Genomic DNA, 144,179 nt, shown 5'->3' on the forward strand with positions numbered 1-144,179 from the left:
CAAACCACAGAACTCATACACAAATGTTTACTTCACTTCAGGGAACTGGAACATGCCATGTTCTTCACTGGCAACGTCAATAGGATATCAGTGAAAGGAAAAGCCATGCAAGCAGCAAACCCATTGGAAAAGCCATGCAAGCAGCAAACCCATTGGCAATGCCCCAAAACAAGCAAGAAGACAACAAAGGGAGCTGCAAACAGCCACAACACTGACTCAACAATACAACTTCAACCAACAAAGTAGTTTTGTTTTTGTGGTAAGCGTTGAGCTTTATGAAAGATTCATGCAACTTTTGCTTCACTGTGAGTGTTCACAGTTCAACTGAAGGGTAGACTGTGCATATGCAGGTGATGGTACAATTTCTGTGTCTGTCAAACTAATTATACCCAAGAACCTTCTAAACTTTTCTACGCTGTGGAATCAATAATTTCCAAATTAGCTGCATGTCTAAGTTATTCCTGACTGGTTTAGTGGTCAAACAGGAGCAAACTGCCTTTGCACTGCAAAGCGTTTTTGGTGACATACTTTGACCCTTTGACCTAACTTACATTCCAGGAGGCTAAGTCAAGCACCCCCAAATGAGTGTAAATGACTGATTGGACTCATTTTGTTGAGGAGATACATAGGGCTTCTGTTTCTCGGTTTTTATTAATTTCATGTTTGTGTGTTTATTTTTAGCTATTTTCAAGTTTTATGTAAATTGTGTTTTTTTTTGTAGCTTTCTTTTTATCTATACTGTATGAAATTACTGTTTTCGGGTACTCCAAAATTCATAGGTGTTTTGTTTTTTTTCTTTCACAGTATTAACTTGACAATACTTGCACACACCAATTGTACCTTCTTTCCTTTGCTGTCTTCTACCATGAAATACTTCTGGTCACAGGCATATTCTTTTGGGGTTTCTGTGTGTTTAGGCATTTTTTCACATTTCGCCACAATTTGCAATTTTGTTTTAACAACATGCAAATACTATCGAACTGCAATACATATTTAAATCTCGCAAGCAAGACAACCCTCCACTTCAAGCAATTGTATTCTTGTTTTAAATTGTGTTACAATCCTCCAATAGAAATGTAGGAATGTGCTGCCACTGAGTAGTTGGGGTGGGTTTAAAAGTACTCAGACATAATCAATGCGAGATACAAGGCAGGAAGGAGGGGCATTGCCCAACTGCACTGGGCTTTATTTTTTAGGTTACTGCATTTTATTAATTTTTTTCAGAGGTCAAACTAACAAATTGAGAAACTATTTCCAGTGTTTTTTGGATATGTAAAGATTTCAATTTTTTGTTTTATTGGTTTTATCGGTTAAAACCGAAAATCAGAAGCCTTAGCTATACAGTAGACCAGATTCTGTTGTGTAACACAGGCTACCAGGGGTGTACTGGAGCTGGAGCAGATACACAAAGAAAAGGTGCAATTAAAAAAATTGCCAAACATAAGTATGAAATATGGGCTTTATATTATTTAAGAAAACAGTTTATTTTTTAGAAACCTTTAATATTTTAGATCAGGACTCAAGTTTATAAGGCATGAGTGTAGTGGCAAATTAAAGTAGTAAGCTGTACCATTCTTGATTTTTTAGTACATTGCAAACATTTACAAAAATGTACTTCAAATTTAATTAAATACTGTGGCAGTGTAGCAGGATGAGAGCCGATGGCAGCCATATGTGCTGTCCACATAGGGGGAGGCATTTGGCAGTTATATGTGGGAAGGATTGGGTGGCAGGGACAGAGTTAAAATCCTCCCTGCAAAGATGTGGGAATGAGGCTTGAGCCGTCAACTGAATAAATGTTTAAATTATTAGGGCTCCGGCCACAGGTGTATAAATAAGGTGATCACGGGTGGTGAAAGGTTTAGTATGTTAGAGGTATGTGTTTTTCGTGTTCTGTGTTGTGCAGTTCGTCCTGTGTTATTTACGTCCGTGAGTGTTTTGTATAGTCCACGGATGCGGGCCAGGAAAAGCACTGCAGGGGAATCATTTTTTGATAACCTTTTTATATTGTATGTTTTTCTGAGAGAGAGTGGAGAAAATGGAAGAGGAGTATATGGAGTGGTGGCATTACCATCAGCATCAGCTGGAAGCCGAAGGGCTCTTTGGTGACTTGCCTGTTTGGAGCATGAGCACCTCCCAGACGTGTGCCCCTGGGAAGACCCCCCTCTTTTTGGAGGCCTTCCTTTGGGGTGAGGTGGAGAACACTGAGGAGTGGATCCATCTGAAGGCCTTATCACCACCGCAGATGGACCAAATGGACATCTGCCTCACCTGGTTAAAAGGGGAAGAATTGCGCTTCGTCTGTGCCGAGCCCAGGCACTCCACCATGTGTGGCCTCATTCATGGGCCCCTTCAGCCACCTACGCCAAAGAGGAAGAAGAGGAGTGGCCGTCCCCGGAAGAAGGAAAAGAAGCCAGTCAAAGCTTCAATGGTCACGTGGGGGAGCTTGAGCATCCGTTGCCCGCGAAGGGAGAGATATGGGATTGGCTGCTGGACCCTGAAGGGAACCTCAAGGAGGCCCTCCTGATGGCAGTCGATCTGCTTTGCGCCAGAAACAGTCCACCTGGTTTCAGATATTGGACGGGCCCCACCAACTCCAGTTTCATCGGGAGGAGCCATGAGGTTGTGTTTTAGGGGGGAGGTGGCCGAAGGCGGCCTAGGATTGTAGATGTGGGAAATATTGGGTGGCAGAGATGGAGTTAAAATCCTCCTTGCAAACACACATGGGGTGTATAAATAAGGTGATCACGGGTGGTGAAATTGTTAGTGTTTTTCGTGTTCTGTCCTGTGCAGTTCATCTTGTGTTATTAACGTCTGAGTGTTTTGTATAGTCCTTTTATTTTGGCCCTTGCACCGGTTATTTTTTTAATGTGTTTTGTTCTGTCTAGTGTTTATTTATTATTATTATTATTATTATTATTATTATTATTATTATTATAATACCCATAGTACTGAGTATCTCTAGTTCCTGGTCTGATGTCACCCACAAGTCATCCTGTTCACAAATACAAACAGAGTGAAAATGTACATACTTACTAATGCTTACTAGCACTTGATGTATTACAAAGGTGGCACAGTTAAATCAGTTACTTGAATTGTAATAATAATAATTAGTCTTCTTGTTATGTACTTCACTTTTTCCTTTTTAAGACTACTTCCCAGTGCTAAATACAAATGCCCTCATTGAAGCGTAACCAGAAAATAGAGCATTTTTCAATGTATATTAAATAAAGTGCTTTATGCACACCTGTGTTTGTGAAAGTCAGTGTTAGCAACAAAACAAAATGCAATGAATTATGAGTCGCAATCCCATCAGCGGTGACTTGCTACAGTATAAATAAAAAAGTGAAAACTGAAAGGTTAAACATTTTTTCATATAGTTGGATAAAAACAAAAAAAACAAAGACGTGTTAAGTCGTTGTTCACAGACTTGTACTGTATATATGTATATATGTATGTATGTATGCACAACTGAGTGAGACCAAATCGGTGATTTACGCTGATTTGGAGGTATTTATAACTCTGTTTTTGACAGAGCATGCTCATAGGTTCCGAGTTGTACAGGCCAGTGGTGCCCAAGCTCCACTGGCCACAGCACCACCAGTGTTCAAGCTTATAATAGAATAACGTTAGGTTATTATCATAACTGCGGTTACCTGAAATAGAAATGCAACCATTACCAAAAGGATATTTACCTCCTAAAGACCCAAATCCTGAAAACTGTATAGTAAAACTGCTCACCCAGCCTGTGACACAGTCATGACTTTGCCCCCTAGGTATCAAAAGGACTGAGCTCACAGATCTCAGTGTCATTTTCCCTTCAAGTCTGCTGCGATCCTGGACGCAGCGACCTTGAAGTGTAATGGTTACACTTCTATTTCAGGGAACCAGGGTTATGGTAATAACCTAGCTTTCCTTTCAAGTATAAAATGTAACCATTACCGAATGGGTCATTACACCCAAGCAGTCGCAAGGGCAAGACCGAACAACTAGAATGATACAAGGTTAAGCCAAGAGGCTGCCCTGCGCTTTACCATTCGGAACCCCAGAAATTAGCTAGGGTGAAAATACTATAATATAGGTTTTGAGGATCCACGACATTAAGTCTGTAGAACCTAGTGAAGGTATGGGGAGTAGCCCACACTGCTGCACTGCATATGTCTTTGACAGATGCACCCTGGAGTAAAGCCCACAAAGTTTCCATGCCTCTGATGAGCTCTTCTGGGGGGCAAATTGTTGAGATCATAGGCAGTCCTGACAGTGTTTGCTGTCCACTTGGACAACCGCTGCTTAGGGCTTGACCATGGGACTTTGCCCCATAGCAGACAAAAAATGATTTGGCATTGTGACATGGAGACCCGAACGCTGGTTCTTGGGTGCATATGTGCCTTTATGGAAGCAGCTGGCACGCGCAACAGGAGACGCATTGCTAAGGAAATAATTGAGTAGGTGGGCTCGCCCAGTGCTGAGTTGATCGGAAGGTCCTGGTTGGCTTGGGGGCGTGCCCGGGGAGAATGCGCAGAGCTCAAAAAGCATCTGCGCTACAGCTCAAGGCTACTGCACCACCATAGCTACACAGATGGGCACCGAGGAAAAGTTGCCGCTGTGTTTAAATCAAGAAGGGAGAGCCTTTGCTCCGAGGGATTAACTGCACAAAACCCTTCTACTGCAAGACGGTACTCATGAAGGCATTGCCCAACTGAGGCCCTTTGCAAAGGCTGTTTGAAACTCGTGAAGGCATTTTCCAGCCAAGGCCATTTGGAAAGGCCGGGACTCTGAGAGCCCAGAAGTATGTCAGTTTAGGGGATGTTGATCCCAAACAGGATAAGGAGGGTTGAATTGGAGGTTCCTGGAGCGAGACGTTCCTTTTAGTAATTTTAGTGGGACTATCGCTTGCCATTTGTGTAGCAAGCTTTTATTTTTAGCTTTGTTTTGTTTTCTTTCTTAAATATGACACTAGGGCTACCATTGCTGGTACCCTAGTGTCAGCACTTGTGTTTATTAAATCTGTGCAGCGTGTCAACCCCTAATGCTCTGCGCCTGCCTCAGTATCATCCAGTGATGACCCACACACATGACAAACCCCCCCCCTGTTACTGACTGCCTCCAACACGTACATTGTTCCCTGAAAAGTGAACCACAAACACTTCCTGTGTGCTGGTTTCATGGGAATGTGGAAATATTCGTCTTTGAGGTCCACAGAGATGAACCAGACACCTGGCCTGATTGACTGTAACAACTTTTGCATTCTCATTAATTTGAACCTCCTAGGGCTCAGATACAGGTTGACCTGCCTGAGGTCGAGGATCGGTCTGAGGCCACCACCCCACTAGGGCACCAAGAAGTACCTGAAGTAGAACTTTTCCTCCAACTGGAGGGGGTCTATCATGCAAATAGCCCATTTTTGCAGCAAAGCTGCTACCTCCTGAGACATCACAGCAGTGTCTGGTGGGTCCATGACTCATGTTGTCGTCACGCCCTGAAAGAGTGGAGGACCAAGCTTGAATTGCAGCGAATAACCGGTCTGTAGGGTAGTAAGCACCCAGATGTCCCTGGTGCAATAGTCCAGATGGCTCCCTGCGATGGGACCCTGGGCCTGTGGCAGCAAAATCCTAGTGTTGCTGCTTAGCCTGTGGCTTGGCCTGCAGCTTCTGTCTCTGTGCAGGGTGGCGGACCCTATTATAGCCTCCGGGACAAGCAGTCGCGGACCGATTACTCTCAATTCTTGTGTCAAATCTTTTGCAGTCATCCGAGGATTTTTCCGGTCTGCTTGACAGATTATTTTTTTTATTTCTTCCACACTTGCAGCTAGTTGCAGTAGTTCCTGTTCTGCTGGGTTTGTTAATAGCCCACAAAGTGCTTTCAGTAAACCAAGTGTTTCTGATATTTTTCTGGTAGTTTCTCCTTTTTCATTTAGTTGTATCACTGCCATTTTGAGATTGTTGCAGTACTCTTTAGTTTTAATCATTTTTTATGCTTTTTTTAATCACAAATTTCCAATTTATTTTTCAGCACTTGAATATTCATGTATTTATGTATTCTATAATTATCATCATACTTATGATCAACTATTATCGTTTTCAATCATGATGGTTGTTAACAATTAGCAAGGAATGGGTTTTAAATGAAATATGTTGATTGCCCAAATACTTTTGTTCAAAGTATAAAATTAGTTTTTGCACGTTATTTTTCATTTGATGCGTGTTATGTAATAATTTGGTGGTGTTTTATTATAAAGCTGAATCTCTACTTTAATGTATATCTTTCAAACAGCGTGGCTATGCCAGTGTCTTATATAGGAAGATGTGAGACCTGAGAAGTGATGGCAGTACACATCAGATAAGAACTCTTGAAATTGTTTTGTTAGCTTGATTTGTGAAATGAAAAGAGAAAATGTAAAAAAAATAAAATAAATTACACTTTGTTTATCATATGTTTGCATCATTACATTTTTTTTCACTTTTTTTAATTTTTTTTTTTTTTATAGCAAAATGCTCATTGTTATGCCCTAGATGCATACCATTCTTACTTATTCCTAAACTTTCTTCCTCACATAAGAAGCCAGTGTTTATGAAGGGGGTCCACCACAGATCAGTTGGATTCCAGGCTGCATGCGTAACACACCAACATGAACCGCATTCATACTCACCATTCACACGATTAGTGATTTGTGAAGCTTGTTTAGAAGGAGGGGTGTGTGGTTGCTTACTCGAGGGTTTGGGCCGTTTGACCAGGGGTTCTTCTTTCTTGTGACTGGTGGCAGAAGCTCCACTGGGAGCTTTTGGAGGCAGCTGGGATTTTTTAACTGGGGGCCTGCGAGCCTGTATCGGAGGTGCTCTCTGAACTGGCTTCTCTACGGAAACAAAGGTGGATAGAGCCCACGTGTTCCAGACAAAGAAGGGCAGTATGAACAGCACACAAGAAGTTAGTAAGCACACATGCTGAACACAGACAAACAGACAAACTGTGTTACTGAGTGATTCATTTAAAGTTTTTCGCTCTAAGGTACTGCGTGTTTAAACATATTATCAGATAAGGCTTGTCTTGAAGATATGCTCATGCCTTTTTCAAATAATAGCTTTCTATGAATCTTTAAACAAATCGGAGTGTAAAGGCTTATTGGTGATCTGATGAATAGGGGCAATACAGGTCTTAATTAAGATGCCATTCACATATTTTTGATACAATGAAAAAGTACAAAATTTGCTGTTTTCTGTAAATAGGGGAACCCTTTTGAAAGTTTACCATAGTAAAAACAAAGTGTTATAAAAGCACAGTGAAAGCATAGGTAAGCAATGTAAAACCCAGAGACATATGGTAAAGCATATTTAAATACATGGACAAACTGAAGAATCACACACAAAATACACTTCCTGATCTTCAATAACTGCCTAAATTTCTTATCTTATAAAGTCTTTGCAAACACCCTTTTAAAACAATGCACATTTCATTTCTATTACTATCAGCCTCTAAGCAGTACTAAGATTTAGCATGAAAAATAGTTAATTTGATTCACTCAAACTTCTAAAAGATTCAAAGCATGTAGAACATGAGACAGAATTAATTAGCAGGTGGGTGTGTACTAAAGCATGTCTGTGTGAAACTCTTAACTCTCTGTGCTGTTTCACTGTTATGAAATGCATCATATTCCAGATTTTTTGTTGTTATCTGAACATTTACTGATTGCAGTATTGGTATTGTCTTTGAACACTAAGAACTGAAGCATGGATTACTGGGCAGTCCTTGGAATATTTAATGCATTTAATCAAGATAGTCAAGACAAAAATATCTGCATTATTATTGCCTTACCTTTTTTGTCTTCCGTTTCATCAGTTGGTGATGTTTTCTTCCCCTCTGAAGAGTCATCCTGTATTTCAATGTCCACTTGAATCTCTTCTGCCACTGGCTCTATGCTGAGAGGTACTGTGTGTCCATTCGAGGTTTCTGGGTTAACAGCATCACATAATTAAAATGCAAGACAAAAAGTAATATATTTAGCTGCTATTTTAATATCAACTCAAACAAAACAATAAAAAGGCACCTGACTATAAAAGCAGAAAATGTAAGAAACTAATATGCATATCTCCCACAAATTACACAAACCAGTGTCCTTGAACTCTTCTTTTCTGTGGTGTGATTTACATGAACAGTATGTTGATTAACATAAGAAACCACTGCCCATGCAATGTTTGAATAAATTCTGGTTCCTAAGACGGAGCAAACATTAGTGTTACCAATAACAATCCATAAATAAGGTAGACCTAGGGTCAATTATAAATACAATTACAATTATAGCAGAATTGTTTGCTGAAATTGCAATTACAGTGCTATTTTGTTCAATTACAATTATGCGGCAGTAATTACAATTGGAATAACAATAAAAAGAAACATAAAACAAACTACACACATTAACATGTTTACTATTTATTCTAAATAACCAAGATTTCCATTACATGAGAGTAGATGTTGAACTTCGTGCTGATTTGAACTCTGCTCTCGCCAAGATAAGCACCGACTAAGACGTAGCTTTACAGTAAACTAATGTGATCCATCTGCATCTCCATCCATTGGCGTTGTTTTCCATTTGTTGATGTAGATATCCTTATGTCTGGTATTGATTGCTGAAGTGTAATGCTGGCTCCAGGGATCAGCTTATTTTGCCTCCCCAGCGCATCAGCACACACAACGGCTGCGATGCTGGCTCTGGGGATCAACCCAGAGCGGTCTCCCCAGCGCATCAGCATGACAACCGTCTGGATTGAGCTAAGTAAGTAGCAATAATCATAGGTACAAATACACAAACATACTATATAACCTGTATTACTATCAAGCAAATAGGATCACCAAAAATGAATTACAAATTACACAAATACAACTGTAATTGATCCAAGATTTGTACTCTGTTTCACACTAAAATACAATGTCTTAATTCGATTTACTTTTCCCACAGAAATCCTATTTAAGAATGACCATGTATCCCTACAGAAGAACCCTGTAGCTCCTACAAAGTATTATTTTTATCCAGAGGCTGTATTTAAAAAACATGCAAGTTTTCCCCCAAATCAAAAGAAAATGTGTGTAGTCTATCATACATTTCTAGTTTAGTCTGTAAGGGGAGTCATCTTTTCTCTTCTTCTGAAAGTCTTCAGACATCAGCAATAGTGAAGCAAGCTTGTTAAATAAAGCACACAATACCTCTCCAAAAATAAATAAAACAAAACAAACAAACCTACACACAAAAGACACATCTGGCATGACAATTCACTAAATTGTATAGTGGTGATTCTTGTTTGGATACTCCAGAAAAGGAGGAACCAAATCTATTAACATCAAAATCTGATGAAGAAAGAATGGAGACATAATTTAAACAGGCATATCAGAAACAGTACTCAAACTGAGCTTCTAGGAAACAGTTAAGATTCTAGCACACAGTGGCATTGCAATGTAATGCTGGCGTCCACAACAAAAGAACAAATATCCCCAGTTCTTTTTTTATTTATTTTTTATTCATAAATGTAAAGTTGTTTGTAGCCAGTTGCTTAAATAAATTTATTAGCCCTGAAGAATATAATTTGATTTGTAACTTTACCTTTAAGGCAAGCTGATTTAATGTCCCTGCATCCTGCTACAAACACCTAACCCAATATTATCACTAAGGTTTTTGTTTGCCTTATCCCCTGCTGGGGGTGCATATCTTCATTGGAAGATACAGTGAAGACTGTGTCTGTCTGTCACATTTACATATGAACATATACAGTTGAACCTCAGAGTTACTGTCCAGTCAACCAGACACATCTGTAAAATTACATGATGATTAGACTGGAATTTCAACAGTTAAGCACAGCTCTCCTGGCTTACTTTTTGTTTTCTTCATATTATTCCTCAGATTAAAGATTTAATTAATACAGTACACACACTTAAATCATTACACACTCTCCAGTTCCATAATATTTTTGTAACTTTGAGTTCCATAACTATAAAACACTCAATGGATTATATATTGTAAGAATATAAACTTCTACAGCTATGGCCAAAAGTTTACCATCACCCTATGGAATTAACTCATTTTGCTTCATAAAGTCAAATGAAAGCTGTTAAATAATGTTTTGTTAACATATTGAATTACATACCTCTTTGGAGTTTTCCCATATATCTAACAAAGACACAAATAGAAAAATGTGACATTTTGAAATCTAATATGAAATACTGTACTACTATTATGGCTTCCAGTAGACACTTGCAATATCATATTGTAGTTTATTTGATAATACGATGTTAAATAAAAATATCTAAAATATGTTCAAATATGTTCAAGGGGACAGGCGGGGCAGGCTGCGCAGAACATGCACGCAGTAGTTCTGTGAGCATCCTTCCTTGGTGAGAAATTGCAGCCCAGAGCTTCTCCATCAGCTCCAAGTCTGCTGATTGCTTAGAACAGCGACTCCTCTTCTTCCTTAGGGGAGGTGAAGGAGAGGCAGAGGAGGATGCGGAAGACTGTGAAGATGGCTTCCTGCGTGGGCTGTTTTCCCAGTTGCGTTATTCGCTTGGCACAAAGTGTACAGTAGTACTGTACAGGTGCTGCCTCAGCTGCTTAGAGTACAGCAACGGGGCTGTTCAAAACCGGCTTAGTACCGGACCAGGTATGTAAACTCTAGGTGGTCTACCTTGGTCCCAGTGCGGTACAGTAGGAACTTGGAACGGAGCAGGTCAGTGCCCTCGGTATCGGAATGGTACGGGTCTGCCAGACTGTAGTTACTGTGAGTAGCACTGTACAGGGATATCTACCTGTGCACAATACTGACAAAACCACTCAGTCAGTACCCACATGAGACTGAGGGAAGCCTGCTTGTAAGAAAGACAAAACAGCCCTCGTAATGGTGATGCAGAGCTGTCACCAAAACGACATCAAGATGCTGTAGCATGCAATTTCTATTATTTGTAATATCACATAAAATGTGTGCGTCACAGAGGCTTGGTTGAGCAGCTTTGTTATATCTTATTCAGGTTTCGAGTCTTAGAGGATAATACCCATTCGGTAATGGTTACATTTCATACTTGAAAGGGAACTAATATATTTGGAAAACAATCAGAAAATCCATTTTCTGAAAAATTATACTTTTCTGTGTTTACATGATTTGGAATAGATAATCCAATTACACGTTTGATAAATTCAACTGTATACATGGTTTACATTTTTCGGAAAACGTATAGAATTTGCACACACAGTAGTCAGTAGGATGGGAACAGACAGGCCTTGGTTCAGTCTGCAGTAAGACTGAGGCATGAATTATCAGGTTTTTTAGATTCAGTGATGTTGCAAATTCTTATACTGTATTCAGCAGATTATTATCCTATATATCTCTCTTGGTCCAATTCCCCAGCGTGTGCAAACTGCCCACTAAAAGTTATAAAAATAGTTCTCACACTTTCCTTTGTCCTCATGTATTGCTGCTTTTTAGATCTTGTTTTGCTAATCTTCTTACAATCAACCAATATAATTGTTGGGCTGTAATATTTACAAAAATCACTACTGTATTGTTGGTTATGTGTTCCAGCATTATTATTAATATTTATTTCTTAGCAGACGCCCTTATCCAGGGAGACTTACAGTTGTTACAAAATATCCCATTACAGATAAGAGCATGTATAAAATTCAATAAAGTCAGTAGTAACAGCAAAATCAAATAAGAGAAAAAAACACAGTAAATAATTCCGTTTGTGAGCAATTTTGACTAACAGCAGTTAAACTTATAGTAAAAAAGAGTAAATTCCATTAAGAGCAAGTACAATATGGATAAGAACGATTTCAAACAAGACCAATTACAAAAAACATGAATAAGGTTACCTTTAGGAGTAAAATCAAATACAAGATACAGAAAATAATTACTTGAGCGCAGTAGTAGAGTACAGCAAAGTGTGGAGCATAAGCCAATTGGATCTATGGATCATTAAAATGGGAACATGACAAAAAACGAAATGTTGTTCTCACAACTCCTATTGTTCTGGTACGGAGTCTCTGTGTCCAAAATATTTAATCATTACTGCTGCTGCTTTCTTTTTTTTTTTTTTCTGGCTGGAAATTTGAATATAGTTTCTTAATAAATCACATGCGCGGAAGTGATGTCAAAGTTTGCACATATGCAGTACACTAGCAGAATAAGTTTTCTGAAAAGTGTGTTTACATGATATAAATTATATCAGTTTTCCAAAAACCCAATTTCTGAATTCCAGAACCTTGATTTTTTCTTCTTTAACTCTAAATTTTGATGTATGCTTTGGCTCGTTGTCATGTTGGAACGTCCAGTTGCGCTTTATAACCCAATTTTGTAGTTTCAGATGATTGGCCAATATCTTTTGGTACGCTATGGAATTCAATTTACCATGTACTGGAACTAAATTTCCTGTGCCATTAAAGGAAAAACAGCCCCACAGAAGGATATTACCACCTCCATGCTTGACAGTAGGTATGTTATTTTTGTTGTACGCCTCACCAGACTTACATCCATCATTCAAATGCCGTTTTGCAAACTAAGTGATTATCCTTGTGATGTTTTCCTAAGTATGTTAACATGTTAAATTATACACAATTTTGTAGTTTTCCATATACACTGAACAAAAATATAAACACAACATGCAACAATTTCAAAGATTTTACTGTTAGAGTTCAGTTCATATAAGGAAATCAGTCAATTGAAATAAATTCATTAGGCCCTAATCTATGGATTTCACATGACTGGGAATACAGATATACATCTGTTGGTCACAGATGCCTTAAAAAAAAAAAAAAAAAAAAAAGGTAGGGGCATGGATCATTCAGCGCGACACATCTCCCTTGCATAGAGTTGATCAGGCTGTTGATTGTGGCCTGTGGGATGTTGTCCCACTCCTCTTCAATGGCTGTGCAAAGTTGCTGGATATTGGCGGGAACTGGAACACGCTGTCATACACGTCGATCCACAGCATCCCAAACATGCTCAATGGGTGACATGTCTGGTGAGTATGCAGGCCATGGAAGAAATGGGACATTTTCAGCTTCCAGGAATTGTGTACAGATCCTTGTGACATAGAGCCGTGCATTATCATGCTGAAACAAGAGGTGATGGCGGCGGATGAATGGCATGACAATGGGCCTCAGGATCTCGTCACGGTATCTCTGTGCATTCAAATTGCCGTCGATAAAATGCAATTGTGTTCGTTGTCCGTAGCTTATGCCTGCCCATACCATAACCCCACCGCCACCATGGGGCACTCTGTTCACAACGTTGACATCAGCAAACCGCTCGCCCACACAACGCAATACACGCTGTCTGCCATCTGCCCGGTACAGTTGAAACCGGGATTCATCCATGAAGAGCACACTTCTCCAGCATGTCAGTGGCCATCGAAGGTGAGCATTTGTCCACTGAAGTCGGTTACGATACCGAACTGCAGTCAGGTCAAGACCATGGTGAGGATCACAAGCATGCAGATGAGCTTCCCTGAGACTGTTTCTGACAGTTTGTGCAGAAATTCGTTGGTTGTGCAAACCCACAGTTTCATCAGCTGTCTGGGTGGCTGGTCTCAGACGATCCCACAGGTGAAGAAGCCGGATGTGGAGGTCCTGGGCTGCCGTTGTTACACGTAGTCTGCGATTGTGTGGCCGGTTGGACATACTGCCAAAATCTCCAAAATTATGTTGGAGGCGGCTTATGGTAGAGAAATGAACATTCAATTCTCTGACAACAGCTCTGGTGGACATTCCTGCAGTCAGCATGCCAATTGCACGCTCCCTCAAAACTTGAGACATCTGTGGCATTGTGTTGTGTGACAAAACTGCACATTTTAGAGTGGCCTTTTATTGTCCCCAGCACAAGGTGCACCTGTGTAATGATCATGCTGTTTAATCAGCTTCTTGATACGCCACACCTGTCAGGTGGATGGATTATCTTGGTAAAGCAGAAATGCTCACTAACATGGATGTAAACAAATTTGTGCACAACATTTGAGAGAAATAAGCTTTTTGTGGGTATGGAAAATTTCTAGTATCTGATTTCAGCTCATGAAACTTGGGACCAACACTTTACATGTTGTGTTTATATTTTTGTTCAGTGTATTTAGCGAAAAAGTGACAGAAATTGAAAAACTGTCACAAAAAACGTGTTTCTTAAATCATGAGTAATCAAAAGGTGGCAATTAGAAGCGGCTACGGGTCAAAGCAAGCCATGGAGAAGAGCCATATCTCCTTGGTAACCTGCTCAGCCATCACTACACTTCATAAGGAAGGTTTTATCAGTAATCAGATAGCCAACAGAGGTTATTCAAGCCAAAGCACAGTATCTAGATTACCCAGAAATATAAGAAGACTGGAAGCTGTTAAGCTGACCCCATGTCTCAACACCCAAAAGTCAGCCCTGCTCACCAGGATTACCACCTATGCTGTCCAAGTTTGAGAGATAGGATAGCCAGTAGTGTCCATTTACTGCGGTCATTGAAAGAAGTTGTAGCACTGAAACTCTGTCTCTGAACATTCTGTTATTTTCGTGTGTTTAATGTAAGGATTTTCGAACTCTACTGCCTAGCCGTGCAACTCTGCACGTAGACATTCCACACATATGCTGATTCAATGAGACCATGATGAACTGGTATAACCTTGGGTCCCGTCTGTCACAAAACGCGCCGTTTCCTCATTTCTACTGTTAAACCACAACTTATACTTCTGCTTAAGCAGCTGTTTTTGATCATATGTGAAAACAACAAACACCTGCATAAATGACACAATGTAACCCTAGAACACCTCCTATCGGGGGGGGGGGTGTGTCACCTTTTCAATTGGTAAGAATTACTGGGTTACACCTCTTTTGGGTGGAATCCCATGTCTTGTTGGATGTAATCTGCCCAGTATATTAATATCACTGTTGTTTCGTGGCTCCAAAACTACCTGTCGAGACCTGTAAAGTTTATGTGTAGCTCTGTTGCGCGGAAACACCATCTCTGTCGCGATGACAGCTCAGAAAACTACATCTACACTGATGCCAGCTCAAGATTCCATCTGCTGAGACTTGTACATTGTACTAGGGCTGGGTATCGGCAGTGTCGTCACGATGCAATACGAGGGTCACGATGCAATACGTAGTGCGATACGGGAGTTACATTGCGATAGGTAGCGCGATGCGGGGGTCACGATACGAGACGTAGGGCGATACGGGGGTCTCGATAAGATATATAGTGAGATATGGGGGTCACGATATGATACGATACATAGTGCGATAGGGGTCACGATGCAATATGTAACACGATACGGGGATCACGATGCGATACGTAGCACAATACGGGGGTCACGATGTGATTCGTACTGCCATTTGGGGATCACGGTGCGATACGTGGCACAATACGCGGGTCACGATGTGATATGCAGAGCAATACGGGGGTCACGATGCAATATGTAGTGCGATACAAGGGTCACAATGCAATACGTAGTGAGATACGGGGGTCATGATGCGATACGTAGTGCGATACAGGAGTCAAATAAGCTTCAGGGCCTGGTTTTGCTTTTGTTTCCTGTTTATTTTTATCTTAGGCCAAACAAAAAATGGTGGCCAAATCCAATTGCTGGTGCCACTTTGAGGAAGTTATTAGCTACCATATTCAACTGCTTAAAATACAACAACTTGTTGAGACACTAAAGTGATAGTAAAACAGTAACTTAATGTCTGTACTCACTTGTTTGTTGTCTCATTCTGTTGAATGGTTAATCTATGCAGCTGATGACTGCAATGAAAACAGCATGTTTACATTTTAAATATTTTGCAAGTGTTCTGTCCGGAATTTGTGACTGTACCTCTGATTGTGTACAGTTGTAAGATGTGAAATAGCATGCTGCAGCTCCCATGGTCAGTGTTAGTGAAGTCTGATCGCATGTAACACAGACAACTCTTATGATTACATGTTACCATTTATTTTTCAGTAAAAACACAAGTTGAGTTGGTTCTGCTATTTAGGCTAGTAAACACAAAATGTTTACACAACACTCACTCATGTTTTGTCAGTCACAACTGTTGCATGAAACTGGGGTTACCATGTTCTGCTTGTCTTAATACAGTACCTATCTGTGTTTACAAGCATTTCTATTTGATGAAATTATTACTATTATTATTATTATTAATATCATTATTTTATATTGAGTTTATTCTTGAGGAACACTAAGTGATATACATGTTCTGGTTCACAAAAATCCACTGGATTTTAAACCAGCCAGAGCAAATCAAATTTCGCCATTGCCTTGATGAGATCGTCAACACTAATAACCCGCCTCCGCTCAGCTTCCATTTCACTCCGCTGCCGACGGACCTGACAGAAACACCCTGAACATGATAGGTGAGGCTGCTAGAGTACATCATGGTAAATATTATTCTCTAATTATCAGCATAGATACAAATGAATGCATGCTCATGTTTGTATAAGCAGATACAACTTTACTTAAAAACAAAACAAAAAGTGTATCAATACAGGGGTCACTGTATCGATAATCATATTGTCAAGAAAAACATCACGGTTCACCGTGTGAATTGAGGAATCGGCACACCCCTATGTGCAACACAGCAGGTGGTCTATAGCCTGCCAGCTTGACTAGAAATCTAACTGCAATAATCTATTCCTCCTTACTGTATGTACAGTATCATGGCTTTTGATACAATTAAAGTATATTGCATTGGAAAGTAATACAGGTATGTGTCTACATTACATAAAACATTAAAAACATGAAAGTAGTTGTACAAAGATTTATAAAATGTCTAGCTTTGGCCATAAATACTAAAGCATTGTGAAGCATCTTGAACACAGAAATAAACGATACTGACATACTAAGTTATCAAATATTGGCTCTGATTCTAAAGGCATTTATTCTAAAGTGTAACCATTATTTGTGAAAGGAAAAAAAAAGTTAACAAATAACAAATTACTAACAAAAAAGGTCATTTAGAAATGTATAGGCACAGGTGGGGGGGGGGGGGGGGGGTAGTCGTAGTCCAGAATGCCACGAGAGGGAGCCAGGATGGGATTCTCCTGGATCAAAATGACAATGGATATCACCTGCCTGTAATTAGAAGCAGGTATTTAACCAGTAAACCATGTTTATTCTGGGCAGTGTGTGTGAAGCGAGGCTGTCATGAAGAAGAAACCTGTTTAAAAGGTAGAGTAAAGACCTTTTGGATTGTGTGTGTAGTGTGCAACGCTGTGTGTTAAAGTCCTGTTTTGAGTGGTAAACGGCTTAGCCGTCTAGTGGGTTAGATAGGCAAACAAAGAAAAGTTTAGAAGGTACTCCGATTGGGAGGTAGGTGTTTGTTTTATTTTTGTTTTATTTTATTATTGCAAATATTAAAATTGGCATGCAACTGCTTTAAAACACTTTTTAAAAGGGGCTACGAACCTTAAGATTGGTCAAATATTTCGCTATACACACACACTACTGTATTATTTTGTTTTGGTTTTCCATTAAACAGTTTAATATGTAATTTAAAAAAAATGGAAAGGCACTCTAAGGATGCCAGAAGGGCCACACTGACAGAAACACACCCTACAAGAACACTGGTATTACACCCGTTTTTACTCTCTAGTAATTACATTCTTTTCATTGAAAAAAGATGCGAGAGAATCAGAAAGTTATTATTTTTTTTAAATAAAGCAGGTTAATGTTCCTGCATGGCCATGAGCAGGTTCAAGTTCAAGGCCATCCTTAAATAATTTCTTTTAACTGGTATTAGAAAATGATTCCATACCATCAGCCAATCAGTTTCCAGCTCTAACGGGCTCTAATAGATGGTAGATGCCCACTGGAACATCGCAGCACCAACTGTGAATCAAATTTAAAATCAATCCAGGCAAGTGCTGGCTTTTTCTTTCTCACTTGCTGTAAGCGTAGTTCACATCTATTGGACAGTAAATACTAAACAAAAGACACGATTGGTCCAAACACCAGCCAATCAATAATTTGCATAGATTAAATCAACCAATCCTGTACCTGAAACTGCCGATAGCCAATCACAGACTGTCAGCTCGACTGGCGCAGACACACTGGGTGCGTTAAGTAAGTGAGCAGCTCAGAGCGGCTCAGTAAAAGAATCAACTTAATGACTAGCTCAGTTCCGCTCCTCCAGAGCATTTCTCATCAGTGATCAGAGTGAAAAAAGTGGAGATGACAGGCAGGATTGACAAATACGTTTGTCAAGAACGATGAACTGGTTTCGACTTATGAAGTTATGTATTAATTGGCTAAATAAGGTGGTAAAAATGGTTGTTTTCGAATTTGTATCATTTAATTTAATTTTTAAAAAATGTAGAGCTGTTTTACGGCTATTAATGTATTATTATTAGACTTGTAGTATTAATATTATTCATAATGTTCATTATTAATGTCGGTATTGTCGGTATTAAACACAGCCAGATATGAGGTTCAGTCCAAACAGAGCACTGAACTCAGTGAGGTACAGCAGGGGACAGTAACTCCACACAGGGCCATTTCATCTACCACCATCTCAGAAACACAAACAAGCAAATAATTATTATTCTCCATGTTTAAATGTCGCTCAGCGCTCTCGTGGAGCAGAGCGTTAAGTCATTTAAATGAGCTCAGTGTGCTTTCTGAGCATTCTTACTCCGAGCGGCTCACTTACTTAACATGCCCAGTATCTTTCAACAACAACAGAGCGAGACGTGGACAGTTTGGTAATATTGCTCCATTAATATATAAATTCAGGAGAGAGGGTTTGGCTGAAGGTAGAAACATGGTGAGTTAGGAGGTATTTTAGAGTGGTATTTAATGAGAGATTGTATTGGTAGTTCAGACTGTGTGGGACACGGACTGTTCAGTAATTGCTCCATTCATTCTTCAGGCAATGTCCAGATTATAAATAGGTTATAATTAAAACCCTAACAAGTTAATACAAAATAATAAAAACTACTTGTTTTTCTCTATGTGTATGTCATCCTTGTTTTTTATTTTTAAAAAAATGTTCAGGGCTATTTTCTTAGAATGTCTTTACTCAGCGGAAAGGTACATGATGAGTCACTACCAGTTTCAGTTAAATATATATTTTTTTATTTTTTTAAACAAAACAATGGTTAAAATAATTAATAGCGATAGTGCTCTCTCGATGATGGCCCTACTGTGTGATAGTCGACCTACACTTTCATTAGCACCCTCGCCTTGGGCTTGGGACGCATAACTCCCGTTGCACAACCAAGTTTAAAATAAAGTTTGAAATAGTGAAATAGGGAAGAGGCATTTTAAAGAGTTTTTAAATTGCCATTTATTCACGGTAGAGCCATTATCAACAGGGCACTATCACTTAAGTGAAAATCTGAAGCAGCTGTACGTCAAAATAACAAATGTTTTTACTTTACTGATATAGGCTACAATATGATTGCATTAGAAGTTGTCATTCAGCTTTCATCTTGAAGCTTGTTGTGTACTACACATTTAAATCAAACCAAGTACAGTATAGGAATTTGATTGCACCCTTTTAGACATTCTTTTGCAGTGTCATCTTAAAGGCACGGTTACCATTTTAAAATGTGCTTGCTTATTTTTGTCAGGTCGACCACTTTGCAATACTGCTAAGCTTCCCACCTTCCCCTAGAGGGGCTAAATAGTTGTGCACAACACTGTACTCACCTTGATCAGGGATTTCCTTGAGAACACCTCTTCTTATTAATTCTTCACGACTTTGCCTTGTGGATATTTTTCTCTCCAACACTTAAAAGAAAAAAAAAGAAATGAGTCTCCTTACATATTCTGAAATTAGTTATTGCTTTGTGTTCAAGCAAAAAATAATACTGTAGTTTATTCCCCATTATAAAAGAGTATGAAGGCATGGATATTTACAGTAACCTGTTCTACAGAAGTAACATTCTGACCTGGTGCCTGGGCAGGTTAACCCAGTCAATGTGCAGTGTTTGTATGTGAACATTGGGATTATCTGAAACCATGAGCCTGGTTAGCCACAACACCCAGGCAGTGTTTTGCTGTCTTTTGCAGAATGATGGGAAGCAAGCATTAGCGTATTTAGCAGACGCCTTTATCCAAGGCAACTTATAGAGACTAGGGTGTGTGAGCTATGCATCAACTGCACAGTCACTTACAACATCTCACCCGAAAGATAGAATACAAGGAGGTAAAAGTGTATCTTGCAGGTCAAACACACTAATTCATTTCTGTATAGATTCCATCAATAGAAATAAAATAGTTTTATGCAGTTAAATATTAATAAACAAAGATATGATGGATTTTGTGTGGTATATGGCCACACCCACTCAAAGACGACCCAATTCATTTTAGGGAACAGGTGCCACAACCCTATACTTTTAACCGGTGGCGAGGCAGTGGGATCCCACTGATCAACAGAGGCAGCGACTAAATGGGGATCGGCAAGAAACAGAGTAGTGTAATTTCCAAAACTGTAATGTGTTTGATTACCAATAATATGCGCTTCAGTATCTATACTTTGCAATTAGTTTCTATTAGTTTAGCGATTGTCTGTTCTGGCTTATAATAACCATTTGTGTAATTTTGTCTGTGATCACAGGATACAGACTGTCACAGAACAGTAGACCACTGACAGTGACACTGAAATCTTTTCAAAGATGATAAATTACACATATTACAATAACGTACAGTAAGCATAAGGATTGATAAGATGGCATTACATAAAGCAGATAAGACAATTTCAGCAATGAATATGGAAAAATAAAAGTTTCTTTACTCACATTACATCAGTGGTACACATTTTCTGATGTGGTAAAGTTTGGATAGTTGATTGTAATCCAGAAATACAGGTTTATATTCCAATATGGTAATGCCATAACAACTGTATCCTGATGATGCATACACAATATCAAAGTCTCTATATAATTGTAAAAGTGAGTGTCGATATTATGACTGTAGGTTTCTGTCAAATAGTAATGTAACTGAAATACTGTAGCTTAGGTAAGCAAGGAAATTAAGAAACAGGCAACCCACAGTGCACAAAATGACTTCCTTTGAGTGAGTGTTCAATAGCAGTTGTTTTGTACCTGCCTGTGTTATTTTAGGTGACATGAATTTTAGCTGGATGAATCAGCTTTTCTGACAACCATGATCTTAAAAATTGCATGATAACTTCTTTGTAATCCCTTTGATACTTGACCCCCTTTCAAGCCAATCTTTTCCACATGATCTCTGCAGCTAGTTTTATCCATTTTCATTACTGTATACTGTACTCAGTACGCACTTTAACAACAGCCTTGGCTTGAAGACGAGTTGTATTTATTTTCTTTACCAAAAGAAATAGATAGATAGATAGACAGATAAGAACATAAGAAAGTTTACAAACGAGAGGAAGCCATTCGGCCCATCTTGCTCGTTTGGTTGTTAGTAGCTTATTGAAGGTGTCAGCTTCAACAACATTACTGGGAAGTTGAATCCAGACCCTCACAATTCTCTGTGTAAAAAAAGTGCCTCCTATTCTGTTCTGAATGCCTCTTTGTCTAATCTCCATTTGTGACCCCTGGTCATTGTTTCTTTTTTCAGGTCAAAAAAGTCCCTTGGGTCGACATTGTCAATACCTTTTAGAATTTTGAATGCTTGAATTAGGTCGCCGAGTAGGATATAACTTCACCAGTTGCGAAACATTTTTTGGAAGAAAACCATGACATTAATACTTTAAGGTGTATTGGAACAGAAAAAAATAAGTCAAAATAGCAGGGGTGGCAATAAATTGTTAGACAGAATAGTTTTGGATTTTTAACTTAAATACTGTGGTACCGAATGGATTAAATGAATACGACTTGGTACCTTTTTATGAACTATACCTAAATTTGTTTTAGGAGTGACTGCTTTTACTTAAGTTTGACTAATAATTAAAATAATTGGTGTATTAGTATTTCTATATAACTGGTTTAAATGCTATCTGAAGGATCAATGCTGGATAATTGATGTCTGTAATTCAATGGAATGGTTTATTTTGTATAATATACACAGAGATAACAGTTTTAGAATCTAAGCGAAAATTGCTGAACAAATATCTGTGATATACCAGGTGTGGTAAATCAATTGGCAATTTGTGTTGTGTGCCCATGAACTAACACTTTACTTAATTATAATTACCTGTTAAAGTCGGTGTACTTAAAATCGAGGTATTGAAGTTGTGTATACCGACTGATGAAAGCTTTTTGGCTGAAACATTTGTGATTTTCCTTATGGATTAGAATTTTAATCTTCAAAAAATGAAGCTGTGAAATGAAGAAAAAATAATGAAAATGACTTTTTGGAATTAATTTGTTTGTTTTTCTTATGAGTGTGGACCTTCGTCACATTGCTGTGAATTGCTATTCATTTTTGGGTCGACACACCGATGAGTTAAAAGAGAAATTTGAAACAGTGTGTGGTGGTATCTGTTGTATAAATCTCAAAATTGATACAAGAAAATGTCAGGATTACTAATGAAACTGGAAGAATGTACAAGGAATGTTGGGTGAAATATCCAGCAGACCAGGAGGGGAAATAAATACAATCAATAATCATTTACAGCGGTTCCAAGTTCTGTAGCTCCAATATTGACGTGTATTGCTGTCTTTGGATTTTGGGTTTGTGCCTAGTTGTCTCATTTAATTGATGGGATCAAGGAGTAAGTCAAAACAATTAAACTTGCCTTAAACTTATTTACTGTTTACCCATACCAAAATGATTAGCCAACAAACAAAACCTAGGGGTGTTTTCAATCTTATTATACAACAATTGGACACTACTTTCCCACTGTTTTGAGGTCAGTCATTCTGTTAAAATTCAATAATGGAAAAGATGACACAAATTAACAACACCTGTTCGAACACCATTGCTTATTGAGAAACAATTCACAGGGATGCTCGAGCAATGATTATTTCAGACAAAACGGTAAATAAGCAGCCATTCCCCAGTATGAACAATATAACTGGTATCTTTGAAGTTAAAATATACACACACACACACACACACACACACACACACACACACACACACACACACACACACACGTCATCAATATACAGTAGCTCCTGGTTTCTTTATTCAAAACGATAACGTTATGTTGATTGGAAACTGACTCAAATAAGCAATGAATTCAGATAATAAGCAAAAGCTAAAAATGTTCTAGAACACACATGGATTAAAGTTCAGAAACATTTTACACGTTACTCACGCAACAGTCAGCATGAAGATGAATATTGTGAGAGCACAACAATCTTTTTGTGGAAATTACAAATACATCTCACTGTTACATTATTTATATTTCTGGTCATCAAGCAGTTATGGGGTTGCATTTACACCATGAGTAAAATGTTTTTAATTTGTAGTGAGATATGTGACTTTTGCATGTCCTGTTTATGTGTGATTGTTATAGAAGCATAGTTTTAAAAGGTCACTAGGAGTTATATTGATTAACTTGCCATATCCTACGGCCATAAGTAGATTGCTATTTTAATTAATTCACCACAGCCTGCAGCCTTAGGTGAAGTAACTTGTTTTTGTGACGTTTCCCTTCCCACGCTCAGTTAGTAAGTATATAAGGCTCTTGATTATGGTAACAAGTCACAGACATGTATCAGAAAGAAGCAATCTCCTCTACTTCACCTGTGCCCATATTGGAAGGGGTAATATATATTTTTTTATGCATGCTTATGGCTTAATATAATACATTGTTACACTAGAAGTAAATAATAAAGACTGTTAACTTTGTGTGACATGTAGTTTACTCTCCATCATCTTTGGGCTGAACCCTTTGAATCATACGTCTTTTTTTTTTTTTAATGGCAGGAAATTGCCGTCATCTTTTATGCACACGGGCCATTTTGTTTAGGTTGTATGCTTTGTGACTGCTGTTCAGGTCACCAAGAACATTTGTCACCAAAGTGGATATTACTATTAAAAAAATAAGATAATTATCTTACATATAAAACTTATTTTATTGGTGACGTTTTTTATATTTCCCTTCTACCTAAAATTACAGTTACCTCAAGCTAACTGTAATAACTGTAATGCAGATTATTCTCAATTTTATATACTGTAATTACAATGATTTGTTGATTTAAAAAAAATAATAACAATAAGCAATTGCAATGCATAAATGCTTACGGTTAATGTGGAGTTTAGTGTCTAAGCATAGTATTGTACTTCCTAGTCTTCAAGTGGTACAAATAGTTTAAAAGACACATATAATAATAAGGGTGGCCTCTGCACATTCCATTAACTAAAAGATACCTTCTCTCTCCCAGGCTTCTCACTATTTATGCATCAGAATCAGTTCTGAAAGCATATGGAATGCCAAGGCGTTCAGCTTTACCTATTCATCCAATAGCTGATGGACTGATCTGGACAGATCCCCTTGGGGCCTTGTTTCCATTATATATGGTCATTTCATATCCAAATCTACGTTATAAAAAAAAAAAAGGTCATCAACTTTCATTTAAAACAGGTTGCCTTTAAGTGTCCACATGTAAAGCACCCCTAATTTATGTGGATGACAGTTTTTCAAAATAAAACTTTTATGAATCACACCCCACTTCAGAAAAAATGCAAGCACACATTATTTTTAAAAAAAGCATTCTGAACACAGATACACTGATGAATAGGTGCTGATGGAAACTGATCAATGCAAACTTTATTATGGATTTAGAAAACAGTAAATTCAGCACTTAGCAGGACAGAATGGATCAGCAGATCAAAAAAAAAAAAAAATGATGATGCATTTGGGAATTCAGTTTGGCTTTACACATGCTGTCACTTCACGTAACTGCCCATTTTAAACATTAAATAAAAGAAAAAAGCAAGCAGTCTGTGTGTGCGCTTTCTATATAGTTAATATAGTATTATATATATATATATATATATATATATATATATATATATATATATATATATATATATATATATATATATATATATATATATATATATATATATACACACACACACACACACACACACACACACACACACAGTGCCTTGCAAAAGTATTCAGACCCCTGACCAATTCTCTCATATTACTGAATTACAAATGGTACAGTAAAATTTCGTTCTGTTCGATATTTTTTTTAAAACACTGAAACTCAGAATCAATTATTGTAAGGTGACATTGGTTTTATGTTGGGAAATATTTTTAAGAAAAATAAAAAACTGAAATATCTTGCTTGCATAAGTATTCAACCCCCACACATTAATATTTGGTAGAGCCACCTTTCGCTGCAATAACAGCTTTAAGTCTTTTGGGGTAAGTATGTACCAGCTTTGCACACAGTGTCGGAGTGATTTTGGCCCATTCTTCTTGGCAGATTTGCTCCAGGTTGTTCAGGTTGGTTGGACGATGCTTGTGGACCTCAATTGTCAAATAGTGCTACAGATTCTCAATGGGATTGAGATCAGGACTTTGACTGGGCCACTGTAGGACATTCACCTTTTTGTTCTTGAGCTACTCCAGTGTTGCTTTGGCCTTGTGCTTGGGATCATTGTCCTGCTGAAAGGTGAATTTCCTCCCAAGCTTCAGTTTTTTAGCGGACTGAAGCAGATTCTCTTGCAGTATTTTCCTGTATTTTGCTCCATCCATTCTTCCTTCAATTGTAACAAGATGCCCAGTCCCTGCTGATGAGAAGCATCCCCACAGCATGATGTTGCCACCATACTTCACTGTAGGGTTGGTGTGTCTTGAGGCATGGGCAGTGTTAGGTTTGCACCACACATAGCGCTTTGAGTTTTGGCCAAAAATCTCTATCTTGGTCTCATCTGACCACAAAACCTTTTCCAACATTGCAGCTGGGTCACTCTCATGCTTTCTGGCAAACTCCAGACGTGCTTTCAGTTGGTACTTTTTGAGTAACGGCTTCTTTCTTGCCTCCCTCCCATACAGGCCAATGTTATGCAGAGCTCTTGATATGGTTGACTGGTGCACCATTACTCCACTCCCAGCCACTGAACTCTGTAGCTCCTTCAAAGTGCTTGTTGGCCTCTCTGTGGCTTCTCTCACAAGCCTCCTTCTTGTTTGAGCGCCGAGTTTTGAGGGATGCCCTTTTCTTGGCAGTGCCTGGGTGGCGTGATGCAGCTTCCACTTCCTTATTATTGATCCAACTGTGCTCACTGGGATATCCAAACACTTGGGTATTATTTTGTACCCTTTCCCTAATCTATGCATTTGTATTCTGAAAGTATTCAGACCCCTATTACTATGCAGGACAGCCACAATAAAATCATTACTTTTATTAAAAATGTGCACGGATTAATCTGCCGATTAATATACCAGTTAATCAACTACTGTAAAAAACGTTATATAAATCGATTTTGTAGGCATTTTTGCAGGACTCTTAAAAGGGGAAGTGACTAATACACTGGTGTGACGTATGCGACAGTGTGTCTGATATTAAACTACTGAACCAGTGCCACAGTGGCATTGCTACAGCCACGGTTATGACCCACACAAACGTAACTGTCAACAACCTGATTTATTTTTTCAGGCTCTATGACATTCAGGTCATGTTGCTAGGTAGAAACACAAAACCACTGTTTGAATTAAAAGTTTTAATTAGTTACTCTTAGTCATTTTGCATGTTAAACGCAAGCTTTCAGACTCTTGACTGACCTCATCTCGACCTAGATGCGTGCATGTGGGAAAAATATAAATACTGGTTAAAGTTCTTTGGAACATGAAAAAGTCACAGCTATACTGCTTTACTGTTTACACAACATCTGTCCATCTCTATCAATTTCCTTTTTCCCACCGAGTCATTGATTTATCATAGCGATGCCAAGGGTTAGCTGTCCTAAAGAGTGAGATTTCCAGCTCCAAAGAGTGATATTCATGGTCAAAGAGTGAGACTTTCCAGGTGTGGTGTCAGGTCATTGCTTAACAGGGCCTCTCATCTTTGGTCCTTGACAACATCCATTGGTCCAGGTTTTTAATCCAACCAGCACTTAGTCTGTTTTAAAATGTACACTGCTTAATAATGCATATTAAACACTTCAATCAGCTAAATTCATTAATATGTAACCCTCAGTAATATGGTACAGTTTGCAGACACATGCTACAAAAACAGAATTTGATTTATATTTTCCCAGGACAATTGGCAGTTTTAACTTTAATATACATAAGAAACTTGTGTATTTATTGTACATAAGCCACTTCTCTGTGGCAGAAAGGTATAATCCTTATGCAGCTGTATTTTCTTTATGATGCAATAGTAATATTACGATCTTAGCAAAACCAAACATGCAACGCAATTGTTCTGTTTAGCATTGGGACAAATACGCAGCTTCAAATAAAATGTATTTTCTATTCACGTCACAGAATACAGTACAGAAACTACCATGCAAATGAAACCACTGCATCAATGAGGTGTGGAATAAATAAAAACATTATTAGCATTAATAGCATTATTATGCTTTCTTCAAATTAGTGTTCAAACTATTTTCTTGTAGGGATCAGCAGTTTGCACAAAATCTCACCTGGAGTTTATGCTGCGTAGTTCGACCTAGAGTTTATGCACATGTGCAATTGTTTTAAGTGTGGCATTCTTTAAGTTAGAGATTTACTTTTAAAGTTTGCCATCTGACATCACAGTTAATGAAAGCATCAAGTACAGTAAACATTGTTTCTCGCAGTGCTTGGTGCTGACACGATCACAGATAGGTTGAAAACATGAACGCCCGCCCTTGCACAGTATTGCTTAGTGCCAATTGGTTGAATCGCTAAATCCCAGCACCCACACAGCAAATACAATTTGCTGAACAGTTGCTCCTCTCTCCTCTCACGGGCATGTAGTCTCCATGGTTACCACAGTACACAAAAGCCGCTTTCCACGCTCTAAGCCCTTTGACTGAGGGAATGTTTGTGAGCGGGAGATAGCTTGCTACTGTGTGAGTCTCACCCCCAATGCGGGAGACTTGACAGGTCTGTTATCAAAATTCAGACTGAACCTGCCCCTGAGATCTGTAGTAAACAGCCATTGGTTAGAAAGCTGAGTGGTAAACTTATCAATTATTCCGTTCGTTGCAACCGCACTGCAATATTATATAACGCAGGTGTTTTTGAGACTGGATAAAGTAGGGCAGAAACACAACAGATTTGAAATTGCACATTGCTGAATTTACCCAAATGCATGGCAATCGCAATGCTGAAAAAACAGTACGTGACTGGAGACGAAACAAAGACAAAAACGAGCTGATAGGAAAGTATTTATGGCCCATGTAGTAAACATTTAGTTTGAATGAAGTACTTTGAATGACTAATACATATTGTAATTTGTTCTACATGGCGGTGCAATGCAGTGGTACACTTGTAATGTGTACAATTATGGTTCTGATTAACAAAACAAAATGAAAGTGTTTGTACAGCTGGAAATGTAATGCAACTACAGCCTTGCTACCCGACCCGAACCTGACGGAACCTGAGAAGAAGAGTCGGTTTTGGGTTGGATGTAGTTTGTATATTATGGTTCAGGCTCGGGTAGGCTCGGGTAGGTTATTTGTGAAATTACAAACCCACTTATTCATTTTGTGCAGCCTGTCAAATGCTGCGTCACGGGGCTTTACTAAGTAACAGGATATAATTAATTTCCAACGCAGCTAACAACCAATAATCATCTCGGCTGATAAACTGACATTTTGTGCAGCCTGTCAACAAATGCTGCATGGGCGGTCTTAACGGGATACAGTTCAGTTGCAAAACACCAACGTCATCATTTAACAGCCAGTCTTATGCAAATGCTCACACAAAAAAAAAACTCTAAGTGAAATGCCTAATTGTTAGCTCTCATCAGTCGACAATTCATGCCTTTTTAGATAGTGACACAAACTGTTTAGGTCCAGTTAATGATACAAAATGTATTTGTCCTGTAGTAAACTATATGAATTTGTTTAAATGTAAAGAACGACTAAATCTACAGTATTAAAACACTGCTCTTTAATTCACTGTTAGTTTTCTTTTTTTCTCTCACTCGTAATGTGTTGTCATAGCAAACGTGAAACCCTGTTTATATCACGACCCGCTTTATATTACAAACTATAACTGCCTGGCAATCATGATAAAGCAGGTTCATCTGTATATAGGCTGTTGGAGTAAAAAATATATATATATCTAACTCAAAATGTCAGCTGTTCAGCCGGTGCCCCCCACATTTGTCAAGTGGTTTTGAGTGACATATTGTGCAATTTGGTATTTCAACGAAATAATCAGGGGCTCATACCTTTTTGGAGGACTGCCAATTAATCGCTGTCAGGTCTGTCACACTCACACCTGATGTTTCAAAGCTGACTGCAAAAGTAAAGTGCAGTTGTTCTTATTGAATTTGTTATAATGAAAATAATTGTTTAAAATACAAATGTATACTATTTAAAAAAAAAAAGTTATTCTGCATTCCTGTGTATATGGGTACCATACCTCAGCCAGGCATATATGAAACACAGTGAACAAAAACACAATCGAGAATTTAAAATAAAAATGTGTGCTATTTTTTTAATTTACTATGTTTTTGTGCATTCCTGTGAATAAGGGTTCCTGTACCATACAGAGACTTAAATGTAATACAATAGGTTGTTGTATGCAAAACCTGATATACAAATGTATTGTTTATCCTACAATCAGCATACACTTTGGAATTAGTATTGCAAAACACTTAATTTTCTGCTTAGTGGCAAGAAATATATTGTAGCGGCCCTGCCAAGGAGGCTTCCAGACGACGCACGTCCGCGGTCCGCCATTTGCCGACCACTGCTCTACACTGAAGGTACTTCGTTGCAATAACGTACGTTAGGAATATGGAGATGGTTGGGGCAGGTCCGGTATGCAAATATTTCAAAAGGTCTTGGGCTGGGTTCGGATTTTTGTTTGGTCGGATTTTAAATTTAAGCCCGAGCAGACCTCTAAGTGCAATTCTACTGCACTGTATGCTACAAGAAGATGTAGTTGTTTACTGGTTATTCGATGGTGCATAGTTTAGGTTTATTTATTTTTTGCTTTTTAATTGATGCAAGCAGCACTGTTTAACACTTTTCTTTTAAATTTGAATCAATACAAGAGATCTGTAAAAGCCAATGTAGCTGGAACTATTGCCTAAGTATGGTTTCGGAAAGAAATGTTCAGTAAAGCAAAGGAGATGTGTCCTTGAAATGTTTGGGATGAGCTAAAATAAAACAGGTTAACAGAGCTACGATGTTGGATGTAGAACTTGATTTTACGCTCTGTTAATTATTTATTTTTAAATCCATTCAAGTACCATTTGTCAGTGGTTTACTCTGTTACTACTGGAATTCACAGCTCTGTGACAGTATTATATCTAGACTTTGATATTGCACTTAAAATGTACTTGAACCAATTTAGACATTTTGAAAAACTGAGTAGTTTTAACTACAAACAAAAACACTCAAATTATTAATGAAATAAAATATTGCAAATAAGGGTTATTTTGGAACTAAACCTGTGTATATAATCCTTCATTATTTATCGCTGTTACACAAGTAGGAAGAAAATAAATTGTAAAAATGAAACACAAAAAAGGCTTTTTGCTAAAACTGACACCTTAAAAGGATGGAGCGACTTTTACACCAGTGCGAACTATACAGCAATTTTTTACGGTAATACCCATAAATTAACCGATAACATTTTTTTAATCAAGTGACATCCATAATATTTACATGAACATTATAATAAGGACAGTGCAGATCAGTTGAGATTATTGCTGGACTGATCATCTCCCTGTGTGCTTAAAAAAGGCTGTGTATATTGTGGGGTGTTCATACTTGTAAGCAATTTGTAAAACATCCGATATTGATATTGATATATTTAAAAATAGTGTGGCACAGTGTTGCTCATGCACACTTTACGAAAGAGCAGGGTAACTCCAAACTGCTTTCTCGTATTGTTAACGCTCTTTACACGTCAAATCGTTGCGAGACGGCCCCACAGTTCGTATGCCGGGTGACCGGTCAAAGCAGGGTCCTCGCGGCTACAGTAGGCCGGGCGCCTTAAAAATAAAAAAATAACTTTAGAAAACAAAAAAAAAAAAAAAAAAAAAAAAAAAAAAAAGTGCTGGGCAAACATAAAAGAACTAATGTTTTTTCACATGTATTCAAAGACAAATGTCTGTATCCGTCAGAAATAGTTTTATCTGTGAGAGAGTTTACATATACTGTCGCGGAAGCCGGCAGTGAGATTTACTCTGCTGGAGTTGCTGCTCGCTTTCCCTCGCTGCTGCTGCGTTTCTGTCTGCAATATTATGAGACAGGTCATACTTGCAAAACTCGTATATTAATCAACGTTTTAATTTTCTTTTCATGATGCAGTCCTAAAAACAGTGAGTAAATATTGTACAACGCCGTCTTTAACGTGTGTTTTATTTGAAGTGTTTGTTCAAGTTAAAAACCAATGTTATTACTTTATGAAAACGCCTCTATGACCACTTTGTTTGTTGCCAAGACACAAGGGCAGTGATTATTTAAATAAAAAAAAAAATAACAATAATAATGTTTTTACTTGAAATACACACACGATTTAACGTAAAGTAAGGCCCTTCTTAATTCTGGAATTTTTTTCAACTTTAATACAGTGCTAATATAATGGCTTTGATAACGTTTTTAAAACGAATAACCAAACAAATATCTAAATCTTAAATGAATATCCAAAACATAAAAATTCATGTTCGTCCCAGCACAACAAAAAAAAAAAAAAATTGCAAAATATAAATAGATACTGATCTTTTTTTTTATTGAGCACTGGGCAAAGAGATAAAAGACAAAGAACATTAGTGACTGCTACTCCTGCTCCTGATACCTGGAACCTTTGCTTGAACCAGCGCATCAACATCTGGATCAAATAACTGGGCTGAGGATATCTTGAGTATCGAGTGAAGTTGAGAATAACATTTTGATTTGTTGATATTCATGACGGAGAAAGATGCCTGTTTCTCAAGACACTCTTTCAGCATCATTTCTTCAAAAACTCTCCATCAGAAAATGGTTTTGAAGAAACAGCTATTTTGTGAGCAATCAGGCTTGCCTTAACAGCAGCATCACTTATGCTACAAGCATTAGTTAACACCAATTGCTGCTTTTTCAATGACGGTCCTATTTCAGAGTATTTATCTTCAGGTACCGTTCCTTTATATGTATCATATTTCTTGCCATAGTTTGCTTCAGTGTCTTTTAATGTTGTATTATTTCACAACAGACACATATTGCTTACAAATTAAGCTGCTTTCCATTCATGCCCTCAAACAAATACAAAATTCCCCATTTCTCTTGAAACACAGTACTAATGTTCCACCTTTCTCTTCACGGATAAAGACACAATGACATTTGTCACTACAGAACATTGTTCTGGTATCATTGGTGTCGTCTACTCAAACCAGCTACGTGGTCGACGATTGACAGCAATCACAGCAACATGACAATTTGTGTTGCTCATGCAAAGGTTTTGGGTTTTGGGCTCGTCTTTGTATTTTTATAATGGTTACCTGGCTCGCGCCAAGTTCCTAGGGTATCGGATCAGGCCCGCCAAACGAAACGTTTGACACCCCTACTCTAACACAATCCGCTCTTGTCTAAGTCCCCAGCATTATCTGCTGTTTTGTTCAATTTATTTTTGGCCCTCTTTTGCCATCTGGTGGCAGGACTAATGAAGTGCAGCAGTCTGAAAAAACAGGATTGCAAAACTGACATTATTAAGTAAACAGATGATTTTAAAAGAAAACTTTTTTTGAAGAAAACGTTTAGATGATCACTGTATATTATCAAGTTAAACTTTAATCTTTGTTTGAAGTACATTTATTTATATTGGGAACCTTATATTCCGCTTTTTGTTAAAAGCGATACATAATTAAAATACTTCTAGCTGTTCTAATTTAACTTACCCCTACAGTTAACGTTAAATCTTAAAATACACCTCCAAAGATTAAAATATAAAAATACAGGTACCTGCTGAGGTTTCTTGAAACTTTTCACTCGTTTTCTTCTTTCTCCATTTCCAAGGCTTAAAAATGTTTCCCAATGAAGAAAGCTTGCCTTTTCTTTTGAGTGGAGGTGTCTGAGATCCTGGGATTACCACATCAGAGTTAGCAAGTGATATCTTCTCCAACCCGTCAACTAAAACAAAGAGCAGGAACAGCAATCAGCAGCCAGTATCTTTGCAAGCACATCTTCCCATTGTCTCTTACTACTATGGGATTTGGCATACAGTGACCTTGAAAACTTAAAAGTAACAAAGTCTCCAGTAGCATTGTTTCATAGATCTCAGATTAGACTTTCGTACACAGGTACAAATTATGTTAAAATAGATTTTTAATTGTATTTTTCACAGTATTTATAAACAACATAACTGGTCGCATATCTTTTGCGCACTTTTTCATGCTGCACTTCCCGTTTAAGGAACACATCTGACACAGGTAAACTGCTTCTGGGAGTTTAAGTTTAATATATATTTCAACATTTCTAAATGTTTGATATTTATTTTCTTTAAAAATGACTCAACAGGGTGGCAGTGTATTTATTAGGTAAGAGCTACTGGCAGTATGTTGTACTTTAAAGAGGTCCAACACACCTGCACCTCGTTAGCCATCATAACTTGAACTTAACTGATGAATATGGGAATCTGGACCGTAAATAATTACATGTAAGCAGGGTTCCGATTTTATAGGTTTAGGTATATGGAAATGCAACAGGACAATACGTGACAAGATATAAATTACTGTTACTAAAACATTATCAGTCCACAACTTATATGCAAGCAAGCCCCGTGCTTGGACAAAAGTAGCATTGCCTTTCAATTAAAAAAAGGCTAAGGAAAGACTACATCAATAATAAAGAAATCAAGAAATCAAGCTGCTTTTGAAAGCAAAAAGTCTTCCATCTACGTAGCCCAATTGCAGTTTAGGTTGTTGATTTGTCCAGTACTAAAGACTGAGACGTCCACACTTTGGTGTATTATTTGAATCTTCCTGGGTTGAATATCAATTATGCAGTGTAATAGTGACTAGTTAGAATTAAGTTGTGGTAAAACTAATTTGAGGTTAGGTTACAAAAGCAAACCAATTCCCCAAATCATTCTACCAGTAGCTGTAAAAATAACACATTAAAATGTGTTGAAAAGATACCATTTTATATTTAAAACAAACATTGTACATTCAATTCCCTGTAGAAAGGGAAAACATTCATGTTTATTTACTTAAATGCTACAATGAGAATAGCAACAATGAAACACACACACAGAAAGAACAAAACAGGATGCATTTAGGGGAAGCACTTCGGGGAAGCTGACTGAACCACAGTAGGAAGTGTAGTTTTGCGTCTCCCAACACTAATCAGCAAGAACACTTGAAGCATGCTGCTAGAAGCAGCCATGTGTGACCACTGAGCTATGAGGAATGCATACATCATGTAGTATAGAGTTTTTTTATAGTTTGGAGAATTAACATGGAGGTTCCAATGTTCTGTCAGCATTATAATATTGCTTGGCAGTGCAACACCTACTGCCTGTATTGTTACAATATGGTTTGGTCCTCAAAAAAGTATATTAAAAAAAATGACATTCAAATCATGTAGTTTGAATTTAGAACACTGCTAATAAAATGTACACATTTCTATAGTATCATTAGAATTTTCTAACCAAAACACATAATAAACCATACTGAACATAAATATGCATTAAAAGTTTAAGTCATAAAATATATTTATGGCTTGTTTCACAGACTGAAATTGGCATTCGTCTTTGACTACCTTAGGTAAGGTGGTCCAAGAACAGTACCAATTAGGGTCTGTGAAATTAGCCATCATCATGCCTGGTTTTGATTGCGATATTCTAATATCTGGAAAGATCAAAAGTAGTGAAGGTTAAAAACTGTTACAAACATATACACTGTTTTCTTATCAGCGATGCCTTTTCCTGAAAATGATATTCTACTTCCTCAGAGTATATCAGTATTTCCATTTATTTATCAGGCTTGCCACCTCAGCAAGACATTGAACAAAGCACTGTTGGAAATACCAGCAGTTTATAAAGTAGACTTATCCTGGTTACAAATAGCTGTTTTCCTTTTCTACAGCTGGTGATGTTGGGTCAAGGACTTAATAAAATGCTTGCAATTTAAATGGTCCCTTCACTGTAAATTCAAGTCGAGTGATTGTTGTCTACACACCAGTTAACTGTTATCCAGTTAGAAACCAGTAAATGTGGGTTCCAATGCCCAGTGGTTAAAGAAAGGGGCTTGTTATCAGCAGGTTCCCAGTTCAATCCCAGCTCCACCACTCATTGTGTGACTCTGAGCAAGTCACTTAACCTCCTTGTGCTCTGTCCTTTGGATGTCCTGTTGTAAGTGACTCTGTAGCAGCAGTTTTGATGCATAGTTCACCTCCTAGTCTGATTTGTAAGTCGCTTTGGACAAAAGTATCTGCTAAATGACTAATTAATAATATTATTAATTAATAAAAATTTTATTTCCATGGCTATATGCAATTTTTTTTCTCTCTGAATCACGATCTTAAAAAATGTATATACAAAATATAATTTTTTTTTACAAAAATATACAGTACATATACAGTAGACAATATATCTGAGGATTTTTTTAATTGGTATTTAATGTTGATACTTTTCTTGCTTTTGTTATTTATGATATATGGTTGCTTTAAATTGCATTGATCTGTATGTGATTAAATACATAACCTTTAATTTACAGTTCACGGGGCGGAGCTATGGCCCCTGATAGTGTTCATTGACAGAGTTAGTAAACATATACACATGGAGAGAGGGGTTCCGCCTCTTCAAGGCCCAACATTTACTTGATCGATAGACACGATCAACAGGAGGGGGGCCACCGTCTTTGAGGTGACCCGACATACGAAAGGGGCACCGTCTCTGAGGTTACCCGACATACAAAGAGGCTCGCGAACCGGAAAGAAAAACATGAATTGGTGGTGTTAACACAAGAGGTTCCGGCTCTTCCTGACCCAACATATACAGTAGGGGGGTTCCGTCGCTGAGGAGACCCGACAAACAGGAGGGGGGCCACCGTCTTTGAGGTGACCCGATATACCAAGAGGGGCACCGTCTCTGAAGAAACATACATGCAGATGGAAGGGTTTGGCCGGGGGTCCCCTCTGACTCATGGAGAACCCTCCTCTATCAGGTAAATGAAGCAGAGCTTAACAAAGGGTTGGAGAAAGTGGAATCACTAACCCCCCAAAAGATGGACCCCCGGCTCCCCGCTGACGCAAGGTGAAGAAGAAAAGAGAACCGTCAATGCATAAGAAAGAAGAAAAGAAAACATTTAGACGAAAGAAAACAAACACTTAACGTGACAAAGGGGTTAGTATATTGTACCCTAATGACTATGTGAAGACCCTCTGCACAGTGGAAAGAAAAAAAAAAACTTTCTTTTAATTTTATTTCTTAGGGGGAAATCTTCGGTGGCTTAGGCAGAAAGGTCATCCCCACTCTGGACATACTAGCAACGGACTGATGTGCAGAGGATATTTCAGATGATGAAGAACGAATATGTTTCAACTACTGATGAAGTCCAGTGCCCCATATTTAATTAAATGCTGGTTAATGTTGGCTTTTGCAGCTGAAGTAGCTGCCCCTATTCTAAATGAATGAGGAGTGTAGAATTGCGAAGGAAGACCTGCTCTGGACCCCACGGTGGAAAGGTGTGTTGAAAACCAATGCCTTGATACAATGGACTGGCTTGAATTGATAAACAAAGGGTCGGAGGAAAAATGGCTTTGCGTTCTGCAATATACTTCAACATGGAAGTGAAGAGACACAGAGGAGAGTTGATCTTAGAAAGCTGAATACATTGTCCATGCTGCAGTTGATCTGTTTTTGAAATGGGAAGAAATAAGATGAAATGAGAATCTGGGATGAGCTTGAGGTCACTGCAGCGGATACCGAGGGTAGGATAGCTGGCAATAGAAGGTACTGTATATTCAGAACATCTCAAAAACCCGAAAAATGCAGATAGACATATGACTTCCATAGTTAAATCATCAAATGGAGAAAAACAGCCATGGCGCAGAATTGAAATCAAGTTACTGAGAATGCCTATAGAAATAGGCAGGCGAGCAGAAGAAGGAGCCGGAGAGCATTTAGAAATTCCTTGTAAAAGGAGACGAACCGCTGGAATTGATAAGAGTTGGGGAATTGATGGACATCAAACAAAATTGATGCTGAATTCCTGACAAATATAGTCTGATTGTAGCTGGTGCAAGATGCAGAGAGTCCTTTGCATGCACTATGAACGCCATGATCCAGTCCTGGTTGAATGGAATAGGATTAATCCTGCTTTGTAAACAAAAGTAATCTTGAGCTGAATTAAGAAGTTTATTAATAGTTGGATTTAGTTGAAAATCAGCTGATTGAACTGTGGCATTGCTGCTGGATATTGCAGAGCTGTGGGCAGCAAACTGTGGAATTTGGAAATTATCCGCAGCAATTGCATGATAAGAGGGGAAGAGGAACGTCCTTTATTTATAATATGCACTGTAGTTGAATTATCACAGTAAAATATTACTGATTTCTTAGACCGGAGATGATCCCATAGCTGGGCAGCTGCTACTATTGTGTATATCTCTAGCAGAGCTGTGGATTTTAGATGAGGAGATATGTTTTCGATTTCCTCAGGCCATGTACTGCAAAACCATTGATTGTTAAATAGACCTCCGAATCCCAGAGATGAGGCATCAGTAAATAAAGCCATATCGTGTGGAGCTGAAATGAAATCATCGTAAAACAGAGAGAGACCGTTCCAGTGCTGAATAAGCGCAAATCACATTTTAATGTCTTTCCTAGCTTCTGAGGAGATATTTATATTGGAGTCCTGATTTTTTGCTGTTGATGCCAGCTCTAGCAGTCGAGATATAAACGTCCTCCCCTGTGGAATGATACGTATTGCAAATTTAAAGTAACCCAGCAATGAAAGCAGTGCCCGTTTTTTAATTGCTTACCGATGTGAAAATCCTCAAATGAGCAAACGAATATGGTTAAGTTTAGACTCAAGCAGGCTAGCTTCAAATTTTTCTGTATCTAGAATGATTCCAAGGAATTCCAAAGAACGAAGGGGACCGATTGATTTCGCTTCTGAAAGCGGAACGCCAACTTCAGAAAATAAGCTTTTAAGATTGGAAATCGCTTCTGCTGGTGCATCTGAAGGAGGAGAAATTACTAAAATCATCCAGCAAGTGGAGCAAGAATGGGATATGATAGACATTAAGAAGAATCCAGCATAATGCTTCTGACAGGGTATCAGATATCTTCGGGCTGCTGCGGCAGCCGAAAGTCAATTGGGTGGCAAAATAAAACTTCCCTTCCCAGCATATACCAAACAAGTGACGGAGAGACGGATGGATTGGCATTACTTTAAATGCGTCTGATATATCTGCTTTTGCTAACCAGGAACCATGACCTACTAATTTAATTGAATGTGTTGTGTCTGCAATAGTGATGCAATGCAGGGAAAATTGATCTTGGGGAATTAATGAGTTAATGCTGCTGGTGCTTGACCCCTGTGTTGCTGATAAATCAATAATGAGACGCTTTTTTTTTTCCCCCCCTGACATTTTAATCGTGGCAATGCCGATAGGACTAATTCTATATACTGGAAAAGGAGGAGCTAAAATGGACCGACTATAAATCCTTTTACAATTTTCGATGAGAGATTGCACTAATTGTGGTTCTTGAATCGCTGAATAAAGATTTCACTAATCCGTCGATCAGGTAATTAAATTACTGTCGGGATGATTCTGTCATTTACTTGATAATGCTGGATGTTTACAGGAGTAAAGACTGTGAGCACTGGGGAAAATCACTTGCGTTTTAAAAGGACAGATTGTATTAGCGTGAGCGTCTCCGCAATTGTTGCACATGTGGATAAGATTGCATTGCCTATTCGAACAGAAGCCAGTATTGAAATTGTTGCAGATTTGTCTTCCTCCTGAAAATCTAATACTGCGCCCGTATTTGTCTTTCCTTGTGGATTGATCGAGGGGAGCTGAAGAATGTATAGGATTAGGTACTGAAGACCTGTATGAATTAGCGGCGAAACAGGGTGCTTTAGAAGTTGATGTAATTGCAGCTTTAGGGCAGAGGGATGTTGAGTGAGCTGTTGAAGCACCGACCCCACATCCGTTAGCTCTTAGACCAAAGAACGCTGTGCCCAACTGATGATGTGATTATCTGCTGCCAATATCACTGCTGCTTTTGCAGAGAATGCTTTATGATACTCAAAAACATAGTCCCTCCGTATCTGACAGACAGCTCCACGATGTAGTATTCGTATGAGTCCAATTCAGCTCTGCGGTTAGGAAATACCGAGCATAACACATCTCTGGATATGGAGAAAGCAAGGACAAATTCCCCTAATGTAAGATTTTTAAGCAGTTTGGGATCTCTGGATTTTAGAGTTACTGCCAAATCTCCGCAATCCGCTACTCTATGGTCCAAGAATTCCGAAGTCGTCATTAATAGTAAAACAAGATTAATGTCCTTACCTTCGAGAATGTTACGTCTGATTTGCGGAGATATAGTGGGCTGTCTAGCTGCAGTTGGAGAGGAGGATCCGTATGCAAGGCAGTAGCGAGGTTGTATATTGGAGGATCTGCTTCGCTGGCTGAAATTAGGGCTGGACTGGAAGAAGCTGTAGGCGGCACTGCAGTATTTGCAGTATATATCCAACAGTTGAGAACTGACCGAAGATAGAGTATTAGCAAAAGCCTGCATAAATGATTTTTTATCTCGTTAAATATTTGCGAATGTTGGATTTCAATGGCTGGCTGCTGGTTAGCGGTGCTAGTTGTGGGGGTGATTTGATCCGGAATAGACTGCCTGCTGTCTGTTTTAGGACGCTGAATGGCTGGGCGCGGCTGATTATGTTTTTCGGAGGAAAGACTGGTTCTGCTGAGACTGAATTGCAATAGAGAATAGAGAATAAAAGGAGACTCTCTATCACTGCTGGAATCGCATTACCGTTTTTAAGGAGGGTTTTTATCAATTTATTCATGGGCCAGTCCTTCCAAAACAATCGATCCGGAGGGGCGTCCTGAGGCCGAAGTCGCTTGGACCATGCAGATTCGATGTTTGAGTGGCAGGAACGGTAGGCAACATTTGAACTGGAACCTGGACGAGAGCCTGATCGGGAGCCTGATCAGATGTAACAAATACCAGAAGGGCAGAAAAAACGGAGACTGGGTGGACCCTGGATTGAAGCTGGAGGAGAATGATCTCGTAATGACAGAAAATCCTGGGAATCCTCTGAATCCGATGATGACTGCTATAAGTATTCCATTATTGAGGTATACGAAAGTTGATGGGTCTTGAAATCGCTTAGGTTTATGCCAAACGAAAAAACACAAGACAGCTAGGTAGAGGTGACTGTTTAAATAAGGTAGATTTAATTGATAACAGGAGATGATAGGTTGTTGGTGCCTAGCTCCGCCCCTTGAACCCCACATATAGGTTAACATTAAAAAAAAAAAAAAAAAAACACATAACATATGGTTTAATTACTATCTATCTTTATCAGAGGTTCCCACTTGTGGTCCGTGAGTAAACTCCAGGTGGTCCACACACACGTAGTGTGTATTTTTACCCTCTACCTGTTTTCTTTTATTACAGGTGTTTATAAATTAATATTACGGCTCCCTTTCATGCAATACCAAGCATCGCCTTCAGCCTCCATTAACTGAAACAGCTTTCTAATGTGAAAAAAATACTAAGTAAATAACTGTTACACATCATGAAGCACCTTTGTTTTGTCAAAATTACAGACTTCTTTTTTTTAGCCAGCATTATTTAAAAAATTTAAAACATTTTAAAATCTCCATCTAGCATTCACGTAAATGTACTGCTTTCTAATCTGTGCTCATTCTACTGCTTGATTTCACTGTTCAGGGAAAAAAACATGTAATCTGGCTGTCCAGCCTTTTTGCTCCTAATAAATGTAGCGCACAGCATTGAATATTCCTAACTGTTGGAATGACCATAAAATATGTGCTACATACAGTGTTGCCAGGGATATAGCAATATCCCTACTATTCCATAGTGTACATTTTTGGAGAGGTTAGCGTATTCAGTCAGGTTTAAAAAAATCTTGGAACCACATGACAGCTGTGTTACGTCTTGACACAACATTTAACCAATCAGAGAGCTGAAGCGGCATGTTTTCTTTGTTGAGCACTTTGAGAGGCTAAAACGTTAAATGACTGGCCGGGAGCCTGCGGGCTTGCCTTTAAGCTTCCCAGAGCTGCATTGTCCTCCGACGCTGTAGCTCTGGGTTGGCTGCATGGTGGACCTGCAGAATGAAAAGAAGTGGTTGGCTGACGGCACACGCTTCGGAGGACAGCGTGTGTTCGTCTTCACAGCTCCCGAGCCAGCGCAGGGGTGGTAGTGGGGAGCTGAGCCCAGAGATCGAAATTAACACCCACCCACCAAATGCGGCTTAATTTGGTCTGTGGCAGGTAAATTTCACATACTTATACACCACAGTGACGGGTATGTTTTAGTACACTTAACACTTTGAATACCAGCAGTTTTGTGCCAGTGGTGCGAATTTGCACCACCACAAATTATGTCACCGCAACAATCACCACAACTTCTGTTTTCGATTGGTCTATTATTTAATATATGCTGTCATTCAAGTTTTTTTTTTTTTTTTAGCAAATGTTTACATGTTTTTTTTTTCTGATCAATTTACAATAAAGTAAAATAATATTTAAATATGTGTAGAAAATATTTTGCTGGATAACCGATCAAGAAAAAGTTTTCAGTGTCTATGTGTGAAGGGCATAGCACGCAGCCTGTCAGATTGAGTGCCATGGGAAACTTACACAGGTTCGAAACAAAAAAACCCTCAGACGTCTTGGGCTGCACTGCCTTTCTCGCCTTGATTTACTTTTCACCAATCAAAATGCTACCACAGAACAGCAAGTAAGTTCAGAAAAAGTTGGTGAAAACACTGAATTATTTTCGCTTATGAAAATAAGATCGCCCTGGCAGTGCTGTCTATTTATGTCTTGAATTACACCGTGTAACAATTTTTTTTATTTTATTTTTTGTTCCTGGGTAGTAAGTGTTATTTCCTAATTGCTTATGCCTCAAAAGTACAGAAAATGGCTATTCCCCACAAACTTTGCTTTTGTGACCAGGACAGTGATATTTCAAAATATCACTATTTCCAATGGGAAAACGGGCAAATGTGTGTCTTTTCGTTCACATAAAGTCAGAAAAAAAACAACATATGATTCCAAATTAACATGTATTTATACTAAAGTAATACAAAAATGACTACAAAAGATTTAGAAGCGAGTAGTTTTTTTAAATTTACGATTATACTGAACCCACATTGAGCAAGCACCATTTCAGGCTCTTTTTTTTTGATAAAATCAGTATATAAACAATGTGACATTGCAACATTATTCATCTTTCAGGTTTTTTATTAAACTCAGATTTGTACTTGCAAGCCACTGAAAAGTCTCTCTTAAAGTGTATCCTCAGACGTACAGAAAGACCTCTTGTTGAGAGACTTGAGCGAATCTTGGTCTCGATGAGAATGAGATTCATCAAAAAAAAAAAAAAAAAATCTGATTTTTTGTCAAAAGAGCTTGATGCCTGCACACATACACTCAAAATATATTGACAGGTAAATTCACATGTATCAGTGTTATTCTAAATACAAATTCACAGCAGGGGTGCACATCTGCATATTAAACATAAGAATACCGTAATGTCACATGTACGCAACATTACATCACTAATAAAAAATACTGATTGACTATCAGACTGATTTACTAACTGGTGTAGCCCACGGCTATTTAATGAAATGATGCTAATACCAGTGATTGAGATTTCCTATTGCAGCATGCACATTTAAGCATAAAAGCAAAACTGTCACAAGTCAAAGAAAAGTCATAGGAAAAATATGAAATGACAATTGAATAATTCTTTAGCATGTGTATTGCATCTGGCTTCATTATAATTGCACCATATGCACTCAGGAAAACATTGTTCCAGGACAAAGAGGTAGAGACAGTAGTGTTGCATTTGTGCTGCTCCACCTAAGTTTAGTAAACCATTTGTATCTCAATCTGTATTGCATATGATATTATTGTTATGAATAATAATGCATGTCATACTGAATGCTCCAGCCAATACACACACATGGCTGTACAGCGAGCTTACCAATTTGTTTTTCAGCAGCAATAAAGAGACCCTGAGGCTCAGGATGAATGATAAGAAAACTGAATTTAAGTTATTCTAAAAGGTACACATAATGCATAATTATTCATTTTAAAACCACTTATGAAGCTTTTTTGAGCGTGCTGAAAGTAAGAAAAATACAGACTTGTTTTCTGATATTAACAGGGCTGTTTAGTGTATTTGTGAGTGTTTTTTTTTTTTGTATTAACAGTATTTCTTGCATTTAAGTCTTGCAATGAAGGTTCGTATTTTGCACCTTTTCCAGCGGTCTTACTTATTAATGTACAAGTTATAAAAACAGACTAGTCACTTTTGCTTTGATTTTATGAAAACTGGTACTTGTATTGATTTAATTTTTAAAAATAGTTTGAAGCATTTTTGAGTGTGTTGTGGGCCAACAGCATGAACTTATTTTTGGTATAAACACAGTATTTCAAGTGGTTGTTTTGCAGTGAAGATTTGTTGCTGGTTAATTTTTCATCGCTTGTCCATGCTTACCAATATACACAGTTTGAGGGTGAACAATAAATATATGTGTTAATAAAGATGATACTTAATAACTTTTTATTAATTTTAAATGTTTGTTTTTTATTGTGCTGCAAGCCTACCTTAATACATGCTTGTGTTCCTATATTTACAGGGCTGTCTTTAGTGGATTTTACTGTTTTTATTATTATTATTATTATTATTTATTATTATTATTAAAATAGTGGTAGATGCAATTAAGGTTTGCAAAACAGATTTGTTCAACTGCTTGTCCATTTTCCAATGTTTTGCATATCCTTGTTTACCAATATACACTTTCGTTTATACTTGGCGGCGTACAATACCAACTGTTATTACACACTGACACAACATTTAATGACGTTGCTGGAATGTTGTAATTTACTTATGTTGTTTCTGTAAGGTGTGTGCAGGCAGCTTTTTCATGATTGCATCTGAAGTACCTGCACATGTTACTGATCTTGCATAATAAACGACGAGTCTCAAAATAGACGCCGGAGCTATTGGCATTTTAACAACATTGGTGCTTTTATTTAGACTAAAACAGCTGGGATTTTTGTCCAGAGTATAAGGAGGTTAAATAGTTTACGTTGTGGTGTGGTTTGTATGAAATATTTTCAATTTATCATTTGTTCAGGCAACTGAATACTTTTAAAACTACACTGTTATTGAACCAAGGCATTTTCAATATGCTTTATCAATACAGTAATAAGGACCCTGTCCTAAGTTAAAGATGGGCCAAATGGTCTCCTCTCTTTTGTAAACTTTCTTATGTTCTTAAAGTTGGCAAATGTATTTTTTCACAGTTGGTATTTTTTTTTCACGATCAAATGTTTTTTCATTAGTACAATACAATAAAATAATACAATGTCACAAAAATAGTATTCCTACAATGTAGTACTGAAGCGCCATCTAGGTTCAGTGTGTCAGTTAAAATTACTCTACATAGGTTCGAATGGTGGTCGGAGAGGCTTATGGGTAAAGTCTACTTCAGAAAAGAGAGACTGTGTTGCAAAAATAAAATCAATCCTAGAGAATGACTTATGTCTCGAAAAAAAAATTAAACCACACAGCAGATATCAACAACCCCTGTGCCGGAGACGAGTTCCTTCAGTGGAGAGGAAGCTAAACGTTGCGAGCTCCCTTCTTGTGACGTAGACCTGTCTACACAGTAGTTCATGACAGCTTCATGTCAGCACCAAGAACTAAAATCTGGCAATTCTAGAAAAAGATTGGTCAAAGAAATAAAGAAACCTAGGTATATCTTGTTGTTTAAGATGAGATTCCTGCATCATGGAGAGATCGATTTTCTTTCTGCGCAAACGATCTAGGCAGGCTGTGCATTTGGCAGGTGAATTTAGACCTCTGACATTCCAGGACAGGACAGAAGGACTGGTCATGGGAATCGAAAACTATTTTAACATTCATTCAGGGACACATAGGCACCCCCGAGATTCAATTTCATCCATCCCAGATCTGTTGCAGAAATAGACACTGAGGTAGCCACCAGTTTCACCATTCCCATAACCCTCCCACCCCCAGAAATCCCAAAACAGAGCACTTTGGAAGGATCATCACAGTGCCCCCCCACCGGTGTGGTCTACTGTTGGAGGCAGCTCCTAATACAAGTCTCACAGACAACGCCCACACAATAACCTGTCCCAGGAAAATGGATCCCCAATGTCAAAGTTAGACGGTAGATGTAAAGACTGGACCATCTGATGGAGCAGAAATCACTACAAATCCAATTGCCGCTGAGAAGACCGTTGCATTGTTTTGTTAAATTCCATCTCGTCAGCAGGAGGAGCTCGATTATGTGGATTCTGGGACTGGGACGAGCCGTGGATGTCCATTGAGTCCAAGAAAGCCTGTGCGTCAGACGGAGAATGGAACATATGTGTCTGTGAGCCGTGAATAATGTTACTGGGAGTGGGCCAAAGTGAAAGGTTAGGCAAATGAGCATCTACGCTGGGCAGTATAAGTCCGGATAGAATCTGAGAGCTTTGTCGAAGTGGTGAGGAGGGGCCTTTCTGGTCGACTGCAATTTATCGGAAGGTCTGAACAGCGCCATAGGTTGGCGATTAGCGTACAAGGCGTATCGTTCAGCATATTTATCAGCATAAAAGCGGTGTGAACTCATAACCTCTATCTTCTTGTTCGCCAAGGATGGAAACCACAGCAGAAGGCACTTGTTTAAAAAAGTGATGGTGCTCTCACCTTCCGAATCCTCAGGCAGGCCCATGAGACGAAGGTTGTTCAACTGTTCCTGTCCTCCAAATCAGCCATTTTGGCTTCTAGGCAGTCTACTCTGGAGTTGCAGAGGGAGACCACTTTCTTGTTGTCATCTACTGATGATCGATCAAGGGAAAGATCAGCCTTTATTTCTTTAAGTTAGAGTGTGAAGGATGATAGCTCCTTGTGTAATTGAGCAGAGTTTGGGATCAGACTTCATATACATATCCTCCAGAATTGGGAGAATTGGTGTTTTTTATCCATATAGGCCTCGGTGACTAAGGTTTTTTATTTTGCTTTCCCCCCCCTTTAAAGTGTGTAATAGAGCAAAGAGGGGAAGAGAGGAGCAAGATTTCTATGCAGCTATTGAACCAATGGGTAATGTGTCTCCCCTTCACAGTTGGTATTTAATGGCGATGGGCACCAGTATCGATACTTTGATATCAGTAATAATTTCCATATCATGATATCATGGGATTATTTTTTTTCAGCGCTCAAAGAATGTCACAGACATTAGCAGAGCTTTTTGAGATGTTATAGTAGTAAAATAATGACTTGGATCGCATTACTGAGGAGTTTGGTGATAAAATGAGTTATCAGGAGAGGATTTATCAGTATGCACTACTATGAAAATAAAAATGACCTGACACGCCTGACAGGCACTGAATAAATGGACTGCAAAGGGTTAAAGCAAGTTATTGCTTTTCATATGTAAATACCTGTTCACATCTTATGTTAATGTTAATATAAATATATATTCTGTTTTTGGTTTTTATTATACGGTTTCACAGTAGTAACTACGACAGTATTTGCACACTTCAGTTCAGAACCTTCTTTCCTTTGCTGTCTTCTGCAACAAAATCCTTATGGACAAATGGCATATTCTTCTGGAGTTTTTGTGTGTTTAGGCATTTTTTTTTTAACATTTCACCACAATTTGCAATTCTGTTTAAAATTCCACAAGTGGGTAAATCAAACTGTCCTATGTTTCTTGTAATCTTGTTTTAAATCTCACAAGCATGTTACAATCCTCCAATAGAAATGTAGGAATTTGCTGCCACTCAGTAGTTAGTTAGTAACCATTTCCAGTTCTTTTCTGGAGTTTATAGTCTGTGTCTAGGAACACCTCCAAATAGAACACTTCAGCTAAGACAACAACCTTGTGGTTAAACAGATTTTTCCCATTGTAAATGCTCCGCCTAAAGGAACATGAATGTTGCTTAAAAAGAACATTTTTGGCACCGATAGCAATTCATTCACAAATAACAGTCCTGTTTTATAACCTGTTAATACTTAACCACTTCAGCTCCAGGACATACGCATGTATGTCAAATGAAAAAGCACTTGCTGTACCATGCCAAACCTGTGTAAGTCAAGGCTTGCCATCTATTGTATGTTTTTTTTTTTTCCCCCAATCTGTTTCATTTGCATACATGCCCTAAGGCAGTGTTAGTAATGTGATACGTGTTTAAGTTGGGAAGGAGAGATCAAAATCATCAGGTGACTACTACCCAATTGCATTCCGTGCAGAATTCCCTATCTATCTGTGAAGACATTGAGAAGAGTTGGAGATACCGCACGAAACAACAGTCTAAAAGTGTGTGTGTGTGTATAAAATTATTTTTGCAGTTTTGCTTGTTTACCTTTATTTTATATTGGTATTTGATTAGAAAGAAACAATATGGCAGTGTACATAGTTTCTGAGAACGGAAGCGATGAGGAGTTTGAGATGTGTTCAGAGGATTATGAAAGCAGCGACATTGATGCCGAGTTATCATTTAGCAATGATGATGATGACGAAGAAGAAGAAGTTGAACCAACAGCAGCAGGGGTCTGGGTGATACTGACCCATATGCAGATGCCAGTCCTCCATCATTTGAATTTGTACCCATGCATGATGATGTACACTCCACCGTGGAACTTGCAAGTTGGAGTGCTTCACTTCAGTGCTTTCAGGCTTTTTTTAACTGAGAAGATAATCACATTCCTATGTACATGCACCAACAAAGAGGCATGAGAGCACTGAAGAAAACCAAAATAAAAATGGAAAGGTGTTTGGATTGAAATTGCAATGTTTTACCAAATGTGACATATGTTTTTTTTTTTTTTTTTGCTCTTGTGTTTTTGATGGGTGTAAACCAGTTCCCGCGTATGGCTATGCACTGGTCACAAAACATGTTGATGCAGGGTCCCCCTGTCTTCTGTAAAGAAATAATGAGCAGGAAACGCTTTCTCAGTATTATGAAGTTTTTGAGATGATCCGACTCTGATGACGTTCAAAAGGACTGTCCGCTTACAAGGCTGGAGACATTTCTTTCTATGATAACAGAGAGAGATCAATGCTATTGGTCGACTCGGGGCAGCACATCACCATTGATGAGGCGCTTGTACTGTGGAAAAGGACGACTTCATTCTCAGCAATACATAAAAACGAAAAGATCTCCATTTGGAATCAAACTGTTTTGCATGTGATCAAAAGATGGAATTTCTAAATATATATAAAAAAAATGTTTTAAAAAAAATCGGCAAGAATACATTTGACGTCTCTATCCAGAAGCAAGTGAACTCAGCACATCTGAAAGGATTGTTGTGTATTTGGCAGATCCTGTACTAAATCAAGGACAACTTATTATTGTTGACAATTAGTATATGGCTACGAAGCATGCAACGTTCTTACAGACTCAAAATACAAACATCACTGGGACTATTCGATCTAAAAGAGGGATACCAAAGGAGGTTGTACACGAAAAACTGAACAAAAGGACAGGTATGTTTGGTTAGAAACAGTGATTTGTTGTTGATTTGTTGTTCCACATTGAAACGTACAATGCTCTGACAGGAGTGGAGGAAGCCTGTGTAAGAACAATTCTATAAATTGATAACTTAGAGTTTATCTAGGTTGATTAGTTCTCTTATAAAAATATTTAATTGACGTGTTACAAGATTGAGGATTTACTATGAACACACGTGTGGTGAACGCATTGGTTGAATAGGCAGTTCCTTAGTGGAAAACTGCTGCCCATAGCTTCTCCATTCCCAGGTGTGTGGCTCTCCCTTGGGAACAGCCTATGAGAGTGATGGGGGAGAGCGCTGTGCAGGAGTGAGGGATGTAGAGAGAGACATTTCTCCAGCCTAAGCTTGGAAATGTGCACAGAATTCCTTGAACCAGTACCTCCTTTGCATGCTCCTACCTCAGGCAGGAAGAGCATCTGCTTGTCCACAGGCAGGCTGACCTTGGATGTATCACAGGGATAAAACCCAAGCATTATGCAAATAGCAAGGCACGTACAGTAAAAATATACAGTTGCTGCCTCAGTTTGCTACAGCCAGCAACTGGGTACAGTACAGTACTGTAAAAAAAACTGCCAAGTGGGTTACACATCCCATAAGTGCATCACAGGCACTGGCACACACCTTTGGTATATCTATTCAGGTTTCTTTACCTGGTAAATACACATTTGGTAATGGTTACATTTCATACTTGAAAAGGGAACAAATCAATTAACTTTAAAAGCAAATTTTTTCACCCTCCAAAACTTCAAAATATAGTCTAGCCTGCTGTCCAAACCACAAACACTGATTTTTTTATAACCCTTTCAGTAGTTTGTTCTGTTTACTGTTTATTTTCAATAAAACAAATACATATCCTTTCTCATATCTATGTGTTGTGTTTTACATTTCCTCCAAAGTAATTCCCCCCCCCCCCCCAATGTCTACAGTAGTTTTGGTGATGCAGTGACAGCCGGAAAAAAAAAAAGCTCATCTCCGAGTCATTTTTCAGACATTTACCATTAAACGTTAAAATCAGAACCCGTACTCCCAACCTTCAACAGTGTGTTATCCATTGTTATTGCGGATGCGGGAGGGGCGGCAGATCTTTAAATGGTTAATTCCAGCACACGAGTAAGACACAAAATAACACTTTGCTGTTACGAAACGCTGTATTTGAATTAATTTGCGCTTCTTGAAATACAAAAATATATGTAATAAACAAGTAACATTCTCCAGTCATACTTTATTGGTTCAGAGCCAAGTATGTTATGTGAAAGTGGTTTACTCTCACTTAATATTAACTTTATATGTAAATATGTAACTACATAGATCATGGTGCCGCATCGACAAGTTCTGATGCTCACAAGGACAGTCAATTCTCGTTACGAATTTCAAGAGACTAGCAACACATTTTGCATTATACCACTAATTTGTATTACCATGAGTAGCCTATAAACCAAATACTATCCAGATTTATTTAAGTTAGTCAGAGATGCAGTGCTAAATTGTGCACAATTACAAACCAACTACATATTAATAGAACAGGTGTTTTTCCTATTCCTACAGATGCTCAGAATGAGCTGTAGGGGTTAGCGGCACATGTGTGTAGTCTATTGCCCCATGGTTCTAGGAAAAAATAGGTATTTCACTGTTTGTCTCCAAAACTGGCAATGCATGAAAAGGCACTGGGAAATGCCAGCAACAACTGCGACTGTTTAAAAAATGTTTTTAAAAAGCTGCTCCCACAAAGCATTCCCTAAAAAGTCAAATAGCATTGCGCTTTTTAGTACATTTCACCAAAGACTTCCCACTCGTTTACAACTGGTTTGCGGCTATTGACAGGTACAACACTTAATTAAACCTACCCTTCAGCTTGTAAAATACAGATGGGAGAGATAGGCAATGCATTCTTGGCTGACTGCCAGGAAATAGTAAAGAAGATACCAAGGAGACATGGGGGGAGCAAAGTGAAGCAATTCAAAGGTGTTTCTTTTTGAAAGAGCCGAGATAGGAGAAAAGGGGTAGTTATGGTTTTGGGTGTACTGTTGCATGATTTTCTGCACATAAGACTGAAATGTGGTTGTAAAGCTGGTATATATAGCAATACATCTTTGATGCCAGAGTGCTCAGAGAAACATCTACTCTGATGCCATTGCTGAAATAATAACATCTACTTTGAAGCCACTGAAGAGACAATACACGTTGCTGTATTCAAAACTATTTTGTTATCTGCTGTTCACACTGTAAAGACTTTGTTAGTTTTGACAATCTTTGTCCAAACTATTTTATTGTAAAGAAAACAAACCTTATTTGCAGCTTTTGTTCTGCATGGAGAAGGTATATTCTGTGATTTAGCCATATTGGAAGTATAGAGATGAGCCAGTCTAAGGGGCTGACTGATTTTATGATATTTCTTAATAAATGCAGATTTTGTCTCCAGAGGTCGCGTGTATGCAAAATCCTGCATTCTCAAAAATCATGGTTTTGAGACCATAGATGAGGCCTCCAGTGCTTTTATTGAGAACTGAGAAGAAGGAAAAGGTGAGCTCAATTGCATGCAGATTCAGCGAGTCAGACCTGAGGGGAGCACAGAAGCTCTGCGTTTAATGCAAAAAATAATTCAACATTCCAAATTAAATTAAAAAAAAAAAAAAAAAAAAAAAAAGAAGCTTTCCTTTACTTAAACCCTTTACACAAAAACTATGCACAGGCTTGACAATCGAGACGATGCATCACCTCAACCTCAACTGTATGTGCATGGAAGGTGGAAAAATGAAAACTCAGAGCATTGAACTTAACAATGCACTGAAGTCCAACGATAATCGAAAGCACAACAGTTTATACAGTCTTAAAATGGCAGTGGCACAGACCTTGCTATGTAAATCGGGGTGGAAGTTTGAAGTCATACTATATACGTTATGCACATTTGTCATAACTAGTGTTCTATGAAAAACCAGTAAGTCAGTGTTGTATTTCTTATTCTGACTTCAGTCAGCACGCGTTTAATGTGTCCGTTACCTTTTGATGCAGATGGGGTGGGGGGTGGGGTGTGCAAGGTACTGGAGGCTACTGAAATGATGGCATGTAAAAAGTGCAACTGAATTCCCACAACCAATTTTTTATGTGCAACTGAATCAATTCTATCCTGTTAAAAACTGAATTTACTGTTTTAGATGTGTACTTTCTTTCTTTTGTTTTTAGTTTGTAAGCAATGCAGCGTAGGTAAACTAATGACCATTAAACAGCATCAACAACTGTAATGTTGGCATTTTTGCAAGGTTTGATTAAACAAAATGAATATTTATTATATTCATACTAACTATATTTACACATACTCCTAGGGGTACTCTAAGGGTCATAGGGGCTACTAGTGTTCCGCGGTATATCATGACACCAAAATCTTTCGATAATAAAAATATTGAAGTATTGGGGTTTTTTGGATACCACATTTTATTTTTTGCCGTTTTTAAAACAAAACTCTAATTTGCGTGCTTTAAAAAAAAAAACAACATGAACTAAGCTTACTCATTTCCGCTTAGCGGAAGTGACCCATTACCCTGTGTGCTCTGGGAAAATTAACTGCAGCATTCCAGAGAGAAGTTTGATGTGGAACTATTTTGGATTTCAGCCAGATTACAATAGCAATCTGGTTGAAGATGGTCAGTCAAAATGTCAAAAGTGTTTTAAAGTGAAAAACAAAAAGGAGGAAATGCCACCTATTTATTCAAAGATCTTTCACATCGCCACTCCGATCTCTTTGCCTAAGTTTACTTTTAGTAATTTCTTCCATTCTTTTAGTTTAGGGAAGTGAATCGCAGTGCATATTACTTACAAAAACACAGCAAAGATAACACATAAAACAGGAATGCGCTAGAACCTGTTCAAAAGGGAGTTCATTGATGCTTGAATATTTTGTCATTACAGTGTATTTGCTAGAAGTTGCAAAAATATAACTTACCAACATATGTCATTACAACTGTACCGCGTGTCAAATTTTATCAATGTGTTTATAGTCTTTGGATTTTTTGTTAAGCCGTATTTTATGTGTATGTAATGTGATAGGTCAGTAAATTTGATTTCTTTTCTCAATTTCAATGTAATGTCTAGTTTTAGGTCCCAAAATGTTCTACTATAGAGGCAGTAGAACATTTTGGGACCTAAAACTAGACAATACATTGAAATTGACATACACTGATGTCATGATTTTGGTGTCAGTTGCCAAGCTCCTACCAAATTTGTGTCGATATGGCAACAAGATAAACACTGTGGTCCCTCAAGAAATCTATCTGATCTTGTTAAATGATACAAAAAAATGATAATATTGTTTCTACTTTCTTCCTAGAAATGTACACAATTAAACAGAGACGTGTACAATACAATGGTCTTTGTTTGATTTTACAAAAACAATATATTTTTCTACCAATGATCTTTAGAACAGTTTTAATACCGTTTTGTGTAGATTTCTTGATCTTGAAGGCCTTTTCCTTTTCCTTGAACTTTGTGAGCCTTCAATTCTGATCTTTTTGTGATATAACACACCTGGGGACTGAAGCACTTGCACAGTGTTGCCTGGAAATGCAAGCCAAGATTCTGTGTGCTCTGGTAGGCCCAGAGGTTCCTTGAGAGCAAACCATTTGGTGCATCTTTATTGTTCCAGGTATTGCTTCCAGATCAGGAAGTTCAGAGATTCCTACTCTTTCTTCTTCAATGAAATGTAAGACCACAGACTGCAGATGGGTGCCAGCCTTCTCACAAAACTCTTGTGGTGACAAAATGTGTTTTCCCTGCTTAACAAGCCTGTCTGCATTTCTTTTAACCGTTCCACCCACGTCATCTGGGACTCCTTTCCCATGCCCTGAAGAAAACAAGTTCCATGACACTGAAGTAAACCCAAGTTAAAATGTTAATTCTAAAAAAAGGTGAATGTTGGTTTTGTTTTTGTATTGCCTGCTTCGGCCATTAGACCAAAAATTTATCTTCTTATACTCAGGACATTCATCTCTGATGTTTCTAAGTAAAGGTAGACTGTATACCCATATCGCTGCAGCATCTTGACGCATTGACCCGCTTACTGTGCAAAATGTGCTAGTCTTTTCCTTAATGTAATGCACACCTGTGTGCAAGTTCACTAAATGTTGTCCAAAGTGCATTGTTTGTACTTCGTTGTGGTACTTGCAGTTCCAACTTTCTGAAAAGTCAATGTGCATTAGTACTTGATCATCGGATTGTGTAATCTCTTTAACACATCTTCAGTCAATTTCTGACTGGGTTTTAGTGGGAAAAAAAAAACATATAAAAGACTAAAAGAGTCTTATATTTTCGGGCAAAGTACTCCATTTTCTAGTAGGACATTGCACATTAATAATGCATTTTCATGTTGAATGCTGTCTGAAGGTGTAGAATGACTTTAATGCTTATTGGATTGCTTTGTAAGAACTGCATATGAAGATTGATTAGTGTTTCCTACAATATCATGTGCGGTTGTTTGTCCTTTTTCTTTGCTGTGGTGTCATTTCTGTAGGTGGTGATTGTTCAGTTTTGTTCCGGAAAGACTAACATCATTTTCCAGCAGCTTTAGTCTAGTTTTGGATGTAGTTTTGCAATTGGATCTCATAACTTTATTCATCCAATTTCTTGAGCTTTTTTTAATCACTTCATACTTTTTCAAGATTTTTCCTTGTATCTTAATTTTCTGAAGTCCAGCCATCTTCAACTCTTTAGTAAGAGCCTTATGGTAAATAAGAGTTCTTACAACTTGTGGATTCTTTACTTTACTTCCTCTCAACAACTTTGTAGTTGATGATGTTGGAGAGTTGACATTCTCACATTGGGTTTGTAGTCGTTTGTATCTTTTTCTGTACTTCTCTTTTTTTGGCAGTTTCTTTTCTCAGTTTGCCTTCCAAATATTGTATATATTATTTCTCTTTCTCATTTTGTCTCCTGAGATTTTTTGTCGTGATCAGCAGTCAAAGAATCTGGCGTAGTGTTTTGCAATATTTATTTAGTTATTATTTATTTATTTCTTGGCAGGCACCCTTACCCAGGGCAACTTATAGTTGTATACAAACTAAAATACATATCAGTGGTATTTGTTTTTGCTCATGAACATTTTCTGGGCTTTCCAGTGGTGATATAAGTAATTTGTTTTGTTTCCGCATTCTCCTTCAATCTTGCTGTTTCAGTTTCCAAAACTCTCGCTTAGATCAGGCTTCTTTATCTTTCCTTCTCCCACACCGTTATGCCCAAGTTGTCTGTTTGTTGCATCATATGCTGCTTTTCTGATTGGGTCAGCTTTGATTTTTGCTCTTCTTTTTCGTTGCCGTTCTCTGTCTTCAAGTCTTTTCTGCTCTACAGATTTAATTCTTAGGCATTGCCATTTAAAAAAATAGATGTATTAAAATAACTTTTTGCTTTGCATGCAAACACAAAAGTGTAAATTATAGGATAATAACTTTCATAATTTAATAAAACGGTGATTAATGTATTATACAATTTTTGGAGGTGTGTCCTTCAGTTTGCATGCCTACAAAATTGCACCATACCTACAGAAAACAAAAGATGACACGTTTAAACCCCATCTAACAAAAAATAAATGAATAAATAAATATAATTTAAAAAAATTATGAACTTGTAAGTCGCCTTGGATAAAGGCATCTGCTTGTACGGATGCCTACGTAATAATAATAATAATAATAATAATAATAATAATAATAATAATAATAATAACACTAATTCTACTACTACGACTACTACGAGCGATAGAGACAAGATGGGGCATCAGCAACTCTACTGGAGTCACCCAAGAAAATACGGCCAGGGTTCTTGCTCCTGCCAAGCATGCTCAAACAGGCACAGTCTGATCCGTAAATATGGTCTGAACATGTGCCGGCAGTGCTTCAGAAAGGATGCGAAGAACCGGCTTTGTCAAGCTTGACTAAACACACAAGGATATATGGAGAGAAAAAAAAATACTACTACCACTACTACAACTAAAACTACTACTACTAATTCCTCTTTTAAGAGGATGCTAATCTGAATTTTTTTCTCCAGTCATCGCAAATGACGCTGGAGGTGAAGTAGCCTATTAGGCATTTAAATGGGACTACTACTACTACTAATAATAATACTAATAATAATACTAATAATAAAGTAGATTGCCGCCCTAGTCACAAGCCATGTCAACTTGGTCACAGTTTATCATACAAATCTGTGTCACCAAGTTGACATTTGACAAGTTTCTTGCGTAAAAATTGCAGTTACAAAAAAGACTCCATCTCACTGTAATTTTAGATCAAAATATACAGATAATCTTTTACTTTTCTGTACAGTTTGAATATTTTAAATATATTGACATGGTATGTTTATCAATTCTACATACATTACATATATATAAAAATAAAAAAACAACAAGAATTTCTCATCATCTCACTGTTAGCAGAGTGGTTGTCGTTTGTCCAATTTTCTTTCTTTGTACGATTTTTAACCAAAACGAGCATGATGGGCCAAATGGCCTCCTCTCACTAGTAAAATGAGGTACGTTCTTATTTATGGTGCATTGGGGTGTTGTTTTGACGGAGGCATTTGGCTTGAATACGCTTAAACAGAATTCTGTTCTAATAGCACGTAAAAGGAAGGCATCTACATTAGTGGCTTGTTTGTTTTAGAAACGTAGCATTTAAATATCATGCTTAACTTTGAATGTTTCACTATTAAATTGCATACATTAGCAGCATTTTTAGTAAAGCAGTTCTTTGCCAGAATTTCTCTTTTTTTTTTTTTTAATCCACTGAACTAATTTTATTCAATTATTTGGAAGTGGCAATTTTCAAAATATCTAACACTTTAAAATTGTAAATTAAACACAGTGTTAAAATTAGGAAAACCCTAATGCAACACATTACTGTATTCATTAAAAAAAATGGTTTTAGTGTACATGAATCACAGGCTAGTCTAGTTTAGCATTATACTGTGCTTACTTGTTTTACTTTCTAAAAGATTTTAAAAGTATATATTCATGGAGGTGTTATGTTATATGTGATTTTTTAAGAACATAAGAAATGTTACAAACAAGAGGAGGTCCATTTTGCCCAATTTGCTCATTTGGTTGTTTATAAATCAAAGCATGAACCTCATCAAGCCATTTCTTGAAGTACCCATGTGAATCAGCTTCCACAACAGTGTTTCATTTTTTCATTCCTTACCAGTGTTCCCTCTAAGGCTAAAATGCTCGCTCAGTTTATTAACTTCTGCAAGTTATTATCAAAGCTATCAACCTCAAATCGAGACTCTCTGATTTCCCTCTGTAAAAATTAGTCACGTTAGTGCACAGCTCGCTCGGGCACCAGCGAATCTACCGGTACAGGGTGGGCGAAGCAGGCATTTCGGTGATTCTGCCTCTATAAAGAGTGCTGCTCATGAACTTTACAGTTTTTATAATTGAATACTAAAACCACTGAAGCACAATCCTCCTTCATTATTTAGAAGTACAAATAATCCGGTAAACATAAATAAAAATCACAATACTCACACTTTGACGGTTTTTGATTTTTTTCCCTTTTAAAAAATGACCATTTCAGAAATCACATAAAGCACTTTGAAACGGTTAAAAATGTAATTAGCACATTAGTCGAAAATACGCATTTAAGTGTATAAAAATTAAAGAAGACATACCATGTCCATTTTTTTTTTTTTTTTTGCGGGTTTATTCATCGTATGACTCACTCATGTCTCTGCTGAAACTCAACATGGCGGCTGCACCAACGAATTAAAAAAAGCATTGTTTCAGCAAGACAGCTAAAAGAAATCGGATTATCTATAACAGAAAGGTGCGATAGTATTCTTACAGTTTTGCAGTGATTCGCGTGAACATGTACGAGTCAATACCATTAAATATCATACTACCAGCTGTAAACACAGTAGTGAACCTGTTTTAGAACATCCAGTCAGTCAGCGTGCCTTTATTATATTTTATCCTAGCTATTATAATGCCAGTAAAACGCTAAACTTAATTTCTGGAGTACTGTACATAGGTTTACTCTCACCTTTATTTGTAGACTGAACTACTGTGTTAGTGGAAGACTGAAAATATGATTCACACAACTGTGCTGGACATTTGGGTTTCTGAACTGTTGCAATATAATTCGTAGGTTTCCTGCAAGTGATGTCTATAAACATTATGACAGATCTGAAGTGTCTTCAGGTGCTTTAGTTACAATTACAGCAGCAAGAGTCCGATTGTCATATTCCACATGACAACGGCATGCCTGTGTTGAACCGGTTTACATACAAGATGTTCCTGTGTATGCTGGTTTTAAGAAAGTATATCATGGAAATGTCACTTTCCTGTTATCCGTTCCGAGGGTGAAATACACATGGCACACGTTTAGAAGTCTGCTGTTCACACTGGTCCACTCATCTGACATGACAATAATTCAAATGTATTTTATGCGTGCCCACACAAAATGGGGTGTTGCCCCCTGTGGCAATGTTGCCCCACCCGTGTGTATTTCGGGGTTGTATGTTGTGTGTTAATGTTGGTGTATAGTCACTGGTACATGGGATATAATATGGATTATATTTAAAATGTCTGTATTTAGGCACGAGGATTGCACAGTACTTCATGTGCAAATAAAATGTAATTGCACTTATTAAATCACGTGCAGTTGTACCGAGACTCCAACTGAATGATTGATTAGCAATCGAGTCTCGCTATAGTAGCATCTTTTCACTCACTCGGGGTCGTGTGTTCGGTGAGTGGAGAACAGGTGTAGAGAGGAGAAAGTAAAAACGTAAATTAAGTTAACTCACCGTGTTTGTCTGTCTGTTCAGTGTTAGTACGTTGTTTGTCTACTTATTTTGGCCTCAAGTGCCGTGTCCTGTGTTTTGTTTGTCTTTCAACCTTTTATTTGCTGTTTGTTTAATCATTATATGCTGAGCACAACCAAGCGCTCAGCTTCACCAAACACCACCTCTCTGTGTCTCTTCTGTGTTGGTTCCTGTTTATGCTCTGACGTCACCCACTACAGCCGTCTTTGTGACACCCCCTCATTTTTTTGTTCAAATAAACATATATACAGGTTTGTGATAACGAGCAAAGGTATTGGAACTGTAATTCTCCCTCCCAACCAGACAAGGCGCTGTGCAAGGCTTGTTGTATGTGTTCCCCTCAACTGGTGGACCCGACGGTAGGTGAAAACCGGAAGCCGGCCATCTTGGGGAAAGTGTGTAGCTGCAAGTACTCTAAACAACTCCATTGCGATCAGACACAGGTCAAGCTGCAATTGGATAGACCACAGCAACGGGCTAATTGCAATTAGATTTGATGGTACAAAGGGGATGCAGTTGTGCGAGCACAGCCCCTTACGTTAATGTTTTAATGCACCAGAGCTCGGTTTTTTCTTTTTTTGTGTTTGTTTATGTTTTAGAGGAGGAGTGAGAGACCCAGGAGCTGTAGCTACAGAGCCAGCACTAAACCCTGAGAACAATCCTTCACGGCACAAGCACAGCAGGAACACGAGCACCACGTCCCCTGGACCTACAGATCACAGTTTCGTGCTCAGAGGATTGTAGTTTTGGAGTGTTTTTCATTTGGGACTGCGACCCACCTTATTGGCTTCCCCTATACCAGGGGTCAGCAAGTGGCGGCCCGCGGGCCAATGGCGTATCATTTGAGGTTTGGTGGCGGCTCCTCTGAGTTTCTTTATCAATGTATTACATTTAAAAAAACATTAAATTAGATCCGCTGCCTTGGCACTTGCACAGCCAGCTTCTGTGTTGTTGCTGGAGTGATTTTCTCACACTTGTTCATGGTTGTTACGCAACAGTTCCAAGACACACAGCCAACATCACGTGGAAATACGTAGTCAATGCTTATGCAGTAACTGTATGCGAAGTGCTGAGCCAGCGGAATGACAGCGGTGAAGCTGGCCAAATTAAATAAATTTTAATTTGAGAAATGTTTTTTTTTTCCCCCCCTTGATGGAAGCAAAATATACAGTTTAATAACTGCATGTAATGTTAAATGGGAATAGATTAAACCTGCATTTGTGTGTTATGACTGCTTTTAGTGGGAATCCACGTACCTTCAAATACTATTTGCGCACTTATTTTTCGTTGGAGTTTTTTTCTTCTTTGAGAAACAGTACTGGGCAGCTAGTAAATGTAAATGAAACCCATTTAAACAGTTATCTTTGCTGTTGCAAAGATAAGCACTGTTTGGATTGTGTGGTTTCACACTGCGATTTCAGTGTTATTTAAGATTGTTGACTGAAAAGACGATAGCGGCGGTATAGCAGTAATAGTTAGTTCAAAGATTTCCATTTTTTAAAATAAATACAGTATAATTGTACTCTATGCTTCGCCCAGTGTGTTTCTGTAAGGTGTACTACAACCTGACAATTGAGTTAAAAATTGTTCAGTTTTGTGGATGGCAGCCCAGAAGCTGTTTTGTGGGCCGCTACAGCAGCCCCAGGTTATGCCGAGGTTGCCAACCCCTGCCCTATACCAGTGTTGGTATAGGGGCAACTGTTTATTATTTGTTAGTAGTTTAAATAAATATGGATGATTTGCATTGGGAACATTGCCTGGACAGTCCTTTTGTACACCACACCACAAGCATAAGTACGTAAAAATACCAACACCGACTAACAGGTCGCTTTACCATTGGCTAAATGCCAGAGACAGGGGAGGGGAACCACCCTGTGTTAAGGGGTACTTCACATCTGGAAGCTCTCTTGGTGGTCACGTGGGTTAGTGGTAATAGCCTGTATCCATGGAGATAAACAGGACTACCTCTTCACTAAATAAATGTGATGGTAGGCCGTCATACCCGCCATGTAATCGTGGCTGTGGCAAGAAGGCTGCCGCATCCAGTTATTTTGGGTTGAGAATGGCCACATTTTGAAATAGAGCTAAATAAAATGTGAAAGCCAGTCTCAGGTAAGACCATGGGAACCCCAAGAAAACAAAACAGAAGCAAAGGGTGGAACGATGGGAGGGAGCATCAATGAGACACGAGTTTGGTAGGAGACCTTAATGTCTCCAACGCCAGGGAAAGGGGATTGGGATTCAGTGGGACCTGCCTGGCTGGGTTACAGTGACCCCTAGTGATGAAGCTACAATAGCCCCACTTGATATACCGAAACTCTGGGACCGAGATGTTCATCTAATGTGGGAACAAAAAAAATGACCCTAAACTGGCTAACATCTGGGGGCAGGTTCGGTCTCGAGGGGAAGGAAGTAGATGGCAGTCGGCCACACACACCCTCAACACACTGTATTTCACGCAGTTGCTGTATAGGGTATATCATTCCCCAGTCTATTTGAAGTGAGATCATGTGGTTGGCTCACAATATCCCTTGTTCAGGACATCCAAGTAGCAAAAAGACTCGGGAATGAATACTGGTGCAATTTTATAGGGCAGGAGTATATAGTGAGGTGACAAGGTATGTAGCTGCATGTCCGGAATGCCAGCAAGTAGCACCGCGGTGGGTTCGCCCAGCCCCGCTGGTCCCACTGCCCCTGATAAATATTCCCTTTGAACACATTGCTATGGATATAGTGGGCCCATTGAGTGGATATACGCATATTTTAGTAGTAGTGGACTATGCGACAAGCTATCCAGAGTCAATACCGTTGAATTTAAAACAGACTCAGCATCGCCAAGAATAACAGTACAATAAACAAGCACGGATTCTGACTTTTCAGCCAGGAGATAAGGTACTGTTGTTATTTCATACAGTTTAGATTCCAATGTAGGCTTGGTGGCAGGGACCACATGAGGTGATACGGGCAATTCATAATATAATCTGTGAAATTAGACAACCCGTTTGCCAAAATAAAACTGAAATTTATTAGATTAATTTGCTAAAACCCTGGAAAGAATGGGAGGCCCTGTTTATAGCTAATAACAGCTTAGAAGAGGATTTTGGTCCCACTATTAATCCACCCACTACAGTTAATATTCCGATGGGGGAAGAGTTACTTCCTGATCATGAGCGTGAGCTCTTCAAGTTGGTGAAACAGTTTGGCGATGGTTTTTTTCTAAATTTCCCGGTAGGACTAATGTTATTAAACATGCTACTATTACTCTACCAGGTGTCACAGTCAGAGAGAGATTCTGGATTCCAGAAAGCAGCAGGGGTGCAGTTGGCCAGGAGGTGAGGGATATGCTGGAGCTTGGAGTCATTGAGCCTTCCCGAAGCGAGTGGTGCAGTCCAATCACGATGGTGGCTACAAAAGACAGCTCTACTTGGTTCTGTGTGGATTTTAGAAAGGTCAATGCCATCTCCAAGTCTGATGCATATCCCATGCCCTGAGTTGACAAGGTCCTCGACCAACTGGGACAGGCACGGTTAATCTTGACTTTGGACCTAAATAAATGTATTTACTACTATAGGCTGCACAATATACACAAGAAATAAATCAGATGAGAGCGCAAATTCATTTATTTGCTGTGCTTACTATCGTTTGCATACACATTTTAACAAGACAGTTTTTTTTTTTTTTTTTTTTTTACTAATTAGGCAACGTTTAGCTGAATGGATTGTTAATTTGAGTTGTTACCGGAAAACGTACATTACAGTATAAAAAAATATTTTAACTCAATTTAAGCTTTGTGGTTTTGGTATTCACGAGCTTTACCGTTTCAGTAGTAATTTGTAACAAACCTGTTTCTGACAAATCTGCATATAGCATTTACTTCAGTTTTACCGCAGACAGTACCAACATTTTTATAGCCGACTGTGGCTACCATTTGTCTAATTACACAAGCCTCTATCAAAGTGCCAGACCCAAAATTACTTACTAAGGATTGTTTCCAACAGTTATCTGACTGTTTTTGATTCATCAAACCTTTATTTCATGTTTGACTGCCATGCGACATCACTTCATTTAAAATAGTGACTTTTTCACAATCTGAAAAATTGCTTTTAACACACGTTAGCCTCATTTGTATACATTGACTACAGCAATCAGAAACTGCAAGTGATTCATTAGATGTTTTAAGAGTAAATTAAGGGATGGTTTTTACAGTCTCAAGTTCACACTGCCTCGGACCTCTTCTTGTCGGCGCCGCACAGCTCACATCCAGGTATTTTGTAACGTTTTTATGCACAGGTAGAAACTGTTACTGTAATGGCAAATTAATTTAGATTAAATCTTCAACATAGAAGGGGAAATCTAACTATACTTTTTATTTTGATATGAAAACCCTTTCACCATGTGATAGCCCTACCCTGCTTTACCATGTACACACTCAGATGTTCTGTAATAAAAAAAAAAAAAAAAAAAAATGTGGAATATACTCTATTAAAGTATAGGCCACAAAGTCGGCAGCTTTACTGTGTCGAATTATTGAGGAGGCAGGACTCCTAACTCTTCCACTTTCAGTATCCAGCAATACCAAATATTATACATATGATAAATTAGGGGCAACGATATCCCCGTTACAACAAAGTCGAACAGAAACAAAAAAGGTTTCCTCATTGCTACAGAAGTAACAAAATAATAATTTACAAAAACAAAATATAACATTGCATGTAGCTTTTCATTAAAAAGTAACCTAGAAAGTACAATCTGACATTGAAAGCCTTGGCTCAATACAATGCTGGTTAATTTCTCCATCTGGGGAGTAGGTGAAAGCTGGACCAACTTTCTACTCAGTTGTAGGCTTCAAGTTTTCTGTGGTTCTTCAGACACGAAAGAATTTTTATAGAAGTAAACAAGGAGGGTCATGTAGTCCCGTACTACATCTAATTCATCAATATTATTTGAAAACAGTTTTAGGCAGGTTTTGCACTAATGTAGATGCCACCTATTGTTGGTAAGATCTTCACGTTAAGAATAAACTGGTAAACCCAAAACTATCAAAATCACTCTCCTTTCAGTCCAAATTATCAATCTTTCCCCCATCTAATCCACCAATATATGCGTGTTGCCTCGACCTGTGAATAGCTGATGCTTTATGAGGACTATGGCCCATTCTGTAGGACAGACTTTACTGCTAATTCAGACTCCGTAACTTTGGTTGAAAGAATGAAGGTAATGATTGATCAATGTTTTGGAGAGATACCTGGCCAATTCAACTACTTTGCAGACTCAAAAGTCATATCAGAACCATGCAGAGTTTGTCTCGTCAGTTCTTTTTCTAACTAACTTGCACTTTGTACCCCATCTTATGTAAAAGGGCAAAGTAACTGAATATGCGTGGTCAAGGAAGACTGTTCATACTAGTTTTGAAATACACCAGACCACTAATACTGGTAATTTGCTTGAATGCAACTGCAATATTTTGCTTTGGAAATACATGATGATGTTTTTGTGCACCATTCATTCATTCTTTTTTTTTTTTTTTTTTTTTTTTTTTTTAAATTAACAAACTTTATAGGAGTAACGTATGACCAACTAAAATGACATGTAGTCAGTTTTGCACTAAAAGGTGTTGGCTGTTTACTAGTTTATTTTTTACATTCACCAAAGGTTGCTTCACACAAGCTGTCTCTCCCTTGTGGTGAGATCAGAGTGAAATAGTCATGTTCCTGCCAGTTGCAGCAAGCGGTTACAAGTACATGTTAAAGCTCTATTATAGTTCACGATGCAAACAGAAAAAAAATAACAAAAATAAATTTAAAAAAAAAGAAATCAGAAATCACCTGATATTTTCATTGATTCTTATGCAATACCAAAGAATCAAAGAAAACTATACTCTATCTAGACACTACTTTAACCTTTTTGCACAGTGGTGACTATCCTCTCAAACATCCCTTGTGAAGTCACACGGGAGTAGAAATCTATGTTGCACACAAAGTTGCTGTGTAGAGAAATGCATAACTGAACGCAAAACTGTTTGGAAAATCATATTGCTCTATGTCATGAAACATCCATGCACAGGACAGTATTACTGACAGTACACAAACTGTTTTCCAGCTGGGATAGACATGGGACCACATAAAACAGGCAGACCACTCCCGAAGGGCTTTCACTCAGGACACAAAAAATGCAAAATCGACCATAATGTCCAACAATGCTATGGTTTCCATAATTCTCAAATAATGCTAGATGGTACAATGGTACAGTTTGCATAATTTCCAACAATGGTATACCATAATGGTAAACTAAGAAAACCATACATACTTTACATTATTTTGAATTCTGACTATGTTGAGATGTCATTATCAGTGCTGCACCTTTGTTGCACCCTGTTAACATAATTCTTTAAGAAGTTTTAGCTTAACATACTTTATTTTCCCCATTAACTAATCAGCTATAAAACCCATAAATAACATCAACCAAACCAAAATATAACTGTAATTAAATACAATGTGACAGTCTGATTTAGATATGGTCATATTCCACACGCTACTTTTTATTCTTGATCTTTTCTGAATTTTAGACCCTTGGAACGTCATAAATCGAAATGACATCTTTTGTGAAACTGAACTTGAAAACTCCTTTCACTGACAAGTGAAACTAAGAAAATATACACTTCTGACATAACAGAAAGTGAATACAAGCTACCATTTCCGAGTTCCTAATGCGTATCAGGTTGTAAATGCTTATAATTGTGTAACTTATTACATTTGTTAGCTACCAACTTAACAAAATATGATAAACAATATCACTCTCCGGGGTAAATAAATAAATAAATAAAAATACAGGCAGCTTCCACAAACAATAATAAGCTTGTTTGTATTATATAACATTGTTAATTTTCCAGAGTGCACTCGAGTACTTTCTCTTTACTGAAGTAGTCCTGTTTCCAGGGGTATCTTATAGCCGTTTAAATAAAATGTACAGAACTTACTGTAACAACACTCCATACAACCGATTGCCGGTACTCTTACCGGTAGGAAAAAAAACACACAAGAATCACCACGTATTTTGTACGTTTATTTTGAACGTCAACCAACCTCCACATCAACGCTTTTTTAAAGCGCTCTGACTTTTATACTGTAGTTACTGTATTAACCTCAAGTTTAATATGTTTTAAAAATATTTCCCCCCACCAGACTCTTGCCGTACAGTAAGTATTAACATAGTATCTTGCTAGATACAGTGTATAAATGAGATCATTCTTGAGGACGAGATATGTTACTTACCACTTGCATTCTGAGACAAGGTTGAGACTGACGTCTGCCCCATTTCTTGCTCGTTTCATGGGCCTATGTACCAACAATCATGCAGTCTCTGAAGATCTTTGGTAATGTAGCCGTTTCGAGAACGTTATCCTAAATTTCATTTCACCTTCTTTTTCCCCCGTACTTTAGCAGTGCTGTCTAACTTCAACGCTCGCTGCAACACAGTTTACCCACGGTTTCAACATAGTTGAATTCCTGTCATCCTTTATGCAGATTACTGAGGTCAAAGATCACAGAGAAGGGAGTCCCCCTAGCTGGTACAACTCGCACAGCCTTAACTTGTGAAACGTGTCTTCACTACAGAAGACATACAGAATGAGCACATTCTTCTACAAATAACTTAGAAGATAATGAGTCTAACTGTCAGAATTGCAATGACATATTGTGTGTGTGTGTGTGTGTGTGTGTGTGTGTGTGTGTGTGTGTGTATATATATATATATATATATATATATATATATATATATATATATATATATATATATATATATATATATATGTATAGTTATAATTTGACAGAAAGCGCACACACACAGACTGGAATGTTGGCAAAAAAAGTTTAATTTAGATTTTTAATGGTACAGTAATTGTATTAATGGCTTGCTTTTTTTTTCTTTTATTTTACATGTTTAAAATGGGCAGTTACGTGAAGTGACAGCATGTATAAAGCCAAACTGAATTCCCAAATGCATCTTTTTTTTTTTATCTGCTGATCCATTCTGTCCTGCTAAGAGCTGACTTTACTGTTTTCTAAATCCATAATAAAGTTTGCATTGATCAGTTTCCATCAGCACCTCTATTCATCAGCGTATCAGTGTTTAGAATGCTTCTTTTTTTTTTTTAAATAATCTGTGCTTACATTTTTTCTGAAGTGGGGTGTGATTCGTCAAAGTTTTATTTTGAAAAACTGTCATCCACATAAATTAAGGGTGCTTTACACGTGGACGCTTAAAGGCAACCTGTTTTAAATGAAAGTTGATGACATTTTTTTATATGTATATATTATGGACCAAACATGCTCTTCTGTTAGCCCACATTGCCTGAAGCCAAACTTTTTGATTCCTTTAATACTTTTTCCTTCAAATATACAGCACAATTATTATTGTTACTATTACTGTTATCATCTTTAGAAAAAAGTTATACATAGGTTTTCATCAGATTGTTTTAGTGTAAATTACAAACATTCTGTTGTTATGACTATTTTATCCCACAAGGTTCCTTGGTATGTTTATATTGTAGCATTATGTGAAAACAGACCATGTTTATTTGCTTAATTCCCTAAGGTAGCCTGGGCTGTACTCCCTCCCACCTTTGAAACCAGTCTGCCTGACTGTGGTTCTAGATTAGAGGTCTAGATTAACCAGCTAATAAATGATGTGGCATGTTGATGCAATGTTCATGCATTCTTTCACAGGAAATTACCTCACTAAGGTAGCTATGGATCACAAGACCTGGTAAAACAAATTCATTTTTATTATAGTATGTATATAGCTGTGAGAGGCAGACTTTCACAGTGAATATACAATCTACTGTTTTTACAGTTAGCAGGTAAATACGGAAATAACGTATATTTCAATGTAATGGTAAAATTAGTTATGCAAGAGGTCATTTTAAGACTTTTTCATAGATGTTGTGATATTAACTTTTTTTTTATTTCTGAAAAACCCATGTGACTGTTTATGGATCATTTATAATTTTTACTTTTAATATGGAAAATATTGTGGATTAAGTAAGTCAGTAATAGGGTCCTTTATCTGTTTTGAAAAATGAACCAGACGCACATTGAAAAGCGATAAACAATTAAAACTGCTCGCACATACTCATGCTTTATCAACAATTTAAAAATGTGTTTTATATAAATATCCAAAAGAAGACACTCTTCAAAGACAAGCAGCTATGACCACCACAGCAGCATAAAATACAAAACTCCTTTGTGTGCACTGTGTAATGAATAATAGCATATCTGAGAGGCCATACTGTATTTGTCTAAGTGTGCTGCCTCAAGCTCTCCGTCTCGGGTTTCTTTTCCTGTGCTCTAATGTTTCCCCAGGAATTCCTGTTCTTGGCAGTCCCTGTTCTTACCCTCTCAGTAATTACTGTACATGCTGGGTGGTGCTGTGAGCAGGAAGTTACAGCCTACTTCTTCAAAACAGAAGAAACTGCCTTTTCCGATGGCTCAATATTGTTTCATTATTAAAGCTACATAACATATTCAAAACAGTAACTAAATTTGTCCTCCTTCAGCCTCAGTTGACTAGTTAAAAATAGCAACATTAATTTTAAAATGAAGATAAAAAGGCAGTCCAGCATATTCAGTCTTGATTGTATGGCCATAAGCTAACTCTCTCTTCCACTGCTGAACAAACTGGAAATGATTGGTCTGGTAGACAATTTGGAAAAAGAGATTTGTAATACAATATAAAGTGGTTGCTGGTTTAATTAAGGGCATTACATTTTCAGCACCTAAAAGATGATTTTGACAGAGAGATTAAGTGCCCTGGGATTCAATTATTTGATCGCCTCTTAAGTTGATATGTCTTCAATTTAGCAAATAAAATCACCTTAAAGAACCAATATACAGTAAAGATGCCTTAGTGAACAAACATAACTTGACTTGCATGGGCTTTAATTAGTCATTCTCAACCACCTATGTTGTTCAAAAGAAGAAAATTAAGAATAGGGCAACATGGTAGACAGCATGGATCTGGAGTCCAAATGCTCTCCCAAATAGGAGACTGTCTCACAAAAGTGTGAACTGGCTCTTTGCATGATTCCCCGACATGCCAAACCGTTGAAGGTAGTCAGTGACGAGTTCCGTGTGGGCCTTTGCCTGCACTGGAGACTGAGCACAAGTGAGCCAGTCGTCCGGGTAACCAAGTACTCTGTCCCTTGGAAAGCAAACTGTAGGTACCACCTGTGCCCTGATCTTATGGGGATGTGAAAATATGTATCTTTCAAGTTTGCTGTGGTGAACCAGTCAGCTGGCCTTATTGACTACAACAGCTGTTGCATGATCAACATCTTGAAGCTCTGCTGACTCAGATACAGGTTGACCTGTCAGACTGAGAATAGGTCTAAGGCCACCATCCTGCTTGGGCACCAGGAAGTACTTGGAGGAGAACCCTTCTTTCAGGTGAAGAGGATGTGCCGTGCAAATAGCCTGATTTTGTAGCAGGGCTGTCACCTACTGAGACAATACCACAACGTCTTGTGGATCCGTGACTAACGTTGTAGTTACACCACAAAAGGGAGGGGGACCATGTTTGAATTGTAAAGAATAGCCGGTCTGTACATTAGTGAGCACCCAGGTGTCTGTGGTGCAAAAACACCAATACTCCAGGTGACTCCCTGAAAAGGGGCCCTGGACCTGTGGCAGAAAAGTACTAGGGCCACTGCTTGGCTTGTGGTTGAGCCTGAGACTTTTGCCTTTGCGCTTGGAGACGGAAGTTAAAATTCCCCTTTTGCGCAGTCGTGGGTCGGTTGTGAAAACCCCTTCTGGCCCTAGCAGGAGCTGGCTGTGTCAGTCTCTGAGGCTGCTGAAGCCTTGGTCGCCAGTTTGCCTCTGGTTTGCATAGTGGGGGAGGCTGCTTGGGAAGCAAGTGCACCAGCTCTTTTGTGGACTCATGCATGTGGTGAGAGTTCTGCAGCATCTCATCCACCGCAGGGCCAAAAGTATGTCCCAGTGTAATGGGGGCATTCAACAGCTGATACAAGGAAGAAAGGTTCCTGTCCACCACCTGCCCGTTCAAGTTTGAAATAAGGAGCAGGTTCTTCTTTACCAACTGCAGCTCATCCAGTGGTGTGGGTCTGGGACTCTGAGTTTCTCTGCATTATGCAGGCTATACAAACTCCTCGTGTAGCCAAGTGACCCCAGGATGAATGGACCTCAAAAAGAAAATCTGGGTGCACTGGGGGGAATGCCTGAGAGGAAATAGGTTTATCCTCAAAAATTGATTGCTTCCGTGCCTCATCTGCAGGCCATAGGACTTGCAAGGTCTCAGTGGCCCTTTTAATCAGCTGCATAAGCTCAGCTGACAAGGAAAAATGAGCCACTGGAGCTGCGCTGTCTGAGTCTACCTCCTCAGAGGGAAACTCCAGATCGGGCATCTCCTCAGAGGCGACGACAAACAGCAGATTGTCTCGCTGCCAGTCTGTAGTTATTACTCCCTTCTGCTCCATGGGAACAGAGTGAGTAGGCGGAGCAGTGCACTCACGCAGTAACAGCTAACATGGCGCCCTGCTGAGAGACCGCAGCCCAGAGCTTATCCAGCTGCTTAGAGTCACCGATTTATTAGACCAATGGCTCTTTCTCCTCCGCTTCTTTGGAGATGAAGCAGGGGGAGGGGAAGGAGAGGCAGAGGATGATGTGGAAGACCGTGAGGTAGGTCTCTGTGACAGAGATCGAATGACATTTGGTGTTAGATCTCCTTCTCGACCTGTGAGGGCACTAGAAAGAAGGAACACAGTAACCTTAAGCAAATGACAAGACAATTTATTCAGTAGGGTAGGTGGAAGTCAGCCATTTAGGAAGGGGGCGGAGCTACGGAACCCAAGCTCACTGACCCGGACGGTAGACAGCGTGGCACCTGAGGATTGGAGGAGCAGATGCGCTCGTTAACCTAGTGGTCATGGGCGAGGGTATAAATAGGGGGCGTAGCTTCAGTGATCTGTTCCTTTGTAGATGGTTAGCAACGACCTAGAAGGAGCCTGTAATTTGTGAATAAACCATGATTGTTCTGAGTGTTCGTCTGCCTTATAACACTGTTTGTTTGTGTTGTTTGTCTTAGAGTACTAGCACGATCCGGAGCTGTAGCCGCAGGCCAGCATTAAACCCGGACATCAACACTCACTTTCATTTCAGACAAACTGTCTTTGCACCACGAGCATTTAATTCACTCACTGAAGGAACTGTCTGTGTTGGTGTTTTGTGTAGGTGAGAAAAGACAGGATTTTTGGTTGCGGGTTAAACCCGTGGGATTTTACAAAACAGGAGTGATACACGCCGCTGTACCACTTCCATCATTGTTATTGTTTGCAGGTTCTGCCATAAGGCTCTGGACCTTATAATCATTAATAAACACCCTTGCACCTGTAAATCATTTGTATGGTGGGGAGCCTTGTCTGATCAGGATGAACGTGGATCACTCGACAGAGCTGCGTGATAGCCATTTCTCAAGCGTGCACTTTGAAAAAGTTACACAGAACTCGCAGGAGATGCGGTCTGTAAGCCTTTGCAATAATAATTCGGCAAGCGGACCTAATGTGGCAACTAGAAGAACAGTTTAACCAGAAGTGTGTATCTCGGTCAGATGCAGGACTGCTTCATTCGTGTTTCTGTGAAAAATACACAGGAGAAACACAAAACAGTAACACGATTACCGTTCAATTTATATAATTTTCATTACTAAAAAAAACTTAATTATTTACTTCAGTAGAAGCTAGCAGCCTGAGAGAGAGCACAGGAAGCCGACTTAAAGTTGTTCGATCCCAGGGAAGGGGCGACGGAAGCCATCACTGCTGGACTTAGTGAAACAATGGGCTGGGTGGACAATGAGTGTAAAAAGCAATTACTAAAAGGATGACAATTAATCACCTTAATTTGTGTAATTGCACAAGTGAATAAGCAGATATAAGTAACTCGATCTTCATATGACAAAGACTTATGAGCAGCCTTTGCTATATCTATTCAGGTTACAGGGTCTTTAGGGGATAAATACCCATGAGGTTACATTTTGTACTTGATAGGGAACTATAGTTCAGGGGACTATAATGCCCAAAACTGCAGGCTTCAGTCAAGAAAGTTAAGGTTTTTTTTGGCATAGAACTGTCAGTCTGACTTTGGCAATGTGGCATGGAATTCTCCGAGGAGTCAATTGAGCTTGTTGGATCTATTTTTGGTCATGTGATGAGGTTTTAGCCAATCATATGCCAAAATTTCTAAGGATTGATTCATTATTTTATATATATGTATATACATATCTCACAGAACAAAAATATAAACGCAACATGTAGTGTCAGTCCCATGTGTCATGAGCTGAAATAAAAGATCCCAGAAATTTTCCACACACAAAAAGCTTATTTCTCTCAAATTTTGTGCACAAATTTGTTTACATCCCTGTTAATGAGCTTTTCTCCTTTGCAAGATAATCCATCTACCTGACAGGTGTGGCATATCAAGAAGCGGATTAAACAGCATGATCTTTACACAGGTGCACCTTGTGCTGGGGACAATAAAAGGCCACTCTAAAATGTACAGTTTTGTCACACAACACAATGCCACAGATGTCTCAAGTTTTGAGGGAGCGTGCAATTGGCATACTGACTGCAGGAATGTCCACCAGAGATGTTGTCAGAGAATTGAACGTTCATTTCTCTACCATAAGCCTCCTCCAACGTCATTTTGGAGAATTTGGTATTACGTCCAACCGGCCTCAGAACCGCAGACCACGTGTAACAATGCCAGCCCAGGACCTCACATTCGGCTTCTTCACCTGCGGGATCATCTGAGACTAGCCACCCAGACAGCTGATGAAACTGTGGGTTTGCACAACCAACAAATTTCTGCACAAACTGTCAGAAACCATCTCAGGGAAGCTCATCCTCACCAGGGTCTTGACCTGACTGTAGTTCGGTATCGTAACCGACTTCAGTGGACAAATGCTCACCTTCGATAGCCACTGACATGCTGGAGAAGTGTGCTCTTCATGGATGAATCCCAGTTTTAACTGTACGGGGCAGATGGCAGACAGCGTGTACGGCGTCGTGTGGACTAGCGGTTTGCTGATGTCAACGTTGTGAACAGAGTGCCCCATGGTGGCGGTGGGGTTATAGTATGGGCAGGCATAAGCTACGGACAACGAACACAATCGCATTTCATCGATGGCAATTTGAATGCATAGAGATACCGTGACGAGATCCTGAGGCCCATTGTCATGCCATTCATCTGCCGCCATCACCTCATTTTTCAGCATGATAATGCACGGCCCCATGTTGCAAGGATCTGTACATAATTCCTGGAAGCTGAAAATGTCCCAGTTCTTCCATGGCCTGCATACTCACCAGACATGTCACCCATTGAGCATGTTTGGGATGCTCTGGATCGACGTGTACGACAGCGTGTTCCAGTTCCCATCAATATCCAGCAACTTCACACAGCCATTGAACAGGAGTGGGACAACATTCCACAGGCCACAATCAACAGCCTGATGAACTCTATGCGAAGGAGATGTGTCGCGCTGCATGAGGCAAATGGTGGTTACACCAGATACTGACTGGTTTTCTGATCCACACCCCTACCCTTTTTTTTTTTTTTTTTTTTTTAAGGTATCTGTGACCAACAGATGCATATCTGTTTTCCCAATCATGTGAAATCCATAGATTAGGGCCTAATGAATTCATTTCAATTGACTGATTTCGTTATATGAACTGTAACTCGGTAAAATCTTTGAAATTGTATATACACATACACAGCACCCTGAAAAAGTATTTGCCACCTGTCTGATTTTCTGCATTTTTGCATATTTGATGCTGAATGTTATCAGATCTTCAACCACAATCTAATATCAGATAAAAGGGACCCTGAGTGAACAAATAACACAAACTTTTGATACTTATTTATTTAATAAAGAAGTTATGCAACACGCAATGCCCCGTGTGAAAAAATAATTGCCCCTTAGACTCAATAACTGGTTATGCCACCTTTAGCAGCAATAACTGCAACCAAATGCTTCCTGTAGCTATTTCTTGTTCTTCAACCATTCTGATGTAGATTTGCTTGTGTGTTTTGAATCATTGTCTTGCTGCATGACCCAGCTGTGCTTCAGCTATAGCTCATGGACAGATGGCTTGACATTCTCCTATAGAATTATCTGATACAGAGCTGAATTCATGGTTCCTGCAAGTCGTCCAGGTCTTGATGCAGCAAAGCATCCCCAAATCATGTCACTAACACCACCATACTTGACTGTTGGTATGAGTTTCTTACTGTACATACCATACATAACGGGGCCCATATTGGCCAAAAAGTTCCACTTTTGACTCATCTGTCCATAGAATATTGTTCCAGAACTCTTGAGGATCATCCAGGTGTTTTTTGGCAAACTTGAGACGAGCATTCATGTTCTTCTTGGTGAGCAGTGGTTTCCACCTTGCTACTCTGCCATGAATCCCATTTTTGCCCAGTGTCTTTCTGATGGTGCAGTCAGGAACACCGACCTTAGCCGAGGCAAGAAAGGCCTGCAGATCCCTGGTTGTTATTCTAGGGTTCTTTGTGACTTCTTGGACAATTTTATGCCTTGCTCTTGGAGAGATTTTGGCAGGACGCCCACTCCATTGGGAAGGCTCACTACTGTCCCAAACTTTCTCCATTTGGACAATATGCTTTTGACTGTGGTTTGGTGAAGCCACAGAGCCTTAGAAATGGCTTTGTAACCCTTTCCAGACTGATAGGCATCAACAACTTTTTTTGCCGGAGGTTCTTCAGGAATTTCTTTTGATCGTGGCATGATGTGCCCCTAGAACCTGTGTGCTGACAAATTCACTCTGATGGTAAAGGCCAAAGTTAGTCAGATTTATATTGGGCAGGGCTGGCCCAAATCAGGCCTGATTGTTAATCAAAGTATTCAAACAGCTGACCCTAATTATCCCTTTAATTGGGTTGAGTTAACTTGGGGGCAATAACTTTCACGGCACTGATTATATATATATAAATAAAATAACACATAATATAGATAGATGTGTGTATCTCATGTAGGTAAGTAAAAACAAATCAAATAAAAACTTCCACCACCTCAGTGCATGTGTTTACCATTGGTCACTGGTAGGGTGAAGCTCAACCTGCCTCTTATTCCACCTTTTAGACCGCTTAACTTACACAGGGTAAAGCTCACTTTCTTGCAGGTCAGAATGCACGAACAGGGTGTATACCTGTGGGAGCAGTTACATTTAGCTGAACCACGCCGCCTTTCCCCCTGAAGCGCTGACGTTCTTCTCTATGTGTAGCTCTGAATCTGTGCTGAGAATGCATGTAGCAGTTCAGAAGGTGCGTAAGCCCTTCTTCCAGCGTGTAAATAGCCCGTAAACCAAGTGAGAAAATGTTTGGTGCATCAGTGGCACTATAGTTACCACAACAGCAATAGCAATGGCAGGAGACTTTGAATAAACTTTTTGAACACACTGTGAACAAATTATAAAACAAGCAGCACACATGTTAGCTACTACATATTTTTAATTATTAATACTTTATATATTTTTACTGCACAAGGTGGGACTTGTTTTTAATTGAAGCCTTCTTCTTCGGCTTCAATTAAGCAATAAAACCTATTCTGGAGAACAGTTTGCTCCAGATTACACCCTGAATTAATTAAGGACTGTGCTCATGGAGGAAGGGTCACATATTCCTGCAGCACAATTTCAAACACCATGCTGACTCACTGCCAGGTTGAATCAATGTCTCTAAACCCTTTTGACAATGTTAAGTGTTTCAAATGTTTAAAACACACCATGTATTATACATACTGTAGTGACTTTTCAGTAATCTTTATTTTTAAAATAACACTACAGTAAAAATGTTATGCAATGACAGGATAACGAAGTACAAACCTTGTGCAATAAATGTTTGCTACTAGAGACAGATTTACAACACTGGAGATAAGGCTCGTGTAGCTGCAGTAAACTGCCCCTATATTTAACCTCATAGTTCAGCCTTCACAGTCATACTGTACTTTATGATTTGTTGAATATAAATAAATGTATTGAATAATGCTAATTATATGGCGATTCATATCAAAAGTAAGCATCCATTTATTATTAAAACATTTCTGTGACATCATCCTTTAATCTTTTGATTGATTAATTATACAGATCTAATTAAAAGTGGCTGAGTGGCTTTGAAGAGATAGGGAGTGTGGGGCAGATATATTGTTGATTAACGAATCCAGTTTGTGCTGTGAATTCAGTCATTTTATTCCGCAATAATCATTATAACAATTAATTATAGTATTACACATTTCAAACTTAACACTTATAAAAAGGCTTGCGATTTCAGTTTAGCATGTCAAATAATTTGCTCAAATAATTTGCTAAAAGTAATTGTGATGGAAGTATAATGAATTCTGGTTGTAAATCTCCCTCCCGACCTATGATGGTGCTAAGTAGCGAAAGGGGAAGTGTTTGGACAGGTTGGCCTGATAGTTCATTTCCGGGGTCAGGAAGTCAGTCAGCCTGGAAGAAGGCGAGATTCTGTTGCAGGAACGTATTGACCTGGAAGGTAAAAGAGGGAGCAACTGCAATCGCTTACCAAGGGGTCATGCATGATAGCATAAAGGGGCCAGAGAATTGTTGCTTTTGAAATAAAGAACTATTGTAAAGATATTCATGAGTGTTGTGTTTGTTTGTTTTCACTGTTAGTAACTGTCTGTGTTTGTTAAACCACCAGACGGCTAACACGTATCCAGAGCCATCACAAGCCGGATCTGCACTGCACCAATAGTCACAGAGATAAACCTGTTTATCACCCACCACGAGCACAACTGCACGCACCCAGGACTGGTGACCGTGCCCAGTATTATTGTGGGGTGGATAATTTGTGTTTATTGTTTGGACTGTAACCCTGTTTTGTCACCTCCGTGCATTACACATTGTTATGTATTGTCAGGGTTTATTATTTGGTCGCCAGTCCTGCATTATAAATAAAACACTTTCCAAAACCGATTACAAATTGTCTATGATTATTTCTGCACTGCATCACCTCTACACCTGTTCATGATCAGCAGTCATGTGGTGTCAGACACGGGGTGGATCGCAACGCACTTGCGGAGCTGCTGGAAAGCAGATGGGACACAGAGGAGAGAAGGAGGGAGGAGCGCTACATTTTCCACAGCGTCAGCCCCTATCGCAGCACTAGCAATGTCGGCACCGAAGGCTTGGCGATCAAGATGTCGGCGGAGGACAACCCAGAGGCGTACTGGGTGGCATTCGAGCGGCTGGCTACTATTTGGCCACAGGAGTTCTTAGCAAGCCAGCTGGGACTTTGCCTGATTGGGGAAGCACCGGCAGTCTACCAGACGATGAGCTACCTCAACACAGCCAGCTACACCCTGGTCAAAAAGACCATTCTCTGCCGCCTCAACATAATGGCAGAAACCCACTGGGTACGGTATAGGGAGTACCAAAGATCCCCGGAGACACACCCTAGGGTGGTTTCAGAGCAATTGTGTGACCACATGGTACACTGGCTGACCCCTGAGAATAAAACCATCATACAAATGGGGGAAGCAATAGTGGTGGAGCAGTTCTGCCTTGTGGTCGGCGCTGATACCCAGGCTTGGATACGGCGCCACAACCCCAACACCCTGGAGGACGCCGTGCTTCTGACAGAGGACTTTGAGGACTCCATAGTTTCTGCCCCTACCTTTCTTTCCTCCAACACCACCACCACCACCAGTCCCAGGACCTAGACCTCAGAGACTGCTGACCCCAATGGGCCCCCTTGCCTCCCCTCCATGGAGACCAAGGTTGCCCCCCAGCTGGGGTAGAGGTGCTGCCACTGCCCCATCGCCATACCAGCAGCAGGAGAGATTCTTAACCGTTGTTCCCTCTGTCCTACCGACTTGTTTTAGATGCAACCAACCGGGACATCTGGCCAGGTCATGCCCCTCTGCCATGTAGTGTGACGTAGCCGCAGGTAATTGGGCACCTGAGATAGGCAAGGGCAGGGAAAATGGTCAGGAGGGGCCTTGTATGATTGTTGTGGTTTTAGGTAATGTGAAAACCCACGTATTAGTGGACATGGGCTGTGAGCAAACCTTAATTAGAACACAAGGTCAGATGGCCAGCTCCTGTATTCATGGAGACATGGTGGCATACCTCACTCAAAGTATACTTATTGTAGGACCAATAAAACGTCACCTAGTAGGAGTGGCAGAAAGGTTGCCACACCCAGTTATTCTGGGCTGAGACTGACCAAAATTCAAAGAATTGATGCAAATAATGGCAGTCTCAGCCACACACAAACGTGGCAGAAAAAAAAGAAAAGGAAACAAATTGGTAATGCATTTCCTTTTCACACTGAAATGTTCTCCCCTATTTTCCGTCCTAGAAAAATAAATGAGACGGACTACAAAATGGGAGGGAGCATCTTTGAGACAAGGCTGGGGTCTGGTGGGAGAGTGCTTGAATGGTAAACGCCTGTCAAAGGGAGTCAGAATGCAGTGTGACCGAGAGGGCGAAGTTACTGGGCCATCAAGGGCAGATGCTACTTTGGCCCCTCTCAATATACCGGACATGTGGTACTCAATCGCGGACAGTGTGGGTAGTTCTGGTAGATGTAGTTTTCGTTCAATTAAACAGCAAGAACTTTTTTTCCCCCCACCCACATTTAATGCCTACCTTACATTCCTGAATAAAGACTGTGCACTATTCTAGGTCCTATGTATAGTAATATACTACCCCAGATTCTACCAGAAAATTAATTTCCACATAAACTCCCCCCTTCTAATTTTGAATCACATTCCTTTGTTTCATGTTCTACATCTAAAACATAGTCCTTACTACTATCTTCACTTTCCACAGACACTTTTCTCTGTGTGTGCAAGTAGGATTTCAAACTCAAACTCTGAAGAACTCACGACAACATTTTGACAATGTGAGAGAAACATTTTAATTGTTGGAACTAAGCGTAACAAAAGACCAAAAAATAAATTCAATTACCCAATTAACAATCTATTGAATCTTGTTATCGGATGAGTATCAAATTAGGAAGAGATGTTTCAAGTAGCATAAAACAACCCAAAGTGTTGATTTACTTATGATAAACACTTATCATTGTTTATCTGTTACGGAAATGTGATGAGATCTTGTGACAGAATGAATGAATCCTAGTCAACAATCTCCCTCCCAATCTGTGGGGACGCTGTCAACAGGAACAGAGTGCCTCGTACTGGTTGGTCTGGCAGTTTATTCCAGGGTCAGTCGGAAGACAACCAGCCATCCAGGAAGGGGGCGGAGTCACAATGCCCGAAGTCTCCCCAAGTGGTACGCGATGTGTCGGTCATGGATTGGAGGAGACTTCACTGAACTAGCTATCGCAAGGGATGTGACGATGTAATCTATTCCTTTGATGCGGTTACGAGAGTGACCGAGAAAGGAAATGGACTGTGTAAAACATACGAGTGTTAAGTGTTTTGTTTGTTTGTGGAAACTAACTGTCTGTGTTTGTCACTAATAGACGGCTAACATGATCCGGGAGCTGTGGCTACAGGTCAGCATCAAGCTCAGACTACACTGCACAATATCACCGATTGCCTTTCACCGCATCTGCACTCAGAGCACTCACTGTCGGGAAAATTGGCCATTTTTTCTGTATTGTTTCTTGTATTAATATTTTGGGACTGAACCCTGTGGTATAAACACTGGCAATACCCATTGTTAGGTACAACTAGCATTACTAGTAAACTGTCTCACAGAGAGAACGAACATAAAATAAATGTTTTGAACCATAACTTTGTGTCTGTTGTTATTGGAGCACCAGTATCATCTGTGCACTGCAAGCCACACGTCCACAGACCTGCACCTAAAACTGACTATTGTAGCATTAAAAACAAGACGAGTGTATGCATCAGACAATTTATGGACCCATGATGATATTACTACATTATGACATTGTATTAACTTTTTAAAATAACAAAAACAAAGATTGGCGTTTGGGATTGGGGCATGTAGCTGACAAACAGAATAGTCATCAGGCTGAATTCTGACAAAGTTTACCGTATATTAATATAATGTTTAGAGTATAATAAGGCTTTGGTGTAGTGTGGACCATTTTAGGAAGCATTAGATACTGTTCAGATTTGTGTTCTTGTTCTTAAAATCTTTCTAAGATGCACCTTGTAGTTTACAGTGGGGGTGGGTGTTCCTGTTTGTACTCCGTTTTAGATCTGCTGGTTAAAGAAAAGGGCTTGAACCAGGAAATCCTGGCTAACTTATTGACTTAAGATGTGACCTTGAGCAAGTCGCTTAACCTCATTGTGCACCGTCTTTTGGAAGAGACGTTGTTGTAAGTGACTCTACAGCTGATGCATAGTTCACACACCCTAGTATCTGTAAGTCACCTTGGATAAAAGCATCTGCTAAATAAACAAATATCTTTATGGCTCAGTACAACACTAAGGTGGAGTGGCTTCCCCAGAATCAAGAGGATTGATCTTATTTTTTTAATTCAATTTCTTGTGTGCATCATCACCCTTACCATTTAGTCTTTGAGGTTGCAGAAAGCTTTCAGTTTCATACCATCATTTATTTTTGCCAATGGGAGACAAGATCTGCCTCCAGTGATCAAAATCTACTGCATCTCTGCCAAGCCGAAATACAGTATTCTGTTCCATTACTAAAATGGTATTAGTAGCTTATATGATTCATAGTACAAAATATGCAAAGTATATCCGACCATACCTTTGAATTCTCTCAGGTACTGTAACAAACATACTACTGTAAATATCAGAAGAGCAGACAGGATGTTACTATTGTAGAATGTACTTGATCGTATAGCTGAAGACCCAATTAAATCCTTTTACTTTACATCCAAGAGTAGAACTAATTACATAACAATCCAACATTATATTGTGCTTACATAAATGCAAAGTAATAACTGGTCCTAAATACTTTTTTGGAATCATATATCATAATTTGAAAGCCATACCATAGGATTAAAAATGATATACTTTTAACTTTAGTTGCTGTCTGATCCTATCTAAGTTACTAGTATAAAACAGGGCTTTCTTTGAAGCTAATGATTTTCCCCAAAATTGTCTTCTTTATTGAACAATGGATACTTCAGCATTGTGTTTCATATTGCCACGTTTCACAATACATAAATGCGATGAATAGTTTTGTATGTTTAGGTTCAATCAAGAAAAATGCCATCTAAAATTTACTTTTCTAGAAACTAACTTTAAACAACTGTATCACGAGTTCCGATTAACATATCTTGAACATTTTTGTACCAAACACCATCTTTTGTCATCTTTCATATAAAATTTCTCTACTTAAGACTTAATTAACATTTTATCACAATACCTTAGAGAGTAAGTAGTGGGGCCGAAATATAGCGTTACATGCCCCCCTTGTGTTACTACAACAGTTTAAATAACGCACCTGTATTTTTTTTTTTTTTTTGTTAACACCGACAACTTTTTATATTTATAACATTAGTGTTTCAAAATGTCTGTTCTAGTGCACAGAGTGTAAGGATTATTGACCACCCTGTCAAACAAATAACACAGCAAGAGCGATCCATGAGGTCGTACCAAACAGAAAAGCCAGAGCAATTTTATATTTAACAAAAAAATAAATAAATCTCTCTTCCTGCAGTGATTTAGAGGACAGATCTCAAACCCCAGTGCACTAGAGCAGCCATTTTGAAAAGAACTTTGAAACAGACTATAGTTAGAAGTGTAAGGATGTCAATGAAATTGCAGGGGTGTTATTTAGATAGTTGTAGCAACATGTGGGACTTAATGCTCTATTTTTTGGAACACCACTATTCTAACATACATTGACTCAACATACATTGACTCAAGCTCCCCTTGTTGTATATATGGTGCTCTCTCAGCTGTCGCTATGCAGGGGTCTCTGGCTTTGCTGTAGATAACATACAGAAGCACATGTACAGTATGCATATTTCAACCATTTACAAGGTCAAATATGTTAGCAAAGCGACAAGGTCATAAAGAAAAGATACTGCTTAATCATTTCCTTTAAAAGGATTTTGTGAGCAACAACAAGGTAGTAGAAGGTTAACTGGGTAATTAACTGGATATGGTAAATCTTTAATGCACACAGGAAGAGAATAACTGCTGCCAGCTGGAATACAGTATTCACAATCCTTAAAGATATTTAAAGTAGCTGTTGGTCTTTGGCAACTCAAAAAAAAAAAAATCACTAATCTCAAACATTGAGGTTAATGTTAAAATTCATGAAACTGTTGTTGGTTTATTTAACGACCTACATCCCCCTTAAATTAAGGTGACTATTTTATGAAAAAAAACAAAAAAACACTGTACTCACTAGGTATTGCTGATGCTGGCAGCACTAGAGACGCATGCTGGATTAGCTATGGCAACTCCAATAGTGCCGTACCATCTAGATCAGGGGTCTCCAACCCTGGTCCTGGAGAGCTACAGGGTCTTCTGGTTTTTGTTTCAACCAAACTGTTACTTAATTGCACCAATTACTGACTTAGTCAAGATTAACAGGTGATCTAGATCTTTAGCCACTGGTGACGTAAAGACACCTTGAAAACCTCTATTATTGGGGCTCTCCAGTGTTGTAGCTAATAATAGTAATAGAAACGGTCTGGATATTTCTCCAATGCATTCATGCATCCGACATATTAACCAAGTTTTATGAACGGGGGACTCTCTACATCTATCGAACTATGCATCCAGTATATGTATACTATGTTCTCATTTTTCTGAACTTCAAATTTAAAATTTAGCCTACATTAAACAATCTATCAAAGTTACAGCCTCCCAAGTGGCGTATCCAGTAAAGGTGCTCTGGGTGGTGTGCAGGATGCACGTTATAGCCCGTTCAAGTCCAGACTATCCACTGCCGACCATGGACGACAGTTCCTAAGGGGCAGCACACAATTGGCAGAGCGTCGCCCGGGTGGGGAGGGCTTAGATCAGCCAGGGTGTGCTCGGCTTATCGTGCACCAGCGACCCTGTAGACTGTCCGCCTGCGGACCTGCCTGTAAGCTGCCCAGAGCTGCGTTGTACTCCAATACTGTAGCTCTGAGGTGGCTGCGTGGAGAGCCTGCAGTGAAAAGAAGCAGTCGGCTGACGGCACAAGTTTCAGAGGACAGTATGTTTGTCAGCACAGGGGTGGTAGCAGTGAGGTAAGCATAAAATACAATTGGTCATTTCAAAATTGGGAGAAAATAGAGTAAATATCATTTGGCAACTACTATAATAAAAATAATAAATCAAAGTTAGTACAGTATACTACTAATTATTATTAGTCCCCATGTAACAAACCAGGGTGTACTTGCCACATGCAGGACCATCTTCACTTGTCTTAATGTAAAATAACAGCACTCCACAAGCACAGGTAGGTTTTTAAGCAAGGTAGATCTGTGTGTTTATTTTAAAGACAAAACAAAATGAACAAAACAAAACTCCTTCCAGAAGTGCTAACAAAACATTTCCGTTCTAAACTATACCAGACAGCTAAGCTGTTTACCGGTCACCATGTACTTTTACAAATGAAACAAAACACTGTACCTCCACTTTGTTACGGCTCCCTGGTAGTCTCTCCCCTAATGGAGTCTGGGGCTCTAATTTTATATGATGTGGCTGTTCCTAATTATGACCAATTCTTCTATTTGGAGTAGGCACATTCTCACATGTTTTGGCAGGGACAGGAATTAACCCCATCCCTGCCAACCACTACCAGAACACACAAAATGTCAGTACTATATTGGTTATTACTTTTATATTCCATCATATCTAAATATAGGTATTTTATGCTTCATAAACTGTTAGTCACAAACAGAAAAGCAATTTGTTACTGGTTTTGTAAAAATTAATTAAATTTTTCTGTAACAAAATATATTGCACCTGGGAATGAAGACAAACATTGTCAGGAATAAAAGGTGTTGTGAAGATGATCGAGTCTCTTCAGGGCCCATTATACCCAATATGTGTAACAGTTGTTACAGTGAAACTATTGAAACTACAGGGTGGTGGGGGCTGAATCAAGAGATTCAAGAGATCAGCTGCCGAGCGAGCGAGTGTAAAACACTGTAAAATAATGCGACAGGGGCGGTGCTATAATGTGCTCTAAGCAGATATGGTTTGACTGTGGTGCTAAATTGAAAGATTGCACTGTGTCTACGAATTCGGGACAAATGCCGTCCCGGAGGCATTAAGCCATGACCGGGACTTGTTCGTTACATTTCGGGACTGCCCCGCCCAATTAGGTGGTCACCCTAGTTGTACCAGCCATTGTCATTTAAAATAGATTTGCCAGATTTAAATTGAAACCTTTTATTTCAGCCACGGTGGGGTAGATTGTCAAAGGCAACTACATTTCCGTCAAACGTCTAACGTTACCCGTCTTCTTCGATTTTGAAAAATGACTTGGAGGAATGACGTTCGTCGACATCTAAGTTACTATTCGCGGCACTGACACCCAACCTCTGTCATTGTTTAGCATTAGTGTTAAACAGCAAGAGAAATGGGTGACTGTCAAATATTTAGACATTAGTCAGCTAGCCGTCTGCGTAAATTACTTTAGCATATTACAATGTATGCAGATAAACAGGAAGTGACGTGTTTCGTCTAGACATCTTATAAAACAGGCAGATGCAGGAAACCATTAATTTCTCTAAAGAGGAAAGTGAAGTAATGGTAGATTAAATGATTACATCAAAACAAGCGGGACAGATTTTAATATTACTAACAGACAATGGGAATCAGTTCTACTTAAAGTAAATGCGATTTTTCCCACTAAACGAAACACAGAAGAAATAAAAAAAAAAAGAGAGAAGGCAAAGAAATCAGGCAAAATGCAGAAGCTAAGTCAAGTCAAATAGGAACAATGACTAAATAAATACATAAATAAATAAATAAATAAATAAATAAATAAATAAAACGGGCGGTGGACCCGCTCAGACATTACCTTTGACCCCTCTCAAGGAAAAAGCCCTCAGCACTATTCCGCTCATCAATTTGGAAGGGATTGCTGGAGTAGACACATTTGCTGATATGCAAAATCAAAGTGGTAAGTTAAAAGTCCCAAATTAAATTAATCAATGCATGTTCTCCTATTACTGTATCTGTGCCACTAACAATAAGTTTGTACACAAATACATATTTTACAGGTCTTGCGATTAGGTCGATTTCACAGAATAGGCTACAACTAACCCATTAAATTTGATTTACACGTCTTGGTTTAGGCAATCCACCTTAATAAATTAAAAGTAAAAAATCAGTTTTATTTGATATGGTGTGTATACCCATGAATACACAGATGTGTAGTCAGAGCTATCAGCAAATGTGAAACTATCGGTTCAATTGGGTGAGAACGCAAGAGTTTGGAACCTTGTAAATTTCGTGGAAAAATTTAATGTGTAAAAAGTGTAGTTATTGCGAATGAAAATGCCAAATCCAATGTCCACTTAGGTTTAATGTACTATCACTATTTTAAGTAATATAATGCAAATCTAATACAACTGTGAACGTGTTATCGTGGGCAAATACCCATCTATTTTCAGAGACTGCAGTAAGACGTCAACCAAATCCAAATGTGCAAGGTGGCCCTTTATTCCTTTATTCCATCCACTGGAAGCAACGGAGTGCGTGATTTTTTCAGCGTTTAAGCTTCTTTCACAATGGCACGGTTATAACATTGAATGATAATTTTAAACATGATATCGCCTGCGCCACATTTATGTCTGTAACATAAAAAAATTCATATTTTGGGATTAGAAACCGTATTTACAGAAACCACCACCAGACCGGAATCCCACGAGGATGACGACCCCCCAGAAAATCACGTGTCACCCCCTCCAACTGACATTCAAGAAATAGCCACCCCACAGAGACCCATTCCTGATGAAGAGAACATTGAGACATATCTGTTAGAGCACCACATACAATGAAAAACTATGTTGACCACACATTTAACATCCTTTTCCACATCATTAGCCAGTATAGATAAAACAGTGATCTTGTGTATCAACAGCAGCATCAGAATGAGATTCAGTCCAACATCAACATGAATCTTTCTGACCTGAAAGAACTACAAAGCTCAATGATTACAGTCATTAAAGACCTCACTAGGGATTGTGGGATTCATCTCTGGGGTAATCAGCCATGGTTTCAGGGGATATCCACTGTCACCTGTGTATCACAACAATTAAATAAAAAGAATCATATGATAGTCGCACTCAGGCCCTAAATTAATGATCAGAAAAAGAAACACATGCTGCTGTAGACCTACCAATGAGCCAGCACCCAGACACTTCTCCAGAGTCCATGTATTGCCCCACACCTGACCTGGTCAAAATGTACGAGTCATGGTACGACCCTGGATATTTCACCACCACATCTGTTATTTTCAGATCTGCATCGCACGCCTTCTAGACATTGATGGAGTGGAAATTCTTATGCTTAATGTAAGAAATCCCGTTGATTGAAGGGCCATGTAATGCAACGCGTGCAGTCTATAGCTCCCCAGTATGTGTGGGAATCCTGCCTTTGTATAGAACTGACATGTTGCCGAGCTGGATTTTTTGAGAAACATATGTATTCAGCAAGGCATCATTGACTTTGGTAATGATTTTTGATATTGTCAACTGATTCACACAGCATATATCTCTGATCAGTCTCTGAAATCCCCCAGAGGCATAAAATCTAAATGCAGCTGTTACCTTTACTGCTGTAGGTAACACATGTCCACATTGTTGGACTTTCCAAATCTGGTCCAAGTATTTCACACAGATCTAACATAGCTTCTGTGTTGAGTTTGAAGTGTCTGACTACTTCTTCCTCAGGGATGTCTAAATACACCAAATCGAAGACAACATACCCTTTCTCTGTACTTCATAATTTGTCCTCTTGCTCTCCTCCGAGCAGCTCGAACACACTCCAGTTCTAATAGTAGATCTGCCATTGTGCTCTTGTCTTGTACAGAATATTCCCTTTTTGTAGACATGCTCTACATGCTGTTGGTGCAAACTTTAACTTAACGCCCAAATGACTGTATAGACAGTATCTAAATGTTTGAAAATCGCATGTAAATACGGTAATGAGCTAAAACCTGACTAGAAGCCAATAGATGGCTGTGACAAAGAGAGAATGGATTCTTGTTTTAGATCTCCCTCCTGACCGGTGAGGACGGTAGAGAGGAGGAGCAGTCACCCCCAGGGGAGGTGGAAGTCTGCCACCTGGAAAGGGGGCGGAGCCGCGGTCGGGAAGCGCGGTGGCAATCAGGGATTGGTTGACGGTGGTTGCCCTCGCTGACTAATCGGGACGGGACGGAGAGTACAAATGGGGGCATGGCCCACAGTTCTGTTCCTTCTGGCAAGATACCGAGAGAGAGAGAAAGAAAGAAATGTGCAAGGAAGCGAAAGACTGTTCATTTTTATTGTGGGCACCTGCTAACCCATCTCTTTTTTATATCCTAGAGCACTAACGGGACGCTCCAGGAAATACGTCGGAGGAGCGACTACCCGGAAGTGCTGGGTTCATCTGAGCGCGCGTTTTTCCTGTGGCCCGGATTACAAGAGGAAGACGGATTGTTTTCATTTGTTTATTTATTGTTTGGGACTGCAACCCTGTTTCACTCTGTTGTCGGGTTACACATCGTTGTGTACCCCGGCTTCCTTATTGTTTATTATTATTATTTTTGAGTGTGCTTTTGCTGACCTGGGGGAAGGATATAAAAACCCAGGCACATAAACTGGACTGGAGTCTCTGTGCGTAGCGGTGGCGTAAACAAATTCTGCCACAATGGCTTCAACATTTTTTTTCACATTTTCACAGCACTAATCTCAAGCAGAGGACATAAGCCTTGGATCTAGGGCAGACATGATTCTCACAAGAGCATATTTGATCTGTGATTTCTGCATTGATTGCTCCACAATCTTAGCCAGCACAGTTGTGCATTCCATTTTAAATCCAAGCACTTTAAGTTCATTGACTTTTTTGGTTGTTAAAAAACACTGTCTGCCACAAAGCCCACTTCTACCTTTTTGAAATTGCAGTAATTTTCCTTTTTCACTGGATCCAGTTTCATAAGCTTAACAACCATTGTGCCTTCTTTAAGAACATCAGATCTAACAAATCTTTAGTCCTCTAATAACACATTGCATATCATCATAAAGGAAAGGCAGCATAGGCTTACCTGGCTGTCACTGTAAATTGCTGTGACAGGAAATGGCGTTGTGGTGACGTCAGGCCAGACTGAGGAAGCACACTCAGGTCAGGTAACTGCAGTTTAATGGCCTGGTGTGCGTCGTTTATTAAATACAAAAATAAATAAAATATTTTAACAAAAATAAACACTGCTCACAGCACGAAAATAATGGTTTTAAATAAAACAAATCACAAACACAAAATTATAACTAAAACCAAGGTCAGGCTGGGCAACTGCCTTCACTGAGCTTTAGTATTTTTTAAAATTTCTCTCGCTCCTTGCTCTCGTTCCCCCTCTCGAACACCCCACCTTGAGTGCAGAGAGCTGCAGGTATTTATGCAGGTGACCATCTCTGGATTAGCAACAAATGAATCACTTAATTTGGGAGATGGCCACCTTCTGCACAAGGTTTTAAAAACAAAACACACGGCTCTCACTGTCATAAATACAATAACAAAGCAACGCGGCTACATCGTCATTTAAACAAATCTAATACAATAAATCATAAAACAAACAAATACAAAGTAACACAAGGGTGGAGGAGGAAACCCCGTTCTAAAAATAAATTCGCCCTGCTACAATTGCCTTAAGTGTTTCAATTTTGTTTTTGGATCAGCACACTTCTTTTCATTCACCTGTTTAATATACTGTACAGAGAAAGAATGTACCTAGGTTATAAATCTCCCTCCTGACCTGTAAGGGCGCTGTGTAACGGGAACAGTGTGCCCTGGATTGGATGGTTTGGCAGTTCATTCCAGGGTCAGTCGGAATTTGGTCATCCAGGAAGGGGGCGGAGCCACAGTACACCAAGTCATCGCCCCGGAAGGGAAGCGATGTGGCAATCACAGATTGGAGGAAAAACGATTGCACTTGCTAACCAAGGGGGGTGGCTGAAGGTACAAAAGGGGATGTGGCCGAGAGAACTGCTAAAGGACTGTGATACAAATGTTTAGTGTTTGTTTATCCATGGAGACACAGCGACATACCCCATTTTAAAAGTATATTTAATTGGTGGGACAAATAAAACGCCACCTGGTAGTAGGGGTGGCAGAATGGCTGCCACACCCAATAATTCTGGGCCAAGACTTGGTGAAATTAATGGTAGCCCGGCCATGTAAACATGGCAGAAATAAGGAAAGGGGAAATGATTGCTGATATTTTCTACTTACAAGCAGAATTTTTTATCCTAGAAAAACAAAAAAGAGATGGATCAAGAAATGGGAGGGAGCATCAATGAGACGAGGTTGGGTAGTAGTGTATACAGGAAAAATTCTGTCTCATTCCTATTTGTACAATTGTACTGTATTGATACAGAGCTTTATGACCTCCTTAATCATTGATATCATTTTAATTGTAGGTTTAGGTGTTGATCTCATTGGACCATTCCAGTCATCGAAGGGAGGAGACCATTACTGCTTGATGGCTACTGATTTCTTCACAAAGTGGAGGCTATTCCTATCAAAGAGCTTCTTGCACCCCTGTTATACCACCATGGCGCACCAGAGATTATCTTGACAGACCAGGGTGGGGAATTTTGGAACATGATGAAAATATCAAAGTCTATAGATAAAAAGTGGTAAGTGTGGTAAAACAATTATGTCATATGCGTTGTTTTAATTGCGAAAATATTTAATGAAAGAAGTTAAACGTTTATATACAAAGATAGAAATACTGTATATATATATATATATATATATATATATATATATATATATATATATATATATATATATAATAATTCATATTAGTACTGGGTGCCATGTGTAAAAAGTTAATATTTCAACAAGTCTTTTTTTCCAGATTTAACTTTAATCTTGTATTAAAATGTGTGCTTTCACATGATTTGATTGGCTGTTATGATGCTGAAAATTGCATATTTCCTGACTCGCATTACAAGAGCCAATCAAATTGTGTGAAAGCACAAAGCGGGCAGAGCTCGTCTGCATACAAACTCCAGATTTAGCTGACCAGTTAAATATTTTTAGCTAAATTTTAAATCTAGTTAAGTTTTTTTTTTTTATTAAACACATGGCACCCCATATATAAGTACTTGTGGCAAGCTGGCCTGACAGGTGACATCAGACCTGGAAGAAACACTCAGCACTGCGAATGTAATGGTGAAGGTGCTTGCTTGCGCCGGTTTATTGCAAATAAAGTTTAAACAGACAAAAAAACTTTATAAAAGAAAATGGCACATTGGCCAAAATGGACAAGTAAAAACGAACAGACACTAACCAACAGGAATGAACACTAAACAAACAAGTGTGAAGTGATTAGGTAATCCCTGTGCCTAAATACAACTATATATTTTAATCACTCGTGCTACACAGACCAATTTATATCCCATGTACCAATAGCCATACACCAACATTAACACACCACATGCAACAACACAAAATCTACATATGGACGGGGCACACTGCCACGGTACTGTCTTTTTAAACAAACTATTGGAAATTAATATTTTTTTCATTTACGTTTCCTTAAAAGAAAAAAAAAACAAACTAGAATGGTTGTTGCACAGCAAATCATGTCAAAGTGTGCTCGTCCACCGGCAGTGCACGGTAGAGGTCCAAAATACCAAGTATCTGGCACTTCTCATTATGTCTTTCTAATTCCTGTGACTGGAGGCGAGAAGTGCGCGCTGTGGTTGCAAATACATTACATTTTGGTGTGGAAGATACTGTTTTGTATTAAACCGCAATGGTTGTTTTGACAGCCAGTATGGCCATGCTGTGGTGACTTGAAAAAACTCAATTGTCCCCTTGTGTTGATAGTGTCCTGCAGGGGACAAAATAGCTCTTAGCCTCATACACTATAATCCTGTTAGGCCCTCGGGACAATAGTTTTCCACTACATGCCTCAACTCCAGTCCATATTGGTTTAATATTCTGCAGAGATAAGTGTGGAGACATGAAATTATAGTAATATAACAGTAGGCATTAATTAGTACAAGAAATGTATTATTTCAGTGGTGGGACTGCTTAAATCTAGACCTTTGTTAGAACACCAGGGTGGATGATGTTAATCTTGAATTTCACATTCTTGTATAGTTGCAAGGCTCACAAAACTATAGGCTTTGCTGGCGGCTGTTATGTTAAAATGTATTTTAAAGGACGCCATTTTACAATGCCTACAGTATGTCAAGTCTCTCATTGTATATCACAATTTTTTAAAGAAAAAAAATCACCAAGCTTAAGAATACAACAAATGTATCAAAGGTACTATCCTTAGTCTGGGCGATCGACTGGCGCTTGGCTAACAAAGGTGCAAAGAGGACAAAGAAAAGCCAGCAGCTGGAAGTCAACAGGCTTTTGCTGTGAATACCCAAAGATGCTTTTATAAGATCCAGGACCCTAATGGCAACATCACAGTGGAAAATTAACATTTGCTGTTACCTGGCAGTGTGAAGCTGGTGTAACTGAGCCTGCAACTCTTACAGTTCGTTGCCCCTTTAAGACTGTACACCCAGGACACAGAAATGGAATTCTATAGAGTTTGCTGCACACTTTTAATAAACACAAACAGAAAATAACAGCTAGCTCTGTTTTGGAGCTCTGACTGTACAATAACAGGTCCCTGACTACCACGCAAGATGGCTAAGCTGTTTACCAGTCATAAAACAGCGCAAACCACACAGGTTTAACACAGCACTTGCTTTTTGACGGTTGCACACACTCACAATCGGGCTCTTCACACTACAACCTCGAGCACACTGGCTGCACTCTTTAAATACCCTGCACTTGGCTCTAATTTACAATTAACAGCAGGTGCAGAGAATAACTAATAATAAAACAATTAAACACCCAAATGTGCGTTCTCACATGTCTTTTGGCAGAGAAAACTTAACCCCTTCCCTGCCATATTACACTGGACAAAATTCATGACACACCTGCAAGGATTTTTCCCTGTTCTAATGCTGAGACACTGAGGATCATGTGCAGTAATAGCATAGGTTTTGCATTAACTTCAAAGTACCTCCATGATATCATTTATGTATGTAAAATGACAAAAAGTATTATACCCTGTTTTTGTTGTTCTACTAATATCAATATATTATGTATTAACTCAGGCATGTATTAACTCAGACACAACCTGAATCAGTACTGTAAAAGAAATACCACTTCAAATGAGAGACATGTTCGGTTAGTCTAGGGGGAAATCTTTTAGAAGAATAATCCTACTACTTGATTAAAATGCATGACAGTTTGTGATCTATTACAGTGCTCACAGATTGTACGTTTATTGAGCAGAAGAAAAAAAAATCCTTAACAGAAGTCATTAGCAAACCTGTGTTATGTGACAAATCCATGTCACCTATACTAAATCGGTCGAAACATCTGGTGAGTGCATGGCCCTCTAATGGCCACACGTTACATGACATCAATGTGACAATCATGGAAGATTCTAGTGCATGTTTAACTGTTTTGTAAAAAAACAGCAGCTTAAATTAAATATAAAATAATAAAAATAGGTGTTTTTAAACTTAAAAAAAAAAAAGAAATAAAAAGGAGTTAAAAAAAAAAAACACAGTGCAATGACACAAAAAAAAGACAGTCTGAACCTGCTGAATCTACTGAGAGGTTTTGAACGTTGTGTTTACAGGATACAGTGCAGCATTCTGAAGCTTCCCTTTTGGTTTGTAAAGTAGAAAGCAGTAATTTCATGCTGCCAGCTGGACATTGTTAATGCCATATGATAAAACGAAGAACCTTATTTTGAACAAAATGCATCAGGCAAAACTGACTGATAACCATTTTTTAAACATCCATTTGCACTGAAATTATATTTGCACATCAGTTCTTTATTAACTTGTAAACCTATAGTGGATGTCAGTTAGAACTTAAATATTATTTATTATACAGGAATATATTTACCTTAACCATTTAGTTTCAAATTGTATTCCCTTATATAAATGGAATTTTCAAACATTCAATATTTTTAGAAATTATATTATATATATATATATATATATATATATATATATATATATATATATATATATATATATATATATATATATATATATATGTATATATATATATATATATATATATATATATATATATATATATATATATATATTATATATATATATATATATATATTATATATTATATATATAATATTATATATATATATATATAGATATATATATATATTACATATAGAACATAGATAAATATAAATGTGTGTCCATTTCACATGTTTTCAATTAAAATAGATTAATTTTGCAATTGAACGTTATGACGCGAAATGTAAGGTCGTTACATTACTTTGAATTTCGTCAATGTTAATATTCAGTTTATCTATATATATATATATATACTAATATATATATATATTATGATATATATATATATATATAATATATATATATATATAATTAACTGCAAGCTCACTCATTAGCTACTTATTATTAATGGATAATAATCAGTAGCTAATGAGTGAGCTTGCAGTGCCACCAGGCTCCTCTTTTTCAGAGTATTCAAATAAAATTGGCCATGGACACGTATTGTCTGAGAATACAAAGTATATCCTAAACCTGTAACAGCAAATGAAACAAACTGATCCCAGTCCAGAATGGGACAGTGGAACTGTTTTGCCAAATCAGATTGCTTTGGTCTGTTCTGTCTAACAAAACATGCTACTCCAACGTAAGTTGTGAAAGCCTTGCATATTGTATTAGCTGACAACAATATCTAATCTGCAGTCACTCAAATCCCATACTGGCAACTCAAAAAAGCAAAACAGTAATTAAGGGCTACTCACCATATCTCTACTAGGTTCTAGGGTTAGCAAATATGGGCAAAATCTTTTTTTTTTTTTTTTTTGTACTGGTTCCATTTTTTTTTACTGAGCATTAAACCACTGTAGCTTATATAGATAATTTAAAGCTAATTTCACCCTGAGGTGAAAAAATAAACACTAGCCCTATTAACAGTGCAAATAAGTGTCACTTGATACAGTGTTATTGCAAGTGCAAATTGTATTTGGGGAGATTGTTTAGGTATTTCTCAACCAACTGAACATGTAAACTGATCTCTTATTATCAACATTACACGTCTTGGGATTAGGTAGTAAATTGGCAGCCTAAGTGACATTTCCCTGCCTGCGTAATTTCTAATTTGAAAAGTAGGGCATTTAATAATAGCAAATTGCACAGAGATTTAAAAGTGTGAACAGAACTAATGCTTGCATTACATTATACAAAGCTGTAAACCTTCCAGCATTGTATAATGTAATGCAAGCATCAGGGTAAAGTCTAGCTTAATTCGCAAATCCTATAAAGTAGCATTGGTTGTTTTGTGACTGTGATCTTTTAACTGTATCCTCACGCCAGAACTTAGGTTTCCAAATTAACATTAAGCTTAAACCAAAAGACAAGAAAATTGTGTTATTCAATACTTAACTGGCATTTAAATCCTGATGGCATAGTAAATATTTTCTTTCATACATTTTCTTTTTCATATTTTTATTATTTAGCAAATATCTACTACTAACCTTTGTTTTTAAATGTTTATATTCGAAGAAAAAAATAGATTTTTAATGTTTGATTTCTAACACTTTAGCTAAAGACATTGCATACAAATGAGTACAGTGGAAGTGTGTGTAAATCTGTTGTAAAATCCCTGATATAAATTACTAGGGATGTGCCCGAGTCCAAACACAACAAGTATTCATAACAATAAGCTGCCACACACACACACCTAAGCTCCTGGCTCTAATAAGGCAGTGACTCAAGTCTACAGACAGAAAGCCAATTCAAGGGGTAAGGAGGAGGGAACATTGTGATACAGTCCCTGTCATTCTGTATTTTGTGAGTGGAGAGGTCAGGCAGATGAAACGTTCACCTCAGAATCAAACTCTTTTCAGAGATATATTACTTAAACTTTGAAAGATGGATTTCCTAACAACAAAAAAATTTTATATATATCCTATATAATATGATATATTATATATATATATATATAATAATATATATATAATTGAATATATATATTACATGTTTTTAAAACATCTTTAGAAAATAATAACAATAATTTTGGAGTTCATATTGGGTAACTTGGCCTTTTTCAAGGCAAGTCCTTCAGTTTTGGCATGTGCTTGACCATGCAAATAATTGTGTTATATAATAAAACACAAAAAAGAAGAAAAACACATCTTGTGCATCATTTATTTAAAGGTGTTTTTAGATTTCAGAGGTTTTTGTAGTTTTTGGAATCTTTTCTTTGTCTCACAAGAGCAGCCATTTTGTGTGTGTTTTTTTTTTTTTTTTTCTTTCTCGTGTGGTAGTTTCTTTAAATTCAATCATACTGTCCTTGTTTTAGTTAAACCAAATAAATCTAATCCTTTTCAAGGAGGTGTGTGAGATCAGGTGTACCATTTAATTTTGTTCTAATAGTACTGTTACAGGTATACATACAGACAAAACTTAAGGCCGCTACACACCAGACATGATGCGACAAGCAAAAATGGACAACAATGCGACAAAATGAATGAGCCTATACTTTTGATATTTGAAAGTGTATTTCACATCACAGGTGTTGTCACAGGTAACAACAGGCGGCGTGGGAGCGACATGAAATTAATAGATTGAATCTTATTTTTGCATTTTCTTTGGGAAATTGACCAATCAGAGAACAGCTTCAATGCACGGTGTCCACCAGGGTGAAGTAGTATCCAAAATGACGGCGGAAAAAATAATACTTGCAGTTGAAAACTACCCAGAGCTTTATGTCAAAGATCATCGCAATTCTAGAGATAAAGATTAAAGATATAGGAGTCCATTTCGAAGGAACTGGATAAGCCGGGTGTGTATGATTTATTGCCATATATGTTGAAATACCATCAGAGAAGACCGACATTATTTCCACAGCATGTTGTCGAATATGTACCAGTTCTGATCATATTTTTGTTAACAGCAATTTTGAATAGTTTTATAACTCTGGCAGTTTTCAAACCTGTCGCATCGCGTCATTATCGCTTTAGGTGTGTGTGGTCATGTTGCTGTAAAAATATATTGTCACCTGATGAAAAATAGCTATGTTTCACAAGTTGTATGTGTTGTTTTTTCATCAGCGATGCATCGACTATCACTTTCTAAAGTTTTTTGTAAAATGTGTGTGTTTGTGTATTTTAAGGTTGCAGATACAATAAGCAGACATTAGCCATTAGAAAAATAATATTTTCTTTTTTGTAACAAGCACCTCTCAATCACAATAAATCCCTAAAATCCCTAAATAACACTCAAATAATGTTTTGCAGATTTGTTGTCTTCTCATCATGCTTTACAATGTACTGCACACAAACACACACCCCAATCACAAGAGTCCCCAAAATAACTACCAAATAAATAATACAAAAATAAATACAGGACTTTGAAACGTTGGTAATGGTGCTTTATATTGGCATTCTTGTTTTTTTTATTGGAGGGATGGAGTCTTTTTTGTTATGTATGCAAGTTCTCTTTGTGCAGTTTTTTTTTCAACTGCTTTTTTATGCACAAGACAACTTCATATTGAAGCACAGTATGGTGTGTTGATATATATATATATAATATATATATATATATAATATATATGATATATATATATATATAAAAAACATTTTAAGTTTTCAAAACTTATTACATCAAAATGCCAGGTAGTTTATATTTGCGTTTGTGGCATTTTAAATGAATATACTGTTAGCATTCTTTTAAGATAAAAAAATGAAATATTAAAAAAAAATTAAAAATGCTCATTCAATACAGAAGGGATGTTTAAATATAAACCAGGTTTGTCTCATTCATCTGGGCCAGAGATGCATTTTAAGACATGTCTGGTTTTAGCCCCATCCACTTCTGGTGACATCATCTGAGTATGAGACCTTGTATGAGCTTTCTGATTGTACTGGGTTCTCACAAGAGTCCCCAAAATAACTAAATATGTAGTTTATATTTGCGTTTGTGGCATTTTAAATGAATATACTGTTAATTCTTTTAAGATAAAAAAATGAAATATTAAAAAAAAATTAAAAATGCTCATTAATACATAACTGTTTAAATATAAACCAGGTTTGTCTCATTCATCTGGGCCAGAGATGCATTTTAAGACATGTCTGGTTTTAGCCCCATCCACTTCTGGTGACATCATCTGAGTATGAGACCTTGTATGAGTATTGCTTTCTGAGTGAGTACTGGGTTTCTGCTCTGTGATTCAGCCTAATTAATGGCAGTAAAATAATAATAAAATAATAATAATAATAATAATAATAATAATAATAATAATCTGATAATTACCCAATTTCAGCTTTTGTTCTAATAGTAACCTCTTAGGGTTGTGATAGTAGAGGCCTAGAATTCATTATGTATCTGGTATGAAAATAAGATACCTACTGCATTGCAGTTTCACCTATTCCAGGTTTTAATATGAGTTGGTTGGACAAAGTGTGTAGGTAACAAACTCAGGTGTGCTTTATTTAATTAATAGTAAAACCAGGAATGTATAAAACTGCTATGCAATGGCAGTCTTATTTCCAGCCCTGTGTATTTGTGTTATTACCTCAATAAATGGCTTTGCACACAAGCCACAGCTTATAAAATCATGTGTATTTGACCCATATCCTTCAATCGAGTTTTATTAACCTCAAACTTTGATTGACTGTACGCGTTGTAAATAACATAATCCTGGGTAAATCAAATACACATTTCCAAATCCAGAACATTGCTTCCTTTTGCACTAGATCATCTACAAACATACAACACCAGATAATACAGTACAGTATCACAATAATGTACCAAAGCATTTCAGTGGTATCAGCCAGGCTCAAGCAAAACCTCTGCACACCTTTTCTGCAGCATTCAACATTCTCTTACCAAAACAACCAACCTAAAAACTTTGAAATATGTTAACAGCTTTGTGTATGTATTGTAGGCAAGCAGATGGTAAGTGACCCTTTCAGATTGAAGGATGAGCTCGAGTTAAGTGCTTTTTGAAAGGCTTTTCAGAGAATTAGACAATATTTACATTCACTTTGTACTGTATAAAAAGCAGATTATTCCTATTTTGTTTAAATGCATTACAAATGTCCTCAGTGATTGTGTGTTAGATACAAAATCCAATACAGAATTCATTTCTAAACCAACACACTGCAGTGTACAATCATTTGTGATTGTGATTGCATGACCCATTAATGTGAATGACTCGTTTAAGTAACATTTTCAAATGATTAGTACTCAAAGCTCATATTCTTACTTATATATCTGCCCTATTCTAAGCAGTGTAATTCTAAAACAGAATGCTCGTAGTGAATTTCTTCCAGATGGCAGCTCAGGACTAAATATTTAATTTGAAGTTAATAATGATTTTGTGTAAAATAAATTAACATAATGCTATATACAACGTATATCATTTATGTAATTGTAATTATTTCACTCAGTAGTTCTTATTAAACATCAAGCATGTGTAGACAACAGGTAATGCAGTTTTGCTGGTAGAGAGGTACAATGTTAAATAAGAAATAATAAGACTGCAAGCCTAAATATCTGCTAGTTATTAAAGAGTTACTTCTTTGAAAGCTTACCATTATTACAAATTATATTGAAACAGATTTGTAAAGCATTTTCGATTTAATGCCATAAAACATATTCTATTTTTAGTACAGCATATTTTAAATTGGTGGAGGTTACACGTCTCAAAACAATTTAGACTTAAAACACATTAAAAAGAAAAGGTTGTCATATTGTAACTTACATATGAATTGTGAAATTAATAAATTCAACTAATAATCACCAGTACAAAAAAACCAGCCACTGCTCTTTTTGTGTACTTACCAGGAGTCTCCATTTCTAGTTATAAAATCACAAGAGATGTTCCCAAAACCAATGTATTCTCTTTCTTTCTTTGTCTCTTCCCTCCTCTGACTAACAAGCCCTGTCTGACTGAATTCTTCTTGCATTGACCACAATAAACAACACCAGGAAATGTAGATCTCCAAGGATGACATACAGCCATTAGCTCCATTATAGGCTGATTAGGGCGGCCCAAGACTATCAAGTAGAAGCCTGAATCCACCTGGGAATTTAACTATCGTTCAGGGCTTTTGGAAAAAAAATCCTTTCTATCCCTCATTAGAGATACATTTAATTAAGATGCATGAAAATAATGGAAGTTCTTAGAACCTCAAGCATACAAACCCTAATTTCTCTCAATGTACAATTTAAAATAGTTCTGAGCTGCCGTTTTCTAGTACTGTAGTTGTGCTCTATATTTCAATGTCACTTATTACATTGTAAATCATACAGTTAGCCTGTATACATGTTGTTACAATAAAATATGAATTAATTTTACTTTAGATAAAATGTGCAGTAAGGCAAGGCCCATTTTATAATTCACTTGTTTAAATCTTCACCACTCTGAAAAAAAAACTAATAGAACTAATGGTTTTACTGGCTGCACAAGACAAGATGCTGACTAAATATTTGTTTAAGCATGTCTTACGTGATATAACACGGGTAGTAGGTACTGTGTGAGCTTTCTCACATTGCCCTGCTAGCATGTCTGTGGGATTAGGGGATTATGGTCAGTTGCCAATGTTCTAGTCCTTGTTTTTGTTCCAACCCTGTTCTATATTGATTAATTTAACCAAGTAAACCTCTATCCAGATCATAAAGTCATGTTATCTTTTAAACCTGGAGTGGAATAACTCCACTGTGATTGGACAACTCTACCCTAGCATCTCTTTTGGAGACTGTGTTGCAGGTGTGCATTAGCACTTTATTATTCATTTATTTTGTGTTTGTTCACTTGTATACTGTTTTCTATTTCTTTAATCACTATAAGATTTTGTATTTTCACAGCAGGGGTAAAGCTGCTACCTCGGCCCCATTGCCATACCAGCAACAGGACAAATGTGTAACCAATGTTCCGGGTATACGCATATATCAGTGATGGAACATTATGCAATGCGATGCCCAGAGGTAGTTCCATTGAGGTCCACTAGTGTTGCTGCAATAGCAGCAGAATTAATGCGGACTATGGATAGAGTAGGGATCCCCGAGGAGAGCTTGACTTATCATGGAACCAACTTTCTGTCTAACACGTTACAGCGGGTGTATAAAATTTTTAAAAAATACATCCCATCAGGATGTCTGGTTATAATCCACAGACGGACGGTTTGGTGGAACGCTTTAATCAGACCCTGAAGTCAATGCTGAGACAGTTTGTAACGGAAGAGCAGAAACATTGGGCATTGCTTTTTCCCTACCTCCTTTTTGCAGTGAAAGAGGTGCCTCAGAGTTCGACAGGATTCTCCCCCTTCAAGCTGTTGTAGGGCCGACAGCCTCATAGCATCCTCGACTGTTGAGAGAGGGGTGGGAGGAGCACAAAGGCTCATCCAAAAATGTAGTGAAGCATGTGCTCCTACTAAGAGATCAGCTGCAGCAGCATTACAATAAAAATGCACTAATTCGAACCTTTAGACCAGGAGACAAGGTAAAGCTGTTGCTTCCCTCCTCGGAATCAAAATTATGTGCTAAATGGCAGGGGCCATATGAAGTCATTTGGGCTATAGGAAAGGTGAATTTGAAATTAGACAGCCCGATTGCCATAATGAACATGAAATGTATCATGTAAATGTATTAAAGCCCTGGCAGGCAAGGGGTTCTTTATTTATAGCCCCAGATAATATAAAGGATGATTTAGGCCCCTGTCGAGAGACTCCTAGCAGTAAAATCATTTCGATGGTTCCAGATCAGCAAAGGGAGCACGTAAGCTTATTGAGGAGTTCAGGGATGTTTTTTCTGACTTTCCTGGCAGAATTAACTTAGTTGAATAAGACATTATCTCTCCACCAGGGGGGGTCACAGTACGAGAGAGACCTTACCAGATCCCAGAAAGTGGACGAAGTGGCGTTCGCAAAGAGGTATGGGACATGCTCGAACATGGGGTGATTGAACCTTCCAGGAGTGAGTGGTGCAGTCCAAGTGTTATAGTAACCAAGAAAGACGGCACCAAATGTTTGTGTAGACTTCCGGAAGGTAAACGCTATTGCCAAGTTCAATGCATACCCTATGCCTCGGGTCAACAAACTTTTAGACAGACTAGAAAAGGCGAAGCTTATCTCGATTCTGGACCTGACAAAGGGATACTGGCAGATCCCTTTAACCTGCAGTTCTAGAAAGAAAACTGCATTTTCAATGCCAGAAGGTCCGTTTCATTTCAAAACCACGCTGATTGGGATACATGTTGCGCCCGTTGCCTTTCAGAGACTGATGGACCAGGTTTTACGCCCACATCATGAATATGCAGCAGCCTATATTGATGATGTATTGATTTACAGCTCCACCTGGCGAGAGCATTTGGCTAGGATTACAGCCATCCTTCAGTCTCTAAGGGCAGCCTGGCTAAGAAAAAGTTGAAAATGTGCGTTTGCCAAAACAGAGACTCAATATTTGGGATTTTTTATGGGAAATGGAAAGGTGAGACCCGTGGTCACTAAAATCCAGGCTTTGGTCGACGAGGTGATCCAAGACTCAGGTGAGATCACTACTGGGATTAGCTGGTTATTACTGCTGCTTTATACCAGAGTATGCCACAGTGTTGTTAGTTGTGGCCATCTCAAAGGCTAGTTTGCGGCACTCTATAGTTGTTAGACCATAAAACATAAATGCACTTGTTACAATGAATTCAGCAAACGTTGTTTCCTGTTTGTCAGAGAAAATCTGTCTTGAGTTATATTTCAGACACATGTAGATTTCATCATCAGGATTTGCCTTTTGTTTCTTCACATTCCTGCAGAGAAAAAACAGAAGTGGGTCTATCCTGTAAATATGTGTGTTTGTAATATTTCAAGTGAAGTTGTTTCTAGAAAATAAATGCAAAAGAATTGTTTCATTAATAGAATACTTAGGCTACCTTTATAAGGTTTGGAATGTTACACCCTTCTCTTTGGCTGCTTTTCGAATACTGGTGTCACTGAATACAAGTTCCTACTGGGGTGAAAATGTCCCCATCTCTGTTTTCCACTGACAGTTCCTTATACTTGTATGCAGACCTGGAAAAAAAAACAAAAAAAAACATTCAAATAATTTATATGGGGGTGTAGCAGGGGGAGATCTGTGCTGACTCTTTTAAAACACAAGTTTCAGAGCGAGACAGTGAGGGCGGGGAACCCTTGGGCAGACCCCTGAATAGTATAGCTGAGCAGGCTAGTTAGCTGGCGGTGTAGGACGGTGATCCGGGTCGCACGGGCAGCGGCGACCGGGATATCGCTGCAAAGTGCAGCACCTTTTCTTTGTAGTTTTGTTACTGTTTTATTTTCCTTTTTTCTTTTCACCTTCTATTCTTCAATTATTGTTTGAAGCACCTGAGAGTGCGCTTGCACCCTGAACTGTTTTACCATTATTTGGTATTCCCGCGGTTCTATTTCCATAGTTGGTAAAGCAGACCACGGGCCAACAGCGCCCTCTGGGGGCCAAAAGAAATCATTGCGTCAAAATAAAACTGGGCACCTGTGCGGTGTTTTCATGTTCACCTGTCTGTCTCCTGAGTCAGTGAATTACCCACCACCCTTCCACACGTGGTGTCAGAGTGGGATTCACTGGCATTGCCCCAAGCAGTGCATATTCAGAAGAAGCAGACTAGCATGGATGCTACCCAGTTTGCCGCGATGATGGACCTACTGCGCCAGATGCTCACCGCGGCAGTGCAGGGGGGGCGGCTAGACCCGCAGCTCCAGACCACTCCTTGCAGAGACCCACCAAAATGACGGCCAAGGATCGACCTGACGCCTACTTGGAGGTGTTCGAGGCTATGGCGATCTCGGCCGGGTGGCCCCAAGCCCAGTTGGCTAGCTGTTTGTTGCCACAACTCACCGGGGAGGCTCAAGCAGCTGCGAGGACTCTGTCACCGGAGCACATGTTGGATTACCCCCTGCTGAAGGCAGCCGTCCTAAATCGCGTGGGGGCCACACCGGAGGGCTACTGGAAGAAATTCCGGGAGGAGCAGTTTGCTGCGGGGGAGCACCCCCGAGCTATTGTCCACCCGTTAAAGGATTACACCATGGGCTGGGTGAACCCGGACGCGGGCAGGCTCTTTGATCAAGCAGCGGTGGTTAATGGTCGGGTGGTCAAGCTCAGACGCACCGCCACGTACACCCACTTTGAAATTGACCGAGACCTGCTGTACCATGTTGATAAATTACCCCAGACCGGTGAAGTGCGTCATCAGTTGCTCATTCCTCAGCCCTTTAAGGAGGATTTGTTGCAGCTGGCTCACGCTAGTCCCCTGTCTGGTCATTTGGGAAGGGAAAATAAAACAGTAACAAAACTACAAAGAGAAGGTGCTGCAATTTGCAGCGATATCCTGGTCGCCGCTGCCCGTGCGACCCGGATCACCATCCTACGCTGCTGGCTAACTAGCCTGCTCAGCTATACTATTCAGGTGTCTGCCCAAGGGTTCCCCGCCCTCACTGTCTTGCTCTGAAACTCCGTTTCTTTCTCTCCGACTGGTTCCTGGTCGTGGACCAGCGCTTCTGCACTCTCGGCGCGTTTAAAAGGGCAGACCTGAGGAAACAACAGAGCGTTAACTTATAGGGCTAACAATCTCCCCAAGACCCGCCTCTCAGCCATTCAGAGAGGGGGAAAGTCCACACACCCACTTTCCCACCTCCCCGTATCACTGCCATGACTCACAGGCGGTTGTTGGATGACTGCTGCCCTCTTCCTGCAGCACCATGAACACACCAGCAGAGTCAGCACAGATCACCCCCTGCTACAGGGGGGCAGAGTGAGATACTATACCCCGCCAGGACTTTCTAGATTGAAATCCAAGTTGCCATTCTTCATGCTCATTGATTTCACTCATCAAATCATTGTTTTGTTGTGTAATTGTCACTCGTTATCGACAGCAAATTCTGCCCTGATAGTTCCCTGTTAACACTAATATAATACAAACTTGTTTCAAAGAGAAAAAGCTACTTTTACTTTCTTAAAAGTCACAATTGGGATGCATTCCAAGCGAAACACATGGTAGCCATTTGCAAAGATGGATGAAATGAAGCCCTCTAGTAATTGTTTCTACCACCAGAGGGAGGCCAGGTACGTTGTAAAATTCGAGTTCTGGCAGATTTTCCTTCACTGTGCCCCATGTCTCACTGTGCCCAACTCCCCCCTTCGATTTGTAATACTATTGATATAGTTATTTGTTAATTCTTGCTGCTGTTGATACAGCTGTATTAGTTACTCCTATTGCCATAGTCATTGCCAATACTGCTGATATTGATTTAACTAGCACTGTCATTGTTGCTATCAATATTTAATTTTTATTGGGCTGTGGCTTAGGTGTACAATTTAGTCTTAAGTTCTGTTTTCCCTTAAGAGGTACAGTCAGATCCATTTAATATCACTTCAAAGGATTTTATCTGCATACAAAAGTGTTGATAGAATAAATAATTTGCTGCAGAACTCAAAATACCATAAGAACAGCACTTGCAATCCCCCCCCCCTCTCCCCCCACATGTTGCTAGAAGAATGTAGACATTATAGTCTAATATTGGTACCGATGCTGAAGCATCAGAATGTTCATGTTAAACTGAAACATGTTAAAGGTATGTTACGTTTAAGCTCCCACGTTGTGTTTTCAGTGGCCATTTTGTCTCAAATTAAGGCTTTCATTTGGTACAACTTAATAGTAATGGATAAAGTGAGTCCTACTTTTGGTTTAAAGCCGTTTGAACATTGCGGTTCAGCAGACACAACTTAGTTGTGTTAGAGAACAGTTAGAGATCTGATTTGTAGAAGAAAATACAATCCTCACCATGTATAATTCCAGAACAGAAAAATATTCATTTGAAACATTCAAGCCAATAAACTAATTCATAATAAAGACAACAATATATACATATTTAAGAATCAAGTTTATTGTATTATATTGAAAAAAAAATGCTGGTGAAAATTACATGGACACTGAAAAACACAAACTTTTTGATAGGAAATATCATCTATACAAAACAAAAACAAATCTATTTTCTGAAATATCTACAAGTCCATCTGCATTCTAGCTACAATTTCTACACAGTGTAGAATAGTGTCCCCTGCAATTTGAAGCAACAATGTAGAAGCAACAGTTTTCAGTCTAAATGTTCTAGTAACATGTAGAGTAGTGTCTCCTTGGCTTTACGTGCTGAGAGAGACAAGTTATACTCATGTGCATACTGACCCCATCACCTACCCTTGCCCCCAGGGGCAATGTAGTCTTCCGACGGGCCCAGCGATGGATCGGACTTCCACCCCCAAAGCCCTCCATGCCAGCGCAGAGTTCCTCAGCCCTACCGTAGGCCCCTAGCCGCCAGGGACGGGGACCCTCCTCTTCCAAGCCCCCATTAGTAGCAAAGATGACCTCGCCAGCCTCTACCTCGCCTGTCCCCACCCTAGGCACTATGGAGGACTCCACTATTGCCACGGTGACCACGGTCTGGCGCCAAAATTGTGAGGGTCTTTGCCCAGAGCAACAGGCCCAGCTGTGGAAGCTGCTACTGACCTACTGCCATAGTTTCGCTACCAACCCTGAAGACGTCAGCCGGACACACATGTTCCAGCATTTCAGTTACACAGGGGAGGCCCGGCCCATCAAGCTTTGGCCACAGGCTACAGAGGAGGAACTGAAGGAGATGCGGGAGGCCGGAATCATTGAGCCCTCAGACAGTCCCTGGATGTCCCCAGTGGTTATGATTCCAAAGAAAGATGGCAAGTGGCACTTCTCTGTCGACTATAGGCGCCTGCTTTTCACGGAGAAGGACTCCTACCCCCTCCCCTGCATCGATGAGTTCCTGGACCTGGTGGCAGGGTCAAAGTGGTTCCTCCCATGACCTAAGGAGTGGCTACTGGCAGATGGCCCTGTACCCGGCTGCCCGACCAAGACTGCCTTCTCCACTGGATGAGGTGGAGATGCCATTCTGAGTTTGCAATGCCCCCGCAACGTTCGAGCGGCTCATGGAAAAAGTTGTGGTCAGCATGCCCCCTACAGAGTGCCTGGTGTATTTGGACGACCTGCTGATCATCCAAGGAGTGCTCCGACGAGTCAAGGAGGCAGGACTGAAGCTACACCCTGAAAAATGCCAGTTCTTGCGCAAGGAGGTTTCCTTCTTGGGCCATCGAGTTGGAGAGGACGGCATCAGTATGGAGCCCTGCAAGGTTTGCTGCAGTCAGCTGAGAGGCTTCCTTGGACTCATGTCCTACTATAGGAGGTTTGTACAGGGCTTCACCACCATCGCTGCTGCCCTACACTGCCTCCTACATAAGGGTGAGCCCTTTGAGTGGACCCCAGAACACCAGGAGGCATTTGACAGCCTGAAGATTGCCCTGTGTCAGTCCCCACTCCACCTTCTTGCTGGACACTGACGTGAGCGACCGAGCGCCGGTACTGTGTGACGTGACGGGAGCTGCTGGCAGTGGTTCAGTCTGTCTGCCACTTCCACAACTACCTCTGTGGGCTCTCCTTCACAGTGCGGACGGACTACGCAGCCCTCCTGACCTTCAGGGAGCCGGAGGGACAGGTTGCCTGCTGGATAGAACAACTATAAGTGTTTAACTATTCCATCCAGCATCAGGCAGGGGAGAAACATGCTAATGCGGACGCCCTGTCCCGTTGACCCTGTGCCCAGGAGGGGTGCGTGCACTGCGACTGGAGGGAACAGAAGGAGGCTGAACTGTCCTCAGGAAGTACAGAGCAGTGCTGTATGCTGGTGCCAGTGGAGAGGACAGAGTAGAGGAAACACCAGGAGGCAGACCCAGACCTCTGTCCTGTGCTGCAGTGGCTGAATGATTTTCGGCCGGCCCTAAGACACCTCCAGTGCGCCCCCAGGTCCTGAGTATGCCAGGAGGCTGCAGGGCCAGCTTTGAGGTAGCCCGCTGCTTTGCCCGGGACCAATTGCAGGCAGAAGCGGAACTACGACCTCAGGGCTCAGGGCTGCCACTATCGCCCGGGAGCTTGTTTGGGTCTTCAGCCCCAAGAGAAAGCGAGGCAGTTTACTGTAATATTTGTATATTAATTTAATAATGTATGTAAATTGTGTTTGTTTTGACTGCATTTGGTAGAAATGGGGTTAAAACCCATCCCTGCCAAACGTGTGTAATGCAATGTGACAGAAATACAATGAGTTCTGGTGATAAATCTTCCTCCCGACCTGTGAGGGCGCTAAAGAACGGGAGGAGAAGTATCTGGAAGGGCTGGCCTGGCAGTTCGTTTCTGGGAACGGGAAGTGGGTCAGCCTGGAAAGAAGCGAGACTCTGTTGTAAGACTGTATTGACCTGAAAGGTAAACGAGGGGCAGCTGCAAGTAATAAGGCAGCTGCAACCATTTACCTAGATGTAATGCGGGATTACATATAGGGACCAGAGTAATACTGATCTTTTCCTTCGTTTGAGTTAACGTTTGGAGAGAGAAGGATCGAGAGAGTAGCTCTCGTTGTAAAGAGAAATTGCGTGTTGTGTCTTGTCGTGTTTGTCTGTGTTTTTCACCACCAGACAGTTAAAGCACTACTCCGGAGCTGTCGCTAAGAGTCAGCACTGTCCGGAGCACCACTGCACTATCTGTGTTTGCACTGACCACCATCACAACTGCACTCACCCAGGACTGGTGACCGTCTGTTTGTTTTATTCGGGACTGTGCCCTGTTTTTGTTGTCTCCGTGTGTTACACATTGTTGTGTATCGCCGGGGATTTAATTATTTTACAGTCACCAGACCTGGAAAAGAAATAAAGCACTTTTCACTGGATTTCCGTTGTCTGTCACTCCTGCACCGCTACACTTGTTCCCCTTACTAGTCACTTTGCCACAGGTGATGTCAGATCCGGGATGGACCGCAACGCGCTGGCGGAGCTGCTGCAGGCGCTGGAGAGCAGACGGGATGCAGAGGAGAGAAGGAGGGAAGAGTGCTACACGGCGCTCATTGAACAGGTAGGGCTGGCTGTTGCCGCAGGAGCGACTCCTACCGCAGAGATGTTGCCCCCGAAGGCACGGGCCATGAAAATGATGGCGGAGGATGACCTGGAGGCGTACTTGGTGCCGTTTGAACGGCTAGCGACCGTGGCGGGATGGCCACGGGAGTTCTGGGTAAGCCAGGTGGGACCTTGCCTGATCGGGGAGTCTCAGGCAGCCTACCAAGCCCTGAGTGACCAGTACGCCACCGATTATGACCTGGTCAAGCAGGCTATTCTCCGTCGCCTCAACATCACCGTGGAGACCCACCGGACGATGTTCCGCAAGTTCCGGAGAGCCCGGGAGACACGCTCCAGGGTGGTCGCAGAGCGGTTGTGCGACCACATGGTCCATTGGCTGACCCCTGAGAAAAAGACCGCTCAACAAATGGGGGAAGCCATTGTGGTGGAACAATTCTGCCATGTGGTCAGCGCCAAAACCCAAGCGTGGAAACGGCGCCACAACCCTGACACCCTGGAGGAGGCGGTCAGACTGGCTGAAGATTATGAGGACTCCCTGAAGTCGGTCTGGGTCGGGATCCTCTCAGTCCCTGCCCTTCGCAGTAGCCAACCTATCCCTCCCTCTCCTAGAACACTACCACCATCACCCTCGTTCCCGGCACCCAGACCTGCAAGACCGCCGACATTGTTGGGCCCCCTTGTCTCCCCCTCATGGAGACCGAGGTTGGTCCTAGCTGGGGTAGAGGTGTTGCCCCTGCCCAGTTACCCTACCAGCAGCAGGACAGATATTTGACCTATGTTCCCTCTGTCCCACCTCTCTGTTTCAGGTGTAACCAGCCGGGACACAGGGCCAGGTCATGCCCCGCTGCCATGGAGTGTGACGTGGCTGCGTGCAACTAGGCACCTGGAACTGGTAAGCATGGGGAAAACGGTCGGGAGGGGCCTTGTCTGATTGACGTGGTTTTAGGGAATGTGAAAACCCACGCGTTAGTGGACACAGGGTGTGAGCAAATCTTGATTAGGACAGCTCTCTTGGGCGGTGTGTCGTGGCGGCCACAAGGTCAGACGGCCATCTCCTGTATCCATGGAGACCTGGCGGCATACCCCACATTAAAAGTATATTTATTGATAGGACCGATAAAACATCTCCTTGTTGTCGGGGTGGCGGAAAGGTTGCCACACCCAGTTATTCTGGGCCGAGACTGGCAAAAATTCAAAGAATCGATGCAAATAATGGCAATCTCAGCCACACACATAAATGTGGTACAACAAAAAAGGAACAGATTGGTGATGTGCTTCCTTTTCATACTGAAATGTTTTCCCCTCTTTTCTGTCCAAGAAAAACAAATAAGGAGAGACGGACCACGAAATGGGAGGGACGTCTTTGAGACAAGGCTGGGGTCTGGTGGGAGAGTGCTGCAATGGTAACAAACGCCAGTCAAAGCGAGTGGGAATGCAGTGCGACCGAGAGGGCGAGGTTACTGGACCGACTAGGGCAGAGGTTATTCCAGCCCCTCTCAATGTACCGGACCTGTGGTACTCAAGCGCAGACATAGTGTGGGGCCAACATAATGACCCGTCACTGGTGCACGCTTGTGGGCAGGTCTGGTCCATTTAAGGTAAGGATGTTCATGGCGCTGGGGTGCTAGTATATCCACATTTCAGTATTAAGGGGCAATTACTGTATAGGGTAAACCTAGCCGCGGGCGCAGGACAGCCTGTAACACAATTGTTGGTTCCTCCATCTTGTCGGACCTAGGTCATGAGGCTAGCGCATGATATCCCTTTTACGGGGCACCTTGGAGCCGAGAAGACGAGGGAATGGATATTGGCTCGATTCTATTGGCTCGGTCTTCATACTGATGTGTCGAGATATGTAGCCACATGCCCAGACTGCCAGTGAGTAGCGCCGGGTCGAGTGCGCCCTGCCCCTTTGGTCCCACTGCCGATTATTTCCACTCCTTTTGAAAGCATTGCAATGGACATAGTGGGCCCTTTGAGGTATACGCATGTATTAGTGGTGGTGGATTATGCAACGCGATACCCGGAGGCAGTTCCATTGAGGTCCACTTGTGCCACTGCAATAGCCACCGAGTCAGCGCAGATTATGGCTAGAGTTGGGATCCCCAAGGAGATTTTGACCGATCACGGAACCAATTTTTTGTCCAATACGTTACAGCAAGTGTACAAAATATTGAAAATACATCCCATCAGGACATCTGTTTATCATCCACAATCGGACGATCTGGTGGAATGCTTTAATCAGATCTTAAAGTCGATGCTGAGGTGATTCGTTACACAGGAACAGAAACATTGGGCATCGCTTCTTACCTACCTCTTTTTTGTGGTGAGAGAAGTGCTGCAGAGTTCAACAGGGTTCTCCCCCTTTGAGCTCCTGTACGACAGGCAGCCTCGCGGCATTCTCGACCTGCTGAGAGAGGGGTGGGAGGAGCACAAAGGCTCGTCCAAAAATGTAGTGAAGTATGTGCTCCTACTAAGAGATCGCCTGGATTTGGTCGGTCGTTTGGCCCCAGACAACCTCAGATCGGCTCAGCACCGACAGCAGGAGCATTACAACAAAAATGCATGGATTCAAACCTTTCGAGCAGGGGACAAGGTAATGCTGCTACTTCCCTCATCAGAGTCTAAACTGTGTGCTAAATGGCAGGGGCCGTATGAGGTGATTCGGGCTATAGGGAAAGTAAATTATGAAATTAGACAGCCCAATTGCCGGAATGAACGTGAAATTTACCATGTTAATTTGTTAAAGCCCTGGCAGGCAAGGGAGGTCTTATTTATAGCCCCAGGCAATATGGAGGATGATTTAGGCCCCTGTCCAGAGACCCTGAGCACAAGAGTGATTTCTATGGGGGAACTATTGGTTCCAGATCAGCAAAAAGAGCTGCGTAAGCTTATTGAGGAGTTCAGCAATGTTTTTTCTGACGTGCCTGGCAGAACAAATTTAGTTGAATATGACATTATCTCTCCACCAGGTGTCACCGTGCGAGAGAGACCGTATCGGATCCCGGAAAGTCGACGATGTGGCGTGCGCAAAGAGGTATGGGATATGCTTGAGCTTGGGGTGATTGAACCTTCCAGGAGCGGGTGGTGCAGTCCAAGTGTCATAGTGGCCAAAAAAGACGGCATCAACCGCTTCTGCGTGGATTTCAGAAAGATAGACGCTATTGCTAAGTTCGATGCATATCCCATGCCTTGGGTCGATGAACTTTTAGACAGACTGGGAAAAGCGAGATTTATTTCCAGGACCTGACGAAGGGATACTGGCAAATCCCTTTAACCCGCAGCTCCAGAGAGAAAACTGCATTTTCAACACCAGAAGGTCTGTTCCACTTTAAAACCATACCATTTGGTCTACATGGTGCGCCCGCTGCCTTTCAGAGACTGATGGACCAGGTTTTACACCCACATCATGAATATGCAGCAGCGTATATTGATGACGTGGTGATATACAGCTCCACCTGGCGAGAGCATTTGGCTAGGGTTGCAGCCGTTTTTCAGTCTCTAAGGACAGCCCGGCTGACAGCTAACTTGAAGAAATGTGTGTTTGCTAAAACAGAGACGCAATATTTGGGATTTTTAATGGGGAATGGAAGGGTAAGACCTGTGGTTACCAAAATCCAGGCTTTGGTTGATGCAGCGATCCCCAAAACCAAGACTCAGGTGAGGTCACTACTGGGCTTAGCTGGTTATTACCACCGCTTCATCCCCGAGTACGCCACAGTGGTTAACCCGTTAGTCGACCTCACCAAAAAAAGTGCTCCAAATTTAATTCAATGGTCAGCTGGGTGTCAGGGGGCGTTTGATACTATTAAGTGTAGACTTTGCCAGGCCCCCACTCTTATTAATCCAGATTTCACCAAGAGATTCATCCTACTCACCAATGCATCTGATGTAGGTTTGGGTGCAGTCTTGTCCCAAAAAGTAGCTGGAGTAGAACACCCGATATTGTACCTGAAGAAAAAATGTTACCTCGGGAATGTAACTACTCCGTCATTAAATGGGCTACTCACTCTTTACGATACTACCTGCTGGGACACACATTTGATCTGGTCACAGACCACGTCCCACTCACGTGGTTAAGCACAATGAAGGACAGCAATGCCCAGATAACTCGATGGTATCTGGCATTGCGCCAGATTTTTCCTGGTTTGGGGAGTAATGGGAAAGGTAGATTTAGTTGAGTGTTCCTACGGCTCCACTCTGAGTGGTTGGATATGTGACAGAAATATAATTCTGGTGATAAATCTTCCTCCCGACTTGTGAGGGCGCTAAAGAATGGGAGAAGTAGTATCTGGAAGGGCTGGCCTGGCAGTTCATTTCCGGGACCAGGAAGTGGGTCAGCCTGGAAAGAAGCGAGACTCTGTTGTAAGACCGTATTGACCTGAAAGGTAAACGAGGGGCAGCTGCAAGTAATAAGGCAGCTGCAACCGTTTACCTAGATGTCATGCAAGGTTACATATAGGGGCCAGGGTAACGCTGATCTTTTTCTTCGTTTGGGTTAACATTTGGAGAGAGAAGGATCGAGAGAGGAGCTCTCGTTGTAAAGAGAAATTACATGTTGTGTTTTGTCGTGTTTGTCTGTGTAATTGTCTGTGTTTTTCACCACCAGACAGTTAAAGCACTATGGAGCTGTCGCCAAGGGTCAGCACTGTCCGGAGCACCACTGCACACTGCACTATCTGTGTTTGCACTAACCACCATCACGACTGCACTCACCCAGGACTGGTGACCGTCTGTTTGATTTGTTCGGGACTGTGCCCTGTTTTTGTTATCCCTGTGCATTACACATTGTTGTGTATCGCCGGGGATTTATTTATTTTACGGTCACCAGACCTGGAAAAAAAGTAAAGCACTTTTCACTGGATTTCCGTTGTCTGCCTGTCACTCCTGTACCGCTACACCTGTTCCCCTTACCAGCCACTTTGCCACATGTGACCAGAGTTAATTGTTTGATTGTGGATAAGCTCCGGCCATATACTATAAAAGCATTCAGAGGCTGTACCTTTAGGTCATTTGAGATTTTGCAGCATTCATTGATACTTCTACAATACAAAGGTTGCCAGTGTCTGAGGAAGAAAAACAAGCCCATGCCATCACATTACCTCCACCATGTTTAACACTGGGCATGATGAACCGTTTGAGGAACTCTTCCTCCAAACATGTTATTGCTTTGAAAAAAGCTATGTACATATTTTCAATTTTCCATTTACTGTACTTAATATTTTTGTCTAAAGAAACTCATTGTAACTTCATAATGTAACTGAATTTGTTGTTACACTGTGTATTGTAGCTCTCCGGGGTAAACAAAAGGGAGCCAGACAACCACAACAAGATCTCATTCAGGTTTTATTGAGAAGGTCAGCACACCACAACACAGCCCACAGCCAAGTTCAAGCTGCCCCTTTATACCCCAAAACCCAGCAAAAACATGTAACATTTAGACATAACAAGACATGTTATTGGACAATATTCACAAGCACACTGCGGCCACGACTCAATCACGCTCCTCCCCCACCCCACAGGTGCACTCGTTCACATGCACAGACACTCAGGACATTGACAAAACACGGAACATCGACACAAAAAAATATAACACATAAGACAAATAGTCCAGATCACTACACAGCTCCCCCCTCAGTTCTCTTCATCTCCGAAGAGACAATGCTACAGTCCCGAAGCGATCTGGTATTCACCACAAGGTTGATGAAGGTGAACTGATGGACCAGATGCTGGCAGCCTGTAGCTGGTCCCTGGAACTGTATGCGTGGTCTGCTACTTCAGGAGGAGCTTGGGCTTGGATCCCATCCCCCGACTGTGCTGACAGGCTCTCCCGGGATGTGACCACCAAGTTGTGGCCAAGGTCGCGGCGGTGCCAGCTTCTTCTGGGAGGGGGTTGGACCCTGCCCGCCTGGCTGTGCTGTCATGTCCTCCATGCTGCAGCTGTCTGTCAGGGTGAGAGGTGCGGTACATTTCTACCATCTCCCCCTGGCTAGGCGAGCCCTGTCGTTCAGCATCGGCGTGCATTGCTCCCTCAGACTCTGCTGCCCTACCTCTGAAGCAAGATCAAGTTAGGATCAGATTTTAGGCTCAAACTGAGCTCAGGATCAACCCTGATGCTTTTAGTACAATCCAATACATCACAGGAGCAAGATCAATTCCAGGATCCAGTACAACCAGCCCCTTTGAACAATACAGTCGCACTCCGTCTGTGCAGGTGCGGCACTATTACGCTGGGAATTGCAGTTCTGCAAGCATCAGCAGCAGCAAAGGGGTGAGCAGGCGAAATCCCGGACATTCATTATTTTTTCAAAAATCTGCCCGGACAAAGATCGGAAGCCCAAAAAAGAGGACATGTCCGGTAAAAACCAGACGTATGGTAACCCTACCCCCTTCGAAGTAAGTTGGTCAATTCTTACCGCATGTGATCTTGTTAAACCAATCACAGCACTTAGTTTATAAAAGCCATTTTATAATATTTAATTATGTGTGTATTAATGCATGTATTATAAAAAGAATGGGAAATTAAGTCTTTCTTTTACAGTTGTGATGTCAAAAGGAAGTAACGGATTCACTTCTGCATTCGCAGAAGGCCTTCGCTATGACCTGCATGTGGAAATGAAGTATGCTCAATTGTTTACTTTTCAAGCTATCTGTTTGAAGTACACCAAAACAAAGCTAGCAATAATAAGGAACAATAAGCCCAACTACTTCCAGCACAGACTTGGGCAAAGTGTCAAAATAAGAGGCTCACATCCTAAGCAAAAAACAATAGGCTATTTCAAGATTTCTATTGTGCAATTATTAAAGAGGACAGGTGTCTGAGTATAACGTGATTAAAGTCATTCATCTATCTCTGAATTCTTTAAGGTTTGGCCACTGTGGTACCAACTGGATTTAAAAAGTTTAAAAAGCTCTGCTGGGCTATATCCCTGTTCCAGGGATGTTGACCTATATGCTAACTGGGGTAAATAGGGGTTGTTTGCCTTTTTAACCCTTAGCGCTTGTCAGGCGCATCAGGTCCAATTTATTTTCACACTCGCTGTTTAAAAATTTTTATTTTCAGGGTAAAATAGGTTTAAAAGGCACTGCATAGCAAAAAGACACAGTACTGCATCTCCAGCCAAGCCTCACCCCTTGTTCACTGTAATTTTTGCATACCTCTTCATAGTCATGCATACTGATAAATCCTCTCCTGATCACTTTTATCGCCAAACTCCTCAATAATGTGATCCAGGTCATTATTTTATTACTACAACATCTCAAAAAGCTCTGCAAATGTCTGTGATATTCTTTGAGTACTGGATGCGGAAGCAGCTATCTCCTTTGTTTGTGTCTGTGTTATCCTTGTGGTGCAGGGGCTATGTGTATTGCTCAGATCCGCCCATTTTTTTCGGCTTCTCTCAGCTCCTATCGGTCTCACTTTGTCACTGAAAGGTTTTCTCTGCTTTTTCAGGAGAAAAAACAACTAGAGACCTGTGCTTGACGTCTTTTTGATGATGTCGGACAGGGTCCGACATCAGACTGGAAAGGGAAAATTGTAATGTCAGACCTGGTCTGACACAGGACTGTTAAACATGTTGCTGATTGTTCTGACTGTACACTCAGCTTCCCCATTGCTTTGAGGGTATCTTGGACTGTTAGAAAACAAGGAGAAAGTTTCGGCTGAGTACTGGAGTCCATTATCCAACATGACTTCATCTGGAATTCCGTGTCTTGCAAACATGCATTTGAGATGTTGTTTAACGTTTGGAGAGTTGTACTGGTCAGTTTTGCTATTTCCACATATCGTGAATAGTAGTTCACTACTAAGAGGTAGGTGTGGTTCTTCCATTCAAACAGGTCAGTGGCGACTTTTTGCCATGGCCTTTTGGGAAGTTGTGAGGCAACCACTGGGTCTGGACGGTTATCTCTCTCTCTACAATAAATGTTGCATTTCTTTACTAAGTCTTGTAGCTGCCAACTAACACCTGACCAACCAAACAGACTGCTTTGCACACTTTTTGCACTTGGTAATTCCTTGGTACCCTTCATGGATCATAACCAGCATCTGCCTAAGAGAGGTTGGAATTATGATTCGACTCCCCTTCATAAGCAGCTCTTCATTTACTGCTTCTAGTTCGCCTCTCTCTGCCCAGTAGGGTTTTAAGAGAGCAGGTGTTTTATGTTTTTCAGGCCATCCCTTTGTGCAGTAATCAGTAACCTGCTGGCAAACTACACCTTTAGCTTGTAGAGTTTTGATTTGCTCCAAGCAGTCTGTGCTGTGCTGTGCTGTGCTTCCTCCTCCTCTGTATTCTGATCAGGGGACAGTGACTGTGTCAGGGGTGCCTGTGACAAAGTATCTGTAGTGATTAAGCCTTCCAGGCACATGTGCAACTGTATACATAGGCAATGGGCCTCAAATATCCATCTGGATGTTTTTGTGTTAAAACAGCTCCAAGCCCATATGACGACGTGTCAACTGCCACTGTTGTTTCTCTTTTGGGGACATATTGTGTGAGGACAGCAGGTGAGCTCAGGTCATTTTTGATCTCCTCGAATGCTTGCTGTTGAAAATGGTTCCAAGTGCAGGTAATCTTTTTGCTTAGCAAATCTCAATGGTTTTGTATTTCCAGCCAGGTGAGGCAGATAGTTGGCCATTCCAACGAGATGTATGTCTCCTATATTGCTGGGTTGTGGCATCTCTTAGATAGCATGCACTTTCTCTTTGTCTGGTTTGTCTTCTGTGGCCCACAAATAGAAGAACCTCTTTGGCAACTCACATTTTTCATTGAGAGTGAGACCTGCCTGCTGTAGTCACTGAAGTGCGCTGTTCAGATGTACGTTATGTTCTTCTTGACTCCTCCCATGAATCAAGATGTCATCAGCATGGTAGAGTACTCCCTACAAGCCCTCTAATATCTGAGAAATATGTTTCTTGAAGTGTTCAGGAGTTGAAGATATCTCCCAGATGTAATGAAAGTTGTCAGTAATGCTGATTCTTTAGCAAGTTTTAGCTGCCAAAACCCTAAATTAGCATCCAACTTTGAAAGTATGTTTGCCCCTGACAGCTGAGCAATGGCATGGACCACTGACTGAAGAATGTGTCTTTCTCTGCAAACATCAGGCGTGTGAGATCCATGCAGATGCAGATCTTCCCATTAGGTTTGGGAAGTCCTACCATTCCTGCGCACCAGTTGGTAGGTTCGACAGCTCTTCTTTCACTTTCTGTCTCAACGGCAAAGGAACTCTTTTTTGTGTGTCAAGTACAAATGCTTCCACATCAGCTTTGAGATCTATTTTATGTTCCCCTTGCAGTATTACCAATCCAGTGAACATTTGTGGGAATTTCTTATAGTATTCCATGGTGTCTTCTGTGGCTTCAGTTCTTTTTATATGGCCTAGTGCTTCTATGGCTGGCAGTCCTAACAAAGGTCTAGTCAGTCCTTTACAACAAATGTCTTTTGCTGCACTAAGTTTCTCCCTTGGTCAGTGTGCCAGTGAATTGACAACATATTTTAAATTGCTTATTGCCAGGACCGTATAGCTTCCTATCGGTTCCTTTTAGAAGCCCATCTCGCTGCTGGTTATACTCTGTATCAGGTATTGCAGTTACATCAGTGCCAATGTCAGTCTTAAGATCTATTTTTGTGCCATTTAAGATAAGTTTAGCTGGCCAGGTTGTGCGCTGAGATTTGTCACTCCTCATCTTCCAATGGAATTTCCTCTTGGAATGTACTGATACTTTTGACAAAATTGCAAACTGCTGCATAGTGTCCCATTTTTTTAAAAAAATTTGACATTCTGGCTCTTTGGCAGGACATTGTAGTCTGGTTTTATTGGAAATCTCCCGAATCTACCACACATTTGCTGTCGTTTTTCTTTTATTGTCATAGTAAATGTATAGTTTTGTTTTGGCTTGCTGTTGGAAGCCTGCATGTTTCTATGTGTAGTGACAGTGTCTACATTAGTATAGCTCACTTCCCCTTGAAAATTGCATCTGAGCTTAACTTGTTGATTTTTTACTATTTCATTGTCTAGCTTGCTTAACTGCTTTAGGCAGGGTAAGATCGGGTCCAGCTGCAATCTTTCTGACAATTTAGCATCAGACAGGTCCAGTACCTGCCTTTCTCTTCTTAACTCCTTGGATATGCAAATCTTTTTTCACATAAACCCGAAGCTTCTCTAAATCACTCAAATCTTCAGTTTTACTGAAAGGAAACTTTTCCGTTAGCACTATCTGAAAAACCGCCACCATCTTAGTCTTGCATCTACTGCAAGCCTGTGTGTTTATTTAATTTGCAAGTCTCTTTTCAGGACTCACCCAGTGGTCTCTTCTTCTCTCTCTCTCTCTCCTAATTGGTTTATTTTTCAAGCTGGAATCACTTTTCTGTTCTTTTCCACTCACTTCTGTTACCATGTGTAATTATTAAAGAGGATGGGAGTTGGAGTATAAACTGAACAACCTGGCTTTATTAAGTAAAGTGAACATTAACCCAGGAAGTAACACCCTTAACCCCCTAGATGGCGGTGTTGTAACATAACACTCAGTAATCATATGTTTACTCAAAACATCCCAACACTACAATTAGCGTACATTATGCATCTATGTTGTACAGTTTAGCAATTTAACTCACTTCACCAATTTCATATTTATATTATTGTAGAAACTACACATTTATAGTGTTTTTAATTATATTTTTACAAACAGGACTTTTATTGTAGTTTTTCTAATGTTACAATTAAACTGTACATTACATTTTTAAAATGCCATTTTATTTTATTTTTCTATTAAACTTTATTTTAATTGTTTTATTTTTACAAAATAGCTTTTTATGTAAGTTTTTTCTAATTTTACAATTAAACCCACATTTTTGGTCTCTTTTTAATTTCAATTTAATTACATTTTGTATTGGACAGTTTTCATTTAATGGTTTAATTGTTTTATTGTGTGAAGCACTTTGGGATTCTTGGCATGAAAGGTACTGTGGAAATGGGAATTGTATTGTTTCAACACGTATTGTCCTTACACTACAAGAAACCATATGCAGCAGTTTAATATAAAAGAAAAAGATTGTGCATAAATGAAAGGGGGTTGAAATGCTTTTTCCTTTTATCTCTTCCCTCATTAACACCTCTGCTCTCTGGTTACTTTCCCTTAGCATCACATCCTGCTTGCATTACCCCCATTCTTAAGAACCTTTCTCTTAACTCTTCCTCTGCTCAGACCTATTCACCGCCAGCTGGCATCCATCCTCACTGAGCATTCGCTTCTTGACCCTCTTCAATCTGGGTTCCGTCCTGCACACTGCACGAAAATCTTCCTCCTCTATGTAACTGACTCTCTCCCTCTCTGTTCGGACTGCCTCTCTCTCTACCATTTTAAGTCTCCTTGACCTCTCCTCTGCCTTCGAAACTGCTGATCATGCCATTCTCCTCTCTTTTCTGACCTGGGCATCTCAAGCACGGCTCTTGCCTGATTTGACTCCTGCCTCTCTAATCATTCCTTCCAGGTTTCCTGGCGTGGCTCTCTCTCTGTTTTCCTCGCCTTCTCTCTACCGGTGTACCCCAAGGATCTGTCCTGGGCACCCTCCTCTTCTCAGTCTATACCTGCTCTCTAGGTACTCTCATATCCTCTTTTGGCTTCTCGTACCACCTTTACGCTGATGAGGCCCAGATCTTCCTCTCCTTTCCCTCCTTTGACCCCGCATCTCAGAATGCCAGAATGCTATCTCAACTTGGATGCATGCACACCACCTCAAAAATTCAAATTCAAAGGTGCTTTAGTAGCATGACAACATTAATGGTATTGTCAAAGCAGTTGTAGTATACAATATAAACATTACATTACATAAATATTTTGAACATCAATAAAAGTAAATAAATGAAAAGGAATAATTAAACAAATAGGTAGCAATGTGAAATCTAACGCTGAACTCTGGTAAATAAACAAACGACCCCACCCCTCTCCTGTCAGTGTCCCTGTGCATCCCTTGGGCAGTGACAGGCCCAGATACTGTGTACTGTGTGTGGGGCTGTGTTTCCCTCCCCAGTAGGACTGCCACACTTGACTGGTCAGGTGTGGGAATTGCGGAAGAGAAATATCATTTTTTTTAAAGAATGTGATGTTTGCTTGTTTCCGGTCTCCAGCTGTTCTCAGTCCGCAAATAGAGCTTCAGCTTGCTCGTTTGTCAACATATAGGGGCAGACCTGAGGGAACAACAGAGTATTATTTTATAGTACCCCGAGGGCCCACCTCCCAACCATTCAGAGAGAGGGAGAAACCACACCCCCTCGTCCCATCTCTCCATATCATTGCCATGACTGACAGACGGCTCTTGCAGATTGCTGCCCTCAGAACCACGCATGCCCCAGACAATCAGCACAGGTATTCCGTTACACCACCCAACTCCTGATCTTAGCTCTCCAGATTGGACTACCATAACTCTCTCCTTGCCAGTGTCCTTGCTTTGGCTATCTGCCCCCTTTACCCAGATACATCAGTCACGTTTTAAGAATGTAACAAATTAATGCACTTACCCGTCACGTGATTGCTGACTTTGTCACCATTTTTGTGATACAAAACCCATCTCTTCAATGTTACAATGTACTTCTTTATCTGTCATCGCATGCCAAATCAGTGCAGTTACAAAGCACTTCCTCCAATTTCCCATGACAAAAATACAGCAAAAACAAAGCGAATAAGACCAGCTACGGTAATGTAAAAAAGTTAATTATTAAACAGTTTTAGATACTGCGGTAGTAGTTGCTTTTATTGCATTTTCATTTGCAAATGAACTGTGACATTAAGGCCTTGTCAAGGACTATATTCTTCAATTTTGAATGCTGTTTTAATTCTGGAAACTGGTGGTGTTTTTATCATTTGCTAAATTGCATTGCCTTTTACATTTTACACAGTTCTGTGCATGGGTAACATTTTTATTTCATTTTGCTGTTGGAGCATTAATGGGTAATTTTACATAATGCTACAGTACTTATCAGATTTAAACTCATTACTGCTGAGCTGCAGGGTTTTCAGGATCTAATGAGACAAACAACAGTTGCAGTTCAAAGCAGTTGGAAATGCTGTATTTTTTTTTTTTTTTTAGCTTTTCGTGAACAATGGCTCTCAATCCTCTCCTCTCCTCTCACTTGCAGACTCAACTTTTCTCAACTGTATCTCAATTCTCCCACCATCAGGTCCCGCTTCTCTCTTTCAGACTGTCATATTCATACCCAAGTCTCTCCCTGTTCCTCACTAATTGGTCCAACATTGCTTATCCCTGACTGGTAGTGTCAGACCCTGAACAAGAATAACACAGTTTACAATCACACATTATTTACAGAATACTCCCATCCCCTTCCACAGTCCTTCGTTAGGTCAATTCCCACATTGTCTTGCAAATCAGACAATTGACAATTTTGTAAAGACAATTTTTGTGAAATGAATATTGCTTTGTTGCATTTGGTAATCACTGAAATTACCAAATGCAACACACACACACACACACACACACACACTCTATTATTGACTGTGCCCATTAAGAAGTGGAAGGTATACAGCACCACCCAGAATCTGCTTAGAGCAGGCAGTCCACCCAAACTGAGCAGCTGGGTAAGAAGGGCATTGGTCAGAGAAGCCACCAAGAGGCCAATGACAACTCTGAAAAAACTACAGTGTTCCATGGCTGAGATGGGAGAAACTGTCCATGTGTGAACAATAGCTGAGGTACTCCACAAATCTGGCATGTATGGAAGAGTGGCAAGAAGGAAGCCATTTCTGAAAAAAGACCATGTAAAATCCTGCTTGGAATTTGCAAAAAGGCATGTCGGAGACTCTGAAAAGATGTGGCAAAAGATTCTGTGATCTGATGAAACAAAAAGCGAACTATTTGGCCTAAATGCAAAGCGTTGTGTCTGGTGCAAACCCAACACAGCACGTCACCCAGGTAACACCACCCCTACTGTGAAGCATGGTGGTGGCAGCATCATGCTATGTGGATGCTTTTCATCGGCAGGGACTGGGAAGCTTGTCAGGGTAGAGGGCAAAATGGATGGAGCTAAATACAAGCAAATCCTGGAGTAGCTTAAAAACAAGAAAGTGAATGTCCTAGAGTGGCCCAGTCAAAACACGGACTTGAATCCGATTGAGAATCTGAGGCAAAACTTGAAGATTGCTGTCCACCAACGATCCCCATCCAACTTGACAGAGCTTGAACAATTTTGCCAAGAAGAATGGGCAAATATTGCATGATCCAGATGTACAAACCTGGTACAGACTTACCCCAAGACTCACAGCTGCAATTGCTGCCAAAAGTGTTCCTACCAGGTATTGACTCAGGGGGGTGAATATTTATCTAACCAAGAATCTGTTTTTTTTTGTTTGTTTTTTTTTGCATTAACTGTTCATTAAAAATTCTCTTGCCTCTTCAAAGTGTTGAGTAGGTTGTGTAAATCAAAGGAAAAAAATGCTATTTAAATGCATCAAGATTTCAGGTTGTAACACAACAAACTGTAAAAAACATCCAAGGGGGGGCGAATACTTACTATAGGCACTGTATGTCTCTACATTGCATTATACCCCCAAACCTATTGTTGAATAGTGTGACGCTAGCAACAATAACCAACAATAAGACCACTACTTCCAGTGTTCAAAATGGGACAGACCTGGGCAAAGTATCAATATAAGAGTCCCATGTAATAACACAAAACAATAGGTTATTTCAATATTGTTATCATACTGTATGCATGTATGTAGTACAATTTTGAATTTAACTCACTGTACCAATTTCATATTTATATTATTGTAGAAACTTGACATTTCTTTAAAATATATATTTTTTTTATATTGTACTGTTTTTAATTGTTTTATTTTTACTAACAGGGTTTTCGTCTTAGTTTTTCTAATTTTACAATGAAACTGTGTATTGTATTTTTTAATTCCAATTTTATTTCATTTTTGTATTAGACTTTTTTAATTGTTCTATTTTTGCAAACTAGCTTATTATGTTAGTTTTTTTAAATTTTACAATTAAGATCACATTTTTGGCTGCTTTAATTTCACTTGAATTACATTTTGTATTAGACTGTTCATTTAATGGTGTAATTGTTTTTTTTGTGTGTGTGAAGCACTTTGGGAACCTTGGGACGAAAGGTGCTATAGAAATGTAAATGGTATTGTTTCACTCTTACACCATAAGGACACAAGCAGCAGTTTAATGTGAAAGATAAAGACTGCTTCAATGAAAAAGAGGTGAAATGCCATGTAGAGATACAGAAGGAATAGAAAGTATTTTTTTTTTTATATCAGATTTACGTCATTGTAAGTGCAACAACACTTTTATGAGAGACAACTGTCTAAATATCGTCAGTGACTGCATTGTAAGAGCAACACCAGTTTCTATGAGAGGCAACTGGCTAAATCAGCAGTTCTCCCCTGATTCTCGGTTAATGATTAACTTGACTGTGCCCCAAGGGATATTCAATGCCTTTGAAATCTTTTTATACCCCTCCCCTGATCTGTGCCTTTCCACAACTATATCTCAGTGTTGTTTTGAAAGCTCCTTGGTCTTCATGGTAGTATCTTTACTGAATGCACTACCCAACTATGGAACCTTACAGAGACAGGTACATTTAATCTGAAATCATGTGAACCACTTTTATTGCACACAGATGGACTCCATTTAACTTAATGTGTGCATTCTGAAGGCAATTGGTTGCACCTGTGCTTATTTAGGAGTGTCATAGCAAAGGAGGTGAATACTTATGTAATAAAGACTTTTCAGGTTTTTATTTTTAATTGATTTGTTTTTTCAATCCCCCTCTCCCATTTTTTTCACACATTGAAAGTGTTGAGTAAGTTGTGTAAGTTGCGTAAATCAAAGGAAAAAAATTAGATTTCATTGCTTCAAGATTTCAGATTGTAACACAACAAACTGAGAAAACGTCCAAGGAGGTTGAATACGTCCTGTAGGCACTGTAAGAGGAATAGAAAATAGGGTTTTTTTATATCAGATTTATATCAGCGAAAAAAGTACTGGAACAGCATTTCAGTGCATTCTGGCTCGACTACATCACTGATTGTAAGAGAAACACTACTTTTTATGAGAGGCAACTGGCTAAATCAGCAATGTTTCTCTAATTCTCGGTTAATGAGCGCATGGTGGAGTGCAACATCGCAGGTAAGCAAAGGGGTAATTGTTGGGAGGGCCCTTATTTATGGTTAGTATAAGTCAAACACCAAAGTACCCATGCATTAGTGGATTCAAGATGTGTGCAAACATTAATTTGGAAACCTCTCATGGAGCATATGTCTTCAGAGTCACAAGAAACTACATCCTGCATACATGGGGAAACCCAGACTTACCTGATCACAAATGTTAGGCTGGAAGTAAAAGGTGCATGTTAAAGTAGCTGTGTCTGAGTGTTTGCCATATCCTGTCTTTTTGGGAAGAGACTGGCCATATTTTGACCAAGTATATGAGCAGAAGGCAGAAAGCAAGAGAGGAAGAATCAATTGGTCAAATTTTTCCTTTACAGTCCGACTTGTTTAATCGACAAATCTGTCCAAAAAAAAACTAAGTGAGAAAGAAGGATGGAATAACTTGAATGTACTCACCATAAACAGGAGGGTGATATTGACTTAATGGTAAACAGCCTTGCAAACGAAAGAGTAAAGGGATTGGTGTTCAGTGTGATCCTGGGAATGGAGTTACTGAGACTGTAGAGCAGGTAAAAAATGTGACTCCCTGTGGCAGGCTGGTGAGTGGATAGAGGCCCAGAGACAGTCTGGAGTTCAAAAAAATAACTATTTTATTATAAACACAAAAATGAAAGGGCACAAGGGCCAAAATAAAGCATTTTAAACACAAAATAAACAAAATAAAGCAAAAATACACTCACAAAAATAAAGGTTTCCAGGCTGGGCAATGCCTTTACTGGATTCAAAACATTCAAAAATCACAAACACCAAAACACCAACCTGCTTCCTCAGCTCCCTCCTCCTCAATGAAAAGCAGAGGCCTCCTTTTATATCAGGTGGCTGGGCGCTGATTGATCGTTAATTAAACTAATCAACCCCAGCCACCTGAACACAATGAACCAAGGCAGGTAGGGGAATTTAACCCCATCCCTGCCAATTTCTAAAGAGCAGAGCTGTGCTCTGCCACATACCTCCCCCCATGTACAACGTACACCGGCCGCAATCGGCCAACTCCCCCCCCCTTCCCCCCCCCAAGAGTCCAATTATGTCCCTTGGGTGGGCTGTTTTGGTGGGTGGTGGTGGGCGGGGTTGATGTCGTAGCCCCCAAGACTTCTTTGGTTGAGGGGGCCCCGAATCTCCAAGGTAGCACGGCGACGACGGCGGCCCGGCTCCCTCTCGTGGCAGAGGCGGCGACGGCGGCCCGGCTACCTCTCGTGGTGGAGGCGGCGACGGCGGCCCGGCTCCCTCTCGTGGCAGAGGCGGCGACGGCGGCCCGGCTCCCTCTCGTGGCGGAGGCGGCGACGGCGGCCCGGCTCCCTCTCGTGGCGGAGGCGGCGACGGCGGCCCGGCTCCCTCTCGTGGCGGAGGCGGCGACGGCGGCAGCAGACCCTCGGGAGGCCTAAAAAACAAGGAGACACCAGCGACCCCAGCCGATGCGGAGCAGCAGGCGACCCCAGCCGATGCGGATGCGTCATCCCTGAGCGTTGCAAGGCAGGCATCCTTGGGCCATAGCTCCTCCCCTCTGGGCTCTGGGAGCGGCGGCTCCTCCCCTCTGGGCTCTGGGAGCGGCGGCTCCTCCTCTTCCCTCTCGGGCTCTGGGGGAGCGGCGGCTCCTCACCCCTCTCTGGCTCTGGGGGTGGCGGCTCCTCCTCCTCCCTCTCGGGCTCTGGGGGCGGCGGCTCCTCCTCCTCCCTCTCGGGCTCTGGGGGCGGCGGCTCCTCCTCCTCCCTCTCGGGCTCTGGGGGCGGCGGCTCCTCCTCCTCCCTCTCGGGCTCTGGGAGCGGCGGCTCCTCCTCACCCCTCTCTGGCTCTGGGGGCGGCGGCTCCTCCTCCTCCCTCTCTGGCTCTGGGGGCGGCGGCTCCTCCTCCTCCCTCTCGGGCTCTGGGGGCGGCGGCTCCTCCTCCTCCCTCTCTGGCTCTGGGAGCGGCGACTCCTCCTCCTCCCTCTCGGGCTCTGAGAGCGGCGGGCTCCTCCTCCCTCTCGGGCTCTGGGAGCGACGGCTCCTCCTCCTCACTCTCTGGCTCTCGGGACGGCAGCAGCTCCTCACCCCTCTCTGGCTCTCGGGAAAGCGGCTCACCCCTCTCTGGCTCTGGGGACGACGGCAGCTCCTCACCCCTCTCTGGCTCTGGGAGCGACGGCAGCTCCTCCTCCCTCTCTGGCTCTGGGGACGGCAGCTCCTCCCTCTCTGGCTCTGGGAGCGACGGCAGCTCCTCACCCCTCTCTGGCTCTGGGAGCGACGGCTCACCCCTCTTTATTGGAGTGACCGGGGCATCTCCCATGTCTACCGCCAGGTAATTAACCACCATGAGGGCAACCTCTGGGAAGGACGCCGGGTGGTGTTGTTCCTTCCATTGTTCCCACCTCTCCCCATCTCGACGCCACAGTGTGTTGATAACTATGGGGAGATCGTGGACGAGGTCTGCCTCAGGGTGCATCAACCAGTCCCAGATCTCCTGGGACGGTGGTGAAGGTGGTGGTGCTGGAGGTAGTGGGGTGGCCCCTGATGCCCGGGGTGAACACTGCACCTCTTCCTGGGCCTGGTTGTAGGGGCATCCTGACCAGTTTTGGCCGTCCTCCTCACACTGGCCACACCAGTTTGCCGGTGTCACATCTGGGCAGGACCTCCAATGATGGTCCTCCTTCCCGCACCAGGAACACCAGGGGAAGAGGCTGGCCGGGTCCTCCAGCGGTGGCTGCAGCAGCTTACATTTCTTCAGCTGGTGCTTGTCCTGCCTTTGCCGCTGTTTGCTCTTATTTCCCATGTTAAAAAAAAAAAAAAAAGATCCCAAAAATTCCAAATAAATAAATAAATAAATAAAACAAAATACTGCTCTGAGCCTCTAGGTGGCGCTATCCCACTCTGACACCAAATGTGGCAGGCTGGTGAGTGGATAGAGGCCCAGAGACAGTCTGGAGTTCAAAAAAATAACTATTTTATTATAAACACAAAATGAAACGGCACAAGGGCCAAAACAAAGCAATTTAAACACAAAATAAACAAAATAAAGCAAAAATACACTCACAAAAATAAAGGTTTCCAGGCTGGGCAATGCCTTCACTGGATTCAAAACATTCAAAAATCACCAACACCAACACCAACACCAACACCAAACCAAAACCAAAACCAAAACCAAAACCAAAACCAAAACCAAAACTAAAACCAAAACTAAAACCAAAACTAAAACCAAAACTAAAACCAAAACACCAACCTGCTTCCTCAGCTCCCTCCTCCTCAATGAAAAGCAGAGGCCTCCTTTTATGTCAGGTGGCTGGGCGCTGATTGATCGTTAATTAAACTAATCATCTAATCAACCCCAGCCACCTGAACATAATGAACCAAGGCAGGTAGGGGAATTTAACCCCATCCCTGCCAATTTCTAAAGAGAAGAGCTGTGCTCTGCCACACTCCCCTTGATACATCTGATCAGGAGAGCCGTGACGTGGGCCTTGGGCTTGAACAGCAAAATGACCCTCCTCTGCGTCTTTGATTAGGTGATCAGGTGATTATCTGTGAGGGGAAGTGCTTAAATGACCAATGCCCTGTTACATTTTCACATTTTGCTGTGTCTGGCAAATTCCTATACATTGTGACTCGAGCCCACAGCCTGTAACACAGTTATTGGTTCCAAAGCCTTTTCTGCATGAGCTCCTGATCTTCCTTTTCAGGACATCTAGGAGGGGAAAAGACTTTCGAATGAATTCTGGCTTGGTTTTATTGGCCTAGGATCCATGGTAATGTGCGGAGAGATATAGCATAGGAATGTCCAGAATGTCAGTTAGTGGCTCCCAGAGCAGTTCGTCCTGCTCCTTTGGTTTCACTTCCTATTGTAAGGGTACTGTTTGAAATAATTGGTCTGGGTTCTCTAGAGGGAGCTGACTATGGTTATCGTTATATTTTAGTAGTGGTGGATTATGCTACACGATATCCAGAGGCAGTTCCCTTACGTTCAATGGATGTGAATGTAGTGGCTTCTGAATTAGTGAAAATATTTTCTAGGGTGGGAATTCCCAAAGAAATTCTTACTGATCAGGGCACAAACTTTATGTCTAGCTCCATTCAGCAACTGTACAAAAAGGTATGCTATGTCGCTTTGTAACTACTGAGAAAAGAAATTAGGTTAAATTATTTCCTCACCTTTTTGCACCGGGAAGGTTTTCACCCTTTTGAGTTATTGTATGGCTGGCAAACACATGGTATTCTGGATCTGATACGAGAAGGTTAGGAAGAGCAGACAAAAGACTCAAAAATGTGGTAGAATATGTGCTACAACTTTGAGGTCACTTTGATTTAGTTGGTAGATTAGCTCAAGAAAATCTAAAAACGACACAGCAGAAACAGCAAAAGCATTACAATAAGAATGCAAGAGTTAGGACATTTCGACCTGGGTCGAAAGTGCTGTTATTGCTTCCTTCATCGGAATCCAAATTATTAGTGAAATGGCAGGGTCCCTTTGAGTTAATTCGGCAGATTGGAAAGGTCAATTATAAGATCAAACAGCCTGGGCACTGACAAGAAATCAAGATTTATCATATTAATCTCCTCAAACCCTGGTTAGAAAAGGAAGTCTATTTTATATACCTGTGGCGAAGTGGTTAACTGTGTGCAGGTGCAGGTGATCAATAATCAGACAAACAGATACTCCAGGTGCAGTGAAAGTTTAATTGTATAATCCAATGCCTGATGGCTAACAGCAGTAAACAATTACAATGTTAATGAAGCAATACAGCGGTGTGTATTGTTTATTTATAATGTGCAGGTTTGCCCTGAAATAATAACAGTCCCATTTCAGTTCACCCACACGTAACACATACACAAACACCAGTCCACAGTGCGTGCTCTATTGTTCATGGTGAATACAGTTCTTTAGCAGTGCTTGAAATGGAAAAACAAGTGGCGGTACTCACAGTCCTCTTAAGCTCCCTGTATAGCTCTATTTCTCTCTGACTCCCTTTCCACCTATATCTCTGTCTCCCTGCCAGTGCACAGCTCTCTCTGTCTCCCTTTCCATCTCTATGTCTGTCTCCCTGTCCAGCTGTCTCTCTTTCCCTCTCTCCCTGTCCAGCTCATCTCTTCTTATCAGTACTGCATCTAATCGCGACTTGACCTGGCTCTATCTCTCTCCCGTTCTCCATTCTCAAACACACAACCCCGAGTGAGTGAAACGTGCACCTATATATACACTTGTGCCGGGATTCAATTACTAATTAATTATTCACTTGAATCCCAATTCTCGCATAGATACAGATTTTATCTGCACGTGAAGTGATTGTACAATCCCCGTGCCTAAATACATATTACAACACTTGTGCTACATAGCCCAATTTATATTCCGTGCACTACTATATCCACATAAAACAGACAAAATGAAACACACCACATACAACATAAAACATAAAATACACTTACACACAAAACCAATGGCCAAAATAAATAGAGAAAACAGTGGACAAACCTCAAAGAAGTATTATGCTGAACTGTTTCAGCCCGAGTAGTAATTGTTATTATTTATTCTTTCTTTCTCCTTCTCTCTCTCTCCCTGAACACACCAACTCTGAATGAATGATTCGTTTCTCTATATATACAGCTGTGCCAGAATTCAGTTGCTAATTAATCATTCACTTGAACCCTGGCACATGAACTAATTTGTGCAATCCTTGTGCCTAAATTCACATATACATTTTAAATCTCTCATGCTACACAGCCCACTTAATACCCTGTGCACCAATACATACACACCAACAATAACATACAACATAAAACATAAAATATGAACAGGGGCGGGGAACCCTGCCACAAACACACTTAATTGAACATGCTGTTGTCACTCTACCAGATTTCCGGGTACGTGAGTGCCCATATTCCACAAAGTCGGAGGAAAGCTGCCCAGGAAGATGTAATGAGCATGTTAGAGTCTGGGGTAATGGAACCCTCCAGGAACTAATGGTGCAGCTACATTTTCCTGTAACAAAACCAGATGGGACATTGAGGTTATGCATTGACTTCAGGAGGATGAATGCTGTCTCAAAGTTTGATGCTTATCCCATGTCTCGGGTGGAAAACCTTTTAGACTGACTGGGGCAGGCTTGGTTTATTGCTAATCTGGCGAAAGGATATTGGCAGATACTTCCAATTTTGCACTATACTGTTCGGCCTTCATGGTGCCCCCACTAGCAGGGCTCAGTGAGAACAAAGCCAAATACACGATTGTAAAGGAAGAGACAAAATACTTAGGATTCATAGTTTGCAAAAGTCCAGGCTTTATTGGAGGCACCGATACCCACTACTAAAGCCCAGGTGGGATCACTATTAGGATTAACTGGTTATTATCGCCGCTTTATTCCTGAATTTTCCACCATAGGTGCCCCTCTTACTGATCTCACTAAGAAAAATGCTCTGAACTGAATTAAATGCAATACAGTGTCAGACGGCCCTAGAGTCTATTAAAGCCAGATTAAGTCAAGCTCCAACTTTCTCAGAGACATTGGATTCAGTGGTCAAGAGTTGTGATGCATAGTGAAGAACTTATCTGAAGCAGCAGCAACTAGCTCTTGTTGAGACAAAAAGATTCCAGTTGGGGACCTCAAGCACAGTAGAAAGAAAGCAAAGTCGTTGGAAAGGTAGGTAAGTAAGCTGGGCTTAGCTGAGTGGGGGACATAGGAGGTGATGCTGGGATAAGGTGTAATGGGCTAGTCAACGAAACATCAAGGATGGAAGGTGCCCACTTAACATACCCCATTTAAATACCCCAGAGTAGTACTCAACTCAGTCCAGACGGTTGTCATGCTGATGCGCTACGGAGGCCTCTCTGTGGTTGATCCCTGGAGCCAGCATTGCAGCTGATGTGTGTGCTAATGCTCCAGGGAAGCACAATAAGCTGATCCCTGGAGCCAGCATTATACTTCAGCCATCAGAAGGCTATCTAGATAGGCTATTAGATGGAAGGAAACGCAGATGGATCTCATTAGTTTACAATAAAATAAGCTATTTCTTAGTTGGTGCTTATCTTGACAAGAGTTGAGTCCAATATAAACATGAAGTTTTATCACCTACTCTCATGTAACGGAAATCACTAATAAGCCCAGATTTCATCCAAGAGTTCATCCTTCAGACAGACACAAAAGTCAGTTTGGGGGGGGGGGGGTCTGTCCAAGGAGATAAATGGTATAAATCGTCCTATCCTGTATATCAGTAGAAAATTACTTCCTAGAGAACAGAGATGTACAGTGATAGAAAATAATGCCTATCTGTTAAGACAGAAGTCTTTATTTTGGGCAACAATCTGTGATCTGTATGCACGGGGCGTGGCCACTCAAGTCAGAGGGGAATTGTAAACACCTCCATGTTAATGATTGGTGTTTTCATGACTCCAGGGGTGAGGCCATGGGTACAAAAGGGATCAGGTTGTTGTAATCAGAGATGGTGCTTGGGAATGGGAGATTAGAGGAGGAGGGGCGAGATCCAGAGCCTGTGAGTTAGTATGAGACTTTGTTTTCTTTTAAATAACTGGTCTTTTTTTGTTTCTCTATTTTTTGGATATACAGACTTTTAAAATTCACAGAGTAGTCCTGGATTGTTGTTGTGTTTGATTTCACCCTCGTAACTTCACTCCCTCACAGTTTGTTTAGTTTTGTTTAAGAAAAATAAACCATTTTTGTTTTCAACTGCAACCCAACTGTGTACCTTTGTCTCTTTGGAGTATACTGAATTGCTTTGGCAATGTTGTCATGTCAACAAAGCACCTTTTAATTTGTGTTTGAGGTGGTGTGAATGCATAGTCATGCGGGATTCTGAGATGCGGGAGATGTGGTAGTCAAATGAGGGAAAAGAGAGGAAGATCTGGGTATCATCAGCTTAAAGGTGGAATGAGAAGCTAAAGGAGGAGATTAGAGTACCTAGCGAGTGGGTATAGAGTGAGAACAGGAGGGGCCCAGGACAGATCCTTGGGGTACACCTGTAGAGAGGGGGCATAGAGAAGAGACAGCCATGCCAGGAAACCTGGAAGGAACGGTTAGAGTTTGTGTGTGTGTTTGTTTAATTTTTGCAAAAGGCCTTGTAATGCAAACTGCAGATTTCTGACGAAACAAATGAATACTTAAAAAAAGATCATTTTAACAGCAAACAATATACATCATGTTTACTACTGTTGTTAGCAATTACATTAAAAATAATAACAAAATAAAAACTCCACAAAACAAGTCTCCTTCTTGTTGAGCGCTGAGTTTTGAGGGACGGCCTTTTCTTGGCAGTGCCTGGGTGGTGTGATGCAGCCATTTGTAATAATATGAGAGAATTGGTCAGGGGTCTGAATACTTTTGCAAGGCACTATATATATATATATATATATATATATATATATATATATATATATATATATATATATATATATATATATATATATATTATTTACAGTAAAATAGTTTAATTATGTAGAACTTTCAAAAATGTAAAATGTTCTTACTTTCTTTAAAATAATTCCTTCATGGATCCCATATATTCATATATACAGTACATTAATCATGCCTGTGATATAGTGCACCCCCTTGCCTAATGGCCATTACATATATATGCTTTATTTGACATCAAACAAGGTGTAGACTATCTCACAGGCATGTAAAAAACAAAAGCAGGCTTTCCCCTATAAAAATCTACTATGGTTTACAATGGTAAAACCAATTAAAATCCAAGGTATAACCTGGTGGACCACTGTATATCATGATGCATTATAATATGCACATTAGTATACCACAGACTGTTATGGTGTACAACAGTGTACTATGTGCCCCACCTTAGTACAGTTACAGTAGTATAATAATACAAAAGAACATACATTATATCATATTACTTTTACCTTGGTACGATGGGTTTTAGTTGTGTCAAAATCATCATTTTTAGAAATGTAGTTTGAATTAAGGACCAAATAAGTAAACTTTACTGACCAGAGGCTTTACTACTTTAATTATTTACTCTATACAAGCCACGTTGTAAAATATGCAGTGAACATGTTTAATCATATTGTAATGTAGTACAACCAATTTAAAACTTAGTATGGGATACTGTTGTGCCCAGCAATACAAAAAAACATACAGACAATGCACCTATTAAAAATGCTTTAATTCGCATAGCAGTACATGTTTACGTGTATGTGTAAATATCAAATTCAATTTGTTATTTAAATATATATTTTTCATAATTTTATATACAGTACTTTCACAGCACATATGTTTACAAGTAAATAAATACACGCATTAATTAACTTCTGAAATAACAATCTGGGTGTCAACATACGCACCTGTGAATGTTTACTTATCGGAGGGGTAACAAAAGCCTATTCTAGATTTATTATTATTATTTCTCTTAAAATCTAAATGAGAGAGAGAGAGAGAGAGAGAGAGAGAGAGAGAGAGAGAGAGAGAGAGAGAGAGAGAGAGAGAGAGAGATGGATTTGACGTAAAATTAAGACAATTATCTTATTGGAGGAGAGGTAGAACCAGGTCAGATGATCAGTCGAGTATCATCTCTGGAGGAAACTGCTCACCTAAGCCGGATGTTGAGTTCCGTGATAAATATTGATCATTTGTCATCTAAAGCCGTAGGCGGTGCAGAGCTCAATTCAGTACTATATTAGAAGGCAGTTCCTTGATGCAAGGGCTGTGTAGGCGTACATGATTTGCAGCGAGAGCTTTATTCAACCAGACCTAGTTGATTGGAATTAGGTGCGTGTAGATTGACTGTTTGTTTCCGAATCAGAGCTGATTGTTTCTGTGTTCGGTCGGGTTCTACCAGCAGTTAGTGATGGCGGAGTGCGGGCGGAAGGCGCTGTCCCTCCTGGAGGCGGCCCGCTCCCGCTACGAAAGCTTGCAGATTTCTGATGATGTTTTTGGAGAATCTGCAGATGACAGCAGCGAAAACCCCTTCTACAGTACCTCGGGGGACTCCAACTCTGAGAACTACACCTCGGAGAGCAATGGAGATGAGCAGAGGTCTGACGACATGGCTGGCAATGAATTAGGAGGACCCCCCGGCTCGGTGTCAAACATCCAGGCTGAGGAAGAGGGCTGGACTGATACCCTGCGAGAAATCATCGTGCCGCCTTTCAAGGATACCTGTGGTAATGCATATTTATGTATATACATACACATTAATATACAGTTGTAAACCAATTGATTATATGCCCTAGAATGAATTAGTGGTATTTGAAAACATTTTGAAGGGGGTAATTATATTAATTTTATTTAGGTCAATGCGTGGTAATTTGAATTGAGGTGTGAGAGATTTGCTTAGAGTCTTAGACCGTATGCAGTTGGAATCGCCTGTGTTGGAATCAAAGACTTAATGCACTAATTATAAATCAAGCAGTACTTTTTGTGCCATTTCTAAATCATGGGGCCTAGACAATTTTATACATTTATAAAGCCATGTCTTCCTTTTAAAAGAACAGTGTGTATGTACACTAAACCAGATCTGATCAAACTGAGCAGTCATATAATCCAGCCACAACGATGAACCTGCCCTGCTGCGTCCAGATATGTGCTCTGGAGTTCGGTGCTCATGGCTTGCAGGGTATGTCATGTGGTTTTACCTCCTTGCCAACCGAAGTCACCAGAGAGATTTCAGCTTGAGCTGCTATTTGTGTTGCTATGTAAATACATTTGGGGGAATACAGTCCTGTACTTCCAATTTTAGTTCAAGACTGCCTCTAACCACATTATCTTTCATGTACCTCTGGGTCCTTGTACGGAAAACTAGATCCCCTCACTACTGCTGGAAATCCTCTCTAGACCCAGTTATTGTCTGGTCCCCCTTTGGGTCCCTATACACAGTGGTGTAACCAGATATGGGTACAGCATCTGCTTTGGGACCAGGCACAGTATATGTAGTATAGCTGTTTGTTTAAAAAAAATAAAAAATAAAAATCGTATGTCTATTGTTTGATACAGAGAAAGTGGCTGAGTATAATAAGCTTGCATTTACAAGATCTTGAACCTTCATATTTTAACATATACTTTCAGAACATATCAAGCAACCTGTGACATGACATTGTCTTGCTGACTGGTTTCAAATCCTGAGGTGGTGTTTTTTTTTTTTTTTTTGGAAAGGTTTCCAGCTGAATACATAGTGGGGCGGGGTGTTAAAATGGGGGGGTCATACACAAAGTGTTTTTATGCTTTCTTTTTAAAGTGTAGCTCAAAAAATGGTTTTCTGATAAATGGTTTTCCTGGGACGTCTTAAAAACCCTGCTATTATGTTTCTGATATTTGCTGGGAATAATTGACCCTGGCCTCTCCTTCCTCATTGCCTCTCTTCGCTGGTCCCTCTGGTGCTGAGGAATTCATTTCAGTCTCATTTCCTAACTGGATCATTGTTCACCAACAACCTCTGATTTTATTCCCAGCATTCTGAATGCTAAATACTTTATACAGCTAATTACAGTGAAGCAGTCTGAATTCTCAATGGACAAAGAAGCATTATTTAGATGACATGCTGTGTATATATAAGCTCCCAAAGCAGGGTTGGTTTTGTAACTAGATAACATGATGCCTAATGCATCTCTTTCAGGTGTCCTTTATGAAGTGAGTGTCCATGTTAGATACTCGCACTAGTCCTATACCTGGTCCTGGCTTCCCTTTGTTTGGATTTATTATTGAAATGACCAGATACCAGGAATTTAGTAACCAGCCATATATCACATCTTGAGTAAGTGTCACAAGAGTAACTGGGGACTCGTTTATAAATTCCTGGCTTCTGGCTTCTGATCAGAAATATTATACTTAAACCATAAACTTGATGCAGGAGTTTCTAATCCTTGGTGTTTATGCTGTAAATAGGGTTGTTCGTTTTCATTTTAATTTTCAAAATGTTTAGTATTAAACATTTTTAAACGTTGATACTTGGGAATATTTATAACCAATTAGACAGTCCCTTATAAGGACTTATAAATGACATACATGTATTTTCTGTTATATACTGCATGTGTGCAGTATTTAACTGTATTTACAAATATTGAATACGAAATAAATTGGCCTACACTGAATACCTTTATTTGGCCTACATGTTTTTGACAATAGTAAAACATTTAGGAATAATTCTAAAACATTTGGTATGTTTAATGTTGAAACTCTGAACTACTAATACCCCTAAATTATATTACAATTTGTAAGTTATATATCAAGGTCCATTTGTCACAGACAGACTCTGCCTAAATCAATTTAAAATTAGCAGAAAACTATATCAGCTGCCACCTAGCTCCAATAGCGAAGCTTAAAAAGTCAACTTAAAATATTTACAGGTACTTACTAATATCTTTTTTAGTCTTTCCTAATCCATATTGATATATAATTGTTATAAAACTCTCCAAGCCACAGATTCATTAAGTGTTTACATCAACAACATAAAATACCTCACTCTCACTCAGTTCTTTATTCTGCCAGCCAATTATTCAATGCTACAAAATCGCACCCTATTCCTGTAACTACCAACATCTATATTCAGCTGTGGAATGAATTTGAACAGTTTGTTGGACCTCAACTCTGGCAGCTGTTCAGCTGAGCATCATACTGTATTATGCATTTCATTAACATTGCCCCTTGGCCCCGATAAAAGCTTGACCGCGCGATAAAGTATTGTGGATTTTCTTGTTGTTACTGCATCTTGTAAAGTGCTTTGTGATGGTTGTCAGCTATGAAAGGCGCTATATAAAATAAACATTGATTGATTGAGCAGTGTGAGTCATACATTCAGAGGAGCACAGGTTTGCGCCCTGACAGTAACATGTCTTTCGCCTTTGCCTGGGATTCCAGAGGGAGTTGTATTGGCTCAGCGGACCCTACTGGCCAGGGCCTGGTAAGCTAAAGCATTCCTGGATGTATAAAGAGAAGCAATTAGTTTGGATGTGGGGTCAGATGATGCTCATTGACCTTTAGTTCTCCTGAACTGTTGTGAGGAAATATCATTAGAAATTGTAAATTAGAGAGAAAATCAAGGGCAAAGATATATGGCACCCTAAAATAATAATTAAAAAAAAAAAAAAAAAAAAAAAAAAAAAAAAAAAACACACACATTACCCCGTAATGATTTTAATCCTTCGCAGTTGTCAGGCATGTCGGGCCCAATTTATTTTCACATACACTGTTTAATTTACACGCACTGTTTAATTTTTTTTTTTTTTTCAGAGTAAAACAGGTTTAAAAGGCATTGAATCACAAAAGGACACTGAGTACTGTGTACCTGTTCGCTGTATTTCTCACATACCTCTTTATAGACGTGCAGACTGATATCCTCTCCTGATCACTTGTTTTATCACCAAACTCCTCAATAATGTGATCCAAGTCATTATTTTATTACTATAACATCTCCAAAAAGCTCTGCAAATGTCTGTGATATTCTTTGAGCGCTGGATGCAGAAGCAGCTACCTCCTTTGTTATGTCCGTGTTATCTCTAGTGGATGGGTCTATGAGATACGCCCTTTTCTTCGGTTTCATTCGGCTCCTATCTGTCTCACTCGGCCATTGAAAGGTTTTGATGATGTCGGACAGGGTCCGACACTGGACTGGAAAGGGTTAATGAGGACCTGTAATTTCCCATTATGCTACAAGGTTATGACACTCTCATACCCCTTTCACACAGACAAGTTATGACAGCTCAGAACTGGCACTGATGCGGCATTTTGTTCTGTATGAATGGCCTATACTGTCACAGTACCGGCATATTTTGTGCCGTCTCTGAACCACCTTGTAAGGTGGTTTACTTTTTCCAGTCAAAGTGCCACCTGCCACACTTGCATGGTAAATATGGCTACATACAACTTTAAGTAGTGTAACCTTATTCAAGGTATACATTATATAAAAGAAACATGGGAAGTGATTGTAAAACTTTATACCAGTATTATTAATTTATCCAATAGTGTAATGAAAAAAATAAATAAGGTAGTATAGCCTACATACCCTACACATAAAATGGCTGGATTTTGGGAGATTCTGGGTACCCTCTGAAACCCTCTCATGACACCAATCGAGAATGAACAAACACCAACTGAAAGACGGTACCATAAAACAGTAATGACCATGGGATAGGGTATTCTTGTGAGAGACAAATTTTAAAATGATTATTGTAGAATTTATTGGATTGTATCATCAGGTACAACAGAGCACACAAAAAATGTAGAGCTAAACAAGAACAACTTTATGGCGTATGGAAAAGAGGGTAGAAAACATTCACAATATAGCTATTACTATAAAGATTAACATGTTTATGTAACTTATTTAAAACTATGTGGTACCACAGATAACAAACATATTATAATGTATTCTAATAATTTATTATTATTATTATTAACTTAAGGTATTTAAAATATATGAACCCTGATCATTCGTCTGTTTATTTCAATTCGAGGTGGAGGTGTCATGATATGAGTGGTTAGGTTACATGCTGAGAAAGTTGTCCTCTTCATTAAACGGACAGCTGTTCTACAGAACATGTGCAGGATGTCAAAATGACCTAACCCTGAAGTTAATGTTCTGGCTGACCGAGATCGTGTAGAGCTCTTTCAAGGACAACTTCTTCCTGCTGGCCGCAGTACTTGTAGTACTTTAATTGAAAAATGTTTGTCTTGGTGTTTACATTGTATAGGCCTACTGTACACATAGATACACACGGATGTAGATGTATGGTAGAAAAGGATGTAGTAACATTGTGAGCAAGTTACCCTGCCCCCACTCCCACCCTTCCCCTCTTGCTATTTCTTCTTGTGTATAAAAATAACATTTCTCAATTATATTGTGACAGAAGCATATGAACTTTAAACTGCATTTTTCTATAATAAATTACTTAAGATATTCAAATACATTTTTATTTATGAAATTATTCATTATAAAAACAATAACCATAGCAATAATAATAATTATTTATGTAGCACCTTTAATTTACAGTCACTTCTCATCCAGCTACGATGGTACGTGATAATCCATATTAATCACACATGAATTCTGTACCAGTGGTGCCTAACAGACTAATAGCTTTGTTGCACTCTGGACAGTACATGACTCATGAGTTTTGTTGGTGCATCCATTCTTGCTGTGCCCTAATTTTATTTTTTTTGTCAAGTTCCAATCTTTCTCTTTCCAACTTCAGTCTGTGTCTTTCCAATTGCAGCTTTTCTCTTGAGTCGCAGCAATGTTTCCTGGTAACTCTTCTGGGTAATAACTGTGTACAGCAAAAGTCCATTATAATATTATTAGTACTAGTCTACTTACTATTATTTGCAGTAGTATGTACGCATTCCTTTTATAAAGTAATTTGTGGAATTTGAATTAGTCTACTGATAATTCAAAATTAAGAAATAACATTGTAGTGTGTGATTAAATGAATTTCTCTAAAAAAGACAGGAGTTAGTTGGTAGGCAAGCTTGTTTGATATATTTGATATACCTGAAGGAGGTGTAAGCCGTGCTGGAGTCTCTACCGGATTCAAAGTGATGTCGATTGGTTGGCTGTTCTCAATCCCTACCCCAAGCACCCTCTGACCTCGTTTTGAAACAGTCCTATTTTCTCCTCCTTTTATGCTTATGCGATTAAATGTTTAAAAGAAGCAAATGACATTAATAATGAAAATGTGGAAACATTATACATACATTTTAAACATCCCAAAGCCTATATTTGTATTGGTAGTATTCAAGGCTGTGCAGAATACCCAGGAAATGTATCTTCAATACAACATACTTCTAAATTGGCATTTGTATTACAGATTACAAAATACAAATGTAATGAAAATATGTATTTTAATTACATGTATTTTCGATACTGTCCAACTATGGTAGTATTGTAGTGTATTGTATCCTCTGCTCAGTATTGCTCAGCGGTGTAACAGCAGATGATCTCCCTCCCGTTCTGTGAAGTTCTTACTGCACTATTTCTTCTTCACTGCATCAGCTGTCCGAGGGTTGCCACAGACAGCAGCCACGGTCACATAATCTCTGCCCAAGCCTTTTCCTTCATTTCGTTTGATAGTGTGCTCCTCAACGCCAGCCACCAGCACATCATTCTCTGCTGAAGTTTAAAGCCCTATGTTTTTTTAACTCCTGCGGTTATGAGAACCAAACTAATCAACAATCAATACAACGTGTTTTGTTTTCTTAATACTAATGACAATGTTTATAAGGTTAGGTGCAAGCTGTGACCGCTGTCATTGGATTCAGACTAGATAAGCTGTTTATAGATAACTGTTAACGTTCGATAATATTTTTAACCTATAGATAGGCATTCCTAACTTAAGTTAGGACAGAATGGAGCACTTAGGAAAATATCGCCACATGTGACTTAGGAATCACTTCTGTAATACCAAGATAGGAAGAGTCCTATCTCAGCCATGAAAGATAAGTTAGGAAAGCAAGTTAGGAAATTTGTTCTGTAATACGGCCCCAGGTTTCTAACTTCTGTAGAATGATCTGTTCCGTTTCATTCAACACAGAGTATCTGTTCAGTTTCATTTAATTTCAGAGTGTATGTAAAATAAATATCCATGCAGTTGTAAATATATTATAAGGTTTTGCAGTGATAAGTAGAGCAGATCATGCTCCCTTTTACAACCACACTGCAGGTGTTCTGTTCCCACAATTCATTTCAGTCAGAGGATGTGATTGGGAACATGATCTGGATACAGTGCACCACTCTTAACACTAACCCTCTGTCTGGGTTTGAGCATGCCCAAGAGAGAAAAGAATTTCAGTTTTATACCATGGCTCATTTTATGGTGAACCATAATGTGTGAATAAACAGTGCACTCAAGTACAGAGAGCCCTTATTTCATTTATTGTAAATATTTGTAAAATGTGTACACATTGTATAAAACTTTATCAGACACCTACAGTACCTAGTAATGTTTTCCTATACATGTGATTGTGTTTTGCAAAAATGTTACAGAACACCCTGCAAAGTTTACAAGAAATTGATTAAGTTGTCTTTGCTATGTCCAGTATTGTCCGAGTCGCACATTCTATTTTTGAAACATGTTTCCAACTCTTAGAATTCTTTAGGCTAGATGGCTAGAAGATCCTATTAAAACTGACAAAAATAGTGAGTTCATAATTAGCTGAAATTGTTACACAGCCCCTGCAAAGATTACAAGGAACACATTGCATTACCTTTGCTATGTACCACATTGTCTGTGTCGCATTGTTATATTTGTAAACTTATTGACAACTACATTTAATAACACATCATGGGTCATAAATCAACTGGGCAATAAATTACTCAACATTTACTTGGGAGGATTGGGCAGGATAAAAGAAAAAATATGTTTTTTTTGTTCCCACCAAATGCTCAAACTCATTTTGATCAGCACCAGCATTGTTGCAGGACTGTGCTTGAACTGGGTACACTGCAGTGTTTAGAAGGAAAAACCAAAAAAAAAAAAATCTCTCATGGTGACCTTTCCCTACTGAAAAAAAAAAAAAAAGTAATTCCCTAGTTTATTTACCCATGATGTTTGAATAACAAGTATTTACACTGTTGTGAATATGATGGAAAAAAAAAAAAAAAAAAAAAAAAAAAACACAGTATACAGCAAAGGCAAAGTTTCTTGCTAACACTGCAGTTCTGTAACACTTTAACTCCACATGCACTAGAATGAACCCATTCTATTTTTCCAATACTTCAGTTATGATAATCTTTATTATCATTTCACACAAGAAATACACGCATATCTCCACAGTGCATGGTTTCTAATGAAGTGAAAAATCCATACACAAAAAGCTATCTGCTGCTTTTCGCTCTGCAAGCCCACTGTGCAGCCAACTCAGAACTTACAGAACACATAGCCTACCTGCTACTTTTTTTTTCTGTTGGTGTGAGTCAGACTCTTTGCCAATCTTCAGTATTTCTGAATTCTTCTCGACCCTTTTCCAATCTACTGCAGTTAGTTTAGAGTAAAGGCTGCTACCCACCAAATGCGATTCGGCAATCAGATGCGTCAAAATGAATAGAACCAATACTTTTGAGAAGTATTTTTCATACCACACGACGTGACAGGTGACGCAGGTGAACAGCTTCAATGTACGTGGTCCAGCTGGGTAAAGCAGTATCCAGATTGACGGAGAAAACAATAATACGTGGAAAAAATACCCAGAGCTTTATGACAAAGGGCATCACAATTACAAAGATACAGATTTTAAAGGCAATATGTGGGAGTCCATTAGGAAGCCACTGGATAAGCCTGGTGTGTGTGTGTGATTTATTGCCATATATGTTGACATACCGTCAGAGAAGACACTGATGTTGACAAATATGTACCAGTCTTGATCATAATTTTGTCAATAGCAATTTTGAACAGTTGTATAGAGCTGGCAGTTTTCAAACCTGTCACATCACCTCTGTCACTTTGTGTACGGTCATGTCGCTGCTAAAATGTCTCGTCGCCAATTAAAAAATGACTATTTAAAAAGTTACTTATGTCTTCCATTTATTTTAGTCCTGTCTTTGGTGTCAGTATAACAGACATTGTTTTCAGTATTAGCAAGGAACTACTGTAATTTCAAAGGAAAAGGTCATTTCTTATATATTTTTGTGCAGTGTGAACGATACATTCTCAAGAAATTATTATTGTCTGGTTCCAGCTCCTGGTCCACTCTGTCGGTACACATTGAAGTTTTTTGCCTGCGACTGGCTGTTTGGGCTCACAAAATACACATTTGCATTTAGACATCGCAGTCTTGTTTCCTTTTTTCATGATGTACAGATATATTAACTCCATGTTCCTGTGTGTATTTTGTGTTATGTGTTGCGTGTGGTGTATTAATGTTGATGTATATATTTTGGTACATGGGATATAATCGGGCTGTGGAGCACGAGTGATTTAAAATATATAGTTGTAAAGGCGGTCCTCGCACTTACGACACAATTGGTTCCTGAAAGTCGGGTTGTAAGTCGAAGCACATTTTCCCATAGGAACGGTGTTATAAATTGGGGTTACGTTCCTGACTCTTCAGCCAGATAATATAGTTTTACAAAAATAACCTCTTGTATTGTACTCATGCAAATGTTTATTTAAATCATTACACTCAGCCCGGTGATTATGGTCATATTACTCAACTGTTTCAAAGTACAGACTCTGGGCTTTCCAATGACTTATTCATTGTGTGTATGCGGTACTCCTAGCAGGAAATACGATCGCCTGAAGTTAAGCCCCTCATCATGTGACAGAGCTCATTTTGAGTCCATTGCTCTTATCGGTCATTGTCAAGGGCAAATAAATTCAAAAAATAAAAAAAAATGCTAGACTAAGTCATGGCGACCACGGCAGGAACTGCGGTTCAAACACAGAGCATGTGCACATAACGCATGGCTCAGGTATTGCCGTGTCGTAAATGCTGTGTCGTATCGTAAAGTCGAAGCAGGGTAATAATGCAAAAGAGTAGTAAGTGCCGTGCGTCATAAATCGAAGCGTCTTAAGTCGAGGATCACCTGTATATGGGCATGACGATTGCACAGTCACTCCACGTGCAGATAAAATTGTGTGTATTAATATTTGAGCACAGGGAGTGCACAGATTAGTTCACATGCAGATGTACCGAGATTCCAGTTGAGTGATTGATTGGCAATCGAGTCTAGGTACAGCTGCATAAAAGGTGCAGGTGTTTCACTCACTCAGGGTTGTGTGTTCGAGGGTGAAGAACGAGTGTGGAGAGGAGGTAAAAGAATAAGAAAAGAAATAACAATTGCTAAGCGTGCTGACTTTTAAACCAGCACAATACTTGTTTGTTCGTCCCTGTTGGTTAGTGTTAGTCTGTTTTGTTTGTCTGTGGCCAATGTGCAGTTTTCTTTTACAAAGTGTTTTTGTCTGTTTTAAACTTTATTTGCAGTAAACTGCAGCAAGCAAGTGCCTTCACCATTTCACCTTGCAATACTGTGTGTTTCTTCCGGGTCTGATGTCTCCGCTCAAGCCAAGCTGTGACAAATCCAGAGAAACAATTCAACAGAAAAACCCAATTTTATTATGCAACAATCATTTCAACAATTAGTTAATTATAGTATTTCATATTTCAAACGTAACACTTTAGAAAAGGGCTTCTGATTTTGAGTTTAGCATTTTACATTGTTTGCTAAAATACAATTATACATTAACATAATGTAATAATTTTTTTCTTCATAATTTCAAATGCATTTCCACATAAACACCCCCCTACTCATTTTTATTTCACATATATTAAGGTCAAGTTCAGGAACAGCAATTTTATCATCACTTAGTAAATCTCACTTACATGGACGTTATTCAACTCAGCTTTTGCATTTCTGTCGTTTTAACCAT

At 39.8% G+C, this 144,179-nt stretch overlaps 3 protein-coding genes across 3 annotated transcripts in view; 2 read left to right on the forward strand and 1 right to left on the reverse strand.

The window, feature by feature from the left end:
• Positions 1 to 7,272: 7,272 nt before the first annotated feature.
• LOC121316039 (phosphatase and actin regulator 2-like) lies at positions 7,273 to 66,054 on the reverse strand. Its single transcript, XM_041250741.1, has 4 exons — positions 65,807 to 66,054; positions 32,939 to 33,106; positions 19,649 to 19,729; positions 7,273 to 7,944 (listed from the first exon to the last, which is right to left on the reverse strand). Exons 1-4 carry the CDS (start codon positions 65,847 to 65,849, stop codon positions 7,775 to 7,777), a joined length of 462 nt encoding a protein of 153 aa, XP_041106675.1. The 5' UTR covers positions 65,850 to 66,054; the 3' UTR covers positions 7,273 to 7,774.
• On the forward strand, positions 55,476 to 56,026 carry LOC121316040 (40S ribosomal protein S29-like). The gene has a single exon (XM_041250742.1). The coding sequence runs from the start codon at positions 55,480 to 55,482 to the stop codon at positions 55,642 to 55,644; it is 165 nt and encodes a 54-aa protein (XP_041106676.1). The 5' UTR covers positions 55,476 to 55,479; the 3' UTR covers positions 55,645 to 56,026.
• A 67,375-nt stretch (positions 66,055 to 133,429) lies between the features above and the next one.
• The window catches only part of LOC121316042 (piggyBac transposable element-derived protein 5-like), a 53,704-nt gene continuing 42,954 nt past the window's right edge, over positions 133,430 to 144,179 (forward strand). The window contains exon 1 of the mRNA XM_041250744.1: positions 133,430 to 133,991. Coding sequence (XP_041106678.1) covers positions 133,676 to 133,991 — 316 coding nt within the window. The 5' untranslated portion in view covers positions 133,430 to 133,675. The remainder of the gene's footprint in view (positions 133,992 to 144,179) is intronic.

The sequence above is a fragment of the Polyodon spathula genome, chromosome 5 (genome assembly GCF_017654505.1).
Source record: "Polyodon spathula isolate WHYD16114869_AA chromosome 5, ASM1765450v1, whole genome shotgun sequence".
Classification (NCBI taxonomy): domain Eukaryota; kingdom Metazoa; phylum Chordata; class Actinopteri; order Acipenseriformes; family Polyodontidae; genus Polyodon; species Polyodon spathula.

What these genes read in the sequence shown, in the direction of transcription:
- LOC121316040 (XM_041250742.1), top strand. Translation starts at nt 55,480, where the DNA reads ATGGGGCATCAGCAACTCTACTGGAGTCACCCAAGAAAATACGGCCAG.
- LOC121316039 (XM_041250741.1), bottom strand. Translation starts at nt 65,849, where the DNA reads ATGGGGCAGACGTCAGTCTCAACCTTGTCTCAGAATGCAAGTG. An exon ending in GTTTCAAGAAACCTCAGCAG is followed by an intron (nt 19,730 to 32,938) that starts GTACCTGTATTT and finishes TTTTCTTTTAAG; the next exon opens with TGTTGGAGAGAAAAATATCC. An exon ending in CAAGGAAATCCCTGATCAAG is followed by an intron (nt 7,945 to 19,648) that starts GTGAGTACAGTG and finishes CTGTTAACCCAG; the next exon opens with AAACCTCGAATGGACACACA.